The sequence below is a fragment of the Carcharodon carcharias genome, chromosome 33 (assembly GCF_017639515.1).
Source record: "Carcharodon carcharias isolate sCarCar2 chromosome 33, sCarCar2.pri, whole genome shotgun sequence".
Lineage (NCBI taxonomy): Eukaryota > Metazoa > Chordata > Chondrichthyes > Lamniformes > Lamnidae > Carcharodon > Carcharodon carcharias.
In genome coordinates, this window is record NC_054499.1 from 2,186,488 (window position 1) to 2,330,666 (window position 144,179).

Below are 144,179 nucleotides of genomic sequence, written 5' to 3' on the forward strand. Positions count from 1 at the left end.
ATATATTTACTGAGATATTTACTGCCCTGTTAATGAAGGACAGGGAGTGAAATATTTCCTGAGATATTTACTTCCCTGGATGTGAAGGGCATTGACTGATATATTTACTGAGATATTTACTTCCCTGGATGTGAAGGACAGTGACTGAAATATTTCCTGAGATATTTACTTCCCAGGATGTGAAGGACAGTGACTGATATATTTATTGTGATATTTAATGCCCTGGATGTGAATGACAGTGACTGATATATTTACTGAGATATTTACTGCCGTGGATATGAACGACAGTGACTGATATATTTACTGAGATATTTACTGCCCTGGATGTGAAGGACAGTGACTGATTTATTTACTGAGATATATACTGCCCTGGATGTGAAGGACAGTGACTGATATATTTACTGAGCTATATACTGCCCTGGATGTGAAGGACTGTGACTGATATATTTACTGAGATATTTACTGCCCTGGATGTGAAGGACAGTGACTGATATATTTACTGAGATATTTACTGCCCTGGATGTGAAGGACAGTGACTGATATATTTACTGAGATATTTACTGCCCTGGATGTGAAGGACAGTGACTGATATATTTACTGAGATATTTACTGCCCTGGATGTGAAGGACAGTGACTGATATATTTGCTGAGTTATTTACTGCCCTGGATGTGAAGGACCGTGACAGATATATTTACAGAGATATTTACAGCCCTGGATGTGAAGGACAGTGACTGATATATTGACTGAGATATTTACTGCCCTGGATGTGAAGGACAGTGACTGATATATTTACAGAGATATTTACTGCCCTGGATGTGAAGGACAGTGACTGATATATTGACTGAGATATTTACTGCCCTGGATGTGAAGGACAGTGACTGATATATTTGCTGAGATATTTACTGCCCTAGATGTGAAGGACAGTGACTGATATATTTACTGAGATATTTACTGGCCTGGATGTGAAGGACAGTGACTGATATATTTACTGAGATATTTACTGCCCTGGATGTGAAGGACAGTGACTGATATATTTACTGAGATATTTACTGCCCTGGATGTGAAAGACAGTGACTGATATATTTAAGGAGATATTTATTGGCCTGGATGTGAAGGAAAGTGACTGATATATTTACTGAGATATTTACAAACCTGGATGTGAAGGACAGTGACTGATATATTTACTGATTAATTTACTGCCCTGGATGTGAAGGACAGTGACTGATATATTTACTGTGATATTTACTGCCCTGGATGTGAAGGACAGTGACTGATATATTTACTGAGATATTTACTACCCTGGATGTGAAGGACAGTGACTGATATATTTACTGAGATATTTACTGCCCTGTTTATGAAGGACAGGGAGTGAAATATTTCCTGAGATATTTACTTCCCTGGATGTGAAGGGCATTGACTGATATATTTACTGAGATATTTACTGCCCTGGATGTGAAGGACAGTGACTGATATATTTACTGAGATATTTACTGCCCTGGATGTGAAGGACAGTGACTGATATATTTACTGAGATATTTACTGCCCTGGATGTGAAGGACAGTGACTGATATATTTACTGAGATATTTACTGCCCTGGATGTGAAAGACAGTGACTGATATATTTACTGAGATATTTACTGCCCTGGATGTGAAGGACAGTGACTGATATATTTACTGAGATATATACTGCCCTGGATGTGAAGGACAGTGACTGATATATTTACTGAGATATTTACTGCCCTGGATGTGAAGGACAGTGACTGATATATTTACTGAGATATTTACTGCCCTGGATGTGAAGGACAGTGACTGATATATTTACTGAGATATTTACTGCCCTGGATGTGAAGGACAGTGACTGATGTATTTACTGAGATATTTACTGCCCTGGATGTGAAGGACAGTGACTGATATATTTACTGAGATATTTACTGCCCTGGATGTGAAGGACAGTGACTGATATATTTACTGAGATATTTACTGCCCTGGATGTGAAGGACAGTGACTGATATATTTACTGAGATATTTACTGCCCTGGATGTGAAGGACAGTGACTGATATATTTACTGTGATATTTACTGCCCTGGATGTGAAGGACAGTGACTGATATATTTACTGAGATATTTACTCCCCTGGATGTGAAGGACAGTGACTGATATATTTACTGAGATATTTACTGCCCTGGATGTGAAGGACAGTGACTGATATATTTACTGAGATATTTACTGCCCTGGATATGATGAACAGTGACTGATATATTTACTGAGATATTTACTGCCTGGGTGGTGAATGACATTGACTGATGTATTTACTGAGAAATTTACAGCTCCGGATGTGAAGGACAGTGACTGATATATTTACTGAAATATTTACTGCCCTGGATGTGAAGGACAGTGACTGATATATTTACTGAGATATTTACTGCCCTGGATGTGAAGGACAGTGACTGATATATTTACTGAGATATTTACTGCCCTGGATGTGAAGGACAGTGACTGATATATTTACTGAGATATTTACAACCCTGGATGTGAAGGACAGTGACTGATATATTTACTGAGATATTTACTGCCCTGGATGTGAAGGACAGTGACTGATATATTTACTGAGATATTTACTGCCCTGGATGTGAAGGACAGTGACTGATATATTTACTGAGATATTTACTGCCCTGGATGTGAAGGACAGTGACTGATATATTTACTGAGATATTTACTGCCCTGTTTATGAAGGACAGGGACTGAAATATTTACTGCGACATTTACTGCCCTGGATGTGAAGGACAGTGACTGATATATTTACTGAGATATTTACTGCCCTGGATGTGAAGGACAGTGACTGATATATTTACTGAGATATTTACTGCCCTGGATGTGAAGGACAGTGACTGATATATTTACTGAGATATTTACTGCCCTGGATGTGAAGGACAGTGACTGATATATTTACTGAGATATTTACTGCCCTGGATGTGAAGGACAGTGTCTGATATATTTACTGAGATATTTACTGCCCTGGATGTGAAGGACAGTGACTGATATATTTACTGAGATATTTACTGCCCTGGATGTGAAGGACAGTGACTGATATATTTACTGAGATATTTACTGCCCTGGATGTGAAGGACAGTGACTGATATATTTACTGAGATATTTACTGCCCTGGATGTGAAGGACAGTGACTGATATATTTACTGAGATATTTACTGCCCTGGATGTGAAGGACAGTGACTGATATATTTACTGAGATATTTACTGCCCTGGATGTGAAGGACAGTGACTGATATATTTACTGAGATATTTACTGCCCTGGATGTGAAGGACAGTGACTGATATATTTACTGAGATATTTACTGCCCTGGATGTGAAGGACAGTGACTGATATATTTACTGAGATATTTACTGCCCTGGATGTGAAGGACAGTGACTGATATATTTACAGAGATATTTACTGCCCTGGATGTGAAGGACAGTGACTGATATATTTACTGAGATATTTACTGCCCTGGATGTGAAGGACAGTGACTGATATATTTACTGAGATATTTACTGCCCTGGATGTGAAGGACAGTGACTGATATATTTACTGAGATATTTAATGCCCTGGATGTGAAGGACAGTGACTGATATATTTACTGAGATATTTACTGCCCTGGATGTGAAGGACAGTGACTGATATATTTACTGAGATATTTACTGCCCTGGATGTGAAGGACAGTGACTGATATATTTACTGAGATATTTACTGCCCTGGATGTGAAGGACAGTGACTGATATATTTACTGAGATATTTACTGTCCTGGATGTGAAGGACAGTGACTGATATATTTACTGAGATATTTACAGCCCTGGATGTGAAGGACAGTGACTGATATATTTACTGAGATATTTACTGCCCTGGATGTGAAGGACAGTGACTGATATATTTACTGAGATATTTACTGCCCTGGATGTGAAGGACAGTGACTGATATATTTACTGTGATATTTACATCCCTGGATGTGAAGGACAGTGACTGATTTATTTATTGTGATATTTACAACCTTGGATGTGAAGGACAGTGACTGATATATTTACTGAGATATTTACTGCCCTGGATGTGAAGGAGAGTGACTGATGTATTTACTGAGATATTTATTACCCTGGATGTAAAGGACAGTGTCTGATATATTTACTGAGATATTTACTGCCCTGGATGTAAAGGACAGTGACTGATATATTTAGTGAGATATTTACTGCCCTGGATGGGAAGGACAGGGACTGATATATTTACTGAGATATTTACTACCCTGGATGTGAAGGACAGTGACTGATATATTTAGTGAGATATTTACTGCCCTGGATGTGAAGGACAGTGACTGATATATTTCCTGAGATATTTACTGCCCTGGATGTGAAGGACACTGACTGATATATTTACTGAGATATTTACTGCCCTGGATGTGAAGGACAGTGACTGATATATTTACTGAGATATTTACTTCCCTGGATGTGAAGGACAGTGACTGATATATTTACTGAGATATTTACTGCCCTGGATGTGAAGGACAGTGACTGAAATGTTTAATGAGATATTTAATGGCCCGGGTGTGAAGGAAAGTGACAGACATATTTACTGAGATATTTACTGCCCTGGATGTGAAGGACAGTGACTGATATATTTACTGAGATATTTACTGCCCTGGATGTGAAGGACAGTGACTGATATATTTACTGAGATATTTACTGCCCTGGATGTGAAGGACAGTGACTGATATATTTACTGAGATATTTACTGCCCTGGATGTGAAGGACAGTGACTGATATATTTACTGAGATATTTACTGCCCTGGATGTGAAGGACAGTGACTGATATATTTACTGAGATATTTACTGCCCTGGATGTGAAGGACAGTGACTGATATATTTACTGAGATATTTACTGCCCTGGATGTGAAGGACAGTGACTGATATATTTACTGAGATATTTACTGCCCTGGATGTGAAGGACAGTGACTGATATATTTACTGAGATATTTACTGCCCTGGATGTGAAGGACAGTGACTGATATATTTACTGAGATATTTACTCCCTGGATGTGAAGGACAGTGACTGATATATTTACTGAGATATTTACTGCCCTGGATGTGAAGGACAGTGACTGATATATTTACTGAGATATTTACTGCCCTGGATGTGAAGGACAGTGACTGATATATTTACTGAGATATTTACTGCCCTGGATGTGAAGGACAGTGACTGATATATTTACTGAGATATTTACTGCCCTGGATGTGAAGGACAGTGACTGATATATTTACTGAGATATTTACTGCCCTGGATGTGAAGGACAGTGACTGATATATTTACTGAGATATTTACTGCCCTGGATGTGAAGGACAGTGACTGATATATTTACTGAGATATTTACTGCCCTGGATGTGAAGGACAGTGACTGATATATTTACTGAGATATTTACTGCCCTGGATGTGAAGGACAGTGACTGATATATTTACTGAGATATTTACTGCCCTGGATGTGAAGGACAGTGACTGATATATTTACTGAGATATTTACTGCCCTGGATGTGAAGGACAGTGACTGATATATTTACTGAGATATTTACTGCCCTGGATGTGAAGGACAGTGACTGATATATTTACTGAGATACTTACTGCCCTGGATGTGAAGGACAGTGACTGATATATATACTGAGATATTTATTGCCCTGGATGTGAATGACAGGGACTGATATATTTAATGAGATATTTACTTCCCTGGATGTGAAGGACAGTGACTGATATATTTACTGAGATATTTACTCCCCTGGATGTGAAGGAGAGTGACTGATATATTTACTGAGATATTTACTGCCCTGGATGTCAAGGAGAGTGACTGATATATTTACTGAGATATTTACTGCCCTGGATGTGAAGGACAGTGACTGATATATTTACTGAGATATTTACTGCCCTGGATGTGAAGGACAGTGACTGATATATTTACTGAGATATTTACTGCCCTGGATGTGAAGGACAGTGACTGATATATTTACTGAGATATTTACTGCCCTGGATGTGAAGGACAGTGACTGATATATTTACTGAGATATTTACTGCCCTGGATGTGAAGGACAGTGACTGATATATTTACTGAGATATTTACTGCCCTGGATGTGAAGGACAGTGACTGATATATTTACTGAGATATTTACTGCCCTGGATGTGAAGGACAGTGACTGATATATTTACTGAGATATTTACTGCCCTGGATGTGAAGGACAGTGACTGATATATTTACTGAGATATTTACTGCCCTGGATGTGAAGGACAGTGACTGATATATTTACTGAGATATTTACTGCCCTGGATGTGAAGGACAGTGACTGATATATTTACTGAGATATTTACTGCCCTGGATGTGAAGGACAGTGACTGATATATTTACTGAGATATTTACTGCCCTGGATGTGAAGGACAGTGACTGATATATTTACTGAGATATTTACTGCCCTGGATGTGAAGGACAGTGACTGATATATTTACTGAGATATTTACTGCCCTGGATGTGAAGGACAGTGACTGATATATTTACTGAGATATTTACTGCCCTGGATGTGAAGGACAGTGACTGATATATTTACTGAGATATTTACTGCCCTGGATGTGAAGGACAGTGACTGATATATTTACTGAGATATTTACTGCCCTGGATGTGAAGGACAGTGACTGATATATTTACTGAGATATTTACTGCCCTGGATGTGAAGGACAGTGACTGATATATTTACTGAGATATTTACTAACCTGGATGTGAAGGACAGTGACTGATATATTTTCTGAGATATTTACTGCCCTGGATGTGAAGGACAGTGACTGATATATTTACTGAGATATTTACTGGCCTGGATGTGAAGGACAGTGACTGATATATTTACTGAGATATTTACTGCCCTGGATGTGAAGGACAGTGACTGATATATTTACTGAGATATTTACTGCCCTGGATGTGAAGGACAGTGACTGATATATTTACTGAGATATTTACTGCCCTGGATGTGAAGGACAGTGACTGATATATTTACTGAGATATTTACTGCCCTGGATGTGAAGGACAGTGACTGATATATTTACTGAGATATTTACTGCCCTGGATGTGAAAGACAGTGACTGATATATTTACTGAGATATTTACTGCCCTGGATGTGAAGGACAGTGACTGATATATTTACTGAGATATTTACTGTCCTGGATGTGAAGGACAGTGACTGATATATTTAGTGACATATTTACTGCCCTGGATGTGAAGGACATTGAATGATATATTTACTGAGATATTTACTTCCCTGGATGTGAAGGACAGTGACTGATATATTTACTGAGATATTTACTGCCCTGGATGTGAAGGACAGTGACTGATATATTTACTGAGATATTTACTTCCCTGGATGTGAAGGACAGTGACTGATATATTTACTGAGATATTTACTGCCCTGGATGTGAAGGACAGTGACTGATATATTTACTGAGATATTTACTGCCCTGGATGTGAAGGACAGTGACTGATATATTTACTGAGATATTTACTGCCCTGGATGTGAAGGACAGTGACTGATATATTTACTGAGATATTTACTGCCCTGGATGTGAAGGACAGTGACTGATATATTTACTGAGATATTTACTGCCCTGGATGTGAAGGACAGTGACTGATATATTTACTGAGATATTTACTGCCCTGGATGTGAAGGACAGTGACTGATATATTTACTGAGATATTTACTGCCCTGGATGTGAAGGACAGTGACTGATATATTTACTGAGATATTTACTGCCCTGGATGTGAAGGACAGTGACTGATATATTTACTGAGATATTTACTGCCCTGGATGTGAAGGACAGTGACTGATATATTTACTGAGATATTTACTGCCCTGGATGTGAAGGACAGTGACTGATATATTTACTGAGATATTTACTGCCCTGGATGTGAAGGACAGTGACTGATATATTTGCTGCGATATTTAATGCCCTGGATATGAAGGACAGTGACTGGTATATTTACTGAGATATTTACTTAGATATTTACTTCCCTGGATGTGAAGGACAGTGACTGATATATTTAGTGAGATATTTACTGCCCTGGATGTGAAGGACAGTGACTGATATATTTACTGAGATATTTACTGCCCTGGATGTGAAGGACAGTGACTGATATATTTACTGAGATATTTACTGCCCTGGATGTGAAGGACAGTGACTGATATATTTACTGAGATATTTACTGCCCTGGATGTGAAGGACAGTGACTGATATATTTACTGAGATATTTACTGCCCTGGATGTGAAGGACAGTGACTGATATATTTACTGAGATATTTACTGCCCTGGATGTGAAGGACAGTGACTGATATATTTACTGAGATATTTACTGTCCTGGATGTGAAGGACAGTGACTGATATATTTACTGAGATATTTACTACCCTGGATGTGAAGGACAGTGACTGATATATTTACTGAGATATTTATTACCCTGCATGTGAAGGACAGTGACTGATATATTTACTGAGATATTTACTGCCCTGGATGTGAAGGACAGTGACTGATATATTTACTGAGATATTTACTGCCCTGGATGTGAAGGACAGTGACTGATATATTTACTGAGATATTTACTGCCCTGGATGTGAAGGACAGTGACTGATATATTTACTGAGATATTTACTGCCCTGGATGTGAAGGACAGTGACTGATATATTTACTGAGATATTTACTGCCCTGGATGTGAAGGACAGTGACTGATATATTTACTGAGATATTTACTGCCCTGGATGTGAAGGACAGTGACTGATATATTTACTGAGATATTTACTGCCCTGGATGTGAAGGACAGTGACTGATATATTTACTGAGATATTTACTACCCTGGATGTGAAGGACAGTGACTGATATATTTACTGAGATATTTACTGCCCTGGATGTGAAGGACAGTGACTGATATATTTACTGAGATATTTACTGCCCTGGATGTGAAGGACAGTGACTGATATATTTACTGAGATATTTACTGCCCTGGATGTGAAGGACACTGACTGATATATTTACTGAGATATTTTCTTCCCTGGATGTGAAGGACAGTGACTGATATATTTACTGAGATATTTACTGTCCTGGATGTGAAGGACAATTACTGATATATTTCCTGAGATATTTAATACCCTGGATGTGAAGGACAGTGACTGATATATTTACTGAGATATTTACTTTCCTTGATATGAAGGACAGTGACTGATATATTTCCTGAGATATTTACTTCCCTGGATGTGAAGGACAGTGACTGATATATTTACTGAGATATTTACTGCCCTGGATGTGAAGGACAGTGACTGATATATTTACTGAGATATTTACTGCCTTGGATGTGAAGGACAGTGACTGATATATTTACTGAGATATTTACTGCCCTGGATGTGAAGGACAGTGACTGATATATTTACTGAGATATTTACTGCCCTGGATGTGAAGGACAGTGACTGATATATTTACTGAGATATTTACTGCCCTGGATGTGAAGGACAGTGACTGATATATTTACTGAGATATTTACTGCCCTGGATGTGAAGGACAGTGACTGATATATTTACTGAGATATTTACTGCCCTGGATGTGAAGGACAGTGACTGATATATTTACTGAGATATTTACTGCCCTGGATGTGAAGGACAGTGACTGATATATTTACTGAGATATTTACTGCCCTGGATGTGAAGGACAGTGACTGATATATTTACTGAGATATTTACTGCCCTGGATGTGAAGGACAGTGACTGATATATTTACTGAGATATTTACTGCCCTGGATGTGAAGGACAGTGACTGATATATTTACTGAGATATTTACTGCCCTGGATGTGAAGGACAGTGACTGATATATTTACTGAGATATTTACTGCCCTGGATGTGAAGGACAGTGACTGATATATTTACTGAGATATTTACTGCCCTGGATGTGAAGGACAGTGACTGATATATTTACTGAGATATTTACTGCCCTGGATGTGAAGGACAGTGACTGATATATTTACTGAGATATTTACTGCCCTGGATGTGAAGGACAGTGACTGATATATTTACTGAGATATTTACTGCCCTGGATGTGAAGGACAGTGACTGATATATTTACTGAGATATTTACTGCCCTGGATGTGAAGGACAGTGACTGATATATTTACTGAGATATTTACTGCCCTGGATGTGAAGGACAGTGACTGATATATTTACTGAGATATTTACTGCCCTGGATGTGAAGGACAGTGACTGATATATTTACTGAGATATTTACTGCCCTGGATGTGAAGGACAGTGACTGATATATTTACTGAGATATTTACTGCCCTGGATGTGAAGGACAGTGACTGATATATTTACTGAGATATTTACTGCCCTGGATGTGAAGGACAGTGACTGATATATTTACTGAGATATTTACTGCCCTGGATGTGAAGGACAGTGACTGATATATTTACTGAGATATTTACTGCCCTGGATGTGAAGGACAGTGACTGATATATTTACTGAGATATTTACTGCCCTGGATGTGAAGGACAGTGACTGATATATTTACTGAGATATTTACTGCCCTGGATGTGAAGGACAGTGACTGATATATTTACTGAGATATTTACTGCCCTGGATGTGAAGGACAGTGACTGATATATTTACTGAGATATTTACTGCCCTGGATGTGAAGGACAGTGACTGATATATTTACTGAGATATTTACTGCCCTGGATGTGAAGGACAGTGACTGATATATTTACTGAGATATTTACTGCCCTGGATGTGAAGGACAGTGACTGATATATTTACTGAGATATTTACTGCCCTGGATGTGAAGGACAGTGACTGATATATTTACTGAGATATTTACTGCCCTGGATGTGAAGGACAGTGACTGATATATTTACTGAGATATTTACTGCCCTGGATGTGAAGGACAGTGACTGATATATTTACTGAGATATTTACTGCCCTGGATGTGAAGGACAGTGACTGATATATTTACTGAGATATTTACTGCCCTGGATGTGAAGGACAGTGACTGATATATTTACTGAGATATTTACTGCCCTGGATGTGAAGGACAGTGACTGATATATTTACTGAGATATTTACTGCCCTGGATGTGAAGGACAGTGACTGATATATTTACTGAGATATTTACTGCCCTGGATGTGAAGGACAGTGACTGATATATTTACTGAGATATTTACTGCCCTGGATGTGAAGGACAGTGACTGATATATTTACTGAGATATTTACTGCCCTGGATGTGAAGGACAGTGACTGATATATTTACTGAGATATTTACTGCCCTGGATGTGAAGGACAGTGACTGATATATTTACTGAGATATTTACTGCCCTGGATGTGAAGGACAGTGACTGATATATTTACTGAGATATTTACTGCCCTGGATGTGAAGGACAGTGACTGATATATTTACTGAGATATTTACTGCCCTGGATGTGAAGGACAGTGACTGATATATTTACTGAGATATTTACTGCCCTGGATGTGAAGGACAGTGACTGATATATTTACTGAGATATTTACTGCCCTGGATGTGAAGGACAGTGACTGATATATTTACTGAGATATTTACTGCCCTGGATGTGAAGGACAGTGACTGATATATTTACTGAGATATTTACTGCCCTGGATGTGAAGGACAGTGACTGATATATTTACTGAGATATTTACTGCCCTGGATGTGAAGGACAGTGACTGATATATTTACTGAGATATTTACTGCCCTGGATGTGAAGGACAGTGACTGATATATTTACTGAGATATTTACTGCCCTGGATGTGAAGGACAGTGACTGATATATTTACTGAGATATTTACTACCCTGGATGTGAAGGACAGTGACTGATATATTTACTGAGATATTTACTGCCCTGGATGTGAAGGACAGTGACTGATATATTTACTGAGATATTTACTGCCCTGGATGTGAAGGACAGTGACTGATATATTTACTGAGATATTTACTGCCCTGGATGTGAAGGACAGTGACTGATATATTTACTGAGATATTTACTGCCCTGGATGTGAAGGACAGTGACTGATATATTTACTGAGATATTTACTGCCCTGGATGTGAAGGACAGTGACTGATATATTTACTGAGATATTTACTGCCCTGGATGTGAAGGACAGTGACTGATATATTTACTGAGATATTTACTGCCCTGGATGTGAAGGACAGTGACTGATATATTTACTGAGATATTTACTGCCCTGGATGTGAAGGACAGTGACTGATATATTTACTGAGATATTTACTGCCCTGGATGTGAAGGACAGTGACTGATATATTTACTGAGATATTTACTGCCCTGGATGTGAAGGACAGTGACTGATATATTTACTGAGATATTTACTGCCCTGGATGTGAAGGACAGTGACTGATATATTTACTGAGATATTTACTGCCCTGGATGTGAAGGACAGTGACTGATATATTTACTGAGATATTTACTGCCCTGGATGTGAAGGACAGTGACTGATATATTTACTGAGATATTTACTGCCCTGGATGTGAAGGACAGTGACTGATATATTTACTGAGATATTTACTGCCCTGGATGTGAAGGACAGTGACTGATATATTTACTGAGATATTTACTGCCCTGGATGTGAAGGACAGTGACTGATATATTTACTGAGATATTTACTGCCCTGGATGTGAAGGACAGTGACTGATATATTTACTGAGATATTTACTGCCCTGGATGTGAAGGACAGTGACTGATATATTTACTGAGATATTTACTGCCCTGGATGTGAAGGACAGTGACTGATATATTTACTGAGATATTTACTGCCCTGGATGTGAAGGACAGTGACTGATATATTTACTGAGATATTTACTGCCCTGGATGTGAAGGACAGTGACTGATATATTTACTGAGATATTTACTGCCCTGGATGTGAAGGACAGTGACTGATATATTTACTGAGATATTTACTGCCCTGGATGTGAAGGACAGTGACTGATATATTTACTGAGATATTTACTGCCCTGGATGTGAAGGACAGTGACTGATATATTTACTGAGATATTTACTGCCCTGGATGTGAAGGACAGTGACTGATATATTTACTGAGATATTTACTGCCCTGGATGTGAAGGACAGTGACTGATATATTTACTGAGATATTTACTGCCCTGGATGTGAAGGACAGTGACTGATATATTTACTGAGATATTTACTGCCCTGGATGTGAAGGACAGTGACTGATATATTTACTGAGATATTTACTGCCCTGGATGTGAAGGACAGTGACTGATATATTTACTGAGATATTTACTGCCCTGGATGTGAAGGACAGTGACTGATATATTTACTGAGATATTTACTGCCCTGGATGTGAAGGACAGTGACTGATATATTTACTGAGATATTTACTGCCCTGGATGTGAAGGACAGTGACTGATATATTTACTGAGATATTTACTGCCCTGGATGTGAAGGACAGTGACTGATATATTTACTGAGATATTTACTGCCCTGGATGTGAAGGACAGTGACTGATATATTTACTGAGATATTTACTGCCCTGGATGTGAAGGACAGTGACTGATATATTTACTGAGATATTTACTGCCCTGGATGTGAAGGACAGTGACTGATATATTTACTGAGATATTTACTGCCCTGGATGTGAAGGACAGTGACTGATATATTTACTGAGATATTTACTGCCCTGGATGTGAAGGACAGTGACTGATATATTTACTGAGATATTTACTGCCCTGGATGTGAAGGACAGTGACTGATATATTTACTGAGATATTTACTGCCCTGGATGTGAAGGACAGTGACTGATATATTTACTGAGATATTTACTGCCCTGGATGTGAAGGACAGTGACTGATATATTTACTGAGATATTTACTGCCCTGGATGTGAAGGACAGTGACTGATATATTTACTGAGATATTTACTGCCCTGGATGTGAAGGACAGTGACTGATATATTTACTGAGATATTTACTGCCCTGGATGTGAAGGACAGTGACTGATATATTTACTGAGATATTTACTGCCCTGGATGTGAAGGACAGTGACTGATATATTTACTGAGATATTTACTGCCCTGGATGTGAAGGACAGTGACTGATATATTTACTGAGATATTTACTGCCCTGGATGTGAAGGACAGTGACTGATATATTTACTGAGATATTTACTGCCCTGGATGTGAAGGACAGTGACTGATATATTTACTGAGATATTTACTGCCCTGGATGTGAAGGACAGTGACTGATATATTTACTGAGATATTTACTGCCCTGGATGTGAAGGACAGTGACTGATATATTTACTGAGATATTTACTGCCCTGGATGTGAAGGACAGTGACTGATATATTTACTGAGATATTTACTACCCTGGATGTGAAGGACAGTGACTGATATATTTACTGAGATATTTACTGCCCTGGATGTGAAGGACAGTGACTGATATATTTACTGAGATATTTACTGCCCTGGATGTGAAGGACAGTGACTGATATATTTACTGAGATATTTACTGCCCTGGATGTGAAGGACAGTGACTGATATATTTACTGAGATATTTACTGCCCTGGATGTGAAGGACAGTGACTGATATATTTACTGAGATATTTACTACCCTGGATGTGAAGGACAGTGACTGATATATTTACTGAGATATTTACTGCCCTGGATGTGAAGGACAGTGACTGATATATTTACTGAGATATTTACTGCCCTGGATGTGAAGGACAGTGACTGATATATTTACTGAGATATTTACTGCCCTGGATGTGAAGGACAGTGACTGATATATTTACTGAGATATTTACTGCCCTGGATGTGAAGGACAGTGACTGATATATTTACTGAGATATTTACTACCCTGGATGTGAAGGACAGTGACTGATATATTTACTGAGATATTTACTGCCCTGGATGTGAAGGACAGTGACTGATATATTTACTGAGATATTTACTGCCCTGGATGTGAAGGACAGTGACTGATATATTTACTGAGATATTTACTGCCCTGGATGTGAAGGACAGTGACTGATATATTTACTGAGATATTTACTGCCCTGGATGTGAAGGACAGTGACTGATATATTTACTGAGATATTTACTGCCCTGGATGTGAAGGACAGTGACTGATATATTTACTGAGATATTTACTGCCCTGGATGTGAAGGACAGTGACTGATATATTTACTGAGATATTTACTGCCCTGGATGTGAAGGACAGTGACTGATATATTTACTGAGATATTTACTGCCCTGGATGTGAAGGACAGTGACTGATATATTTACTGAGATATTTACTGCCCTGGATGTGAAGGACAGTGACTGATATATTTACTGAGATATTTACTGCCCTGGATGTGAAGGACAGTGACTGATATATTTACTGAGATATTTACTTCCCTGGATGTGAAGGACAGTGACTGAAATATTTCCTGAGATATTTACTTCCCAGGATGTGAAGGACAGTGACTGATATATTTACTGAGATATTTACTGCCCTGGATGTGAACGACAGTGACTGATATATTTACTGAGATATTTACTGCCCTGGATATGAATGACAGTGACTGATATATTTACTGAGATATTTACTGCCCTGGATGTGAAGGACAGTGACTGATATATTTACTGAGATATTTACTGACCTGGATGTGAAGGACAGTGATTGATTTAATTATTGAGATATTTACTGCCCTGGATGTGAAGGACAGTGACTGATATATTTACTGAGATATTTACTGCCCTGGATGTGAAGGACAGTGACTGATATATTTACTGAGATATTTACTGCCCTGGATGTGAAGGACAGTGACTGATATATTTACTGAGATATTTACTGCCCTGGATGTGAAGGACAGTGACTGATATATTTACTGAGATATTTACTGCCCTGGATGTGAAGGACAGTGACTGATATATTTACTGAGATATTTACTGCCCTGGATGTGAAGGACAGTGACTGATATATTTACTGAGATATTTACTGCCCTGGATGTGAAGGACAGTGACTGATATATTTACTGAGATATTTACTGCCCTGGATGTGAAGGACAGTGACTGATATATTTACTGAGATATTTACTGCCCTGGATGTGAAGGACAGTGACTGATATATTTACTGAGATATTTACTGCCCTGGATGTGAAGGACAGTGACTGATATATTTACTGAGATATTTACTGCCCTGGATGTGAAGGACAGTGACTGATATATTTACTGAGATATTTACTGCCCTGGATGTGAAGGACAGTGACTGATATATTTACTGAGATATTTACTGCCCTGGATGTGAAGGACAGTGACTGATATATTTACTGAGATATTTACTGCCCTGGATGTGAAGGACAGTGACTGATATATTTACTGAGATATTTACTGCCCTGGATGTGAAGGACAGTGACTGATATATTTACTGAGATATTTACTGCCCTGGATGTGAAGGACAGTGACTGATATATTTACTGAGATATTTACTGCCCTGGATGTGAAGGACAGTGACTGATATATTTACTGAGATATTTACTGCCCTGGATGTGAAGGACAGTGACTGATATATTTACTGAGATATTTACTGCCCTGGATGTGAAGGACAGTGACTGATATATTTACTGAGATATTTACTGCCCTGGATGTGAAGGACAGTGACTGATATATTTACTGAGATATTTACTGCCCTGGATGTGAAGGACAGTGACTGATATATTTACTGAGATATTTACTGCCCTGGATGTGAAGGACAGTGACTGATATATTTACTGAGATATTTACTGCCCTGGATGTGAAGGACAGTGACTGATATATTTACTGAGATATTTACTGCCCTGGATGTGAAGGACAGTGACTGATATATTTACTGAGATATTTACTGCCCTGGATGTGAAGGACAGTGACTGATATATTTACTGAGATATTTACTGCCCTGGATGTGAAGGACAGTGACTGATATATTTACTGAGATATTTACTGCCCTGGATGTGAAGGACAGTGACTGATATATTTACTGAGATATTTACTGCCCTGGATGTGAAGGACAGTGACTGATATATTTACTGAGATATTTACTGCCCTGGATGTGAAGGACAGTGACTGATATATTTACTGAGATATTTACTGCCCTGGATGTGAAGGACAGTGACTGATATATTTACTGAGATATTTACTGCCCTGGATGTGAAGGACAGTGACTGATATATTTACTGAGATATTTACTGCCCTGGATGTGAAGGACAGTGACTGATATATTTACTGAGATATTTACTTCCCTGGATGTGAAGGACAGTGACTGATATATTTACTGAGATATTTACTGCCCTGGATGTGAAGGACAGTGACTGATATATTTACTGAGATATTTACTGCCCTGGATGTGAAGGACAGTGACTGATATATTTACTGAGATATTTACTGCCCTGGATGTGAAGGACAGTGACTGATATATTTACTGAGATATTTACTGCCCTGGATGTGAAGGACAGTGACTGATATATTTACTGAGATATTTACTGCCCTGGATGTGAAGGACAGTGACTGATATATTTACTGAGATATTTACTGCCCTGGATGTGAAGGACAGTGACTGATATATTTACTGAGATATTTACTGCCCTGGATGTGAAGGACAGTGACTGATATATTTACTGAGATATTTACTTCCCTGGATGTGAAGGACAGTGACTGATATATTTACTGAGATATTTACTGCCCTGGATGTGAAGGACAGTGACTGATATATTTACTGAGATATTTACTGCCCTGGATGTGAAGGACAGTGACTGATATATTTACTGAGATATTTACTGCCCTGGATGTGAAGGACAGTGACTGATATATTTACTGAGATATTTACTGCCCTGGATGTGAAGGACAGTGACTGATATATTTACTGAGATATTTACTGCCCTGGATGTGAAGGACAGTGACTGATATATTTACTGAGATATTTACTGCCCTGGATGTGAAGGACAGTGACTGATATATTTACTGAGATATTTACTGCCCTGGATGTGAAGGACAGTGACTGATATATTTACTGAGATATTTACTGCCCTGGATGTGAAGGACAGTGACTGATATATTTACTGAGATATTTACTGCCCTGGATGTGAAGGACAGTGACTGATATATTTACTGAGATATTTACTGCCCTGGATGTGAAGGACAGTGACTGATATATTTACTGAGATATTTACTGCCCTGGATGTGAAGGACAGTGACTGATATATTTACTGAGATATTTACTGCCCTGGATGTGAAGGACAGTGACTGATATATTTACTGAGATATTTACTGCCCTGGATGTGAAGGACAGTGACTGATATATTTACTGAGATATTTACTGCCCTGGATGTGAAGGACACTGACTGATATATTTACTGAGATATTTACTACCCTGGATGTGAAGGACAGTGACTGATATATTTACTGAGATATTTACAGCCCTGGATGTGAATGACAGTGACTGATATTTTTACTGAGATATTTAGCCGCCTGGATGTGAATGACAGTGACTGATATATTTAATGTGATATTTACTGCCCTGGATGTGAAGAACAGTCACTGATATATTTACTGAGATATTTACTGCCCCGGATGTGAAGGACAGTGACTGATATATTTACTGAGATATTTACTGTCCTGGATGTGAAGGACAGTGACTGATATATTTACTGAGATATTTACTGCCCTGGATGTGAAGGACAGTGACTGATATATTTACTGAGATATTCATTGTCCTGGATGTGAAGGACAGTGACTGATATATTTACTGAGATATTTACTGCCCTCGATATGAAGGACAGTGACTGATATATTCACTGAGATATTTACTGCCCTGAATGTGTTGGACAGTGACTGATATATTTACTGAGATATTTACTGCCCCGATGTGAAGGACAGTGACTGATTCATTTACTGAGATATTTACTGCCCTGGATGTGAAGGACAGTGACTGATATATTTACTGAGATATTTACTGCCCTGGATGTGAAGGACAGTGACTGATATATTTACAGAGATATTTACTGCCCTGGATGTGAAGGACAGTGACTGATACATTTACAGAGATATTTACTGCCCTGGATGTGAAGGACAGTGACTGATATATTTACTGTGATATTTACTGCCCTGGATGTGAAGGACAGTGACTGATATATTTACTGAGATATTTACTGCCCTGGATGTGAAGGACAGTGACTGATATATTTACTGAGATATTTACTGCCCTGGATGTGAAGGACAGTGACTGATATATTTACTGAGATATTTACTGCCCTGGATGTGAAGGACAGTGACTGATATATTTACTGAGATATTTACTGCCCTGGATGTGAAGGACAGTGACTGATATATTTACTGAGATATTTACTGCCCTGGATGTGAAGGACAGTGACTGATATATTTACTGAGATATTTACTGCCCTGGATGTGAAGGACAGTGACTGATATATTTACTGAGATATTTACTGCCCTGGATGTGAAGGACAGTGACTGATATATTTACTGAGATATTTACTGCCCTGGATGTGAAGGACAGTGACTGATATATTTACTGAGATATTTACTTCCCTGGATGTGAAGGACAGTGACTGATATATTTACTGAGATATTTACTGCCCTGGATGTGAAGGACAGTGACTGATATATTTACTGAGATATTTACTGCCCTGGATGTGAAGGACAGTGACTGATATATTTACTGAGATATTTACTGCCCTGGATGTGAAGGACAGTGACTGATATATTTACTGAGATATTTACTGCCCTGGATGTGAAGGACAGTGACTGATATATTTACTGAGATATTTACTGCCCTGGATGTGAAGGACAGTGACTGATATATTTACTGAGATATTTACATCCCTGGATGTGAAGGACAGTGACTGATATATTTACTGAGATATTTACTGCCCTGGATGTGAAGGACAGTGACTGATATATTTACTGAGATATTTACTGCCCTGGATGTGAAGGACAGTGACTGATATATTTACTGAGATATTAACTGCCCTGGATGTGAAGGACAGTGACTGATATATTTACTGAGATATTTACTGCCCTGGATGTGAAGGACAGTGTCTGATATATTTACTGAGATTTTTACTGCCCTGGATGTGAAGGACATTGACTGATATATTTCCTGAGATTTTTCCTAACCTGGTTGTGAAGGACAGTGACTGATATATTTCCTGAGATATTTACTGCCCTGGATGTGAAGGACAGTGACTGATATATTTACTGAGATATTTACTGGTAAGATGTGAAGGACAGTGACTTATATATTTCCTGAGATATTTACTGGCCTGGATGTGAAGGACAGTGACTGATATATTTGCTGAGATATCTACAGCCCTGGATGTGAAGGACATTGACTGATATATTTACTGAGATATTTACTGGTAAGATGTGAAGGACAGTGACAGATATATTTACTGAGATATTTACTAACATGGATGTGAAGGACAGAGACTGATATATTTACTGAGATATTTACAGCCTTGGATGTGAAGAACAGTGACTGATATATTTAATGAGATATTTAATGCCCTGGATGTGAAGGACAGTGACTGATATATTTACTGAGATATTTACTGCCCTGGATGTGAAGGACAGTGACTGATTTATTTACTGAGATATTTAATGCCCTGGATGTGAAGGACAGTCACTGATACATTTACTGAGATATTTACTACCCTGGATGTGAAGGACAGTGACTGATATATTTACTGAGATATTTAATGTCCTGGATGTGAAGGGCAGTGACTGATATATTTACTGAGATATTTACAGCCTTGGATGTGATGAAAAGTGACTGATATATTTATTGCGATATTTACTGCCCTGGATGTGAAGGACAGTGACTGATATATTTCCTGAGATTTTTCCTGTCCTGGATGTGAAGGACAGTGTTTGATATATTTCCTGAGATTCTTTCAAACCTGGATGTGAAGGACAGTGACTGATATATTTACTGAGATATCTACAGCCCTGGATGTGAAGGACAGTGAGCGATATATTTACTGAGATATTTACTGCCCTGGATGTGAAGGACAGTGACTGATATATTTACTGAGATATTTACTGCCCTGGATGTGAAGGACAGTGACAGATATATTTACTGAGATATATACTGCCCTGGATGTGAAGGACAGTGACTGATATACTTACTGACATATTTACTGATCTGGATGTGAAGGACAGTGACAAATATATTTACTGAGATATTTACTTCCCTGGATGTGAAGGATAGTGACTGATCTATTAACTGAGATAATTACTGCCCAGGTTGAGAAGGAAAGTGACTGATATATTTACTGCGATATTTACTACCCTGGATGTGAAGGACAGTGACTGATACATTTCCTGAGATGTTTACTTCCCTGGATGTGATGGACAGTGACTGATATATTTACTGAGATTTTTACTGCCCTGGATGTGAAGGACAGTGACTGATTTGTTTACTGTGATATTTAATGTCCTGGATGTGAAGGAAAGTGACTGATATATTTGCTGAGAAATTTACTGCCCTGCATATGAAGGACTGTGACTGATATATTTGCTGAGATATTTACTGCCCTGGATGTGAAGGACAGTGACTGATATATTTACTGAGATTTTTACTGCCCTGGATGTGAAGGACAGTGACTGATATATTTACTGAGATATTTACTACCCTGGATGTGAAGGACAGTGACTGATATATTTACTGAGATATTTACTGCCCTGGATGTGAAGGACAGTGACTGATATATTTACTGAGATATTTACTGCCCTGGATGTGAAGGACAGTGACTGATATATTTCCTGAGATATTTACTGCCCTGGATGTGAAGGACAGTGACTGATATATTTGCTGAGATATCTACAGCCCTGGATGTGAAGGACAGTGACTGATATATTTACTGAGATATTTACTGCCCTGGATGTGAAGGACAGTGACAGATATATTTACTGAGATATTTACGACCATGGATGTGAAGGACAGTGACTGATATATTTACTGAGATATTTACAGCCCTGGATGTGAAGAACAGTGACTGATATATTTACTGAGATATTTACTGCCCTGGATGTGAAGGACAGTGACTGATATATTTACTGAGATATTTACTGCCCTGGATGTGAAGGACAGTGACTGATTTATTTACTGAGATATTTACTGCCCTGGATGTGAAGGACAGTGACTGATACATTTACTGAGATATTTACTACCCTGGATGTGAAGGACAGTGACTGATATATTTACTGAGATATTTAATGCCCTGGATGTGAAGGACAGTGACTGATATATTTACTGAGATATTTACAGCCTTGGATGTGATGAACAGTGACTGATATATTTATTGTGTTATTTACTGCCCTGGATGTGAAGGACAGTAACTGATTTATTTACTGAGATATTTACTGTCCTGGATGTGAAGGACAGTGAATGAAATGTTTCCTGAGATTTTTACAAACCTGGATGTGAAGGACAGTGACTGATATATTTACTGAGATATTTACTGCCCTGGATGTGAAGGACAGTGAGCGATATATTTACTGAGATATTTACTGCCCTGGATGTGAAGGACAGTGACTGATATATTTACTGAGATATTTACTGCCCTGGATGTGAAGGACAGTGACAGATATATTTACTGAGATATATACTGCCCTGGATGTGAAGGACAGTGACTGATATATTTACTGACATATTTACTGATCTGGATGTGAAGGACAGTGACAAATATATTTACTGAGATATTTACTTCCCTGGATGTGAAGGATAGTGACTGATATATTAACTGAGATAATTACTGCCCAGGTTGAGAAGGAAAGTGACTGATATATTTACTGCGATATTTACTACCCTGGATATGAAGGACAGTGACTGATATATTTCCTGAGATGTTTACTTCCCTGGATGTGAAGGACAGTGACTGATATATTTACTGAGATATTTACTGCCCTGGATGTGAAGGACAGTGACTGATTTGTTTACTGTGATATTTAATGTCCTGGATGTGAAGGAAAGTGACTGATATATTTACTGAGATATTTACTGCCCTGCATATGAAGGACAGTGACTGATATATTTGCTGAGATATTTACTGCCCTGGATGTGAAGGACAGTGACTGATATATTTACTGAGATATTTACTACCCTGGATGTGAAGGACAGTGACTGATATATTTACTGAGATATTTACTGCCCTGGATGTGAAGGACACTGACTGATATATTTACTGAGATATTTACTACCCTGGATGTGAAGGACAGTGACTGATATATTTACTGAGATATCTACAGCCCTGGATGTGAAGGACAGTGACTGATATATTTACTGAGATATTTACTACCCTGGATGTGAAGGACAGTGACTGATATATTTACTGAGATATTTACTACCCTGGATGTGAAGGACAGTGACTGATCTATTTGCTGAGATATTTACTGCCCTGGATGTGAAGGACAGTGACTGATATATTTCCTGAGATATTTACTGCCCTGGATGTGAAGGACAGTGACTGATATATTTACTGAGATATTTACTGCCCTGGATGTGAAGGACAGTGACTGATATATTTACTGAGATATTTACTGCCCTGGATGTGAAGGACAGTGACTGATATATTTACTGAGATATTTACTACCCTGGATGTGAAGGACAGTGACTGATATATTTACTGAGATATTTACTGCCCTGGATGTGAAGGACAGTGACTGATATATTTACTGAGATATTTACTGCCCTGGATGTGAAGGACAGTGACTGATATATTTACTGAGATATTTACTGCCCTGGATGTGAAGGACAGTGACTGATATATTTACTGAGATATTTACTGCCCTGGATGTGAAGGACAGTGACTGATATATTTACTGAGATATTTACTGCCCTGGATGTGAAGGACAGTGACTGATATATTTACTGAGATATTTACTGCCCTGGATGTGAAGGACAGTGACTGATATATTTACTGAGATATTTACTGCCCTGGATGTGAAGGACAGTGACTGATATATTTACTGAGATATTTACTTCCCTGGATGTGAAGGACAGTGACTGATATATTTACTGAGATATTTACTGCCCTGGATGTGAAGGACAGTGACTGATATTTACTGAGATATTTACTGCCCTGGATGTGAAGGACAGTGACTGATATATTTACTGAGATATTTACTGCCCTGGATGTGAAGGACAGTGATTGATATATTTCCTGAGATATTTACAACCCTGGATGTGAAGGACAGTGACTGATATATTTACTGAGATATTTACAGCCCTGGATGTGAAGGACAGTGACTGATATATTTAATGAGATTTTTACTGCCCTGGATGTGAAGGACAGTGACTGATATATTTACTGAGATATTTACTGCCCTGGATGTGAAGGACAGTGACTGATATATTTACTGAGATATTTACTGCCCTGGATGTGAAGGACAGTGACTGATATATTTACTGAGATATTTACAGCCCTGGATGTGAAGGACAGTGACTGATATATTTACTGAGATATTTACTGCCCTGGATGTGAAGGACAGTGACTGATATATTTACTGAGATATTTACTGCCCTGGATGTGAAGGACAGTGACTGATATATTTACTGAGATATTTACTGCCCTGGATGTGAAGGACAGTGACTGATATATTTACTGAGATATTTAATGCCCTGGATGTGAAGGACAGTGACTGATATATTTACTGAGATATTTACTGCCCTGGATGTGAAGGACAGTGACTGATATATTTACTGAGATATTTACTGCCCTGGATGTGAAGGACAGTGACTGATATATTTACTGAGATATTTACTACCCTGGATGTGAAGGACAGTGACTGATATATTTAGTGAGATATTTACTGCCCTGGATGTGAAGGACAGTGACTGATATATTTACTGAGATATTTACAGCCTTGGATGTGAAGGACAGTGACTGATATATTTATTGCGATATTTACTGCCCTGGATGTGAAGGACAGTGACTGATATATTTCCTGAGATTTTTCCTGTCCTGGATGTGAAGGACAGTGTTTTATATATTTCCTGAGATTCTTACAAACCGGGATGTGAAGGACAGTGACTGATATATTTACTGAGATATTTACTGCCCTTGCTGTGAAGGACAGGGACTGAAATATTTCCTGAGATATTTTCTTCCCTGGATGTGAAGGACAGTGACTGATATATTTACTGAGATATTTACTGCCCTAGATGTGAAGGACAGTGACAGATATATTTACTGAGATATATACTGCCCTGGATGTGAAGGACAGTGACTGATATATTTACTGACATATTTACTGATCTGGATGTGAAGGACAGTGACAAATATATTTACTGAGATATTTACTACCCTGGATGTGAAGAATTGTGACTGATATATTAACTGAGATAATTACTGCCCAGGTTGAGAAGGAAAGTGACTGATATATTTACTGCGATATTTACTACCCTGGATGTGAAGGACAGTGACTGATATATTTCCTGAGATATTTACTTCCCTGGATGTGAAGGACAGTGACTGATATATTTACTGAGATATTTACTGCCCTGGATGTGAAGGACAGTGACTGATATATTTACTGTGATATTTACTGTCCTGGATGTGAAGGACAGTGACTGATATATTTGCTGAGATATTTACTGCCCTGGATGTGAAGGACAGTGACTGATATATTTGCTGAGATATTTACTGCCCTGGATGTGAAGGACAGTGACTGATATATTTACTGAGATTTTTACTGCCCTGGATGTGAAGGACAGTGACTGATATATTTACTGAGATATTTACAACCTGGATGTGAAGGACAGTGACTGATATATTTCCTGAGATATTTACTACCCTGAATGTGAGTGACAGTGACTGATATATTTACTGAGATATTTAGTGCCCTGGATGTGAAGGACAGTGACTTATATATTTACTGAGATATTTACTTCCCTGGATGTGAAGGACAGTGACTGATATATTTACTGAGATATTTACTGCCCTGGATGTGAAGGACAGTGACTGATATATTTACTGAGATATTTACTGGTAAGATGTGAAGGACAGTGACAGATATATTTACTGAGATATTTACTACCCTGAATGTGAAGGACAGTGACTGATATATTTACTGAGATATTTACTGCCCTGGATGTGAAGAACAGTGACTGATATATTTACTGAGATATTTACTGCCCTGGATGTGAAGGACAGTGACTGATATATTTACTGAGATATTTACTGCCCTGGATGTGAAGGACAGTGACTGATATATTTACTGAGATATTTAATGCCCTGGATGTGAAGGACAGTGACTGATATATTTACTGAGATATTTACTACCCTGGATGTGAAGGACAGTGACTGATATATTTACTGAGATATTTACTGTCCTGGATGTGAAGGACAGTGACTGATATATTTACTGAGATATTTACAGCCTTGGATGTGAAGAACAGTGACTGATATATTTACGGAGCTATTTACTGCCCTGGACGTGAAGGACAGTGACTGATATATTTCCTGAGATTTTTACTGTCCTGGATGTGAAGGACAGTGTTTGATATATTTCCTGAGATTCTTTCAAACCTGGATGTGAAGGACAGTGACTGATATATTTACTGAGATATCTACAGCCCTGGATGTGAAGGACAGTGAGCGATATATTTACTGAGATATTTACTGCCCTGGATGTGAAGGACAGTGACTGATATATTTACTGAGATATTTACTGCCCTGGATGTGAAGGACAGTGACAGATATATTTACTGAGATATATACTGCCCTGGATGTGAAGGACAGTGACTGATATATTTACTGACATATTTACTGATCTGGATGTGAAGGACAGTGACAAATATATTTACTGAGATATTTACTTCCCTGGATGTGAAGGATAGTGACTGATCTATTAACTGAGATAATTACTGCCCAGGTTGAGAAGGAAAGTGACTGATATATTTACTGCGATATTTACTACCCTGGATATGAAGGACAGTGACTGATACATTTCCTGAGATGTTTACTTCCCTGGATGTGAAGGACAGTGACTGATATATTTACTGAGATTTTTACTGCCCTGGATGTGAAGGACAGTGACTGATTTGTTTACTGTGATATTTAATGTCCTGGATGTGAAGGAAAGTGACTGATATATTTGCTGAGAAATTTACTGCCCTGCATATGAAGGAGTGTGACTGATATATTTGCTGAGATATTTACTGCCCTGGATGTGAAGGACAGTGACTGATATATTTACTGAGATATTTACTACCCTGGATGTGAAGGACAGTGACTGATTTATTTACTGAGATATTTACTGCCCTGGATGTGAAGGACACTGACTGATATATTTACTGAGATATTTACTACCCTGGATGTGAAGAACAGTGACTGATTTATTTACTGAGATATCTACAGCCCTGGATGTGAAGGACAGTGACTGATATATTTACTGAGATATTTACTACCCTGGATGTGAAGGACAGTGACTGATATATTTACTGAGATATTTACTACCCTGGATGTGAAGGACAGTGACTGATCTATTTGCTGAGATATTTACTGCCCTGGATGTGAAGGCCAGTGACTGATATATTTTTTGTGATATGTACTGTCCTAGATGTGAAGGATAGTTAATGACAGATGTAAAGAGATATTTACTGCCCTGGATGTGAAGGACCGTGCCTGATATATTCACTGAGATATTTACTGCCCTGGATGTGAAGGACAGTGACTGATATATTTATTGAGATATTTACTACCCTGGATGTGAAGGACAGTGACTGATATATTAACTGAAATATCTGCTGCCCTTGATGTGAAGGACAGTGACTGATATATTTACTGAGATACTTACTGCCCTGGATGTGAAGGACAGTGAAAGATATATTTACTGAGATATTTACTTCCCTGGATGTGAAGGACAGTGACTGATATATTTACTGAGATATTTACTGCCCTGGATGTGACGGACGGTGACTGATATTTTTACTGAGATATTTACTGCCCTGGATGTGAAGGACAGTGACTGATATATTTAGTGAGATATTTACTGTCCTGGATGTGAAGGACAGTGACTGATATATTTACTGAGATATTTACTGCCCTGGATGTGAAGGACAGTGACTGATATATTGAGTGAGATATTTACTTCCCGGGATGTGAAGGACAGTGACTGATATATTTACTGAGATATTTACTGCCCTGGATGTGAAGGTCAGTGACTGATATATTTACTGAGATATTTACTGCCCTGGATGTGAAGGACAGTGACTGATATATTTATTGTGATATTTACTGCCCTGGATGTGAAGGACAGTGACTGATATATTTACTGAGATATTTACATCCCTGGATGTGAAGGACAGTGACTGATTTACTTACTGTGATATTTACAACCCTGGATGTCAAGGACAGTGACTGATATATTTACTGAGATATTTACTGCCCTGGATGTGAAGGACAGTGACTGATATATTTCCTGAGATTTTTCCTAACCTGGTTGTGAAGGACAGTGACTGATATATTTCCTGAGATATTTACTGCCCTGGATGTGAAGGACAGTGACTGATATATTTACTGAGATATTTACTGGTAAGATGTGAAGGACAGTGACTTATATATTTCCTGAGATATTTACTGGCCTGGATGTGAAGGACAGTGACTGATATATTTGCTGAGATATCTACAGCCCTGGATGTGAAGGACATTGACTGATATATTTACTGAGATATTTACTGGTAAGATGTGAAGGACAGTGACAGATATATTTACTGAGATATTTACTAACATGGATGTGAAGGACAGAGACTGATATATTTACTGAGATATTTACAGCCTTGGATGTGAAGAACAGTGACTGATATATTTAATGAGATATTTAATGCCCTGGATGTGAAGGACAGTGACTGATATATTTACTGAGATATTTACTGCCCTGGATGTGAAGGACAGTGACTGATTTATTTACTGAGATATTTAATGCCCTGGATATGAAGGACAGTCACTGATACATTTACTGAGATATTTACTACCCTGGATGTGAAGGACAGTGACTGATATATTTACTGAGATATTTAATGTCGTGGATGTGAAGGGCAGTGACTGATATATTTACTGAGATATTTACAGCCTTGGATGTGATGAAAAGTGACTGATATATTTATTGCGATATTTACTGCCCTGGATGTGAAGGACAGTGACTGATATATTTCCTGAGATTTTTCCTGTCCTGGATGTGAAGGACAGTGTTTGATATATTTCCTGAGATTCTTTCAAACCTGGATGTGAAGGACAGTGACTGATATATTTACTGAGATATCTACAGCCCTGGATGTGAAGGACAGTGAGCGATATATTTACTGAGATATTTACTGCCCTGGATGTGAAGGACAGTGACTGATATATTTACTGAGATATTTACTGCCCTAGATGTGAAGGACAGTGACAGATATATTTACTGAGATATATACTGCCCTGGATGTGAAGGACAGTGACTGATATACTTACTGACATATTTACTGATCTGGATGTGAAGGACAGTGACAAATATATTTACTGAGATATTTACTTCCCTGGATGTGAAGGATAGTGACTGATCTATTAACTGAGATAATTACTGCCCAGGTTGAGAAGGAAAGTGACTGATATATTTACTGCGATATTTACTACCCTGGATGTGAAGGACAGTGACTGATACATTTCCTGAGATGTTTACTTCCCTGGATGTGATGGACAGTGACTGATATATTTACTGAGATTTTTACTGCCCTGGATGTGAAGGACAGTGACTGATTTGTTTACTGTGATATTTAATGTCCTGGATGTGAAGGAAAGTGACTGATATATTTGCTGAGAAATTTACTGCCCTGCATATGAAGGACTGTGACTGATATATTTGCTGAGATATTTACTGCCCTGGATGTGAAGGACAGTGACTGATATATTTACTGAGATTTTTACTGCCCTGGATGTGAAGGACATTGACTGATATATTTCCTGAGATTTTTCCTAACCTGGTTGTGAAGGACAGTGACTGATATATTTCCTGAGATATTTACTGCCCTGGATGTGAAGGACAGTGACTGATATATTTACTGAGATATTTACTGGTAAGATGTGAAGGACAGTGACTTATATATTTCCTGAGATATTTACTGGCCTGGATGTGAAGGACAGTGACTGATATATTTGCTGAGATATCTACAGCCCTGGATGTGAAGGACATTGACTGATATATTTACTGAGATATTTACTGGTAAGATGTGAAGGACAGTGACAGATATATTTACTGAGATATTTACTAACATGGATGTGAAGGACAGAGACTGATATATTTACTGAGATATTTACAGCCTTGGATGTGAAGAACAGTGACTGATATATTTAATGAGATATTTAATGCCCTGGATGTGAAGGACAGTGACTGATATATTTACTGAGATATTTACTGCCCTGGATGTGAAGGACAGTGACTGATTTATTTACTGAGATATTTAATGCCCTGGATGTGAAGGACAGTCACTGATACATTTACTGAGATATTTACTACCCTGGATGTGAAGGACAGTGACTGATATATTTACTGAGATATTTAATGTCGTGGATGTGAAGGGCAGTGACTGATATATTTACTGAGATATTTACAGCCTTGGATGTGATGAAAAGTGACTGATATATTTATTGCGATATTTACTGCCCTGGATGTGAAGGACAGTGACTGATATATTTCCTGAGATTTTTCCTGTCCTGGATGTGAAGGACAGTGTTTGATATATTTCCTGAGATTCTTTCAAACCTGGATGTGAAGGACAGTGACTGATATATTTACTGAGATATCTACAGCCCTGGATGTGAAGGACAGTGAGCGATATATTTACTGAGATATTTACTGCCCTGGATGTGAAGGACAGTGACTGATATATTTACTGAGATATTTACTGCCCTGGATGTGAAGGACAGTGACAGATATATTTACTGAGATATATACTGCCCTGGATGTGAAGGACAGTGACTGATATACTTACTGACATATTTACTGATCTGGATGTGAAGGACAGTGACAAATATATTTACTGAGATATTTACTTCCCTGGATGTGAAGGATAGTGACTGATCTATTAACTGAGATAATAACTGCCTAGGTTGAGAAGGAAAGTGACTGATATATTTACTGCGATATTTACTACCCTGGATGTGAAGGACAGTGACTGATACATTTCCTGAGATGTTTACTTCCCTGGATGTGATGGACAGTGACTGATATATTTACTGAGATTTTTACTGCCCTGGATGTGAAGGACAGTGACTGATTTGTTTACTGTGATATTTAATGTCCTGGATGTGAAGGAAAGTGACTGATATATTTGCTGAGAAATTTACTGCCCTGCATATGAAGGAGTGTGACTGATATATTTGCTGAGATATTTACTGCCCTGGATGTGAAGGACAGTGACTGATATATTTACTGAGATATTTACTACCCTGGATGTGAAGGACAGTGACTGATTTATTTACTGAGATATTTACTGCCCTGGATGTGAAGGACACTGACTGATATATTTACTGAGATATTTACTACCCTGGATGTGAAGAACAGTGACTGATTTATTTACTGAGATATCTACAGCCCTGGATGTGAAGGACAGTGACTGATATATTTACTGAGATATTTACTACCCTGGATGTGAAGGACAGTGACTGATATATTTACTGAGATATTTACTACCCTGGATGTGAAGGACAGTGACTGATCTATTTGCTGAGATATTTACTGCCCTGGATGTGAAGGCCAGTGACTGATATATTTTTTGTGATATGTACTGTCCTAGATGTGAAGGATAGTTAATGACAGATGTAAAGAGATATTTACTGCCCTGGATGTGAAGGACCGAGCCTGATATATTCACTGAGATATTTACTGCCCTGGATGTGAAGGACAGTGACTGATATATTTATTGAGATATTTACTACCCTGGATGTGAATGATAGTGACTGATATATTTTCTGAGATATTTAGTACCCTGGATGAGAAGGACAGTGATTGATTTATTTACTGAGATATTTACTACCCTGGATGTAAACGACAGTGACTGATATAATTACTGAGATATTTACTGCTCTGGATGTGAAGGACAGTGACTCATTTATTTACTGTGATATTTACTGCCCTGGATGTGACGGACAGTGACTCATTTATTTACTGTGATATTTACTGCTCTGGATGTGAAGGACAGTGGCTCATTTATTTACTGTGATATTTACTGCCCTGGATGTGAAGGACAGTGACTGATATATTTACTGAGATATTTACTGCCCTGGATGTGAAGGACACTGACTGATATATTTACTGAGATATTTACTACCCTGGATGTGAAGGACAGTGACTGATATATTTACTGAGATATTTACTACCCTGGATGTGAAGGACAGTGACTGATATATTTACTGAGGTATTTACTGCCCTGGATGTGAAGGACAGTGACTGATATATTTAATGAGATATTTACTGCCCTGGATGTGAAGGACAGTGACTGATATATTTACTGAGATATTTACTGCCCTGGATGTGAAGGACAGTGACTGATATATTTACTGAGATATTTACTGCCCTGGATGTGAAGGGCAGTGACTGATATATTTAATGAGATATTTACTGTCCTGGATGTGAAGGACAGTGACTGATATATTTACTGAGATATCTACAGCCCTGGATGTGAAGGACAGTGACTGATATATTTACTGAGATATCTAAAGCCCTGGATGTGAAGGAAAGTGACTGAAATATTTACTGAGCGATTTACTGCCCTGGATGTGAAGAACAGTGACTGATATATTTACTGAGATATTTACTGCCCTGGATGTGAAGGACAGTGACTGAAATATTTACTGAGGTATTCACTGTCCTGGATGTGAAGGACAGTGACTGATATATTTACTGAGATATCTACAGCCCTGGATGTGAAGGACAGTGACTGATATATTTACTGAGGTATTTACTGCCCTGGATGTGAAGGACAGTGACTGAAATATTTACTGAGGTATTTACTGCCCTGGATGTGAAGGACAGTGACTGAAATATTTACTGAGATATTTACTACCCTGGATGTGAAGGAAAGTGTCTGATATATTTACTGAGATATTTACTGCCCTGGATGTGAGGAAATTGACTTATATATTTACTGAGATATTTACTGCCCTGCACATGAAGGACAGTGACTGATATATTTGCTGATATATTTACTGCCCTGGATGTGAATTACAGTGATTGATATATTTACTGAGATATTTACTGCCCTGGATGTGAAGGACAGTGACTGATATATTTACTGAGATATTTACTGCCCTGGATGTGAAGGACAGTGACTGATATATTTACTGAGATATTTACTGCCCTGGATGTGAAGGACAGTGACTGATATATTTAATGAGATATTTACTGTCCTGGATGTGAAGGACAGTGACTGATATATTTGCTGAGATATCTACAGCCCTGGATGTGAAGGACATTGACTGATATATTTACTGAGATATTTACTGGTAAGATGTGAAGGACAGTGACAGATATATTTACAGAAATATTTACTACCATGGATGTGAAGGACATTGTCTGATATATTTACTGAGATATTTACAGCCCTGGATGTGAAGAACAGTGACTGATATATTTAATGAGATATTTAATGCCCTGGATGTGAAGGACAGTGACTGATATATTTACTGAGATATTTACTGCCCTGGATGTGAAGGACAGTGACTGATTTATTTACTGAGATATTTAATGCCCTGGATGTGAAGGACAGTCACTGATACATTTACTGAGATATTTACTACCCTGGATGTGAAGGACAGTGACTGATATATTTACTGAGATATTTAATGTCGTGGATGTGAAGGGCAGTGACTGATATATTTACTGAGATATTTACAGCCTTGGATGTGATGAAAAGTGACTGATATATTTATTGCGATATTTACTGCCCTGGATGTGAAGGACAGTGACTGATATATTTCCTGAGATTTTTCCTGTCCTGGATGTGAAGGACAGTGTTTGATATATTTCCTGATATTCTTTCAAACCTGGATGTGAAGGACAGTGACTGATATATTTACTGAGATATCTACAGCCCTGGATGTGAAGGACAGTGAGCGATATATTTACTGAGATATTTACTGCCCTGGATGTGAAGGACAGTGACTGATGTATTTACTGAGATATTTACTGCCCTGGATGTGAAGGACAGTGACAGATATATTTACTGAGATATATACTGCCCTGGATGTGAAGGACAGTGACTGATATACTTACTGACATATTTACTGATCTGGATGTGAAGGACAGTGACAAATATATTTACTGAGATATTTACTTCCCTGGATGTGAAGGATAGTGACTGATCTATTAACTGAGATAATAACTGCCCAGGTTGAGAAGGAAAGTGACTGATATATTTACTGCGATATTTACTACCCTGGATGTGAAGGACAGTGACTGATATATTTCCGAGATGTTTACTTCCCTGGATGTGAAGGACAGTGACTGATATATTTACTGAGATATTTACTGCCCTGGATGTAATGGACAGTGACTGATTTGTTTACTGAGATATTTACTGTCCTGGATGTGAAGGAAATTGACTGATATATTTACTGAGAAATTTACTGCCCTGCATATGAAGGACAGTGACTGATATATTTGCTGAGATATTTACTGCCCTGGATGTGAAGGACAGTGACTGATATATTTACTGAGATATTTACTACCCTGGATGTGAAGGACAGTGACTGATATATTTACTGAGATATTTACTGCCCTGGATGTGAAGGACAGTGACTGATATATTTACTGAGATATTTACTACCCTGGATGTGAAGACAGTGACTGATTTATTTACTGAGATATCTACAGCCCTGGATGTGAAGGACAGTGACTGATATATTTACTGAGATATTTACTACCCTGGATGTGAAGGACAGTGACTGATATATTTACTGAGATATTTACTGCCCTGGATGTGAAGGACAGTGACTGATATATTTACTGAGATATTTACTGCCCTGGATGTGAAGGACAGTGACTGATATATTTACTGAGATATTTACTGCCCTGGATGTGAAGGACAGTGACTGATATATTTACTGAGATATTTACTGCCCTGGATGTGAAGGACAGTGACTGATATATTTACTGAGATATTTACTGCCCTGGATGTGAAGGACAGTGACTGATATATTTACTGAGATATTTACGTCCCTGGATGTGAAGGACAGTGACTGATATATTTACTGAGATATTTACAGCCCTGGATGTGAAGGACAGTGACTGATATATTTACTGAGATATTTACTGCCCTGGATGTGAAGGACAGTGACTGATATATTTACTGAGATATTTACTGCCCTGGATGTGAAGGACAGTGACTGATATATTTACTGAGATATTTACTGCCCTGGATGTGAAGGACAGTGACTGATATATTTACTGAGATATCTACAGCCCTGGATGTGAAGGACAGTGAGCGATATATTTACTGAGATATTTACTGCCCTGGATGTGAAGGACAGTGACTGATATATTTACTGAGATATTTACTGATCTGGATGTGAAGGACAGTGACAGATATATTTACTGAGATATATACTGCCCTGGATGTGAAGGACAGTGACTGATATATTTACTGACATATTCACTGACCTGGAAGCGAAGGACAGTGAAAGATATATTTACTGAGATATTTACTTCCCTGGATGTGAAGGACAGTGACTGATATATTTACTGAGATATTTACTGCCCAGGTTGAGAAGGAAAGTGACTGATATATTTACTGCGATATTTACTACCCTGGATATGAAGGACAGTGACTGATACATTTCCTGAGATGTTTACTTCCCTGGATGTGAAGGACAGTGACTGATATATTTACTGAGATTTTTACTGCCCTGGATGTGAAGGACAGTGACTGATTTGTTTACTGTGATATTTAATGTCCTGGATGTGAAGGAAAGTGACTGATATATTTGCTGAGAAATTTACTGCCCTGCATATGAAGGACTGTGACTGATGTATTTGCTGAGATATTTACTGCCCTGGATGTGAAGGACAGTGACTGATATATTTACTGAGATATTTACTACCCTGGATGTGAAGGACAGTGACTGATTTATTTACTGAGATATTTACTGCCCTGGATGTGAAGGGCACTGACTGATATATTTACTGAGATATTTACTACCCTGGATGTGAAGAACAGTGACTGATATATTTACTGAGATATTTACTGGTAAGATGTGAAGGACAGTGACTTATATATTTCCTGAGATATTTACTGGCCTGGATGTGAAGGACAGTGACTGATATATTTGCTGAGATATCTACAGCCCTGGATGTGAAGGACATTGACTGATATATTTACTGAGATATTTACTGGTAAGATGTGAAGGACAGTGACAGATATATTTACAGAAATATTTACTACCATGGATGTGACGGACATTGTCTGATATATTTACTGAGATATCTACAGCCTTGAATGTGAATGACAGTGACTGAAATATTTAATGAGATATTTACTGGCCCGGATGTGAAGGAAAGTGACAGATATATTTACTGAGATATTTAAATACCCTGGATGTGAAGGACAGTGACTGATATATTTACTGAGATATTTACTGCCCTGGATATGAAGGACAGTCACTGATACATTTACTGAGATATTTACTACCCTGGATGTGAAGGACAGTGACTGATATATTTACTGAGATATTTAATGTCGTGGATGTGAAGGACAGTGACTGATATATTTACTGAGATATTTACAGCCTTGGATGTGATGAACAGTGACTGATATATTTATTGCGATATTTACTGCCCTGGATGTGAAGGACAGTGACTGATATATTTCCTGAGATTTTTCCTGTCCTGGATGTGAAGGACAGTGTTTGATATATTTCCTGAGATTCTTACAAACCTGGATGTGAAGGACAGTGACTGATATATTTACTGAGATATTTACTGCCCTGGATGTGAAGGACAGTGACTGATATATTTACTGAGATATTTACTGCCCTGGATGTGAAGGACAGTGACTGATATATTTACTGAGATATTTACTGCCCTGGATGTGAAGGACAGTGACTGATATATTTACTGAGATATTTACTGACCTGGATGTGAAGGACAGTGACTGATATATTTACTGAGATATTTACTGCCCTGGATGTGAAGGACAGTGACTGATATATTTACTGAGATATTTACTGCCCTGGATGTGAAGGACAGTGACTGATATATTTACTGAGATATTTACTACCCTGGATGTGAAGGACAGTGACTGATATATTTCCTGAGATATTTACTTCCCTGGATGTGAAGGACAGTGACTGATATATTTACTGAGATATTTACTGCCCTGGATGTGAAGGACAGTGACTGATATATTTACTGAGATATTTACTGTCCTGGATGTGAAGGAAAGTGACTGATATATTTACTGAGAAATTTACTGCCCTGCATATGAAGGAGTGTGACTGATATATTTGCTGAGATATTTACTGCCCTGGATGTGAAGGACAGTGACTGATATATTTACTGAGATATTTACTACCCTGGATGTGAAGGACAGTGACTGATTTATTTACTGAGATATTTACTGCCCTGGATGTGAAGGACACTGACTGATATATTTACTGAGATATTTACTACCCTGGATGTGAAGAACAGTGACTGATTTATTTACTGAGATATCTACAGCCCTGGATGTGAAGGACAGTGACTGATATATTTACTGAGATATTTACTGCCCTGGATGTGAAGGACAGTGACTGATATATTTACTGAGATATTTACTACCCTGGATGTGAAGGACAGTGACTGATCTATTTGCTGAGATATTTACTGCCCTGGATGTGAAGGCCAGTGACTGATATATTTTTGTGATATGTACTGCCCTTGATGTGAAGGACAGTGACTGATATATTTACAGAGATATTTACTGCCCTGGATGTGAAGGACAGTGACTGATATATTTACTGAGATATTTACTGCCCTGGATGTGAAGGACAGTGACTGATATATTTACTGAGATGTTTACTACCCTGGATGTGAAGGACAGTGACTGATATATTTACTGAAATATCTGCTGCCCTTGATGTGAAGGACAGTGACTGATATATTTACTGAGATACTTACTGCCCTGGATGTGAAGGACAGTGAAAGATATATTTACTGAGATATTTACTTCCCTGGATGTGAAGGACAGTGACTGATATATTTACTGAGATATTTACTGCCCTGGATGTGAAGGACGGTGACTGATATATTTACTGAGATATTTACTGCCCTGGATGTGAAGGACAGTGACTGATATATTTAGTGAGATATTTACTGTCCTGGATGTGAAGGACAGTGACTGATATATTTACTGAGATATTTACTGCCCTGGATGTGAAGGACAGTGACTGATATATTGAGTGAGATATTTACTTCCCGGGATGTGAAGGACAGTGACTGATATATTTACTGAGATATTTACTGCCCTGGATGTGAAGGTCAGTGACTGATATATTTACTGAGATATTTACTGCCCTGGATGTGAAGGACAGTGACTGATATATTTATTGTGATATTTACTGCCCTGGATGTGAAGGACAGTGACTGATATATTTACTGAGATATTTACATCCCTGGATGTGAAGGACAGTGACTGATTTACTTACTGTGATATTTACAACCCTGGATGTCAAGGACAGTGACTGATATATTTACTGAGATATTTACTGCCCTGGATGTGAAGGACAGTGACTGATATATTTCCTGAGATATTTACTGCCCTGGATGTGAAGGACAGTGACTGATATATTTAGTGAGATATTTACTGTCCTGGATGTGAAGGACAGTGACTGATATATTTACTGAGATATTTACTGCCCTGGATGTGAGGACAGTGACTGATATATTGAGTGAGATATTTACTTCCCTGGATGTGAAGGACAGTGACTGATATATTTACTGAGATATTTACTGCCCTGGATGTGAAGGACAGTGACTGATATATTTACTGAGATATTTACTGCCCTGGATGTGAAGGACAGTGACTGATATATTTACTGTGATATTTACTGCCCTGGATGTGAAGGACAGTGACTGATATATTTACTGAGATATTTACATCCCTGGATGTGAAGGACAGTGACTGATTTACTTACTTAGATATTTACAGCACTAGATGTGAAGGACAGTGACTTATTTATGTACTGAGATATTTACTGCCCTGGATGTGAAGGATGATGACTGATATATTTACTGAGATATTTACTACCCTGGATGTGAAGGACAGTGACTGATATATTTACTGAGATATTCACTGCCTGGATGTGAAGGACAGTGACTGATATATTTACTGAGATATTTACTGCCTTGGATGTGAAGGACAGTGACTGATATATTTACTGAGATATTTACAGCCTTGGATGTGAAGAACAGTGACTGATATATTTATTGTGATATTTAATGCCCTGGATGTGAAGGACAGTGACTGATATATTTACTGAGATATTTACTGCCCTGGATGTGAAGGACAGTGACTGATTTATTTACTGAGATATATACTGCCCTGGATGTGAAGGACAGTCACTGATACATTTACTGAGATATTTACTACCCTGGATGTGAAGGACAGTGACTGATATATTTACTGAGATATTTAATGTCGTGGATGCGAAGGGCAGTGACTGATATATTTACTGAGATATTTACAGCCTTGGATGTGATGAAAAGTGACTGATATATTTATTGCGATATTTACTGCCCTGGATGTGAAGGACAGTGACTGATATATTTCCTGAGATTTTTACTGTCCTGGATGTGAAGGACAGTGTTTGATATATTTCCTGAGATTCTTACAAACCTGGATGTGAAGGACAGTGACTGATATATTTACTGAGATATCTACAGCCCTGGATGTGAAGGACAGTGACTGATATATTTACTGAGATATTTACTGCCCTGGATGTGAAGGACAGTGACTGATATATTTACTGAGATATTTACTGCCCTGGATGTGAAGGACAGTGACTGATATATTTACTGAGATATTTACTGCCCTGGATGTGAAGGACAGTGACTGATATATTTACTGAGATATTTACTGCCCTGGATGTGAAGGACAGTGACTGATATATTTACTGAGATATTTACTTCCCTGGATGTGAAGGACAGTGACTGATATATTTACTGAGATATTTACTGCCCTGGATGTGAAGGACAGTGACTGATATATTTACTGAGATATTTACTGCCCTGGATGTGAAGGACAGTGACTGATATATTTCCTGAGATATTTACTTCCCTGGATGTGAAGGACAGTGACTGATATATTTACTGAGATATTTACTGCCCTGGATGTGAAGGACAGTGACTGATATATTTACTGAGATATTTACTGCCCTGGATGTGAAGGACAGTGACTGATATATTTACTGAGAAATTTACTGCCCTGCATATGAAGGACTGTGACTGATATATTTGCTGAGATATTTACTGCCCTGGATGTGAAGGACAGTGACTGATATATTTACTGTGATTTTACTGTCCTGGATATGAAGGACATTGACTGATATATTTCCTGATATATTTACTACCCTGGATGTGAAGGTCAGTGACCGATATATTTCCTGAGATATTTACTGCCCTGTTTGTGAATGACAGTGACTGATATATTTACTGAGATATCTACTGGTAAGATGTGAAGGACAGTGACCGATATATTTCCTGAGATATTTACTGCCCTGGATGTGAATGACAGTGACTGATATATTTACTGAGATATCTACAGCCCTGGATGTGAAGGACAGTGACTGATATATTTACTGAGATATTTACTGGTAAGATGTGAAGGACAGTGACAGATATATTTACAGAAATATTTACTACCATGGATGTGAAGGACAGTGACTGATATATTTACTGAGATATTTACAGCCTTGGATGTGAAGAACAGTGACTGATATATTTAATGAGATATTTACTGCACTGGATGTGAAGGACAGTGACTGATATATTTACTGAGATATTTACTGCCCTGGATGTGAAGGACAGTGACTGATTTATTTACTGAGATATTTACTGCCCTGGATGAGAAGGACAGTCACTGATACATTTACTGAGATATTTACTATCCTGGATGTGAAGGACAGTGACTGATATATTTACTGAGATATTTAATGTCCTGGATGTGAAGGACAGTGACTGATATATTTACTGAGATATTTACAGCCTTGGATGTGATGAAAAGTGACTGATATATTTATTGCGATATTTACTGCCCTGGATGTGAAGGACAGTGACTGATATATTTCCTGAGATTTTTCCTGTCCTGGATGTGAAGGACAGTGTTTGATATATTTCCTGAGATTCTTACAAACCTGGATGTGAAGGACAGTGACTGATATATTTACTGAGATATCTACTGCCCTGGATGTGAAGGACAGTGACTGATATATTTACTGAGATATTTACTGCCCTGGATGTGAAGGACAGTGACTGATATATTTACTGAGATATTTACTGCCCTGGATGTGAAGGACAGTGACTGATATATTTACTGAGATATTTACTGCCCTGGATGTGAAGGACAGTGACTGATATATTTACTGAGATATTTACTGCCCTGGATGTGAAGGACAGTGACTGATATATTTACTGAGATATTTACTGCCCTGGATGTGAAGGACAGTGACTGATATATTACTGAGATATTTACTGCCCTGGATGTGAAGGACAGTGACTGATATATTTACTGAGATATTTACTACCCTGGATGTGAAGGACAGTGACTGATATATTTCCTGAGATATTTACTTCCCTGGATGTGAAGGACAGTGACTGATATATTTACTGAGATTTTTACTGCCCTGGATGTGAAGGACAGTGACTGATATATTTACTGAGATATTTACTGCCCTGGATGTGAAGGAAAGTGACTGATATATTTATTGTGATATTTACTGGCCTGCATGTGAACGACAGTGACTGATATATTTACTGAGATATTTACTGCCCTGGATGTGAAGGACAGTGACTGATATAGTTACTGAGATATTTACTACCCTGGATGTGAAGGACAGTGACTGATTTATTTACTGTGTAATTTACTGCCCTGGATGTGAAGGACACTGACTGATATATTTACTGAGATATTTACTACCCTGGATGTGAAGAACAGTGACTGATTTATTTACTGAGATATCTACAGCCCTGGATGTGAAGGACAGTGACTGATATATTTACTGAGATATTTACTACCCTGGATGTGAAGGACAGTGACTGATATATTTACTGAGATATTTACTGCCCTGGATGTGAAGGCCAGTGACTGATATATTTTTTGTGATATGTACTGTCCTGGATGTGAAGGATAGTGACTGACAGATGTAAAGAGATATTTACTGCCCTGGATGTGAAGGACCGTGCCCGATATATTTACTGAGATATTTACTGCCCTGGATGTGAAGGACAGTGACTGATATATTTACTGAGATATTTACTGCCCTGGATGTGAAGGACAGTGACTGATATATTTACTGAGATATTTACTACCCTGGATGTGAAGGACAGTGACTGATATATTTACTGAGATATTTACTGCCCTGGATGTGAAGGACAGTGACTGATATAATTACTGAGATATTTACTGCCCTGGATGTGAAGGACAGTGACTGATATATTTACTGAGATATTTACTGCCCTGGATGTGAAGGACAGTGACTGATATATTTACTGAGATATTTACTGCCCTGGATGTGAAGGACAGTGACTGATATATTTACTGAGATATTTACTGCCCTGGATGTGAAGGACAGTGACTGATATATTTACTGAGATATTTACTGCCCTGGATGTGAAGGACAGTGACTGATATATTTACTGAGATATTTACTACCCTGGATGTGAAGGACAGTGACTGATATATTTACTGAGATATTTACTACCCTGGATGTGAAGGACAGTGACTGATATATTTACTGAGATATTTACTGCCCTGGATGTGAAGGACAGTGACTGATATATTTACTGAGATATTTACTGCCCTGGATGTGAAGGACAGTGACTGATATATTTACTGAGATATTTACTGCCCTGGATGTGAAGGACAGTGACTGATATATTTACTGAGATATTTACTGCCCTGGATGTGAAGGACAGTGACTGATATATTTAATGAGATATTTACTGTCCTGGATGTGAAGGACAGTGACTGATATATTTACTGAGATATCTACAGCCCTGGATGTGAAGGACAGTGACTGATATATTTACTGAGATATCTAAAGCCCTGGATGTGAAGGACAGTGACTGAAATATTTACTGAGCGATTTACTGCCCTGGATGTGAAGACATTGACTGATATATTTACAGAGATATTTACTGCCCTGGATGTGAAGGACAGTGACTGAAATATTTACTGAGATATTTACTGTCCTGGATGTGAAGGACAGTGACTGATATATTTACTGAGATATCTACAGCCCTGGATGTGAAGGACAGTGACTGATATATTTACTGAGATATTTACTGCCCTGGATGTGAAGGACAGTGACTGATATATTTACTGAGATATTTACTGCCCTGGATGTGAAGGACAGTGACTGATATATTTACTGAGATATTTACTGCCCTGGATGTGAAGGACAGTGACTGATATATTTACTGAGATATTTACTGCCCTGGATGTGAAGGACAGTGACTGATATATTTACTGAGATATTTACTGCCCTGGATGTGAAGGACAGTGACTGATATATTTACTGAGATATTTACTGCCCTGGATGTGAAGGACAGTGACTGATATATTTACTGAGATATTTACTGCCCTGGATGTGAAGGACAGTGACTGATATATTTACTGAGATATTTACTGCCCTGGATGTGAAGGACAGTGACTGATATATTTACTGAGATATTTACTGCCCTGGATGTGAAGGACAGTGACTGATATATTTACTGAGATATTTACTGTCCTGGATGTGAAGGACAGTGACTGATATATTTACTGAGATATTTAATGTCCTGGATGTGAAGGACAGTGACTGATATATTTACTGAGATATTTACTGCCCTGGATGTGAAGGACAGTGACTGATATATTTACTGAGATATTTACTGCCCTGGATGTGAAGGACAGTGACTGATATATTTCCTGAGATTTTTACTGTCCTGGATGTGAAGGACAGTGACTGATATATTTACTGAGATTCTTACAATCCTTGATGTGAAGGACAGTGACTGATATATTTACTGAGATATTTACTGCCCTGGATGTGAAGGACAGTGAGCTGATATATTTACTGACATATTTACTGCCCTGGATGTGAAGGACAGTGACTGATATATTTACTGACATATTTACTGCCCTGGATGTGAAGGACAGTGACAGATATATTTACTGAGATATTTACTGCCCTGGATGTGAAGGACAGTGACTGATATATTTACTGAGATATTTACTGCCCTGGATGTGAAGGACAGTGACTGATATATTTACTGAGATATTTACTTCCCTGGATGTGAAGGACAGTGACTGATATATTTACTGAGATATTTACTGCCCTGGATGTGAAGGACAGTGACTGATATATTTACTGAGATATTTACTTCCCTGGATGTGAAGGACAGTGACTGATATATTTACTGAGATATTTACTGCCCTGGATGTGAAGGACAGTGACTGATATATTTACTGAGATATTTACTGCCCTGGATGTGAAGGACAGTGACTGATATATTTACTGAGATATTTAATGTCCTGGATGTGAAGGACAGTGACTGATATATTTACTGAGATATTTACTGCCCTGGATGTGAAGGACAGTGACTGATATATTTACTGAGATATTTACTGCCCTGGATGTGAAGGACAGTGACTGATATATTTACTGAGATATTTACTACCCTGGATGTGAAGGACAGTGACTGATATATTTACTGAGATATTTACTGCCCTGGATGTGAAGGACAGTGACTGATATATTTACTGAGATATTTACTACCCTGGATGTGAAGGACAGTGACTGATTTATTTACTGAGATATTACAGCCCTGGATGTGAAGGACAGTGACTGATATATTTACTGAGATATTTACTACCCTGGATGTGAAGGACAGTGACTGATATATTTACTGAGATATATACTGCCCTGGATGTGAAGGACAGTGACTGATCTATTTACTGAGATATTTACTGCCCTGGATGTGAAGGACAGTGACTGATATATTTACTGAGATATTTACTGCCCTGGATGTGAAGGACAGTGACTGATTTATTGACTTAGATATTTACTGCCCTGGATTTGAAGGACAGTGACTGATATATTATTAAGATATTTAGTTCCCTGTATGTGAAGTACAGTAACTGATATATTTACGGAGATATTTACTGCCCTGGATGTGAAGGACAGTGACTGATATATTTACTGAGATATTTACTACCCTGGATGTGAAGGACAGTGACTGATATATTTACTGAGATATTTACTACCCTGGATGTGAAGGACAGTGACTGATATATTTACTGAGATATTTACTGCTCTGGATGTGAAGGACAGTGACTGATATATTTACTGTGATATTTACTGCCCTGGATGTGAAGGACAGTGACTGATATATTTACTGAGATATTTACTGCCCTGGATGTGAAGGACAGTGACTGATATATTTACTGAGATATTTACTGCCCTGGATGTGAAGGACAGTGACTGATATATTTACTGAGATATTTACTGCCCTGGATGTGAAGGACAGTGACTGATATATTTACTGAGATATTTACTGCCCTGGATGTGAGGGAAAGTGACTGATATATTTACTGAGATATTTACTTCCCTGGATGTGAAGGACAGTGACTGATATATTTCTTGTGATTTTTACTAACCTGGATGTGAAGGACAGTGACTGATATATTTACTGAGATATTTACTACCCTGGATGTGAAGGACAGTGACTGATATATTTACTGAGATATTTACTGCCCTGGATGTGAAGGACAGTGACTGATATATTTACTGAGATATTTACTACCCTGGATGTGAAGGACAGTGACTGATATATTTACTGAGATATTTACTACCCTGGATGTGAAGGACAGTGACTGATATATTTACTGAGATATTTACTGCCCTGGATGTGAAGGACAGTGACTGATATATTTACTGAGATATTTACTGCCCTGGATGTGAAGGACAGTGACTGATATATTTACTGAGATATTTACTGCCCTGGATGTGAAGGACAGTGACTGATATATTTACTGAGATATTTACTGCCCTGGATGTGAAGGACAGTGACTGATATATTTAATGAGATATTTACTGTCCTGGATGTGAAGGACAGTGACTGATATATTTACTGAGATATCTACAGCCCTGGATGTGAAGGACAGTGACTGATATATTTACTGAGATATCTAAAGCCCTGGATGTGAAGGAAAGTGACTGAAATATTTACTGAGCGATTTACTTCCCTGGATGTGAAGAACAGTGACTGATATATTTACTGAGATATTTACTGCCCTGGATGTGAAGGACAGTGACTGAAATATTTACTGAGGTATTCACTGTCCTGGATGTGAAGGACAGTGACTGATATATTTACTGAGATATCTACAGCCCTGGATGTGAAGGACAGTGACTGATATATTTACTGAGGTATTTACTGCCCTGGATGTGAAGGACAGTGACTGAAATATTTACTGAGGTATTTACTGCCCTGGATGTGAAGGACAGTGACTGAAATATTTACTGAGGTATTTACTACCCTGGATGTGAAGGAAAGTGTCTGATATATTTACTGAGATATTTACTGCCCTGGATGTGAGGAAATTGACTTATATATTTACTGAGATATTTACTGCCCTGCACATGAAGGACAGTGACTGATATATTTGCTGATATATTTACTGCCCTGGATGTGAAGGACAGTGACTGATATATTTACTGAGATATTTACTGCCCTGGATGTGAAGGACAGTGACTGATATATTTACTGAGATATTTACTGCCCTGGATGTGAAGGACAGTGACTGATATATTTACTGAGATATTTACTGCCCTTGATTTGAAGGACAGTGACTGATATATTTACTGAGATATTTAATGCCCTGGATGTGAAGAACTGTGACTGATATATTTACTGAGATATCTACAGCCCTGGATGTGAAGGACAGTGACTGATATATTTACTGAGATATTTACAGCCCTGGATGTGAAGGACAGTGACTGATATATTTACTGAGATATTTACTGCCCTGGATGTGAAGGACAGTGACTGAAATATTTACTGAGATATTTAATGGCCCGGGTGTGAAGGACAGTGACTGAAATATTTACTGAGATATTTACTACCCTGGATGTGAAGGACAGTGACTGATATATTTACTGATATATTTACTGCCCTGGATGTGAAGGACAGTGACTGGTATATTTACTGAGATATTTACTGCCCTGGATGTGAAGGACAGTGACTGATATATTTACTGAGATATTTACAGCCTTGGATGTGATGAACAGTGACTGATATATTTATTGTGATATTTACTGCCCTGGATGTGAAGGACTGTAACTGATATATTTACTGAGATATTTACTGTCCTGGATGTGAAGGACAGTGACTGATATATTTACTGAGATATTTACTGCCCTGGATGTGAAGGACAGGGACTGATATATTTACTGAGATATTTACTACCCTGGATGTGAAGGACAGTGACTGATATAATTACTGAGATATTTACTGCCCTGGATGTGAAGGACAGTGACTGATATATTTACTGAGATATTTACTGCCCTGGATGTGAAGGACAGTGACTGATATATTTACTGAGATATTTACTGCCCTGGATGTGAAGGACAGTGACTGATATATTTACTGTGATATCTACAGCCCTGGATGTGAAGGACAGTGACTGATATATTTACAGTGATTATTACTGCCCTGGATGTGAAGGACAGTGACTGATATATTTACTGAGATATTTACTGCCCTGGATGTGAAGGACAGTGACTGATATATTTACTGAGATATTTACTGCCCTGGATGTGAAGGACAGTGACTGATATATTTACTGAGATATTTACTGCCCTGGATGTGAAGGACAGTGACTGATATATTTACTGAGATATTTACTGCCCTGGATGTGAAGGACAGTGACTGATATATTTACTGAGATATTTACTGCCCTGGATGTGAAGGACAGTGACTGATATATTTACTGAGATATTTACTGACCCTGGATGTGAAGGACAGTGACTGATATATTTACTGAGATATTTACTGCCCTGGATGTGAAGGACAGTGACTGATATATTTACTGAGATATTTACTGCCCTGGATGTGAAGGACAGTGACTGATATATTTACTGAGATATTACTGCCCTGGATGTGAAGGACAGTGACTGATATATTTACTGAGATATTTACTGCCCTGGATGTGAAGGACAGTGACTGATATATTTACTGAGATATTTACTACCCTGGATGTGAAGGACAGTGACTGATATATTTACTGTGATATTCACTGCCTGGATGTGAAGGACAGTGACTGATATATTTACTGTGATATTCACTGCCTGGATGTGAAGGACAGTGACTGATATATTTACTGAGAAATTTACTGCCCAATGATGTGAAGGACAGTGACTGATATATTTACTGAGATATTTACTGCCCTGGATGTGAAGGACAGTGACTGATATATTTACTGAGATATTTACTGCCCTGGATGTGAAGGACAGTGACTGATATATTTACTGAGATATTTACTGCCCTGGATGTGAAGGACAGTGACTGATATATTTACTGAGATATTTACTGCCCTGGATGTGAAGGACAGTGACTGATATATTTACTGAGATATTTACTGCCCTGGATGTGAAGGACAGTGACTGATATATTTACTGAGATATTTACTGCCCTGGATGTGAAGGACAGTGACTGATATATTTACTGAGATATTTACTGCCCTGGATGTGAAGGACAGTGACTGATATATTTACTGAGATATTTACTGCCCTGGATGTGAAGGACAGTGACTGATATATTTACTGAGATATTTACTGCCCTGGATGTGAAGGACAGTGACTGATATATTTACTGAGATATTTACTGCCCTGGATGTGAAGGACAGTGACTGATATATTTACTGAGATATTTACTGCCCTGGATGTGAAGGACAGTGACTGATATATTTACTGAGATATTTACTGCCCTGGATGTGAAGGACAGTGACTGATATATTTACTGAGATATTTACTGACCTGGATGTGAAGGACAGTGACTGATATATTTACTGAGATATTTACTAGCCTGGATGTGAAGGACAGTGACTGATATATTTACTGAGATATTTACTGCCCTGGATGTGAAGGACAGTGACTGATATATTTACTGAGATATTTATTGTCCTGGATGTGAAGGACAGTGACTGACAGATTTAAAGAAATATTTACTGCCTGGATGTGAAGGACAGTGACTGATATATTTACTGAGATATTTACTGCCCTGGATGTGAAGGACAGTGACTGATATATTTACTGAGATATTTACTGCCCTGGATGTGAAGGACTCTGACTGATATATTTACTGAGATATTTACTGCCCATGATGTGAAGGACAGTCACTGATATATTTATTGAGATATTTACTGTCTTGGATGTGAAGGACAGTGACTGATATATTTACTGAAATATTTACTGCCCTGGATGTGAAGGACCGTGACTGATATATTTACTGAGATATTTACTGCCCTGGATGTGAAGGACCGTGACTGATATATTTACTGTGATCTCTACAGACCTGGATGTGAAGGACAGTGATTGATATATTTACTGTGATATCTACAGCCCTGGATGTGAAGGACAGTGATTGATATATTTCCTGAGATATTTACAACCCTGGATGTGAAGGACAGTCACTGATATATTTCCTGAGATATTTACTTCCCTGGATGTGAAGGACAGTGACTGATATATTTACTGAGATATTTACTACCCTGGATGTGAAGGACAGTGACTGATATATTTACTGAGATATTTACTGCCCTGGATGTGAAGGACAGTGACTGATATATTACTGAGATATTTACTGCCCTGGATGTGAAGGACAGTGACTGATATATTTACTGAGATATTTACTGCCCTGGATGTGAAGGACAGTGACTGATATATTTACTGTGATATTTACTGCCCTGGATGTGAAGGACAGTGACTGATATATTTACTGAGATATTTACTGCCCTGGATGTGAAGGACAGTGACTGATATATTTACTGAGATATTAACTGCCCTGGATGTGAAGGACAGTGACTGATATATTTACTGAGATATTTACAGCCCTGGATGTGAAGGACAGTGACTGATATATTTACTGAGATATTTACAGCCCTGGATGTGAAGGACAGTGACTGATATATTTACTGAGATATTTACTGCCCTGGATGTGAAGGACAGTGACTGAAATATTTACTGAGGTATTTACTGCCCTGGATGTGAAGGAAAGTGACTTATATATTTACTGAGATATTTACTGCCCTGGATGTGAAGGACAGTGACTGATATATTTACTGAGATATTTACTGCCCTGGATGTGAAGGACAGTGACTGAAATATTTACTGAGGTATTCACTGTCCTGGATGTGAAGGACAGTGACTGATATATTTACTGAGATATCTACAGCCCTGGATGTGAAGGACAGTGACTGATATATTTACTGAGATATCTACAGCCCTGGATGTGAAGGACAGTGACTGAAATATTTACTGAGGTATTTACTACCCTGGATGTGAAGGACAGTGTCTGATATATTTACTGAGATATTTACTGCCCTGGATGTGAAGGAAATTGACTTATATATTTACTGAGATATTTACTGCCCTGGATGTGAAGGACAGTGACTGATATATTTACTGAGATATTTACAGCCTTGGATGTGATGAACAGTGACTGATATATTTACTGAGATATTTACTGCCCTGGATGTGAAGGACAGTGACTGATATATTTACTGAGATATTTACTGCCCTGGATGTGAAGGACAGTGACTGATATATTTACTGAGATATTTACAGCCCTGGATGTGAAGGACAGTGACTGATATATTTACTGAGATATTTACTACCCTGGATGTGAAGGACAGTGACTGATATATTTACTGAGATATTTACTGCCCTGGATGTGAAGGACAGTGACTGATATATTTACTGAGATATTTACTGCCCTGGATGTGAAGGACAGTGACTGATATATTTACTGAGATATTTACTGCCCTGGATGTGAAGGACAGTGACTGATATATTTACTGTGATATCTACAGCCCTGGATGTGAAGGACAGTGACTGATATATTTACTGAGATATTTACTGCCCTGGATGTGAAGGACAGTGACTGATATATTTACTGAGATATTTACTGCCCTGGATGTGAAGGACAGTGACTGATATATTTACTGAGATATTTACTGCCCTGGATGTGAAGGACAGTGACTGATATATTTACTGAGATATTTACTGCCCTGGATGTGAAGGACAGTGACTGATATATTTACTGAGATATTTACTGCCCTGGATGTGAAGGACAGTGACTGATATATTTACTGTGATATCTACAGCCCTGGATGTGAAGGACAGTGACTGATATATTTCCTGAGATATTTACAACCCTGGATGTGAAGGACAGTGACTGATATATTTACTGAGATATTTACTGTCCTGGATGTGAAGGACAGTGACTGATATATTTACTGAGATATTTACAGCCCTGGATGTGAAGGACAGTGACTGATATATTTACTGAGATATTTACTGCCCTGGATGTGAAGGACAGTGACTGATATATTTACTGAGATATTTACTGCCCTGGATGTGAAGGACAGTGACTGATATATTTACTGAGATATTTACTGACCTGGATGTGAAGGACAGTGACTGATATATTTACTGAGATATTTACTGCCCTGGATGTGAAGGACAGTGACTGATATATTTACTGAGATATTTACTGCCAGGATGAGAAGGACAGTGACTGATATATTTACTGAGATATTTACTGCCCTGGATGCGAAGGACAGTGACTGATATATTTCCTGAGATATTTACTGCCCTGGATGTGAAGGACAGTGACTGATATATTTACTGAGATATTTACTGCCCTGGATGTGAAGGACAGTGACTGATATATTTACTGAGATATTTACTACCCTGGATGTGAAGGACAGTGACTGATATATTTACTGAGATATTTACTGCCCTGGATGTGAAGGACAGTGACTGATATATTTACTGAGATATTTACTGCCCTGGATGTGAAGGACAGTGACTGATATATTTACTGAGATATTTACTGCCCTGGATGTGAAGGACAGTGACTGATATATTTACTGAGATATTTACTGCCCTGGATGTGAAGGACAGTGACTGATATATTTACTGAGATATTTTGTGTCCTAGATGTGAAGGACAGTGACTGATATATTTACTGAGATATTTACTTCCCAATGAGTTGAAGGACAGTGACTGATATATTAACTGAGATATTTACTGCCCTGTGTGTGAAGGACAGTGACTGATATATTTACTGAGATATTTACTACCCTGGATGTGAAGGACAGTGACTGATATATTTACTGAGATATTTATTGCTCTGGATGTGAAGGACAGTGACTGATATATTTACTGAGATATTTACTGCCCTGGATGTGAAGGACAGTGACTGATATATTTACTGAGATATTTACTGCCCTGGATGTGAAGGACAGTGACTGATATATTTACTGAGATATTTACTGCCCTGGATGTGAAGGACAGTGACTGATATATTTACTGAGATATTTACTGCCCTGGATGTGAAGGACAGTGACTGATATATTTACTGAGATATTTACTGCCCTGGATGTGAAGGACAGTGACTGATATATTTACTGAGATATTTACTGCCTGGATGTGAAGGACAGTGACTGATATATTTACTGAGATATTTACTGCCCTGGATGTGAAGGACAGTGACTGATATATTTACTGAGATATTTACTGCCCTGGATGTGAAGGACAGTGACTGATATATTTACTGAGATATTTACTGCCCTGGATGTGAAGGACAGTGACTGATATATTTACTGAGATATTTACTGCCCTGGATGTGAAGGACAGTGACTGATATATTTACTGAGATATCTACAGCCCTGGATGTGAAGGACAGTGACTGAAAAATTTACTGAGATATCTGCAGCCCTGGATGTGAAGGACAGTGACTGATATATTTCCTGAGATATTTACAGCCCTGGATATGATGGACAGTGACTGATATATTTACTGATATATTTACTGCCCTGGATATGAAGGACAGTGACTGATATATTTACTGAGATATTTACTGCCCTGGATGTGAAGGACAGTGACTGATATATTTACTGAGATATTTACTGCCCTGGATGTGAAGGACAGTGACTGATATATTTACTGTGATATCTACAGCCCTGGATGTGAAGGACAGTGATTGATATATTTCCTGAGATATTTACAACCCTGGATGTGAAGGACAGTGACTGATATATTTACTGAGATATTTACTGCCCTGGATGTGAATGACAGTGACGGATATATTTACTTTGATATCTACAGCCCTGGATGTGAAGGACAGTGACTGATATATTTACTGAGATATTTACAGCCTTGGATGTGATGAACAGTGACTGATATATTTATTGTGACATTTACTGCCCTGGATGTGAAGGACAGACACTGATATATTTACTGAGATAATTACTGTCTTGGATGTGAAGGACAGTGACTGATAGATTTAAAGAGATATTTACAGCCCTGGATGTGAAGGACAGGGACTGATATATTTACTGAGATATTTACTACCCTGGATGTGAAGGACAGTGACTGATATAATAACTGAGATATTTACTGCCCTGGATGTGAAGGACAGTGACTGATATATTTACTGAGATATTTACTGCCCTGGATGTGAAGGACAGTGACTGATATATTTACTGAGATATTTACTGCCCTGGATGTGAAGGACAGTGACTGATATATTTACTGAGATATTTACTGCCCTGGATGTGAAGGACAGTGACTGATATATTTACTGTGATATCTACAGCCCTGGATGTGAAGGACAGTGACTGATATATTTACTGAGATATTTACTGCCCTGGATGTGAAGGACAGTGACTGATATATTTACTGAGATATTTACTGCCCGTGGATGTGAAGGACAGTGACTGATATATTTACTGAGATATTTACTGCCCTGGATGTGAAGGACAGTGACTGATATATTTAGTGAAATATTTACTGCCCTGGATGTGAAGGACAGTGACTGATATATTTACTGAGATATTTAGTACCCTGGATGTGAAGGACAGTGACTGATATATTTACTGAGATATTTACTGCCCTGGATGTGAAGGACAGTGACTGATATATTTACTGAGATATTTACTGCCCAGGATGTGAAGTACAGTGACTGGTATATTTACTGAGATATTTACAGCCCTGGATGTGAAGAACAGTGACTGATATATTTTTCAGATTTTTACTGAATTGGATGTGAAGGACAGTGACTGATATATTTACTGTGATATTTACTGCCCTGGATGTGAAGGACAGTGACTGATATATTACTGAGATATTTACTGCCCTGGATGTGAAGGACAGTGACTGATATATTTACTGAGATATTTACTGCCCTGGATGTGAAGGACAGTGACTGATATATTTCCTGAGATATTTACTGCCCTGGATGTGAAGGACAGTGACTGATATATTTACTGAGATATTTACTGCCCTGGATGTGAAGGACAGTGACTGATATATTTCCTGAGATATTTACTTCCCTGGATGTGAAGGACAGTGACTGATATATTTACTGAGATATTTACTGCCCTGGATGTGAAGGACAGTGACTGATATATTTACTGAGATATTTACTGCCCTGGATGTGAAGGACAGTGTCTGATATATTTACTGAGATATTTACTGCCCTGGATGTGAAGGAAATTGACTTATATATTTACTGAGATATTTACTGCCCTGGATGTGAAGGACAGTGACTGATATATTTACTGAGATATTTACTACCCTGGATGTGAAGGACAGTGACTGATATATTTACTGAGATATCTACAGCCCTGGATGTGAAGGACAGTGAGCGATATATTTACTGAGATATTTACTGCCCTGGATGTGAAGGACAGTGACTGATATATTTACTGAGATATTTACTGCCCTGGATGTGATGGACAGTGACAGATATATTTACTGAGATATATACTGCCCTGGATGTGAAGGACAGTGACTGATATATTTACTGACATATTTACTGATCTGGATGTGAAGGACAGTGACAAATATATTTACTGAGATATTTACTACCCTGGATGTGAAGGATAGTGACTGATATATTAACTGAGATAATTACTGCCCAGGTTGAGAAGGGAAGTGACTGATATATTTACTGAGATATTTACTGCCCTGGATGTGAAGGACAGTGACTGATATATTTACTGAGATATTTACTACCCTGGATGTGAAGGACAGTGACTGATATATTTACTGAGATATTTACTGCCCTGGATGTGAAGGACAGTGACTGATATATTTACTGAGATATTTACTGTCCTGGATGTGAAGGACAGTGACTGATATATTTACTGAGATATTTACTGCCCTGGATGTGAAGGACAGTGACTGATATATTTACTGAGATATTTACTGCCCTGGATGTGAAGGACAGTGACTGATATATTTACTGAGATATTTACTGCCCTGGATGTGAAGGACAGTGACTGATTTATTTACTGAGATATTTACTGCCCTGGATGTGAAGGACAGTGACTGATATATTTACTGAGATATTTACTGCCTGGATGTGAAGGACAGTGACTGATATATTTACTGAGATATTTACTGCCTGGATGTGAAGGACAGTGACTGATATATTTACTGAGATATTTACTGCCCTGGATGTGAAGGACAGTGACTGATATATTTACTGAGATATTTACTGCCCTGGATGTGAAGGACAGTGACTGATATATTTACTGAGATATTAAATGCCCTGGATGTGAAGGACAGTGACTGATATATTTACTGTGATTTTACTGTCCTGGATATGAAGGACAGTGACTGATATATTTCCTGAGATATTTACTGCCCTGGATGTGAAGGTCAGTGACCGATATTTTTCCTGAGATATTTACTGCCCTGGATGTGAAGGACAGTGACTGATATATTTACTGAGATATTTACTACCCTGGATGTGAAGGACAGTGACTGATATATTTACTGAGATATTTACTGCCCTGGATGTGAAGGACAGTGACTGATATATTTACTGAGATATCTACAGCCCTGGATGTGAAGGACAGTGACTGATATATTTACTGAGATATTTACAGCCCTGGATGTGAAGGACAGTGACTGATATATTTACTGAGATATTTACCGGACTAGATGTGAAGGACAGTGACTGATATATTTACTGAGATATCTACAGCCTTGAATGTGAAGGACAGTGACTGATATATTTACTAAGATATTTACTGCCCTGGATGTGAAGGACAGTGACTGATATATTTACTGAGATATTTACTGCCCTGGATGTGAAGGACAGTGACTGATATATTTACTGAGACATTTTGTTTTGGATGTGAAGGACAGTGACTGATATATTAACTGAGATATTTACTGCCCTGGATGTGAAGGACAGTGACTGATATATTTACTGAGATATTTACTACCTGGATGTGAAGGACAGTAACTGATATATTACTGAGATATTTACTGCCCTGGATGTGAAGGACAGTGACTGATATATTTACTGAGATATTTACTGCCCTGGATGTGAAGGACAGTGACTGATATATTTACTGAGATATTTACTGCCCTGGATGTGAAGGACAGTGACTGATATATTTACTGAGATATCTACAGCCCTGAATGTGAAGGACAGTGATTGATATATTTACTGTGATATCTACAGCCCTGGATGTGAAGGACAGTGATTGATATATTTCCTGAGATATTTACAACCCTGGATGTGAAGGCCAGTCACTGATATATTTCCTGAGATATTTACTTCCCTGGATGTGAAGGACAGTGACTGATACATTTACTGACATATTTACTACCCTGGATGTGAAGGACAGTCACTGATATAATTACTGAGATATTTACTGCCCTGGATGTGAAGGACAGTGACTGATATATTTACTGTGATATCTACAGCCCTGGAGGTGAAGGACAGTGATTGATATATTTCCTGAGATATTTACAACCCTGGATGTGAAGGACAGTGACTGATATATTTACTGAGATATTTACTGCCCTGGATGTGAAGGACAGTGATTGATATATTTCCTGAGATATTTACAACCCTGGATGTGAAGGACAGTGACTGATATATTTACTGAGATATTTACTGCCCTGGATGTGAATGACAGTGACGGATATATTTACTTTGATATCTATAGCCGTGGATGTGAAGGACAGTGATTGATATATTCGCTGTGATATTTAATGCCCTGGATGTGAAGGACAGTGACTGGTATATTTACTTAGATATTTACTTCCCTGGATGTGAAGGAAAGTGACTGATATATTTCCTGAGATTTTTACCATCCTGGATGTGAAGGACAGTGACTGATATATTTAATGAGATATTTACTGCACTGTTTATGAAGGACAGGGACTGAAATATTTCCTGAGATATTTATTTCCCTGGATGTGAAGGACAGTGACTGAAATATTTACTGAGGTATTTACTGCCCTGGATGTGAAGGACAGTGACTGAAATATTTACTGTGCTATTTACTACCCTGGATGTGAAGGACAGTGTCTGATATATTTACTGAGATATTTACTGCCCTGGATGTGAAGGAAATTGACTTATATATTTACTGAGATATTTACTGCCCTGGATGTGAAGGACAGTGACTGATATATTTACTGAGATATTTACTTCCCTGGATGTGAAGGACAGTGACTGATATATTTACTGAGATATTTACAGCCCTGGATGTGAAGGACAGTGACTGATATATTTACTGAGATATTTACTGCCCTGGATGTGAAGGACAGTGACTGATATATTTACTGAGATATTTACTGCCCTGGATGTGAAGGACAGTGACTGATATATTTACTGAGATATTTACTGCCCTGGATGTGAAGGACAGTGACTGATATATTTACTGAGATATTTACTGCCCTGGATGTGAAGGACAGTGACTGATATATTTACTGAGATATTTACTGCCCTGGATGTGAAGGACAGTGACTGATATATTTACTGAGATATTACTGCCCTGGATGTGAAGGACAGTGACTGATATATTTACTGAGATATTTACTGCCCTGGATGTGAAGGACAGTGACTGATATATTTACTGAGATATTTACTGCCCTGGATGTGAAGGACAGTCACTGATATATTTATTGAGATATTTACTGTCTTGGATGTGAAGGACAGTGACTGATAGATTTAAAGAAACATTTACAGCCTTGGATGTGAAGGACAGTGACTGATATATTTACTGAGATATTTACTACCCTGGATGTGAAGGACAGTCACTGATATAATTACTGAGATATTTACTGCCCTGGATGTGAAGGACAGTGACTGATATATTTACTGAAATATTTACTGCCCTGGATGTGAAGGACCGTGACTGATATATTTACTGAGATATTTACTGCCCTGGATGTGAAGGACAGTGACTGATATATTTACTGAGATATTTACTGCCCTGGATGTGAAGGACAGTGACTGATATATTTACTGTGATCTCTACAGACCTGGATGTGAAGGACAGTGATTGATATATTTACTGTGATATCTACAGCCCTGGATGTTAAGGACAGTGACTGATATATTTCCTGAGATATTTACAACCCTGGATGTGAAGGACAGTGACTGATATATTTACTGAGATATTTACTGCCCTGGATGTGAAGGACAGTGACTGATATATTTACTGAGATATTTACTACCCTGGATGTGAAGGACAGTGACTGATATATTTACTGAGATATTTACTGCCCTGGATGTGAAGGACAGTGACTGATATATTTACTGAGATATTTACAGCCCTGGATGTGAAGGACAGTGACTGATATATTTACTGAGATATTTACTACCCTGGATGTGAAGGACAGTGACTGATATATTTACTGAGATATTTACTGCCCTGGATGTGAAGGACAGTGACTGATATATTTACTGTGATTTTACTGTCCTGGATAAGAAGGACAGTGACTGATATATTTACTGAGATATTTACTGCCCTGGATGTGAAGGACAGTGACTGATATATTTACTGAGATATTTACTAGACTGGATGTGAAGGACAGTGACTGATATATTTACTGAGATATTTAATGCCCTGGATGTGAAGGACAGTGACTGATAGATTTAAAGAAATATTTACAGCCCTGGATGTGAAGGACAGGGACTGATATATTTACTGAGATATTTACTACCCTGGATGTGAAGGACAGTCACTGATATAATAACTGAGATATTTACTGCCCTGGATGTGAAGGACAGTGACTGATATATTTACTGAAATATTTACTGCCCTGGATGTGAAGGACCGTGACTGATATATTTACTGAGATATTTACTGCCCTGGATGTGAAGGACCATGACTGATATATTTACTGTGATATCTACAGCCCTAAATGTGAAGGACAGTGATTGATATATTTACTGTGATATCTACAGCCCTGGATGTGAAGGACAGTGATTGATATATTTCCTGAGATATTTACAACCCTGGATGTGAAGGCCAGTCACTGATATATTTCCTGAGATATTTACTTCCCTGGTTGTGAAGGACAGTGACTGATACATTTACTGACATATTTACTACCCTGGATGTGAAGGACAGTCACTGATATAATTACTGAGATATTTACTGCCCTGGATGTGAAGGACAGTGACTGATATATTTACTGAGATATTTACAGCCCTGGATGTGAAGGACAGTGACTGATATATTTCCTGAGATATTTACTGCCCTGGATGTGAAGGACAGTGACTGATATATTTACTGAGATATTTACTGCCCTGGATGTGAAGGACAGTGACTGATATATTTACTGAGATATTTACTGCCCTGTATGTGAATGACAGTGACTGATATATTTACTGAGATATCTGCTGCCCTGGATGTGAAGGACAGTGACTGATATATTTACTGAGATATTTACAGCCCTGGATGTGAAGGACAGTGACTGATATTTTTACTGAAATATTTTCTACCCTGGATGTGAATGACAGTGACTGATATAATTACTGAGATATTTACTGCCCTGGATGTGAAGACTGTGACTGATATATTTACTGAGATAATTACATCCCTGGATGTGTAGGACACTGACTGATATATTTACTGAGATATTTAATGCCCTGGATGTGAAGGACAGTGACTGATATATTTACTGAGATATTTACTGCCCTGGATGTGAAGGACAGTGACTGATATATTTACTGAGATATTTACTGCCCTGGATGTGAAGGACAGTGACTGATATATTTACTGAGATATTTACTGCCCTGGATGTGAAGGACAGTGACTGATATATTTACTGAGATATTTACTGCCCTGGATGTGAAGGACAGTGACTGATATATTTACTGAGATATTTACTACCCTGGATGTGAAGGACAGTGACTGATATATTTACTGAGATATTTACTGCCCTGGATGTGAAGGACAGTGACTGATATATTTACTGAGATATTTACTACCCTGGATGTGAAGGACAGTGACTGATATATTTACTGAGATATTTACTGCCCTGGATGTGAAGGACAGTGACTGATATATTTACTGAGATATTTACTGCCCTGGATGTGAAGGACAGTGACTGATATATTTACTGAGATATTTACTGCCCTGGATGTGAAGGACAGTGACTGATATATTTACTGAGATATTTACTGCCCTGGATGTGAAGGACAGTGACTGATATATTTACTGAGATATTTACTGCCCTGGATGTGAAGGACAGTGACTGATTTATTGACTTAGATATTTACTGCCCTGGATTTGAAGGACAGTGACTGATATATTATTAAGATATTTAGTTCCCTGTATGTGAAGTACAGTAACTGATATATTTACGGAGATATTTACTGCCCTGGATGTGAAGGATAGTGACTTATTTATTTACTGAGATATTTACTGCCCTGGATGTGAAGGACAGTGACTGATATATTTACTGAGATATTTACTGCCCTGGATGTGAAGGACAGTGACTGATATATTTACTGAGATATTTACTGCCCTGGATGTGAATGACAGTGACTGATATATTTACTTAGATATCTACAGCCCTGGATGTGAAGGACAGTGACTGATATATTTGCTGTGATATTTAATGCCCTGGATGTGAAGGACAGTGACTGATATATTTACTGCGATATTTACTGCCCTGGATGTGAAGGACAGTGACTGGTATATTTACTGACATATCTACTGATCTGGATGTAAAGGACAGAGACAAATATATTTACCGAGATATTTACTACCCTGGATGTGAAGGATAGTGACTGATATATTAACTGAGATAGTTACTGCCCAGGTTGAGAAGGAAAGTGACTGATATATTTACTGCGATATTTACTACCCTGGATGTGAAGGACAGTGACTGATATATTTCCTGAGATGTTTACTTCCCTGGATGTGAAGGACAGTGACTGATATATTTACTGAGATATTTACTGCCCTGGATGTGAAGGACAGTGATTGATATATTTGCAGTGATATTTACTACCCTGGATGTGAAGGACAGTGACTGATTTATTTACTGAGGTATTTACTGCCCTGGATGTGAAGGAAAGTGACTGATATTCTTACTGAGATATTTACTACCCTGGATGTGAAGAACAGTGTCTGATTTATTTACTGAGATATCTACAGCCCTGGATGTGAAGGACAGTGACTGATATATTTACTGAGATATTTACTGCCCTGGATGTAAAGAACAGTGACTGATATATTAACTGAGATAATTACTGCCCAGGTTGAGAAGGAAAGTGACTGATATGTTTACTGAGATATTTACTGCCCTGGATGTGAAAGACAGTGACTGATATATTTACTGAGATATTTACTACCCTGGATGTGAAGGACAGTGACTGATATATTTACTGAGATATTTACTACCCTGGATGTGAAGGACAGTGACTGATATATTCACTGAGATACTTACTGCCCTGGATGTGAAGGACAGTGACAAATATATTTATTGAGATATTTATTGTCCTGGATGTGAAGGACAGTGACTGACAGATTTAAAGAAATATTTACTGCCTGGATGTGAAGGACTGTGACTGATATATTTACTGAGATATTTCCTGCCCTGGATGTGAAGGACAGTGACTGATATATTTACTGAGATATTTACTGCCCTGGATGTGAAGGACTGTGACTGATATATTTACTGAGATATTTACTGCCCTTGATGTGAAGGTGAGTCACTGATATATTCATTGAGATATTTACTGTCTTGGATGTGAAGGACAGTGACTGATAGATTTAAAGAAACATTTACTGCCCTGGATGTGAAGGACAGTGACTGATATATTTACTGAGATATTTACTACCCTGGATGTGAAGGACAGTCACTGATATAATTACTGAGATATTTACTGCCCCCTGGATGTGAAGGACAGTGACTGATATATTTACTGAGATATTTACTGCCCTGGATGTGAAGGACCGTGACTGATATATTTACTGAGATATTTACTGCCCTGGATGTGAAGGACCGTGACTGATATATTTACTGTGATCTCTACAGACCTGGATGTGAAGGACAGTGACTGATATATTTACTGTGATATTTACTGCCCTGGATGTGAAGGACAGTGACTGATATATTTACTGAGATATTTACTGCCCTGGATGTGAAGGACAGTGACTGATATATTTACTGAGATATTTACTGCCCTGGATGTGAAGGACAGTGACTGATATATTTACTGAGATATTTACTGCCCTGGATGTGAAGGACAGTGACTGATATATTTACTGAGATATTTACTGCCCTGGATGTGAAGGACAGTGACTGATATATTTACTGAGATATTTACTGCCCTGGATGTGAAGGACAGTGACTGATATATTTACTGAGATATTTACTGCCCTGGATGTGAAGGACAGTGACTGATATATTTACTGAGATATTTACTGCCCTGGATGTGAAGGACAGTGACTGATATATTTACTGAGATATTTACTGCCCTGGATGTGAAGGACAGTGACTGATTTATTTACTGAGATATTTACTGCCTGAATGTGAAGGACAGTGACTGATATATTTACTGAGATATTTACTGCCCTGGATGTGAAGGACAGTGACTGATATATTTACTGAGATATTTACTGCCCTGGATGTGAAGGACAGTGACTGATATATTTACTGAGATATTTACTGCCCTGGATGTGAAGGACAGTGACTTATTTATTTACTGAGATATTTACTGCCCTGGATGTGAAGGACAGTGACTGATATATTTACTGAGATTTTCACTGCCCTGGATATGAATGACAGTGTCTGATATATGTCCTGAGATAATTACTGGTCTGGATATGAAGGACAGTGACTGATATATTTACTGAGATATTTACTGCCCTGGATGTGAAGGACAGTGACTGATGTATTTACTGAGATATTTACTGCCTGGATGTGAAGGACAGTGACTGATATATTTACTGAGATATTTACTGCCCTGGATGTGAAGGACAGTGACTGATATATTTACTGAGATATTTACTGCCCTGGATGTGAAGGACAGTGACTGATATATTTACTGAGATATTTACTGCCCTGGATGTGAAGGACAGTGACTGATATATTTACTGAGATATTTACTGCCCTGGATGTGAAGGACAGTGACTGATATATTTACTGAGATATTTACTGCCCTGGATGTGAAGGACAGTGACTGATATATTTACTGAGATATTTACTGCACTGGATATGAAGGACAGTGACTGATTTATTTACTGAGATATTTACTGCCCTGGATGTGAAGGACAGTGACTGATATATTTACTGAGATATTTACTGCCCTGGATGTGAAGGACAGTGACTGATATATTTACTGAGATATTTACTGCCCTGGATGTGAAGGACAGTGACTGATATATTTACTGAGATATTTACTGCCCTGGATGTGAAGGACAGTGACTGATATATTTACTGAGATATTTACTGCCCTGGATGTGAAGGACAGTGACTGATATATTTACTGAGATATTTACTGCCCTGGATGTGAAGGACAGTGACTGATATATTTACTGAGATATTTACTGCCCTGGATGTGAAGGACAGTGACTGATATATTTACTGAGATATTTACTGCCCTGGATGTGAAGGACAGTGACTGATATATTTACTGAGATATTTACTGCCCTGGATGTGAAGGACAGTGACTGATATATTTACTGAGATATTTACTGCCCTGGATGTGAAGGACAGTGACTGATATATTTACTGAGATATTTACTGCCCTGGATGTGAAGGACAGTGACTGATATATTTACTGAGATATTTACTGCCCTGGATGTGAAGGACAGTGACTGATATATTTACTGAGATATTTACTGCCCTGGATGTGAAGGACAGTGACTGATATATTTACTGAGATATTTACTGCCCTGGATGTGAAGGACAGTGACTGATATATTTACTGAGATATTTACTGCCCTGGATGTGAAGGACAGTGACTGATATATTTACTGAGATATTTACTGCCCTGGATGTGAAGGACAGTGACTGATATATTTACTGAGATATTTACTGCCCTGGATGTGAAGGACAGTGACTGATATATTTACTGAGATATTTACTGCCCTGGATGTGAAGGACAGTGACTGATATATTTACTGAGATATTTACTGCCCTGGATGTGAAGGACAGTGACTGATATATTTACTGAGATATTTACTGCCCTGGATGTGAAGGACAGTGACTGATATATTTACTGAGATATTTACTGCCCTGGATGTGAAGGACAGTGACTGATATATTTACTGAGATATTTACTGCCCTGGATGTGAAGGACAGTGACTGATATATTTACTGAGATATTTACTGCCCTGGATGTGAAGGACAGTGACTGATATATTTACTGAGATATTTACTGCCCTGGATGTGAAGGACAGTGACTGATATATTTACTGAGATATTTACTGCCCTGGATGTGAAGGACAGTGACTGATATATTTACTGAGATATTTACTGCCCTGGATGTGAAGGACAGTGACTGATATATTTACTGAGATATTTACTGCCCTGGATGTGAAGGACAGTGACTGATATATTTACTGAGATATTTACTGCCCTGGATGTGAAGGACAGTGACTGATATATTTACTGAGATATTTACTGCCCTGGATGTGAAGGACAGTGACTGATATATTTACTGAGATATTTACTGCCCTGGATGTGAAGGACAGTGACTGATATATTTACTGAGATATTTACTGCCCTGGATGTGAAGGACAGTGACTGATATATTTACTGAGATATTTACTGCCCTGGATGTGAAGGACAGTGACTGATATATTTACTGAGATATTTACTGCCCTGGATGTGAAGGACAGTGACTGATATATTTACTGAGATATTTACTGCCCTGGATGTGAAGGACAGTGACTGATATATTTACTGAGATATTTACTGCCCTGGATGTGAAGGACAGTGACTGATATATTTACTGAGATATTTACTGCCCTGGATGTGAAGGACAGTGACTGATATATTTACTGAGATATTTACTGCCCTGGATGTGAAGGACAGTGACTGATATATTTACTGAGATATTTACTGCCCTGGATGTGAAGGACAGTGACTGATATATTTACTGAGATATTTACTGCCCTGGATGTGAAGGACAGTGACTGATATATTTACTGAGATATTTACTGCCCTGGATGTGAAGGACAGTGACTGATATATTTACTGAGATATTTACTGCCCTGGATGTGAAGGACAGTGACTGATATATTTACTGAGATATTTACTGCCCTGGATGTGAAGGACAGTGACTGATATATTTACTGAGATATTTACTGCCCTGGATGTGAAGGACAGTGACTGATATATTTACTGAGATATTTACTGCCCTGGATGTGAAGGACAGTGACTGATATATTTACTGAGATATTTACTGCCCTGGATGTGAAGGACAGTGACTGATATATTTACTGAGATATTTACTGCCCTGGATGTGAAGGACAGTGACTGATATATTTACTGAGATATTTACTGCCCTGGATGTGAAGGACAGTGACTGATATATTTACTGAGATATTTACTGCCCTGGATGTGAAGGACAGTGACTGATATATTTACTGAGATATTTACTGCCCTGGATGTGAAGGACAGTGACTGATATATTTACTGAGATATTTACTGCCCTGGATGTGAAGGACAGTGACTGATATATTTACTGAGATATTTACTGCCCTGGATGTGAAGGACAGTGACTGATATATTTACTGAGATATTTACTGCCCTGGATGTGAAGGACAGTGACTGATATATTTACTGAGATATTTACTGCCCTGGATGTGAAGGACAGTGACTGATATATTTACTGAGATATTTACTGCCCTGGATGTGAAGGACAGTGACTGATATATTTACTGAGATATTTACTGCCCTGGATGTGAAGGACAGTGACTGATATATTTACTGAGATATTTACTGCCTGGATGTGAAGGACAGTGACTGATATATTTACTGAGATATTTACTGCCCTGGATGTGAAGGACAGTGACTGATATATTTACTGAGATATTTACTGCCCTGGATGTGAAGGACAGTGACTGATATATTTACTGAGATATTTACTGCCCTGGATGTGAAGGACAGTGACTGATATATTTACTGAGATATTTACTGCCCTGGATGTGAAGGACAGTGACTGATATATTTACTGAGATATTTACTGCCCTGGATGTGAAGGACAGTGACTGATATATTTACTGAGATATTTACTGCCCTGGATGTGAAGGACAGTGACTGATATATTTACTGAGATATTTACTGCCCTGGATGTGAAGGACAGTGACTGATATATTTACTGAGATATTTACTGCCCTGGATGTGAAGGACAGTGACTGATATATTTACTGAGATATTTACTGCCCTGGATGTGAAGGACAGTGACTGATATATTTACTGAGATATTTACTGCCCTGGATGTGAAGGACAGTGACTGATATATTTACTGAGATATTTACTGCCCTGGATGTGAAGGACAGTGACTGATATATTTACTGAGATATTTACTGCCCTGGATGTGAAGGACAGTGACTGATATATTTACTGAGATATTTACTGCCCTGGATGTGAAGGACAGTGACTGATATATTTACTGAGATATTTACTGCCCTGGATGTGAAGGACAGTGACTGATATATTTACTGAGATATTTACTGCCCTGGATGTGAAGGACAGTGACTGATATATTTACTGAGATATTTACTGCCCTGGATGTGAAGGACAGTGACTGATATATTTACTGAGATATTTACTGCCCTGGATGTGAAGGACAGTGACTGATATATTTACTGAGATATTTACTGCCCTGGATGTGAAGGACAGTGACTGATATATTTACTGAGATATTTACTGCCTGGATGTGAAGGACAGTGACTGATATATTTACTGAGATATTTACTGCCCTGGATGTGAAGGACAGTGACTGATATATTTACTGAGATATTTACTGCCCTGGATGTGAAGGACAGTGACTGATATATTTACTGAGATATTTACTGCCCTGGATGTGAAGGACAGTGACTGATATATTTACTGAGATATTTACTGCCCTGGATGTGAAGGACAGTGACTGATATATTTACTGAGATATTTACTGCCCTGGATGTGAAGGACAGTGACTGATATATTTACTGAGATATTTACTGCCCTGGATGTGAAGGACAGTGACTGATATATTTACTGAGATATTTACTGCCCTGGATGTGAAGGACAGTGACTGATATATTTACTGAGATATTTACTGCCCTGGATGTGAAGGACAGTGACTGATATATTTACTGAGATATTTACTGCCCTGGATGTGAAGGACAGTGACTGATATATTTACTGAGATATTTACTGCCCTGGATGTGAAGGACAGTGACTGATATATTTACTGAGATATTTACTGCCCTGGATGTGAAGGACAGTGACTGATATATTTACTGAGATATTTACTGCCCTGGATGTGAAGGACAGTGACTGATATATTTACTGAGATATATACTGCCTGGATGTTATGGACAGTGACTGATAAATTTACTGAGATATTTTCTGCCCTGGATGTGAAGGACAGTGACTGATATATATAGTTAGATATTTACTGCCCTGGATGTGAAGGACAGTGACTGATATATTTAGTGAGATATTTACTGCCCTGGATGTGAAGGACAGTGACTGATATATTTACTGAGATATTTACTGCCCTGGATGTGAAGGACAGTGACTGATATATTTACTGAGATATTTACTGCCCTGGATGTGAAGGACAGTGACTGATATATTTACTGAGATATTTACTGCCCTGGATGTGAAGGACAGTGACTGATATATTTACTGAGATATTTACTGCCCTGGATGTGAAGGACAGTGACTGATATATTTACTGAGATATTTACTGCCCTGGATGTGAAGGACAGTGACTGATATATTTACTGAGATATTTACTGCCCTGGATGTGAAGGACAGTGACTGATATATTTACTGAGATATTTACTGCCCTGGATGTGAAGGACAGTGACTGATATATTTACTGAGATATTTACTGCCCTGGATGTGAAGGACAGTGACTGATATATTTACTGAGATATTTACTGCCCTGGATGTGAAGGACAGTGACTGATATATTTACTGAGATATTTACTGCCCTGGATGTGAAGGACAGTGACTGATATATTTACTGAGATATTTACTGCCCTGGATGTGAAGGACAGTGACTGATATATTTACTGAGATATTTACTGCCCTGGATGTGAAGGACAGTGACTGATATATTTACTGAGATATTTACTGCCCTGGATGTGAAGGACAGTGACTGATATATTTACTGAGATATTTACTGCCCTGGATGTGAAGGACAGTGACTGATATATTTACTGAGATATTTACTGCCCTGGATGTGAAGGACAGTGACTGATATATTTACTGAGATATTTACTGCCCTGGATGTGAAGGACAGTGACTGATATATTTACTGAGATATTTACTGCCTGGATGTGAAGGACAGTGACTGATATATTTACTGAGATATTTACTGCCCTGGATGTGAAGGACAGTGACTGATATATTTACTGAGATATTTACTGCCCTGGATGTGAAGGACAGTGACTGATATATTTACTGAGATATTTACTGCCCTGGATGTGAAGGACAGTGACTGATATATTTACTGAGATATTTACTGCCCTGGATGTGAAGGACAGTGACTGATATATTTACTGAGATATTTACTGCCCTGGATGTGAAGGACAGTGACTGATATATTTACTGAGATATTTACTGCCCTGGATGTGAAGGACAGTGACTGATATATTTACTGAGATATTTACTGCCCTGGATGTGAAGGACAGTGACTGATATATTTACTGAGATATTTACTGCCCTGGATGTGAAGGACAGTGACTGATATATTTACTGAGATATTTACTGCCCTGGATGTGAAGGACAGTGACTGATATATTTACTGAGATATTTACTGCCCTGGATGTGAAGGACAGTGACTGATATATTTACTGAGATATTTACTGCCTGGATGTGAAGGACAGTGACTGATATATTTACTGAGATATTTACTGCCCTGGATGTGAAGGACAGTGACTGATATATTTACTGAGATATTTACTGCCCTGGATGTGAAGGACAGTGACTGATATATTTACTGAGATATTTACTGCCCTGGATGTGAAGGACAGTGACTGATATATTTACTGAGATATTTACTGCCCTGGATGTGAAGGACAGTGACTGATATATTTACTGAGATATTTACTGCCCTGGATGTGAAGGACAGTGACTGATATATTTACTGAGATATTTACTGCCCTGGATGTGAAGGACAGTGACTGATATATTTACTGAGATATTTACTGCCCTGGATGTGAAGGACAGTGACTGATATATTTACTGAGATATTTACTGCCCTGGATGTGAAGGACAGTGACTGATATATTTACTGAGATATTTACTGCCCTGGATGTGAAGGACAGTGACTGATATATTTACTGAGATATTTACTGCCCTGGATGTGAAGGACAGTGACTGATATATTTACTGAGATATTTACTGCCCTGGATGTGAAGGACAGTGACTGATATATTTACTGAGATATTTACTGCCCTGGATGTGAAGGACAGTGACTGATATATTTACTGAGATATTTACTGCCCTGGATGTGAAGGACAGTGACTGATATATTTACTGAGATATTTACTGCCCTGGATGTGAAGGACAGTGACTGATATATTTACTGAGATATTTACTGCCCTGGATGTGAAGGACAGTGACTGATATATTTACTGAGATATTTACTGCCCTGGATGTGAAGGACAGTGACTGATATATTTACTGAGATATTTACTGCCCTGGATGTGAAGGACAGTGACTGATATATTTACTGAGATATTTACTGCCCTGGATGTGAAGGACAGTGACTGATATATTTACTGAGATATTTACTGCCCTGGATGTGAAGGACAGTGACTGATATATTTACTGAGATATTTACTGCCCTGGATGTGAAGGACAGTGACTGATATATTTACTGAGATATTTACTGCCCTGGATGTGAAGGACAGTGACTGATATATTTACTGAGATATTTACTGCCCTGGATGTGAAGGACAGTGACTGATATATTTACTGAGATATTTACTGCCCTGGATGTGAAGGACAGTGACTGATATATTTACTGAGATATTTACTGCCCTGGATGTGAAGGACAGTGACTGATATATTTACTGAGATATTTACTGCCCTGGATGTGAAGGACAGTGACTGATATATTTACTGAGATATTTACTGCCCTGGATGTGAAGGACAGTGACTGATATATTTACTGAGATATTTACTGCCCTGGATGTGAAGGACAGTGACTGATATATTTACTGAGATATTTACTGCCCTGGATGTGAAGGACAGTGACTGATATATTTACTGAGATATTTACTGCCCTGGATGTGAAGGACAGTGACTGATATATTTACTGAGATATTTACTGCCCTGGATGTGAAGGACAGTGACTGATATATTTACTGAGATATTTACTGCCCTGGATGTGAAGGACAGTGACTGATATATTTACTGAGATATTTACTGCCCTGGATGTGAAGGACAGTGACTGATATATTTACTGAGATATTTACTGCCCTGGATGTGAAGGACAGTGACTGATATATTTACTGAGATATTTACTGCCCTGGATGTGAAGGACAGTGACTGATATATTTACTGAGATATTTACTGCCCTGGATGTGAAGGACAGTGACTGATATATTTACTGAGATATTTACTGCCCTGGATGTGAAGGACAGTGACTGATATATTTACTGAGATATTTACTGCCCTGGATGTGAAGGACAGTGACTGATATATTTACTGAGATATTTACTGCCCTGGATGTGAAGGACAGTGACTGATATATTTACTGAGATATTTACTGCCCTGGATGTGAAGGACAGTGACTGATATATTTACTGAGATATTTACTGCCCTGGATGTGAAGGACAGTGACTGATATATTTACTGAGATATTTACTGCCCTGGATGTGAAGGACAGTGACTGATATATTTACTGAGATATTTACTGCCCTGGATGTGAAGGACAGTGACTGATATATTTACTGAGATATTTACTGCCCTGGATGTGAAGGACAGTGACTGATATATTTACTGAGATATTTACTGCCCTGGATGTGAAGGACAGTGACTGATATATTTACTGAGATATTTACTGCCCTGGATGTGAAGTACAGTAACTGATATATTTACGGAGATATTTACTGCCCTGGATGTGAAGGATAGTGACTTATTTATTTACTGAGATATTTACTGCCCTGGATGTGAAGTACTGTGACTGATATATTTACTGATATTTTCACTGCACTGGATATGAATGACAGTGTCTGATATATGTCCTGAGATAATTACTGGTCTGGATATGAAGGAGAGTGACTGATATATTTACTGAGATATTTACTGCCCTGGATGTGAAGGACAGTGACTGATATATTTACTGAGATATTTACTGCCCTGGATGTGAAGGACAGTGACTGATATATTTACTGAGATATTTACTGCTTGGATGTGAAGGACTGGGACTGATTTATTTACTGAGATATTTACTGCCCTGGATGTGAAGGACAGTGACTGATATATTTACTGAGATATTTACTGCCCTGGATGTGAAGGACAGTGACTGATATATTTACTGAGATATTTACTGCCCTGGATGTGAAGGACAGTGACTGATATATTTACTGAGATATTTACTGCCCTGGATGTGAAGGACAGTGACTGATATATTTACTGAGATATTTACTGCCCTGGATGTGAAGGACAGTGACTGATATATTTACTGAGATATTTACTGCCCTGGATGTGAAGGACAGTGACTGATTTATATCCTGAGATATTTACTGCCCTGGATGTGAAGGACAGTGACTGATATATTTACTGAGATATTTACTGCCCTGGATGTGAAGGACAGTGACTGATATATTTACTGAGATATTTACTGCCCTGGATGTGAAGGACAGTGACTGATATATTTACTGAGATATTTACTGCCCTGGATGTGAAGGACAGTGACTGATATATTTACTGAGATATTTACTGCCCTGGATGTGAAGGACAGTGACTGATATATTTACTGAGATATTTACTGCCCTGGATGTGAAGGACAGTGACTGATATATTTACTGAGATATTTACTGCCCTGGATGTGAAGGACAGTGACTGATATATTTACTGAGATATTTACTGCCCTGGATGTGAAGGACAGTGACTGATATATTTACTGAGATATTTACTGCCCTGGATGTGAAGGACAGTGACTGATATATTTACTGAGATATTTACTGCCCTGGATGTGAAGGACAGTGACTGATATATTTACTGAGATATTTACTGCCCTGGATGTGAAGGACAGTGACTGATATATTTACTGAGATATTTACTGCCCTGGATGTGAAGGACAGTGACTGATATATTTACTGAGATATTTACTGCCCTGGATGTGAAGGACAGTGACTGATATATTTACTGAGATATTTACTGCCCTGGATGTGAAGGACAGTGACTGATATATTTACTGAGATATTTACTGCCCTGGATGTGAAGGACAGTGACTGATATATTTACTGAGATATTTACTGCCCTGGATGTGAAGGACAGTGACTGATATATTTACTGAGATATTTACTGCCCTGGATGTGAAGGACAGTGACTGATATATTTACTGAGATATTTACTGCCCTGGATGTGAAGGACAGTGACTGATATATTTACTGAGATATTTACTGCCCTGGATGTGAAGGACAGTGACTGATATATTTACTGAGATATTTACTGCCCTGGATGTGAAGGACAGTGACTGATATATTTACTGAGATATTTACTGCCCTGGATGTGAAGGACAGTGACTGATATATTTACTGAGATATTTACTGCCCTGGATGTGAAGGACAGTGACTGATATATTTACTGAGATATTTACTGCCCTGGATGTGAAGGACAGTGACTGATATATTTACTGAGATATTTACTGCCCTGGATGTGAAGGACAGTGACTGATATATTTACTGAGATATTTACTGCCCTGGATGTGAAGGACAGTGACTGATATATTTACTGAGATATTTACTGCCCTGGATGTGAAGGACAGTGACTGATATATTTACTGAGATATTTACTGCCCTGGATGTGAAGGACAGTGACTGATATATTTACTGAGATATTTACTGCCCTGGATGTGAAGGACAGTGACTGATATATTTACTGAGATATTTACTGCCCTGGATGTGAAGGACAGTGACTGATATATTTACTGAGATATTTACTGCCCTGGATGTGAAGGACAGTGACTGATATATTTACTGAGATATTTACTGCCCTGGATGTGAAGGACAGTGACTGATATATTTACTGAGATATTTACTGCCCTGGATGTGAAGGACAGTGACTGATATATTTACTGAGATATTTACTGCCCTGGATGTGAAGGACAGTGACTGATATATTTACTGAGATATTTACTGCCCTGGATGTGAAGGACAGTGACTGATATATTTACTGAGATATTTACTGCCCTGGATGTGAAGGACAGTGACTGATATATTTACTGAGATATTTACTGCCCTGGATGTGAAGGACAGTGACTGATATATTTACTGAGATATTTACTGCCCTGGATGTGAAGGACAGTGACTGATATATTTACTGAGATATTTACTGCCCTGGATGTGAAGGACAGTGACTGATATATTTACTGAGATATTTACTGCCCTGGATGTGAAGGACAGTGACTGATATATTTACTGAGATATTTACTGCCCTGGATGTGAAGGACAGTGACTGATATATTTACTGAGATATTTACTGCCCTGGATGTGAAGGACAGTGACTGATATATTTACTGAGATATTTACTGCCCTGGATGTGAAGGACAGTGACTGATATATTTACTGAGATATTTACTGCCCTGGATGTGAAGGACAGTGACTGATATATTTACTGAGATATTTACTGCCCTGGATGTGAAGGACAGTGACTGATATATTTACTGAGATATTTACTGCCCTGGATGTGAAGGACAGTGACTGATATATTTACTGAGATATTTACTGCCCTGGATGTGAAGGACAGTGACTGATATATTTACTGAGATATTTACTGCCCTGGATGTGAAGGACAGTGACTGATATATTTACTGAGATATTTACTGCCCTGGATGTGAAGGACAGTGACTGATATATTTACTGAGATATTTACTGCCCTGGATGTGAAGGACAGTGACTGATATATTTACTGAGATATTTACTGCCCTGGATGTGAAGGACAGTGACTGATATATTTACTGAGATATTTACTGCCCTGGATGTGAAGGACAGTGACTGATATATTTACTGAGATATTTACTGCCCTGGATGTGAAGGACAGTGACTGATATATTTACTGAGATATTTACTGCCCTGGATGTGAAGGACAGTGACTGATATATTTACTGAGATATTTACTGCCCTGGATGTGAAGGACAGTGACTGATATATTTACTGAGATATTTACTGCCCTGGATGTGAAGGACAGTGACTGATATATTTACTGAGATATTTACTGCCCTGGATGTGAAGGACAGTGACTGATATATTTACTGAGATATTTACTGCCCTGGATGTGAAGGACAGTGACTGATATATTTACTGAGATATTTACTGCCCTGGATGTGAAGGACAGTGACTGATATATTTACTGAGATATTTACTGCCCTGGATGTGAAGGACAGTGACTGATATATTTACTGAGATATTTACTGCCCTGGATGTGAAGGACAGTGACTGATATATTTACTGAGATATTTACTGCCCTGGATGTGAAGGACAGTGACTGATATATTTACTGAGATATTTACTGCCCTGGATGTGAAGGACAGTGACTGATATATTTACTGAGATATTTACTGCCCTGGATGTGAAGGACAGTGACTGATATATTTACTGAGATATTTACTGCCCTGGATGTGAAGGACAGTGACTGATATATTTACTGAGATATTTACTGCCCTGGATGTGAAGGACAGTGACTGATATATTTACTGAGATATTTACTGCCCTGGATGTGAAGGACAGTGACTGATATATTTACTGAGATATTTACTGCCCTGGATGTGAAGGACAGTGACTGATATATTTACTGAGATATTTACTGCCCTGGATGTGAAGGACAGTGACTGATATATTTACTGAGATATTTACTGCCCTGGATGTGAAGGACAGTGACTGATATATTTACTGAGATATTTACTGCCCTGGATGTGAAGGACAGTGACTGATATATTTACTGAGATATTTACTGCCCTGGATGTGAAGGACAGTGACTGATATATTTACTGAGATATTTACTGCCCTGGATGTGAAGGACAGTGACTGATATATTTACTGAGATATTTACTGCCCTGGATGTGAAGGACAGTGACTGATATATTTACTGAGATATTTACTGCCCTGGATGTGAAGGACAGTGACTGATATATTTACTGAGATATTTACTGCCCTGGATGTGAAGGACAGTGACTGATATATTTACTGAGATATTTACTGCCCTGGATGTGAAGGACAGTGACTGATATATTTACTGAGATATTTACTGCCCTGGATGTGAAGGACAGTGACTGATATATTTACTGAGATATTTACTGCCCTGGATGTGAAGGACAGTGACTGATATATTTACTGAGATATTTACTGCCCTGGATGTGAAGGACAGTGACTGATATATTTACTGAGATATTTACTGCCCTGGATGTGAAGGACAGTGACTGATATATTTACTGAGATATTTACTGCCCTGGATGTGAAGGACAGTGACTGATATATTTACTGAGATATTTACTGCCCTGGATGTGAAGGACAGTGACTGATATATTTACTGAGATATTTACTGCCCTGGATGTGAAGGACAGTGACTGATATATTTACTGAGATATTTACTGCCCTGGATGTGAAGGACAGTGACTGATATATTTACTGAGATATTTACTGCCCTGGATGTGAAGGACAGTGACTGATATATTTACTGAGATATTTACTGCCCTGGATGTGAAGGACAGTGACTGATATATTTACTGAGATATTTACTGCCCTGGATGTGAAGGACAGTGACTGATATATTTACTGAGATATTTACTGCCCTGGATGTGAAGGACAGTGACTGATATATTTACTGAGATATTTACTGCCCTGGATGTGAAGGACAGTGACTGATATATTTACTGAGATATTTACTGCCCTGGATGTGAAGGACAGTGACTGATATATTTACTGAGATATTTACTGCCCTGGATGTGAAGGACAGTGACTGATATATTTACTGAGATATTTACTGCCCTGGATGTGAAGGACAGTGACTGATATATTTACTGAGATATTTACTGCCCTGGATGTGAAGGACAGTGACTGATATATTTACTGAGATATTTACTGCCCTGGATGTGAAGGACAGTGACTGATATATTTACTGAGATATTTACTGCCCTGGATGTGAAGGACAGTGACTGATATATTTACTGAGATATTTACTGCCCTGGATGTGAAGGACAGTGACTGATATATTTACTGAGATATTTACTGCCCTGGATGTGAAGGACAGTGACTGATATATTTACTGAGATATTTACTGCCCTGGATGTGAAGGACAGTGACTGATATATTTACTGAGATATTTACTGCCCTGGATGTGAAGGACAGTGACTGATATATTTACTGAGATATTTACTGCCCTGGATGTGAAGGACAGTGACTGATATATTTACTGAGATATTTACTGCCCTGGATGTGAAGGACAGTGACTGATATATTTACTGAGATATTTACTGCCCTGGATGTGAAGGACAGTGACTGATATATTTACTGAGATATTTACTGCCCTGGATGTGAAGGACAGTGACTGATATATTTACTGAGATATTTACTGCCCTGGATGTGAAGGACAGTGACTGATATATTTACTGAGATATTTACTGCCCTGGATGTGAAGGACAGTGACTGATATATTTACTGAGATATTTACTGCCCTGGATGTGAAGGACAGTGACTGATATATTTACTGAGATATTTACTGCCCTGGATGTGAAGGACAGTGACTGATATATTTACTGAGATATTTACTGCCCTGGATGTGAAGGACAGTGACTGATATATTTACTGAGATATTTACTGCCCTGGATGTGAAGGACAGTGACTGATATATTTACTGAGATATTTACTGCCCTGGATGTGAAGGACAGTGACTGATATATTTACTGAGATATTTACTGCCCTGGATGTGAAGGACAGTGACTGATATATTTACTGAGATATTTACTGCCCTGGATGTGAAGGACAGTGACTGATATATTTACTGAGATATTTACTGCCCTGGATGTGAAGGACAGTGACTGATATATTTACTGAGATATTTACTGCCCTGGATGTGAAGGACAGTGACTGATATATTTACTGAGATATTTACTGCCCTGGATGTGAAGGACAGTGACTGATATATTTACTGAGATATTTACTGCCCTGGATGTGAAGGACAGTGACTGATATATTTACTGAGATATTTACTGCCCTGGATGTGAAGGACAGTGACTGATATATTTACTGAGATATTTACTGCCCTGGATGTGAAGGACAGTGACTGATATATTTACTGAGATATTTACTGCCCTGGATGTGAAGGACAGTGACTGATATATTTACTGAGATATTTACTGCCCTGGATGTGAAGGACAGTGACTGATATATTTACTGAGATATTTACTGCCCTGGATGTGAAGGACAGTGACTGATATATTTACTGAGATATTTACTGCCCTGGATGTGAAGGACAGTGACTGATATATTTACTGAGATATTTACTGCCCTGGATGTGAAGGACAGTGACTGATATATTTACTGAGATATTTACTGCCCTGGATGTGAAGGACAGTGACTGATATATTTACTGAGATATTTACTGCCCTGGATGTGAAGGACAGTGACTGATATATTTACTGAGATATTTACTGCCCTGGATGTGAAGGACAGTGACTGATATATTTACTGAGATATTTACTGCCCTGGATGTGAAGGACAGTGACTGATATATTTACTGAGATATTTACTGCCCTGGATGTGAAGGACAGTGACTGATATATTTACTGAGATATTTACTGCCCTGGATGTGAAGGACAGTGACTGATATATTTACTGAGATATTTACTGCCCTGGATGTGAAGGACAGTGACTGATATATTTACTGAGATATTTACTGCCCTGGATGTGAAGGACAGTGACTGATATATTTACTGAGATATTTACTGCCCTGGATGTGAAGGACAGTGACTGATATATTTACTGAGATATTTACTGCCCTGGATGTGAAGGACAGTGACTGATATATTTACTGAGATATTTACTGCCCTGGATGTGAAGGACAGTGACTGATATATTTACTGAGATATTTACTGCCCTGGATGTGAAGGACAGTGACTGATATATTTACTGAGATATTTACTGCCCTGGATGTGAAGGACAGTGACTGATATATTTACTGAGATATTTACTGCCCTGGATGTGAAGGACAGTGACTGATATATTTACTGAGATATTTACTGCCCTGGATGTGAAGGACAGTGACTGATATATTTACTGAGATATTTACTGCCCTGGATGTGAAGGACAGTGACTGATATATTTACTGAGATATTTACTGCCCTGGATGTGAAGGACAGTGACTGATATATTTACTGAGATATTTACTGCCCTGGATGTGAAGGACAGTGACTGATATATTTACTGAGATATTTACTGCCCTGGATGTGAAGGACAGTGACTGATATATTTACTGAGATATTTACTGCCCTGGATGTGAAGGACAGTGACTGATATATTTACTGAGATATTTACTGCCCTGGATGTGAAGGACAGTGACTGATATATTTACTGAGATATTTACTGCCCTGGATGTGAAGGACAGTGACTGATATATTTACTGAGATATTTACTGCCCTGGATGTGAAGGACAGTGACTGATATATTTACTGAGATATTTACTGCCCTGGATGTGAAGGACAGTGACTGATATATTTACTGAGATATTTACTGCCCTGGATGTGAAGGACAGTGACTGATATATTTACTGAGATATTTACTGCCCTGGATGTGAAGGACAGTGACTGATATATTTACTGAGATATTTACTGCCCTGGATGTGAAGGACAGTGACTGATATATTTACTGAGATATTTACTGCCCTGGATGTGAAGGACAGTGACTGATATATTTACTGAGATATTTACTGCCCTGGATGTGAAGGACAGTGACTGATATATTTACTGAGATATTTACTGCCCTGGATGTGAAGGACAGTGACTGATATATTTACTGAGATATTTACTGCCCTGGATGTGAAGGACAGTGACTGATATATTTACTGAGATATTTACTGCCCTGGATGTGAAGGACAGTGACTGATATATTTACTGAGATATTTACTGCCCTGGATGTGAAGGACAGTGACTGATATATTTACTGAGATATTTACTGCCCTGGATGTGAAGGACAGTGACTGATATATTTACTGAGATATTTACTGCCCTGGATGTGAAGGACAGTGACTGATATATTTACTGAGATATTTACTGCCCTGGATGTGAAGGACAGTGACTGATATATTTACTGAGATATTTACTGCCCTGGATGTGAAGGACAGTGACTGATATATTTACTGAGATATTTACTGCCCTGGATGTGAAGGACAGTGACTGATATATTTACTGAGATATTTACTGCCCTGGATGTGAAGGACAGTGACTGATATATTTACTGAGATATTTACTGCCCTGGATGTGAAGGACAGTGACTGATATATTTACTGAGATATTTACTGCCCTGGATGTGAAGGACAGTGACTGATATATTTACTGAGATATTTACTGCCCTGGATGTGAAGGACAGTGACTGATATATTTACTGAGATATTTACTGCCCTGGATGTGAAGGACAGTGACTGATATATTTACTGAGATATTTACTGCCCTGGATGTGAAGGACAGTGACTGATATATTTACTGAGATATTTACTGCCCTGGATGTGAAGGACAGTGACTGATATATTTACTGAGATATTTACTGCCCTGGATGTGAAGGACAGTGACTGATATATTTACTGAGATATTTACTGCCCTGGATGTGAAGGACAGTGACTGATATATTTACTGAGATATTTACTGCCCTGGATGTGAAGGACAGTGACTGATATATTTACTGAGATATTTACTGCCCTGGATGTGAAGGACAGTGACTGATATATTTACTGAGATATTTACTGCCCTGGATGTGAAGGACAGTGACTGATATATTTACTGAGATATTTACTGCCCTGGATGTGAAGGACAGTGACTGATATATTTACTGAGATATTTACTGCCCTGGATGTGAAGGACAGTGACTGATATATTTACTGAGATATTTACTGCCCTGGATGTGAAGGACAGTGACTGATATATTTACTGAGATATTTACTGCCCTGGATGTGAAGGACAGTGACTGATATATTTACTGAGATATTTACTGCCCTGGATGTGAAGGACAGTGACTGATATATTTACTGAGATATTTACTGCCCTGGATGTGAAGGACAGTGACTGATATATTTACTGAGATATTTACTGCCCTGGATGTGAAGGACAGTGACTGATATATTTACTGAGATATTTACTGCCCTGGATGTGAAGGACAGTGACTGATATATTTACTGAGATATTTACTGCCCTGGATGTGAAGGACAGTGACTGATATATTTACTGAGATATTTACTGCCCTGGATGTGAAGGACAGTGACTGATATATTTACTGAGATATTTACTGCCCTGGATGTGAAGGACAGTGACTGATATATTTACTGAGATATTTACTGCCCTGGATGTGAAGGACAGTGACTGATATATTTACTGAGATATTTACTGCCCTGGATGTGAAGGACAGTGACTGATATATTTACTGAGATATTTACTGCCCTGGATGTGAAGGACAGTGACTGATATATTTACTGAGATATTTACTGCCCTGGATGTGAAGGACAGTGACTGATATATTTACTGAGATATTTACTGCCCTGGATGTGAAGGACAGTGACTGATATATTTACTGAGATATTTACTGCCCTGGATGTGAAGGACAGTGACTGATATATTTACTGAGATATTTACTGCCCTGGATGTGAAGGACAGTGACTGATATATTTACTGAGATATTTACTGCCCTGGATGTGAAGGACAGTGACTGATATATTTACTGAGATATTTACTGCCCTGGATGTGAAGGACAGTGACTGATATATTTACTGAGATATTTACTGCCCTGGATGTGAAGGACAGTGACTGATATATTTACTGAGATATTTACTGCCCTGGATGTGAAGGACAGTGACTGATATATTTACTGAGATATTTACTGCCCTGGATGTGAAGGACAGTGACTGATATATTTACTGAGATATTTACTGCCCTGGATGTGAAGGACAGTGACTGATATATTTACTGAGATATTTACTGCCCTGGATGTGAAGGACAGTGACTGATATATTTACTGAGATATTTACTGCCCTGGATGTGAAGGACAGTGACTGATATATTTACTGAGATATTTACTGCCCTGGATGTGAAGGACAGTGACTGATATATTTACTGAGATATTTACTGCCCTGGATGTGAAGGACAGTGACTGATATATTTACTGAGATATTTACTGCCCTGGATGTGAAGGACAGTGACTGATATATTTACTGAGATATTTACTGCCCTGGATGTGAAGGACAGTGACTGATATATTTACTGAGATATTTACTGCCCTGGATGTGAAGGACAGTGACTGATATATTTACTGAGATATTTACTGCCCTGGATGTGAAGGACAGTGACTGATATATTTACTGAGATATTTACTGCCCTGGATGTGAAGGACAGTGACTGATATATTTACTGAGATATTTACTGCCCTGGATGTGAAGGACAGTGACTGATATATTTACTGAGATATTTACTGCCCTGGATGTGAAGGACAGTGACTGATATATTTACTGAGATATTTACTGCCCTGGATGTGAAGGACAGTGACTGATATATTTACTGAGATATTTACTGCCCTGGATGTGAAGGACAGTGACTGATATATTTACTGAGATATTTACTGCCCTGGATGTGAAGGACAGTGACTGATATATTTACTGAGATATTTACTGCCCTGGATGTGAAGGACAGTGACTGATATATTTACTGAGATATTTACTGCCCTGGATGTGAAGGACAGTGACTGATATATTTACTGAGATATTTACTGCCCTGGATGTGAAGGACAGTGACTGATATATTTACTGAGATATTTACTGCCCTGGATGTGAAGGACAGTGACTGATATATTTACTGAGATATTTACTGCCCTGGATGTGAAGGACAGTGACTGATATATTTACTGAGATATTTACTGCCCTGGATGTGAAGGACAGTGACTGATATATTTACTGAGATATTTACTGCCCTGGATGTGAAGGACAGTGACTGATATATTTACTGAGATATTTACTGCCCTGGATGTGAAGGACAGTGACTGATATATTTACTGAGATATTTACTGCCCTGGATGTGAAGGACAGTGACTGATATATTTACTGAGATATTTACTGCCCTGGATGTGAAGGACAGTGACTGATATATTTACTGAGATATTTACTGCCCTGGATGTGAAGGACAGTGACTGATATATTTACTGAGATATTTACTGCCCTGGATGTGAAGGACAGTGACTGATATATTTACTGAGATATTTACTGCCCTGGATGTGAAGGACAGTGACTGATATATTTACTGAGATATTTACTGCCCTGGATGTGAAGGACAGTGACTGATATATTTACTGAGATATTTACTGCCCTGGATGTGAAGGACAGTGACTGATATATTTACTGAGATATTTACTGCCCTGGATGTGAAGGACAGTGACTGATATATTTACTGAGATATTTACTGCCCTGGATGTGAAGGACAGTGACTGATATATTTACTGAGATATTTACTGCCCTGGATGTGAAGGACAGTGACTGATATATTTACTGAGATATTTACTGCCCTGGATGTGAAGGACAGTGACTGATATATTTACTGAGATATTTACTGCCCTGGATGTGAAGGACAGTGACTGATATATTTACTGAGATATTTACTGCCCTGGATGTGAAGGACAGTGACTGATATATTTACTGAGATATTTACTGCCCTGGATGTGAAGGACAGTGACTGATATATTTACTGAGATATTTACTGCCCTGGATGTGAAGGACAGTGACTGATATATTTACTGAGATATTTACTGCCCTGGATGTGAAGGACAGTGACTGATATATTTACTGAGATATTTACTGCCCTGGATGTGAAGGACAGTGACTGATATATTTACTGAGATATTTACTGCCCTGGATGTGAAGGACAGTGACTGATATATTTACTGAGATATTTACTGCCCTGGATGTGAAGGACAGTGACTGATATATTTACTGAGATATTTACTGCCCTGGATGTGAAGGACAGTGACTGATATATTTACTGAGATATTTACTGCCCTGGATGTGAAGGACAGTGACTGATATATTTACTGAGATATTTACTGCCCTGGATGTGAAGGACAGTGACTGATATATTTACTGAGATATTTACTGCCCTGGATGTGAAGGACAGTGACTGATATATTTACTGAGATATTTACTGCCCTGGATGTGAAGGACAGTGACTGATATATTTACTGAGATATTTACTGCCCTGGATGTGAAGGACAGTGACTGATATATTTACTGAGATATTTACTGCCCTGGATGTGAAGGACAGTGACTGATATATTTACTGAGATATTTACTGCCCTGGATGTGAAGGACAGTGACTGATATATTTACTGAGATATTTACTGCCCTGGATGTGAAGGACAGTGACTGATATATTTACTGAGATATTTACTGCCCTGGATGTGAAGGACAGTGACTGATATATTTACTGAGATATTTACTGCCCTGGATGTGAAGGACAGTGACTGATATATTTACTGAGATATTTACTGCCCTGGATGTGAAGGACAGTGACTGATATATTTACTGAGATATTTACTGCCCTGGATGTGAAGGACAGTGACTGATATATTTACTGAGATATTTACTGCCCTGGATGTGAAGGACAGTGACTGATATATTTACTGAGATATTTACTGCCCTGGATGTGAAGGACAGTGACTGATATATTTACTGAGATATTTACTGCCCTGGATGTGAAGGACAGTGACTGATATATTTACTGAGATATTTACTGCCCTGGATGTGAAGGACAGTGACTGATATATTTACTGAGATATTTACTGCCCTGGATGTGAAGGACAGTGACTGATATATTTACTGAGATATTTACTGCCCTGGATGTGAAGGACAGTGACTGATATATTTACTGAGATATTTACTGCCCTGGATGTGAAGGACAGTGACTGATATATTTACTGAGATATTTACTGCCCTGGATGTGAAGGACAGTGACTGATATATTTACTGAGATATTTACTGCCCTGGATGTGAAGGACAGTGACTGATATATTTACTGAGATATTTACTGCCCTGGATGTGAAGGACAGTGACTGATATATTTACTGAGATATTTACTGCCCTGGATGTGAAGGACAGTGACTGATATATTTACTGAGATATTTACTGCCCTGGATGTGAAGGACAGTGACTGATATATTTACTGAGATATTTACTGCCCTGGATGTGAAGGACAGTGACTGATATATTTACTGAGATATTTACTGCCCTGGATGTGAAGGACAGTGACTGATATATTTACTGAGATATTTACTGCCCTGGATGTGAAGGACAGTGACTGATATATTTACTGAGATATTTACTGCCCTGGATGTGAAGGACAGTGACTGATATATTTACTGAGATATTTACTGCCCTGGATGTGAAGGACAGTGACTGATATATTTACTGAGATATTTACTGCCCTGGATGTGAAGGACAGTGACTGATATATTTACTGAGATATTTACTGCCCTGGATGTGAAGGACAGTGACTGATATATTTACTGAGATATTTACTGCCCTGGATGTGAAGGACAGTGACTGATATATTTACTGAGATATTTACTGCCCTGGATGTGAAGGACAGTGACTGATATATTTACTGAGATATTTACTGCCCTGGATGTGAAGGACAGTGACTGATATATTTACTGAGATATTTACTGCCCTGGATGTGAAGGACAGTGACTGATATATTTACTGAGATATTTACTGCCCTGGATGTGAAGGACAGTGACTGATATATTTACTGAGATATTTACTGCCCTGGATGTGAAGGACAGTGACTGATATATTTACTGAGATATTTACTGCCCTGGATGTGAAGGACAGTGACTGATATATTTACTGAGATATTTACTGCCCTGGATGTGAAGGACAGTGACTGATATATTTACTGAGATATTTACTGCCCTGGATGTGAAGGACAGTGACTGATATATTTACTGAGATATTTACTGCCCTGGATGTGAAGGACAGTGACTGATATATTTACTGAGATATTTACTGCCCTGGATGTGAAGGACAGTGACTGATATATTTACTGAGATATTTACTGCCCTGGATGTGAAGGACAGTGACTGATATATTTACTGAGATATTTACTGCCCTGGATGTGAAGGACAGTGACTGATATATTTACTGAGATATTTACTGCCCTGGATGTGAAGGACAGTGACTGATATATTTACTGAGATATTTACTGCCCTGGATGTGAAGGACAGTGACTGATATATTTACTGAGATATTTACTGCCCTGGATGTGAAGGACAGTGACTGATATATTTACTGAGATATTTACTGCCCTGGATGTGAAGGACAGTGACTGATATATTTACTGAGATATTTACTGCCCTGGATGTGAAGGACAGTGACTGATATATTTACTGAGATATTTACTGCCCTGGATGTGAAGGACAGTGACTGATATATTTACTGAGATATTTACTGCCCTGGATGTGAAGGACAGTGACTGATATATTTACTGAGATATTTACTGCCCTGGATGTGAAGGACAGTGACTGATATATTTACTGAGATATTTACTGCCCTGGATGTGAAGGACAGTGACTGATATATTTACTGAGATATTTACTGCCCTGGATGTGAAGGACAGTGACTGATATATTTACTGAGATATTTACTGCCCTGGATGTGAAGGACAGTGACTGATATATTTACTGAGATATTTACTGCCCTGGATGTGAAGGACAGTGACTGATATATTTACTGAGATATTTACTGCCCTGGATGTGAAGGACAGTGACTGATATATTTACTGAGATATTTACTGCCCTGGATGTGAAGGACAGTGACTGATATATTTACTGAGATATTTACTGCCCTGGATGTGAAGGACAGTGACTGATATATTTACTGAGATATTTACTGCCCTGGATGTGAAGGACAGTGACTGATATATTTACTGAGATATTTACTGCCCTGGATGTGAAGGACAGTGACTGATATATTTACTGAGATATTTACTGCCCTGGATGTGAAGGACAGTGACTGATATATTTACTGAGATATTTACTGCCCTGGATGTGAAGGACAGTGACTGATATATTTACTGAGATATTTACTGCCCTGGATGTGAAGGACAGTGACTGATATATTTACTGAGATATTTACTGCCCTGGATGTGAAGGACAGTGACTGATATATTTACTGAGATATTTACTGCCCTGGATGTGAAGGACAGTGACTGATATATTTACTGAGATATTTACTGCCCTGGATGTGAAGGACAGTGACTGATATATTTACTGAGATATTTACTGCCCTGGATGTGAAGGACAGTGACTGATATATTTACTGAGATATTTACTGCCCTGGATGTGAAGGACAGTGACTGATATATTTACTGAGATATTTACTGCCCTGGATGTGAAGGACAGTGACTGATATATTTACTGAGATATTTACTGCCCTGGATGTGAAGGACAGTGACTGATATATTTACTGAGATATTTACTGCCCTGGATGTGAAGGACAGTGACTGATATATTTACTGAGATATTTACTGCCCTGGATGTGAAGGACAGTGACTGATATATTTACTGAGATATTTACTGCCCTGGATGTGAAGGACAGTGACTGATATATTTACTGAGATATTTACTGCCCTGGATGTGAAGGACAGTGACTGATATATTTACTGAGATATTTACTGCCCTGGATGTGAAGGACAGTGACTGATATATTTACTGAGATATTTACTGCCCTGGATGTGAAGGACAGTGACTGATATATTTACTGAGATATTTACTGCCCTGGATGTGAAGGACAGTGACTGATATATTTACTGAGATATTTACTGCCCTGGATGTGAAGGACAGTGACTGATATATTTACTGAGATATTTACTGCCCTGGATGTGAAGGACAGTGACTGATATATTTACTGAGATATTTACTGCCCTGGATGTGAAGGACAGTGACTGATATATTTACTGAGATATTTACTGCCCTGGATGTGAAGGACAGTGACTGATATATTTACTGAGATATTTACTGCCCTGGATGTGAAGGACAGTGACTGATATATTTACTGAGATATTTACTGCCCTGGATGTGAAGGACAGTGACTGATATATTTACTGAGATATTTACTGCCCTGGATGTGAAGGACAGTGACTGATATATTTACTGAGATATTTACTGCCCTGGATGTGAAGGACAGTGACTGATATATTTACTGAGATATTTACTGCCCTGGATGTGAAGGACAGTGACTGATATATTTACTGAGATATTTACTGCCCTGGATGTGAAGGACAGTGACTGATATATTTACTGAGATATTTACTGCCCTGGATGTGAAGGACAGTGACTGATATATTTACTGAGATATTTACTGCCCTGGATGTGAAGGACAGTGACTGATATATTTACTGAGATATTTACTGCCCTGGATGTGAAGGACAGTGACTGATATATTTACTGAGATATTTACTGCCCTGGATGTGAAGGACAGTGACTGATATATTTACTGAGATATTTACTGCCCTGGATGTGAAGGACAGTGACTGATATATTTACTGAGATATTTACTGCCCTGGATGTGAAGGACAGTGACTGATATATTTACTGAGATATTTACTGCCCTGGATGTGAAGGACAGTGACTGATATATTTACTGAGATATTTACTGCCCTGGATGTGAAGGACAGTGACTGATATATTTACTGAGATATTTACTGCCCTGGATGTGAAGGACAGTGACTGATATATTTACTGAGATATTTACTGCCCTGGATGTGAAGGACAGTGACTGATATATTTACTGAGATATTTACTGCCCTGGATGTGAAGGACAGTGACTGATATATTTACTGAGATATTTACTGCCCTGGATGTGAAGGACAGTGACTGATATATTTACTGAGATATTTACTGCCCTGGATGTGAAGGACAGTGACTGATATATTTACTGAGATATTTACTGCCCTGGATGTGAAGGACAGTGACTGATATATTTACTGAGATATTTACTGCCCTGGATGTGAAGGACAGTGACTGATATATTTACTGAGATATTTACTGCCCTGGATGTGAAGGACAGTGACTGATATATTTACTGAGATATTTACTGCCCTGGATGTGAAGGACAGTGACTGATATATTTACTGAGATATTTACTGCCCTGGATGTGAAGGACAGTGACTGATATATTTACTGAGATATTTACTGCCCTGGATGTGAAGGACAGTGACTGATATATTTACTGAGATATTTACTGCCCTGGATGTGAAGGACAGTGACTGATATATTTACTGAGATATTTACTGCCCTGGATGTGAAGGACAGTGACTGATATATTTACTGAGATATTTACTGCCCTGGATGTGAAGGACAGTGACTGATATATTTACTGAGATATTTACTGCCCTGGATGTGAAGGACAGTGACTGATATATTTACTGAGATATTTACTGCCCTGGATGTGAAGGACAGTGACTGATATATTTACTGAGATATTTACTGCCCTGGATGTGAAGGACAGTGACTGATATATTTACTGAGATATTTACTGCCCTGGATGTGAAGGACAGTGACTGATATATTTACTGAGATATTTACTGCCCTGGATGTGAAGGACAGTGACTGATATATTTACTGAGATATTTACTGCCCTGGATGTGAAGGACAGTGACTGATATATTTACTGAGATATTTACTGCCCTGGATGTGAAGGACAGTGACTGATATATTTACTGAGATATTTACTGCCCTGGATGTGAAGGACAGTGACTGATATATTTACTGAGATATTTACTGCCCTGGATGTGAAGGACAGTGACTGATATATTTACTGAGATATTTACTGCCCTGGATGTGAAGGACAGTGACTGATATATTTACTGAGATATTTACTGCCCTGGATGTGAAGGACAGTGACTGATATATTTACTGAGATATTTACTGCCCTGGATGTGAAGGACAGTGACTGATATATTTACTGAGATATTTACTGCCCTGGATGTGAAGGACAGTGACTGATATATTTACTGAGATATTTACTGCCCTGGATGTGAAGGACAGTGACTGATATATTTACTGAGATATTTACTGCCCTGGATGTGAAGGACAGTGACTGATATATTTACTGAGATATTTACTGCCCTGGATGTGAAGGACAGTGACTGATATATTTACTGAGATATTTACTGCCCTGGATGTGAAGGACAGTGACTGATATATTTACTGAGATATTTACTGCCCTGGATGTGAAGGACAGTGACTGATATATTTACTGAGATATTTACTGCCCTGGATGTGAAGGACAGTGACTGATATATTTACTGAGATATTTACTGCCCTGGATGTGAAGGACAGTGACTGATATATTTACTGAGATATTTACTGCCCTGGATGTGAAGGACAGTGACTGATATATTTACTGAGATATTTACTGCCCTGGATGTGAAGGACAGTGACTGATATATTTACTGAGATATTTACTGCCCTGGATGTGAAGGACAGTGACTGATATATTTACTGAGATATTTACTGCCCTGGATGTGAAGGACAGTGACTGATATATTTACTGAGATATTTACTGCCCTGGATGTGAAGGACAGTGACTGATATATTTACTGAGATATTTACTGCCCTGGATGTGAAGGACAGTGACTGATATATTTACTGAGATATTTACTGCCCTGGATGTGAAGGACAGTGACTGATATATTTACTGAGATATTTACTGCCCTGGATGTGAAGGACAGTGACTGATATATTTACTGAGATATTTACTGCCCTGGATGTGAAGGACAGTGACTGATATATTTACTGAGATATTTACTGCCCTGGATGTGAAGGACAGTGACTGATATATTTACTGAGATATTTACTGCCCTGGATGTGAAGGACAGTGACTGATATATTTACTGAGATATTTACTGCCCTGGATGTGAAGGACAGTGACTGATATATTTACTGAGATATTTACTGCCCTGGATGTGAAGGACAGTGACTGATATATTTACTGAGATATTTACTGCCCTGGATGTGAAGGACAGTGACTGATATATTTACTGAGATATTTACTGCCCTGGATGTGAAGGACAGTGACTGATATATTTACTGAGATATTTACTGCCCTGGATGTGAAGGACAGTGACTGATATATTTACTGAGATATTTACTGCCCTGGATGTGAAGGACAGTGACTGATATATTTACTGAGATATTTACTGCCCTGGATGTGAAGGACAGTGACTGATATATTTACTGAGATATTTACTGCCCTGGATGTGAAGGACAGTGACTGATATATTTACTGAGATATTTACTGCCCTGGATGTGAAGGACAGTGACTGATATATTTACTGAGATATTTACTGCCCTGGATGTGAAGGACAGTGACTGATATATTTACTGAGATATTTACTGCCCTGGATGTGAAGGACAGTGACTGATATATTTACTGAGATATTTACTGCCCTGGATGTGAAGGACAGTGACTGATATATTTACTGAGATATTTACTGCCCTGGATGTGAAGGACAGTGACTGATATATTTACTGAGATATTTACTGCCCTGGATGTGAAGGACAGTGACTGATATATTTACTGAGATATTTACTGCCCTGGATGTGAAGGACAGTGACTGATATATTTACTGAGATATTTACTGCCCTGGATGTGAAGGACAGTGACTGATATATTTACTGAGATATTTACTGCCCTGGATGTGAAGGACAGTGACTGATATATTTACTGAGATATTTACTGCCCTGGATGTGAAGGACAGTGACTGATATATTTACTGAGATATTTACTGCCCTGGATGTGAAGGACAGTGACTGATATATTTACTGAGATATTTACTGCCCTGGATGTGAAGGACAGTGACTGATATATTTACTGAGATATTTACTGCCCTGGATGTGAAGGACAGTGACTGATATATTTACTGAGATATTTACTGCCCTGGATGTGAAGGACAGTGACTGATATATTTACTGAGATATTTACTGCCCTGGATGTGAAGGACAGTGACTGATATATTTACTGAGATATTTACTGCCCTGGATGTGAAGGACAGTGACTGATATATTTACTGAGATATTTACTGCCCTGGATGTGAAGGACAGTGACTGATATATTTACTGAGATATTTACTGCCCTGGATGTGAAGGACAGTGACTGATATATTTACTGAGATATTTACTGCCCTGGATGTGAAGGACAGTGACTGATATATTTACTGAGATATTTACTGCCCTGGATGTGAAGGACAGTGACTGATATATTTACTGAGATATTTACTGCCCTGGATGTGAAGGACAGTGACTGATATATTTACTGAGATATTTACTGCCCTGGATGTGAAGGACAGTGACTGATATATTTACTGAGATATTTACTGCCCTGGATGTGAAGGACAGTGACTGATATATTTACTGAGATATTTACTGCCCTGGATGTGAAGGACAGTGACTGATATATTTACTGAGATATTTACTGCCCTGGATGTGAAGGACAGTGACTGATATATTTACTGAGATATTTACTGCCCTGGATGTGAAGGACAGTGACTGATATATTTACTGAGATATTTACTGCCCTGGATGTGAAGGACAGTGACTGATATATTTACTGAGATATTTACTGCCCTGGATGTGAAGGACAGTGACTGATATATTTACTGAGATATTTACTGCCCTGGATGTGAAGGACAGTGACTGATATATTTACTGAGATATTTACTGCCCTGGATGTGAAGGACAGTGACTGATATATTTACTGAGATATTTACTGCCCTGGATGTGAAGGACAGTGACTGATATATTTACTGAGATATTTACTGCCCTGGATGTGAAGGACAGTGACTGATATATTTACTGAGATATTTACTGCCCTGGATGTGAAGGACAGTGACTGATATATTTACTGAGATATTTACTGCCCTGGATGTGAAGGACAGTGACTGATATATTTACTGAGATATTTACTGCCCTGGATGTGAAGGACAGTGACTGATATATTTACTGAGATATTTACTGCCCTGGATGTGAAGGACAGTGACTGATATATTTACTGAGATATTTACTGCCCTGGATGTGAAGGACAGTGACTGATATATTTACTGAGATATTTACTGCCCTGGATGTGAAGGACAGTGACTGATATATTTACTGAGATATTTACTGCCCTGGATGTGAAGGACAGTGACTGATATATTTACTGAGATATTTACTGCCCTGGATGTGAAGGACAGTGACTGATATATTTACTGAGATATTTACTGCCCTGGATGTGAAGGACAGTGACTGATATATTTACTGAGATATTTACTGCCCTGGATGTGAAGGACAGTGACTGATATATTTACTGAGATATTTACTGCCCTGGATGTGAAGGACAGTGACTGATATATTTACTGAGATATTTACTGCCCTGGATGTGAAGGACAGTGACTGATATATTTACTGAGATATTTACTGCCCTGGATGTGAAGGACAGTGACTGATATATTTACTGAGATATTTACTGCCCTGGATGTGAAGGACAGTGACTGATATATTTACTGAGATATTTACTGCCCTGGATGTGAAGGACAGTGACTGATATATTTACTGAGATATTTACTGCCCTGGATGTGAAGGACAGTGACTGATATATTTACTGAGATATTTACTGCCCTGGATGTGAAGGACAGTGACTGATATATTTACTGAGATATTTACTGCCCTGGATGTGAAGGACAGTGACTGATATATTTACTGAGATATTTACTGCCCTGGATGTGAAGGACAGTGACTGATATATTTACTGAGATATTTACTGCCCTGGATGTGAAGGACAGTGACTGATATATTTACTGAGATATTTACTGCCCTGGATGTGAAGGACAGTGACTGATATATTTACTGAGATATTTACTGCCCTGGATGTGAAGGACAGTGACTGATATATTTACTGAGATATTTACTGCCCTGGATGTGAAGGACAGTGACTGATATATTTACTGAGATATTTACTGCCCTGGATGTGAAGGACAGTGACTGATATATTTACTGAGATATTTACTGCCCTGGATGTGAAGGACAGTGACTGATATATTTACTGAGATATTTACTGCCCTGGATGTGAAGGACAGTGACTGATATATTTACTGAGATATTTACTGCCCTGGATGTGAAGGACAGTGACTGATATATTTACTGAGATATTTACTGCCCTGGATGTGAAGGACAGTGACTGATATATTTACTGAGATATTTACTGCCCTGGATGTGAAGGACAGTGACTGATATATTTACTGAGATATTTACTGCCCTGGATGTGAAGGACAGTGACTGATATATTTACTGAGATATTTACTGCCCTGGATGTGAAGGACAGTGACTGATATATTTACTGAGATATTTACTGCCCTGGATGTGAAGGACAGTGACTGATATATTTACTGAGATATTTACTGCCCTGGATGTGAAGGACAGTGACTGATATATTTACTGAGATATTTACTGCCCTGGATGTGAAGGACAGTGACTGATATATTTACTGAGATATTTACTGCCCTGGATGTGAAGGACAGTGACTGATATATTTACTGAGATATTTACTGCCCTGGATGTGAAGGACAGTGACTGATATATTTACTGAGATATTTACTGCCCTGGATGTGAAGGACAGTGACTGATATATTTACTGAGATATTTACTGCCCTGGATGTGAAGGACAGTGACTGATATATTTACTGAGATATTTACTGCCCTGGATGTGAAGGACAGTGACTGATATATTTACTGAGATATTTACTGCCCTGGATGTGAAGGACAGTGACTGATATATTTACTGAGATATTTACTGCCCTGGATGTGAAGGACAGTGACTGATATATTTACTGAGATATTTACTGCCCTGGATGTGAAGGACAGTGACTGATATATTTACTGAGATATTTACTGCCCTGGATGTGAAGGACAGTGACTGATATATTTACTGAGATATTTACTGCCCTGGATGTGAAGGACAGTGACTGATATATTTACTGAGATATTTACTGCCCTGGATGTGAAGGACAGTGACTGATATATTTACTGAGATATTTACTGCCCTGGATGTGAAGGACAGTGACTGATATATTTACTGAGATATTTACTGCCCTGGATGTGAAGGACAGTGACTGATATATTTACTGAGATATTTACTGCCCTGGATGTGAAGGACAGTGACTGATATATTTACTGAGATATTTACTGCCCTGGATGTGAAGGACAGTGACTGATATATTTACTGAGATATTTACTGCCCTGGATGTGAAGGACAGTGACTGATATATTTACTGAGATATTTACTGCCCTGGATGTGAAGGACAGTGACTGATATATTTACTGAGATATTTACTGCCCTGGATGTGAAGGACAGTGACTGATATATTTACTGAGATATTTACTGCCCTGGATGTGAAGGACAGTGACTGATATATTTACTGAGATATTTACTGCCCTGGATGTGAAGGACAGTGACTGATATATTTACTGAGATATTTACTGCCCTGGATGTGAAGGACAGTGACTGATATATTTACTGAGATATTTACTGCCCTGGATGTGAAGGACAGTGACTGATATATTTACTGAGATATTTACTGCCCTGGATGTGAAGGACAGTGACTGATATATTTACTGAGATATTTACTGCCCTGGATGTGAAGGACAGTGACTGATATATTTACTGAGATATTTACTGCCCTGGATGTGAAGGACAGTGACTGATATATTTACTGAGATATTTACTGCCCTGGATGTGAAGGACAGTGACTGATATATTTACTGAGATATTTACTGCCCTGGATGTGAAGGACAGTGACTGATATATTTACTGAGATATTTACTGCCCTGGATGTGAAGGACAGTGACTGATATATTTACTGAGATATTTACTGCCCTGGATGTGAAGGACAGTGACTGATATATTTACTGAGATATTTACTGCCCTGGATGTGAAGGACAGTGACTGATATATTTACTGAGATATTTACTGCCCTGGATGTGAAGGACAGTGACTGATATATTTACTGAGATATTTACTGCCCTGGATGTGAAGGACAGTGACTGATATATTTACTGAGATATTTACTGCCCTGGATGTGAAGGACAGTGACTGATATATTTACTGAGATATTTACTGCCCTGGATGTGAAGGACAGTGACTGATATATTTACTGAGATATTTACTGCCCTGGATGTGAAGGACAGTGACTGATATATTTACTGAGATATTTACTGCCCTGGATGTGAAGGACAGTGACTGATATATTTACTGAGATATTTACTGCCCTGGATGTGAAGGACAGTGACTGATATATTTACTGAGATATTTACTGCCCTGGATGTGAAGGACAGTGACTGATATATTTACTGAGATATTTACTGCCCTGGATGTGAAGGACAGTGACTGATATATTTACTGAGATATTTACTGCCCTGGATGTGAAGGACAGTGACTGATATATTTACTGAGATATTTACTGCCCTGGATGTGAAGGACAGTGACTGATATATTTACTGAGATATTTACTGCCCTGGATGTGAAGGACAGTGACTGATATATTTACTGAGATATTTACTGCCCTGGATGTGAAGGACAGTGACTGATATATTTACTGAGATATTTACTGCCCTGGATGTGAAGGACAGTGACTGATATATTTACTGAGATATTTACTGCCCTGGATGTGAAGGACAGTGACTGATATATTTACTGAGATATTTACTGCCCTGGATGTGAAGGACAGTGACTGATATATTTACTGAGATATTTACTGCCCTGGATGTGAAGGACAGTGACTGATATATTTACTGAGATATTTACTGCCCTGGATGTGAAGGACAGTGACTGATATATTTACTGAGATATTTACTGCCCTGGATGTGAAGGACAGTGACTGATATATTTACTGAGATATTTACTGCCCTGGATGTGAAGGACAGTGACTGATATATTTACTGAGATATTTACTGCCCTGGATGTGAAGGACAGTGACTGATATATTTACTGAGATATTTACTGCCCTGGATGTGAAGGACAGTGACTGATATATTTACTGAGATATTTACTGCCCTGGATGTGAAGGACAGTGACTGATATATTTACTGAGATATTTACTGCCCTGGATGTGAAGGACAGTGACTGATATATTTACTGAGATATTTACTGCCCTGGATGTGAAGGACAGTGACTGATATATTTACTGAGATATTTACTGCCCTGGATGTGAAGGACAGTGACTGATATATTTACTGAGATATTTACTGCCCTGGATGTGAAGGACAGTGACTGATATATTTACTGAGATATTTACTGCCCTGGATGTGAAGGACAGTGACTGATATATTTACTGAGATATTTACTGCCCTGGATGTGAAGGACAGTGACTGATATATTTACTGAGATATTTACTGCCCTGGATGTGAAGGACAGTGACTGATATATTTACTGAGATATTTACTGCCCTGGATGTGAAGGACAGTGACTGATATATTTACTGAGATATTTACTGCCCTGGATGTGAAGGACAGTGACTGATATATTTACTGAGATATTTACTGCCCTGGATGTGAAGGACAGTGACTGATATATTTACTGAGATATTTACTGCCCTGGATGTGAAGGACAGTGACTGATATATTTACTGAGATATTTACTGCCCTGGATGTGAAGGACAGTGACTGATATATTTACTGAGATATTTACTGCCCTGGATGTGAAGGACAGTGACTGATATATTTACTGAGATATTTACTGCCCTGGATGTGAAGGACAGTGACTGATATATTTACTGAGATATTTACTGCCCTGGATGTGAAGGACAGTGACTGATATATTTACTGAGATATTTACTGCCCTGGATGTGAAGGACAGTGACTGATATATTTACTGAGATATTTACTGCCCTGGATGTGAAGGACAGTGACTGATATATTTACTGAGATATTTACTGCCCTGGATGTGAAGGACAGTGACTGATATATTTACTGAGATATTTACTGCCCTGGATGTGAAGGACAGTGACTGATATATTTACTGAGATATTTACTGCCCTGGATGTGAAGGACAGTGACTGATATATTTACTGAGATATTTACTGCCCTGGATGTGAAGGACAGTGACTGATATATTTACTGAGATATTTACTGCCCTGGATGTGAAGGACAGTGACTGATATATTTACTGAGATATTTACTGCCCTGGATGTGAAGGACAGTGACTGATATATTTACTGAGATATTTACTGCCCTGGATGTGAAGGACAGTGACTGATATATTTACTGAGATATTTACTGCCCTGGATGTGAAGGACAGTGACTGATATATTTACTGAGATATTTACTGCCCTGGATGTGAAGGACAGTGACTGATATATTTACTGAGATATTTACTGCCCTGGATGTGAAGGACAGTGACTGATATATTTACTGAGATATTTACTGCCCTGGATGTGAAGGACAGTGACTGATATATTTACTGAGATATTTACTGCCCTGGATGTGAAGGACAGTGACTGATATATTTACTGAGATATTTACTGCCCTGGATGTGAAGGACAGTGACTGATATATTTACTGAGATATTTACTGCCCTGGATGTGAAGGACAGTGACTGATATATTTACTGAGATATTTACTGCCCTGGATGTGAAGGACAGTGACTGATATATTTACTGAGATATTTACTGCCCTGGATGTGAAGGACAGTGACTGATATATTTACTGAGATATTTACTGCCCTGGATGTGAAGGACAGTGACTGATATATTTACTGAGATATTTACTGCCCTGGATGTGAAGGACAGTGACTGATATATTTACTGAGATATTTACTGCCCTGGATGTGAAGGACAGTGACTGATATATTTACTGAGATATTTACTGCCCTGGATGTGAAGGACAGTGACTGATATATTTACTGAGATATTTACTGCCCTGGATGTGAAGGACAGTGACTGATATATTTACTGAGATATTTACTGCCCTGGATGTGAAGGACAGTGACTGATATATTTACTGAGATATTTACTGCCCTGGATGTGAAGGACAGTGACTGATATATTTACTGAGATATTTACTGCCCTGGATGTGAAGGACAGTGACTGATATATTTACTGAGATATTTACTGCCCTGGATGTGAAGGACAGTGACTGATATATTTACTGAGATATTTACTGCCCTGGATGTGAAGGACAGTGACTGATATATTTACTGAGATATTTACTGCCCTGGATGTGAAGGACAGTGACTGATATATTTACTGAGATATTTACTGCCCTGGATGTGAAGGACAGTGACTGATATATTTACTGAGATATTTACTGCCCTGGATGTGAAGGACAGTGACTGATATATTTACTGAGATATTTACTGCCCTGGATGTGAAGGACAGTGACTGATATATTTACTGAGATATTTACTGCCCTGGATGTGAAGGACAGTGACTGATATATTTACTGAGATATTTACTGCCCTGGATGTGAAGGACAGTGACTGATATATTTACTGAGATATTTACTGCCCTGGATGTGAAGGACAGTGACTGATATATTTACTGAGATATTTACTGCCCTGGATGTGAAGGACAGTGACTGATATATTTACTGAGATATTTACTGCCCTGGATGTGAAGGACAGTGACTGATATATTTACTGAGATATTTACTGCCCTGGATGTGAAGGACAGTGACTGATATATTTACTGAGATATTTACTGCCCTGGATGTGAAGGACAGTGACTGATATATTTACTGAGATATTTACTGCCCTGGATGTGAAGGACAGTGACTGATATATTTACTGAGATATTTACTGCCCTGGATGTGAAGGACAGTGACTGATATATTTACTGAGATATTTACTGCCCTGGATGTGAAGGACAGTGACTGATATATTTACTGAGATATTTACTGCCCTGGATGTGAAGGACAGTGACTGATATATTTACTGAGATATTTACTGCCCTGGATGTGAAGGACAGTGACTGATATATTTACTGAGATATTTACTGCCCTGGATGTGAAGGACAGTGACTGATATATTTACTGAGATATTTACTGCCCTGGATGTGAAGGACAGTGACTGATATATTTACTGAGATATTTACTGCCCTGGATGTGAAGGACAGTGACTGATATATTTACTGAGATATTTACTGCCCTGGATGTGAAGGACAGTGACTGATATATTTACTGAGATATTTACTGCCCTGGATGTGAAGGACAGTGACTGATATATTTACTGAGATATTTACTGCCCTGGATGTGAAGGACAGTGACTGATATATTTACTGAGATATTTACTGCCCTGGATGTGAAGGACAGTGACTGATATATTTACTGAGATATTTACTGCCCTGGATGTGAAGGACAGTGACTGATATATTTACTGAGATATTTACTGCCCTGGATGTGAAGGACAGTGACTGATATATTTACTGAGATATTTACTGCCCTGGATGTGAAGGACAGTGACTGATATATTTACTGAGATATTTACTGCCCTGGATGTGAAGGACAGTGACTGATATATTTACTGAGATATTTACTGCCCTGGATGTGAAGGACAGTGACTGATATATTTACTGAGATATTTACTGCCCTGGATGTGAAGGACAGTGACTGATATATTTACTGAGATATTTACTGCCCTGGATGTGAAGGACAGTGACTGATATATTTACTGAGATATTTACTGCCCTGGATGTGAAGGACAGTGACTGATATATTTACTGAGATATTTACTGCCCTGGATGTGAAGGACAGTGACTGATATATTTACTGAGATATTTACTGCCCTGGATGTGAAGGACAGTGACTGATATATTTACTGAGATATTTACTGCCCTGGATGTGAAGGACAGTGACTGATATATTTACTGAGATATTTACTGCCCTGGATGTGAAGGACAGTGACTGATATATTTACTGAGATATTTACTGCCCTGGATGTGAAGGACAGTGACTGATATATTTACTGAGATATTTACTGCCCTGGATGTGAAGGACAGTGACTGATATATTTACTGAGATATTTACTGCCCTGGATGTGAAGGACAGTGACTGATATATTTACTGAGATATTTACTGCCCTGGATGTGAAGGACAGTGACTGATATATTTACTGAGATATTTACTGCCCTGGATGTGAAGGACAGTGACTGATATATTTACTGAGATATTTACTGCCCTGGATGTGAAGGACAGTGACTGATATATTTACTGAGATATTTACTGCCCTGGATGTGAAGGACAGTGACTGATATATTTACTGAGATATTTACTGCCCTGGATGTGAAGGACAGTGACTGATATATTTACTGAGATATTTACTGCCCTGGATGTGAAGGACAGTGACTGATATATTTACTGAGATATTTACTGCCCTGGATGTGAAGGACAGTGACTGATATATTTACTGAGATATTTACTGCCCTGGATGTGAAGGACAGTGACTGATATATTTACTGAGATATTTACTGCCCTGGATGTGAAGGACAGTGACTGATATATTTACTGAGATATTTACTGCCCTGGATGTGAAGGACAGTGACTGATATATTTACTGAGATATTTACTGCCCTGGATGTGAAGGACAGTGACTGATATATTTACTGAGATATTTACTGCCCTGGATGTGAAGGACAGTGACTGATATATTTACTGAGATATTTACTGCCCTGGATGTGAAGGACAGTGACTGATATATTTACTGAGATATTTACTGCCCTGGATGTGAAGGACAGTGACTGATATATTTACTGAGATATTTACTGCCCTGGATGTGAAGGACAGTGACTGATATATTTACTGAGATATTTACTGCCCTGGATGTGAAGGACAGTGACTGATATATTTACTGAGATATTTACTGCCCTGGATGTGAAGGACAGTGACTGATATATTTACTGAGATATTTACTGCCCTGGATGTGAAGGACAGTGACTGATATATTTACTGAGATATTTACTGCCCTGGATGTGAAGGACAGTGACTGATATATTTACTGAGATATTTACTGCCCTGGATGTGAAGGACAGTGACTGATATATTTACTGAGATATTTACTGCCCTGGATGTGAAGGACAGTGACTGATATATTTACTGAGATATTTACTGCCCTGGATGTGAAGGACAGTGACTGATATATTTACTGAGATATTTACTGCCCTGGATGTGAAGGACAGTGACTGATATATTTACTGAGATATTTACTGCCCTGGATGTGAAGGACAGTGACTGATATATTTACTGAGATATTTACTGCCCTGGATGTGAAGGACAGTGACTGATATATTTACTGAGATATTTACTGCCCTGGATGTGAAGGACAGTGACTGATATATTTACTGAGATATTTACTGCCCTGGATGTGAAGGACAGTGACTGATATATTTACTGAGATATTTACTGCCCTGGATGTGAAGGACAGTGACTGATATATTTACTGAGATATTTACTGCCCTGGATGTGAAGGACAGTGACTGATATATTTACTGAGATATTTACTGCCCTGGATGTGAAGGACAGTGACTGATATATTTACTGAGATATTTACTGCCCTGGATGTGAAGGACAGTGACTGATATATTTACTGAGATATTTACTGCCCTGGATGTGAAGGACAGTGACTGATATATTTACTGAGATATTTACTGCCCTGGATGTGAAGGACAGTGACTGATATATTTACTGAGATATTTACTGCCCTGGATGTGAAGGACAGTGACTGATATATTTACTGAGATATTTACTGCCCTGGATGTGAAGGACAGTGACTGATATATTTACTGAGATATTTACTGCCCTGGATGTGAAGGACAGTGACTGATATATTTACTGAGATATTTACTGCCCTGGATGTGAAGGACAGTGACTGATATATTTACTGAGATATTTACTGCCCTGGATGTGAAGGACAGTGACTGATATATTTACTGAGATATTTACTGCCCTGGATGTGAAGGACAGTGACTGATATATTTACTGAGATATTTACTGCCCTGGATGTGAAGGACAGTGACTGATATATTTACTGAGATATTTACTGCCCTGGATGTGAAGGACAGTGACTGATATATTTACTGAGATATTTACTGCCCTGGATGTGAAGGACAGTGACTGATATATTTACTGAGATATTTACTGCCCTGGATGTGAAGGACAGTGACTGATATATTTACTGAGATATTTACTGCCCTGGATGTGAAGGACAGTGACTGATATATTTACTGAGATATTTACTGCCCTGGATGTGAAGGACAGTGACTGATATATTTACTGAGATATTTACTGCCCTGGATGTGAAGGACAGTGACTGATATATTTACTGAGATATTTACTGCCCTGGATGTGAAGGACAGTGACTGATATATTTACTGAGATATTTACTGCCCTGGATGTGAAGGACAGTGACTGATATATTTACTGAGATATTTACTGCCCTGGATGTGAAGGACAGTGACTGATATATTTACTGAGATATTTACTGCCCTGGATGTGAAGGACAGTGACTGATATATTTACTGAGATATTTACTGCCCTGGATGTGAAGGACAGTGACTGATATATTTACTGAGATATTTACTGCCCTGGATGTGAAGGACAGTGACTGATATATTTACTGAGATATTTACTGCCCTGGATGTGAAGGACAGTGACTGATATATTTACTGAGATATTTACTGCCCTGGATGTGAAGGACAGTGACTGATATATTTACTGAGATATTTACTGCCCTGGATGTGAAGGACAGTGACTGATATATTTACTGAGATATTTACTGCCCTGGATGTGAAGGACAGTGACTGATATATTTACTGAGATATTTACTGCCCTGGATGTGAAGGACAGTGACTGATATATTTACTGAGATATTTACTGCCCTGGATGTGAAGGACAGTGACTGATATATTTACTGAGATATTTACTGCCCTGGATGTGAAGGACAGTGACTGATATATTTACTGAGATATTTACTGCCCTGGATGTGAAGGACAGTGACTGATATATTTACTGAGATATTTACTGCCCTGGATGTGAAGGACAGTGACTGATATATTTACTGAGATATTTACTGCCCTGGATGTGAAGGACAGTGACTGATATATTTACTGAGATATTTACTGCCCTGGATGTGAAGGACAGTGACTGATATATTTACTGAGATATTTACTGCCCTGGATGTGAAGGACAGTGACTGATATATTTACTGAGATATTTACTGCCCTGGATGTGAAGGACAGTGACTGATATATTTACTGAGATATTTACTGCCCTGGATGTGAAGGACAGTGACTGATATATTTACTGAGATATTTACTGCCCTGGATGTGAAGGACAGTGACTGATATATTTACTGAGATATTTACTGCCCTGGATGTGAAGGACAGTGACTGATATATTTACTGAGATATTTACTGCCCTGGATGTGAAGGACAGTGACTGATATATTTACTGAGATATTTACTGCCCTGGATGTGAAGGACAGTGACTGATATATTTACTGAGATATTTACTGCCCTGGATGTGAAGGACAGTGACTGATATATTTACTGAGATATTTACTGCCCTGGATGTGAAGGACAGTGACTGATATATTTACTGAGATATTTACTGCCCTGGATGTGAAGGACAGTGACTGATATATTTACTGAGATATTTACTGCCCTGGATGTGAAGGACAGTGACTGATATATTTACTGAGATATTTACTGCCCTGGATGTGAAGGACAGTGACTGATATATTTACTGAGATATTTACTGCCCTGGATGTGAAGGACAGTGACTGATATATTTACTGAGATATTTACTGCCCTGGATGTGAAGGACAGTGACTGATATATTTACTGAGATATTTACTGCCCTGGATGTGAAGGACAGTGACTGATATATTTACTGAGATATTTACTGCCCTGGATGTGAAGGACAGTGACTGATATATTTACTGAGATATTTACTGCCCTGGATGTGAAGGACAGTGACTGATATATTTACTGAGATATTTACTGCCCTGGATGTGAAGGACAGTGACTGATATATTTACTGAGATATTTACTGCCCTGGATGTGAAGGACAGTGACTGATATATTTACTGAGATATTTACTGCCCTGGATGTGAAGGACAGTGACTGATATATTTACTGAGATATTTACTGCCCTGGATGTGAAGGACAGTGACTGATATATTTACTGAGATATTTACTGCCCTGGATGTGAAGGACAGTGACTGATATATTTACTGAGATATTTACTGCCCTGGATGTGAAGGACAGTGACTGATATATTTACTGAGATATTTACTGCCCTGGATGTGAAGGACAGTGACTGATATATTTACTGAGATATTTACTGCCCTGGATGTGAAGGACAGTGACTGATATATTTACTGAGATATTTACTGCCCTGGATGTGAAGGACAGTGACTGATATATTTACTGAGATATTTACTGCCCTGGATGTGAAGGACAGTGACTGATATATTTACTGAGATATTTACTGCCCTGGATGTGAAGGACAGTGACTGATATATTTACTGAGATATTTACTGCCCTGGATGTGAAGGACAGTGACTGATATATTTACTGAGATATTTACTGCCCTGGATGTGAAGGACAGTGACTGATATATTTACTGAGATATTTACTGCCCTGGATGTGAAGGACAGTGACTGATATATTTACTGAGATATTTACTGCCCTGGATGTGAAGGACAGTGACTGATATATTTACTGAGATATTTACTGCCCTGGATGTGAAGGACAGTGACTGATATATTTACTGAGATATTTACTGCCCTGGATGTGAAGGACAGTGACTGATATATTTACTGAGATATTTACTGCCCTGGATGTGAAGGACAGTGACTGATATATTTACTGAGATATTTACTGCCCTGGATGTGAAGGACAGTGACTGATATATTTACTGAGATATTTACTGCCCTGGATGTGAAGGACAGTGACTGATATATTTACTGAGATATTTACTGCCCTGGATGTGAAGGACAGTGACTGATATATTTACTGAGATATTTACTGCCCTGGATGTGAAGGACAGTGACTGATATATTTACTGAGATATTTACTGCCCTGGATGTGAAGGACAGTGACTGATATATTTACTGAGATATTTACTGCCCTGGATGTGAAGGACAGTGACTGATATATTTACTGAGATATTTACTGCCCTGGATGTGAAGGACAGTGACTGATATATTTACTGAGATATTTACTGCCCTGGATGTGAAGGACAGTGACTGATATATTTACTGAGATATTTACTGCCCTGGATGTGAAGGACAGTGACTGATATATTTACTGAGATATTTACTGCCCTGGATGTGAAGGACAGTGACTGATATATTTACTGAGATATTTACTGCCCTGGATGTGAAGGACAGTGACTGATATATTTACTGAGATATTTACTGCCCTGGATGTGAAGGACAGTGACTGATATATTTACTGAGATATTTACTGCCCTGGATGTGAAGGACAGTGACTGATATATTTACTGAGATATTTACTGCCCTGGATGTGAAGGACAGTGACTGATATATTTACTGAGATATTTACTGCCCTGGATGTGAAGGACAGTGACTGATATATTTACTGAGATATTTACTGCCCTGGATGTGAAGGACAGTGACTGATATATTTACTGAGATATTTACTGCCCTGGATGTGAAGGACAGTGACTGATATATTTACTGAGATATTTACTGCCCTGGATGTGAAGGACAGTGACTGATATATTTACTGAGATATTTACTGCCCTGGATGTGAAGGACAGTGACTGATATATTTACTGAGATATTTACTGCCCTGGATGTGAAGGACAGTGACTGATATATTTACTGAGATATTTACTGCCCTGGATGTGAAGGACAGTGACTGATATATTTACTGAGATATTTACTGCCCTGGATGTGAAGGACAGTGACTGATATATTTACTGAGATATTTACTGCCCTGGATGTGAAGGACAGTGACTGATATATTTACTGAGATATTTACTGCCCTGGATGTGAAGGACAGTGACTGATATATTTACTGAGATATTTACTGCCCTGGATGTGAAGGACAGTGACTGATATATTTACTGAGATATTTACTGCCCTGGATGTGAAGGACAGTGACTGATATATTTACTGAGATATTTACTGCCCTGGATGTGAAGGACAGTGACTGATATATTTACTGAGATATTTACTGCCCTGGATGTGAAGGACAGTGACTGATATATTTACTGAGATATTTACTGCCCTGGATGTGAAGGACAGTGACTGATATATTTACTGAGATATTTACTGCCCTGGATGTGAAGGACAGTGACTGATATATTTACTGAGATATTTACTGCCCTGGATGTGAAGGACAGTGACTGATATATTTACTGAGATATTTACTGCCCTGGATGTGAAGGACAGTGACTGATATATTTACTGAGATATTTACTGCCCTGGATGTGAAGGACAGTGACTGATATATTTACTGAGATATTTACTGCCCTGGATGTGAAGGACAGTGACTGATATATTTACTGAGATATTTACTGCCCTGGATGTGAAGGACAGTGACTGATATATTTACTGAGATATTTACTGCCCTGGATGTGAAGGACAGTGACTGATATATTTACTGAGATATTTACTGCCCTGGATGTGAAGGACAGTGACTGATATATTTACTGAGATATTTACTGCCCTGGATGTGAAGGACAGTGACTGATATATTTACTGAGATATTTACTGCCCTGGATGTGAAGGACAGTGACTGATATATTTACTGAGATATTTACTGCCCTGGATGTGAAGGACAGTGACTGATATATTTACTGAGATATTTACTGCCCTGGATGTGAAGGACAGTGACTGATATATTTACTGAGATATTTACTGCCCTGGATGTGAAGGACAGTGACTGATATATTTACTGAGATATTTACTGCCCTGGATGTGAAGGACAGTGACTGATATATTTACTGAGATATTTACTGCCCTGGATGTGAAGGACAGTGACTGATATATTTACTGAGATATTTACTGCCCTGGATGTGAAGGACAGTGACTGATATATTTACTGAGATATTTACTGCCCTGGATGTGAAGGACAGTGACTGATATATTTACTGAGATATTTACTGCCCTGGATGTGAAGGACAGTGACTGATATATTTACTGAGATATTTACTGCCCTGGATGTGAAGGACAGTGACTGATATATTTACTGAGATATTTACTGCCCTGGATGTGAAGGACAGTGACTGATATATTTACTGAGATATTTACTGCCCTGGATGTGAAGGACAGTGACTGATATATTTACTGAGATATTTACTGCCCTGGATGTGAAGGACAGTGACTGATATATTTACTGAGATATTTACTGCCCTGGATGTGAAGGACAGTGACTGATATATTTACTGAGATATTTACTGCCCTGGATGTGAAGGACAGTGACTGATATATTTACTGAGATATTTACTGCCCTGGATGTGAAGGACAGTGACTGATATATTTACTGAGATATTTACTGCCCTGGATGTGAAGGACAGTGACTGATATATTTACTGAGATATTTACTGCCCTGGATGTGAAGGACAGTGACTGATATATTTACTGAGATATTTACTGCCCTGGATGTGAAGGACAGTGACTGATATATTTACTGAGATATTTACTGCCCTGGATGTGAAGGACAGTGACTGATATATTTACTGAGATATTTACTGCCCTGGATGTGAAGGACAGTGACTGATATATTTACTGAGATATTTACTGCCCTGGATGTGAAGGACAGTGACTGATATATTTACTGAGATATTTACTGCCCTGGATGTGAAGGACAGTGACTGATATATTTACTGAGATATTTACTGCCCTGGATGTGAAGGACAGTGACTGATATATTTACTGAGATATTTACTGCCCTGGATGTGAAGGACAGTGACTGATATATTTACTGAGATATTTACTGCCCTGGATGTGAAGGACAGTGACTGATATATTTACTGAGATATTTACTGCCCTGGATGTGAAGGACAGTGACTGATATATTTACTGAGATATTTACTGCCCTGGATGTGAAGGACAGTGACTGATATATTTACTGAGATATTTACTGCCCTGGATGTGAAGGACAGTGACTGATATATTTACTGAGATATTTACTGCCCTGGATGTGAAGGACAGTGACTGATATATTTACTGAGATATTTACTGCCCTGGATGTGAAGGACAGTGACTGATATATTTACTGAGATATTTACTGCCCTGGATGTGAAGGACAGTGACTGATATATTTACTGAGATATTTACTGCCCTGGATGTGAAGGACAGTGACTGATATATTTACTGAGATATTTACTGCCCTGGATGTGAAGGACAGTGACTGATATATTTACTGAGATATTTACTGCCCTGGATGTGAAGGACAGTGACTGATATATTTACTGAGATATTTACTGCCCTGGATGTGAAGGACAGTGACTGATATATTTACTGAGATATTTACTGCCCTGGATGTGAAGGACAGTGACTGATATATTTACTGAGATATTTACTGCCCTGGATGTGAAGGACAGTGACTGATATATTTACTGAGATATTTACTGCCCTGGATGTGAAGGACAGTGACTGATATATTTACTGAGATATTTACTGCCCTGGATGTGAAGGACAGTGACTGATATATTTACTGAGATATTTACTGCCCTGGATGTGAAGGACAGTGACTGATATATTTACTGAGATATTTACTGCCCTGGATGTGAAGGACAGTGACTGATATATTTACTGAGATATTTACTGCCCTGGATGTGAAGGACAGTGACTGATATATTTACTGAGATATTTACTGCCCTGGATGTGAAGGACAGTGACTGATATATTTACTGAGATATTTACTGCCCTGGATGTGAAGGACAGTGACTGATATATTTACTGAGATATTTACTGCCCTGGATGTGAAGGACAGTGACTGATATATTTACTGAGATATTTACTGCCCTGGATGTGAAGGACAGTGACTGATATATTTACTGAGATATTTACTGCCCTGGATGTGAAGGACAGTGACTGATATATTTACTGAGATATTTACTGCCCTGGATGTGAAGGACAGTGACTGATATATTTACTGAGATATTTACTGCCCTGGATGTGAAGGACAGTGACTGATATATTTACTGAGATATTTACTGCCCTGGATGTGAAGGACAGTGACTGATATATTTACTGAGATATTTACTGCCCTGGATGTGAAGGACAGTGACTGATATATTTACTGAGATATTTACTGCCCTGGATGTGAAGGACAGTGACTGATATATTTACTGAGATATTTACTGCCCTGGATGTGAAGGACAGTGACTGATATATTTACTGAGATATTTACTGCCCTGGATGTGAAGGACAGTGACTGATATATTTACTGAGATATTTACTGCCCTGGATGTGAAGGACAGTGACTGATATATTTACTGAGATATTTACTGCCCTGGATGTGAAGGACAGTGACTGATATATTTACTGAGATATTTACTGCCCTGGATGTGAAGGACAGTGACTGATATATTTACTGAGATATTTACTGCCCTGGATGTGAAGGACAGTGACTGATATATTTACTGAGATATTTACTGCCCTGGATGTGAAGGACAGTGACTGATATATTTACTGAGATATTTACTGCCCTGGATGTGAAGGACAGTGACTGATATATTTACTGAGATATTTACTGCCCTGGATGTGAAGGACAGTGACTGATATATTTACTGAGATATTTACTGCCCTGGATGTGAAGGACAGTGACTGATATATTTACTGAGATATTTACTGCCCTGGATGTGAAGGACAGTGACTGATATATTTACTGAGATATTTACTGCCCTGGATGTGAAGGACAGTGACTGATATATTTACTGAGATATTTACTGCCCTGGATGTGAAGGACAGTGACTGATATATTTACTGAGATATTTACTGCCCTGGATGTGAAGGACAGTGACTGATATATTTACTGAGATATTTACTGCCCTGGATGTGAAGGACAGTGACTGATATATTTACTGAGATATTTACTGCCCTGGATGTGAAGGACAGTGACTGATATATTTACTGAGATATTTACTGCCCTGGATGTGAAGGACAGTGACTGATATATTTACTGAGATATTTACTGCCCTGGATGTGAAGGACAGTGACTGATATATTTACTGAGATATTTACTGCCCTGGATGTGAAGGACAGTGACTGATATATTTACTGAGATATTTACTGCCCTGGATGTGAAGGACAGTGACTGATATATTTACTGAGATATTTACTGCCCTGGATGTGAAGGACAGTGACTGATATATTTACTGAGATATTTACTGCCCTGGATGTGAAGGACAGTGACTGATATATTTACTGAGATATTTACTGCCCTGGATGTGAAGGACAGTGACTGATATATTTACTGAGATATTTACTGCCCTGGATGTGAAGGACAGTGACTGATATATTTACTGAGATATTTACTGCCCTGGATGTGAAGGACAGTGACTGATATATTTACTGAGATATTTACTGCCCTGGATGTGAAGGACAGTGACTGATATATTTACTGAGATATTTACTGCCCTGGATGTGAAGGACAGTGACTGATATATTTACTGAGATATTTACTGCCCTGGATGTGAAGGACAGTGACTGATATATTTACTGAGATATTTACTGCCCTGGATGTGAAGGACAGTGACTGATATATTTACTGAGATATTTACTGCCCTGGATGTGAAGGACAGTGACTGATATATTTACTGAGATATTTACTGCCCTGGATGTGAAGGACAGTGACTGATATATTTACTGAGATATTTACTGCCCTGGATGTGAAGGACAGTGACTGATATATTTACTGAGATATTTACTGCCCTGGATGTGAAGGACAGTGACTGATATATTTACTGAGATATTTACTGCCCTGGATGTGAAGGACAGTGACTGATATATTTACTGAGATATTTACTGCCCTGGATGTGAAGGACAGTGACTGATATATTTACTGAGATATTTACTGCCCTGGATGTGAAGGACAGTGACTGATATATTTACTGAGATATTTACTGCCCTGGATGTGAAGGACAGTGACTGATATATTTACTGAGATATTTACTGCCCTGGATGTGAAGGACAGTGACTGATATATTTACTGAGATATTTACTGCCCTGGATGTGAAGGACAGTGACTGATATATTTACTGAGATATTTACTGCCCTGGATGTGAAGGACAGTGACTGATATATTTACTGAGATATTTACTGCCCTGGATGTGAAGGACAGTGACTGATATATTTACTGAGATATTTACTGCCCTGGATGTGAAGGACAGTGACTGATATATTTACTGAGATATTTACTGCCCTGGATGTGAAGGACAGTGACTGATATATTTACTGAGATATTTACTGCCCTGGATGTGAAGGACAGTGACTGATATATTTACTGAGATATTTACTGCCCTGGATGTGAAGGACAGTGACTGATATATTTACTGAGATATTTACTGCCCTGGATGTGAAGGACAGTGACTGATATATTTACTGAGATATTTACTGCCCTGGATGTGAAGGACAGTGACTGATATATTTACTGAGATATTTACTGCCCTGGATGTGAAGGACAGTGACTGATATATTTACTGAGATATTTACTGCCCTGGATGTGAAGGACAGTGACTGATATATTTACTGAGATATTTACTGCCCTGGATGTGAAGGACAGTGACTGATATATTTACTGAGATATTTACTGCCCTGGATGTGAAGGACAGTGACTGATATATTTACTGAGATATTTACTGCCCTGGATGTGAAGGACAGTGACTGATATATTTACTGAGATATTTACTGCCCTGGATGTGAAGGACAGTGACTGATATATTTACTGAGATATTTACTGCCCTGGATGTGAAGGACAGTGACTGATATATTTACTGAGATATTTACTGCCCTGGATGTGAAGGACAGTGACTGATATATTTACTGAGATATTTACTGCCCTGGATGTGAAGGACAGTGACTGATATATTTACTGAGATATTTACTGCCCTGGATGTGAAGGACAGTGACTGATATATTTACTGAGATATTTACTGCCCTGGATGTGAAGGACAGTGACTGATATATTTACTGAGATATTTACTGCCCTGGATGTGAAGGACAGTGACTGATATATTTACTGAGATATTTACTGCCCTGGATGTGAAGGACAGTGACTGATATATTTACTGAGATATTTACTGCCCTGGATGTGAAGGACAGTGACTGATATATTTACTGAGATATTTACTGCCCTGGATGTGAAGGACAGTGACTGATATATTTACTGAGATATTTACTGCCCTGGATGTGAAGGACAGTGACTGATATATTTACTGAGATATTTACTGCCCTGGATGTGAAGGACAGTGACTGATATATTTACTGAGATATTTACTGCCCTGGATGTGAAGGACAGTGACTGATATATTTACTGAGATATTTACTGCCCTGGATGTGAAGGACAGTGACTGATATATTTACTGAGATATTTACTGCCCTGGATGTGAAGGACAGTGACTGATATATTTACTGAGATATTTACTGCCCTGGATGTGAAGGACAGTGACTGATATATTTACTGAGATATTTACTGCCCTGGATGTGAAGGACAGTGACTGATATATTTACTGAGATATTTACTGCCCTGGATGTGAAGGACAGTGACTGATATATTTACTGAGATATTTACTGCCCTGGATGTGAAGGACAGTGACTGATATATTTACTGAGATATTTACTGCCCTGGATGTGAAGGACAGTGACTGATATATTTACTGAGATATTTACTGCCCTGGATGTGAAGGACAGTGACTGATATATTTACTGAGATATTTACTGCCCTGGATGTGAAGGACAGTGACTGATATATTTACTGAGATATTTACTGCCCTGGATGTGAAGGACAGTGACTGATATATTTACTGAGATATTTACTGCCCTGGATGTGAAGGACAGTGACTGATATATTTACTGAGATATTTACTGCCCTGGATGTGAAGGACAGTGACTGATATATTTACTGAGATATTTACTGCCCTGGATGTGAAGGACAGTGACTGATATATTTACTGAGATATTTACTGCCCTGGATGTGAAGGACAGTGACTGATATATTTACTGAGATATTTACTGCCCTGGATGTGAAGGACAGTGACTGATATATTTACTGAGATATTTACTGCCCTGGATGTGAAGGACAGTGACTGATATATTTACTGAGATATTTACTGCCCTGGATGTGAAGGACAGTGACTGATATATTTACTGAGATATTTACTGCCCTGGATGTGAAGGACAGTGACTGATATATTTACTGAGATATTTACTGCCCTGGATGTGAAGGACAGTGACTGATATATTTACTGAGATATTTACTGCCCTGGATGTGAAGGACAGTGACTGATATATTTACTGAGATATTTACTGCCCTGGATGTGAAGGACAGTGACTGATATATTTACTGAGATATTTACTGCCCTGGATGTGAAGGACAGTGACTGATATATTTACTGAGATATTTACTGCCCTGGATGTGAAGGACAGTGACTGATATATTTACTGAGATATTTACTGCCCTGGATGTGAAGGACAGTGACTGATATATTTACTGAGATATTTACTGCCCTGGATGTGAAGGACAGTGACTGATATATTTACTGAGATATTTACTGCCCTGGATGTGAAGGACAGTGACTGATATATTTACTGAGATATTTACTGCCCTGGATGTGAAGGACAGTGACTGATATATTTACTGAGATATTTACTGCCCTGGATGTGAAGGACAGTGACTGATATATTTACTGAGATATTTACTGCCCTGGATGTGAAGGACAGTGACTGATATATTTACTGAGATATTTACTGCCCTGGATGTGAAGGACAGTGACTGATATATTTACTGAGATATTTACTGCCCTGGATGTGAAGGACAGTGACTGATATATTTACTGAGATATTTACTGCCCTGGATGTGAAGGACAGTGACTGATATATTTACTGAGATATTTACTGCCCTGGATGTGAAGGACAGTGACTGATATATTTACTGAGATATTTACTGCCCTGGATGTGAAGGACAGTGACTGATATATTTACTGAGATATTTACTGCCCTGGATGTGAAGGACAGTGACTGATATATTTACTGAGATATTTACTGCCCTGGATGTGAAGGACAGTGACTGATATATTTACTGAGATATTTACTGCCCTGGATGTGAAGGACAGTGACTGATATATTTACTGAGATATTTACTGCCCTGGATGTGAAGGACAGTGACTGATATATTTACTGAGATATTTACTGCCCTGGATGTGAAGGACAGTGACTGATATATTTACTGAGATATTTACTGCCCTGGATGTGAAGGACAGTGACTGATATATTTACTGAGATATTTACTGCCCTGGATGTGAAGGACAGTGACTGATATATTTACTGAGATATTTACTGCCCTGGATGTGAAGGACAGTGACTGATATATTTACTGAGATATTTACTGCCCTGGATGTGAAGGACAGTGACTGATATATTTACTGAGATATTTACTGCCCTGGATGTGAAGGACAGTGACTGATATATTTACTGAGATATTTACTGCCCTGGATGTGAAGGACAGTGACTGATATATTTACTGAGATATTTACTGCCCTGGATGTGAAGGACAGTGACTGATATATTTACTGAGATATTTACTGCCCTGGATGTGAAGGACAGTGACTGATATATTTACTGAGATATTTACTGCCCTGGATGTGAAGGACAGTGACTGATATATTTACTGAGATATTTACTGCCCTGGATGTGAAGGACAGTGACTGATATATTTACTGAGATATTTACTGCCCTGGATGTGAAGGACAGTGACTGATATATTTACTGAGATATTTACTGCCCTGGATGTGAAGGACAGTGACTGATATATTTACTGAGATATTTACTGCCCTGGATGTGAAGGACAGTGACTGATATATTTACTGAGATATTTACTGCCCTGGATGTGAAGGACAGTGACTGATATATTTACTGAGATATTTACTGCCCTGGATGTGAAGGACAGTGACTGATATATTTACTGAGATATTTACTGCCCTGGATGTGAAGGACAGTGACTGATATATTTACTGAGATATTTACTGCCCTGGATGTGAAGGACAGTGACTGATATATTTACTGAGATATTTACTGCCCTGGATGTGAAGGACAGTGACTGATATATTTACTGAGATATTTACTGCCCTGGATGTGAAGGACAGTGACTGATATATTTACTGAGATATTTACTGCCCTGGATGTGAAGGACAGTGACTGATATATTTACTGAGATATTTACTGCCCTGGATGTGAAGGACAGTGACTGATATATTTACTGAGATATTTACTGCCCTGGATGTGAAGGACAGTGACTGATATATTTACTGAGATATTTACTGCCCTGGATGTGAAGGACAGTGACTGATATATTTACTGAGATATTTACTGCCCTGGATGTGAAGGACAGTGACTGATATATTTACTGAGATATTTACTGCCCTGGATGTGAAGGACAGTGACTGATATATTTACTGAGATATTTACTGCCCTGGATGTGAAGGACAGTGACTGATATATTTACTGAGATATTTACTGCCCTGGATGTGAAGGACAGTGACTGATATATTTACTGAGATATTTACTGCCCTGGATGTGAAGGACAGTGACTGATATATTTACTGAGATATTTACTGCCCTGGATGTGAAGGACAGTGACTGATATATTTACTGAGATATTTACTGCCCTGGATGTGAAGGACAGTGACTGATATATTTACTGAGATATTTACTGCCCTGGATGTGAAGGACAGTGACTGATATATTTACTGAGATATTTACTGCCCTGGATGTGAAGGACAGTGACTGATATATTTACTGAGATATTTACTGCCCTGGATGTGAAGGACAGTGACTGATATATTTACTGAGATATTTACTGCCCTGGATGTGAAGGACAGTGACTGATATATTTACTGAGATATTTACTGCCCTGGATGTGAAGGACAGTGACTGATATATTTACTGAGATATTTACTGCCCTGGATGTGAAGGACAGTGACTGATATATTTACTGAGATATTTACTGCCCTGGATGTGAAGGACAGTGACTGATATATTTACTGAGATATTTACTGCCCTGGATGTGAAGGACAGTGACTGATATATTTACTGAGATATTTACTGCCCTGGATGTGAAGGACAGTGACTGATATATTTACTGAGATATTTACTGCCCTGGATGTGAAGGACAGTGACTGATATATTTACTGAGATATTTACTGCCCTGGATGTGAAGGACAGTGACTGATATATTTACTGAGATATTTACTGCCCTGGATGTGAAGGACAGTGACTGATATATTTACTGAGATATTTACTGCCCTGGATGTGAAGGACAGTGACTGATATATTTACTGAGATATTTACTGCCCTGGATGTGAAGGACAGTGACTGATATATTTACTGAGATATTTACTGCCCTGGATGTGAAGGACAGTGACTGATATATTTACTGAGATATTTACTGCCCTGGATGTGAAGGACAGTGACTGATATATTTACTGAGATATTTACTGCCCTGGATGTGAAGGACAGTGACTGATATATTTACTGAGATATTTACTGCCCTGGATGTGAAGGACAGTGACTGATATATTTACTGAGATATTTACTGCCCTGGATGTGAAGGACAGTGACTGATATATTTACTGAGATATTTACTGCCCTGGATGTGAAGGACAGTGACTGATATATTTACTGAGATATTTACTGCCCTGGATGTGAAGGACAGTGACTGATATATTTACTGAGATATTTACTGCCCTGGATGTGAAGGACAGTGACTGATATATTTACTGAGATATTTACTGCCCTGGATGTGAAGGACAGTGACTGATATATTTACTGAGATATTTACTGCCCTGGATGTGAAGGACAGTGACTGATATATTTACTGAGATATTTACTGCCCTGGATGTGAAGGACAGTGACTGATATATTTACTGAGATATTTACTGCCCTGGATGTGAAGGACAGTGACTGATATATTTACTGAGATATTTACTGCCCTGGATGTGAAGGACAGTGACTGATATATTTACTGAGATATTTACTGCCCTGGATGTGAAGGACAGTGACTGATATATTTACTGAGATATTTACTGCCCTGGATGTGAAGGACAGTGACTGATATATTTACTGAGATATTTACTGCCCTGGATGTGAAGGACAGTGACTGATATATTTACTGAGATATTTACTGCCCTGGATGTGAAGGACAGTGACTGATATATTTACTGAGATATTTACTGCCCTGGATGTGAAGGACAGTGACTGATATATTTACTGAGATATTTACTGCCCTGGATGTGAAGGACAGTGACTGATATATTTACTGAGATATTTACTGCCCTGGATGTGAAGGACAGTGACTGATATATTTACTGAGATATTTACTGCCCTGGATGTGAAGGACAGTGACTGATATATTTACTGAGATATTTACTGCCCTGGATGTGAAGGACAGTGACTGATATATTTACTGAGATATTTACTGCCCTGGATGTGAAGGACAGTGACTGATATATTTACTGAGATATTTACTGCCCTGGATGTGAAGGACAGTGACTGATATATTTACTGAGATATTTACTGCCCTGGATGTGAAGGACAGTGACTGATATATTTACTGAGATATTTACTGCCCTGGATGTGAAGGACAGTGACTGATATATTTACTGAGATATTTACTGCCCTGGATGTGAAGGACAGTGACTGATATATTTACTGAGATATTTACTGCCCTGGATGTGAAGGACAGTGACTGATATATTTACTGAGATATTTACTGCCCTGGATGTGAAGGACAGTGACTGATATATTTACTGAGATATTTACTGCCCTGGATGTGAAGGACAGTGACTGATATATTTACTGAGATATTTACTGCCCTGGATGTGAAGGACAGTGACTGATATATTTACTGAGATATTTACTGCCCTGGATGTGAAGGACAGTGACTGATATATTTACTGAGATATTTACTGCCCTGGATGTGAAGGACAGTGACTGATATATTTACTGAGATATTTACTGCCCTGGATGTGAAGGACAGTGACTGATATATTTACTGAGATATTTACTGCCCTGGATGTGAAGGACAGTGACTGATATATTTACTGAGATATTTACTGCCCTGGATGTGAAGGACAGTGACTGATATATTTACTGAGATATTTACTGCCCTGGATGTGAAGGACAGTGACTGATATATTTACTGAGATATTTACTGCCCTGGATGTGAAGGACAGTGACTGATATATTTACTGAGATATTTACTGCCCTGGATGTGAAGGACAGTGACTGATATATTTACTGAGATATTTACTGCCCTGGATGTGAAGGACAGTGACTGATATATTTACTGAGATATTTACTGCCCTGGATGTGAAGGACAGTGACTGATATATTTACTGAGATATTTACTGCCCTGGATGTGAAGGACAGTGACTGATATATTTACTGAGATATTTACTGCCCTGGATGTGAAGGACAGTGACTGATATATTTACTGAGATATTTACTGCCCTGGATGTGAAGGACAGTGACTGATATATTTACTGAGATATTTACTGCCCTGGATGTGAAGGACAGTGACTGATATATTTACTGAGATATTTACTGCCCTGGATGTGAAGGACAGTGACTGATATATTTACTGAGATATTTACTGCCCTGGATGTGAAGGACAGTGACTGATATATTTACTGAGATATTTACTGCCCTGGATGTGAAGGACAGTGACTGATATATTTACTGAGATATTTACTGCCCTGGATGTGAAGGACAGTGACTGATATATTTACTGAGATATTTACTGCCCTGGATGTGAAGGACAGTGACTGATATATTTACTGAGATATTTACTGCCCTGGATGTGAAGGACAGTGACTGATATATTTACTGAGATATTTACTGCCCTGGATGTGAAGGACAGTGACTGATATATTTACTGAGATATTTACTGCCCTGGATGTGAAGGACAGTGACTGATATATTTACTGAGATATTTACTGCCCTGGATGTGAAGGACAGTGACTGATATATTTACTGAGATATTTACTGCCCTGGATGTGAAGGACAGTGACTGATATATTTACTGAGATATTTACTGCCCTGGATGTGAAGGACAGTGACTGATATATTTACTGAGATATTTACTGCCCTGGATGTGAAGGACAGTGACTGATATATTTACTGAGATATTTACTGCCCTGGATGTGAAGGACAGTGACTGATATATTTACTGAGATATTTACTGCCCTGGATGTGAAGGACAGTGACTGATATATTTACTGAGATATTTACTGCCCTGGATGTGAAGGACAGTGACTGATATATTTACTGAGATATTTACTGCCCTGGATGTGAAGGACAGTGACTGATATATTTACTGAGATATTTACTGCCCTGGATGTGAAGGACAGTGACTGATATATTTACTGAGATATTTACTGCCCTGGATGTGAAGGACAGTGACTGATATATTTACTGAGATATTTACTGCCCTGGATGTGAAGGACAGTGACTGATATATTTACTGAGATATTTACTGCCCTGGATGTGAAGGACAGTGACTGATATATTTACTGAGATATTTACTGCCCTGGATGTGAAGGACAGTGACTGATATATTTACTGAGATATTTACTGCCCTGGATGTGAAGGACAGTGACTGATATATTTACTGAGATATTTACTGCCCTGGATGTGAAGGACAGTGACTGATATATTTACTGAGATATTTACTGCCCTGGATGTGAAGGACAGTGACTGATATATTTACTGAGATATTTACTGCCCTGGATGTGAAGGACAGTGACTGATATATTTACTGAGATATTTACTGCCCTGGATGTGAAGGACAGTGACTGATATATTTACTGAGATATTTACTGCCCTGGATGTGAAGGACAGTGACTGATATATTTACTGAGATATTTACTGCCCTGGATGTGAAGGACAGTGACTGATATATTTACTGAGATATTTACTGCCCTGGATGTGAAGGACAGTGACTGATATATTTACTGAGATATTTACTGCCCTGGATGTGAAGGACAGTGACTGATATATTTACTGAGATATTTACTGCCCTGGATGTGAAGGACAGTGACTGATATATTTACTGAGATATTTACTGCCCTGGATGTGAAGGACAGTGACTGATATATTTACTGAGATATTTACTGCCCTGGATGTGAAGGACAGTGACTGATATATTTACTGAGATATTTACTGCCCTGGATGTGAAGGACAGTGACTGATATATTTACTGAGATATTTACTGCCCTGGATGTGAAGGACAGTGACTGATATATTTACTGAGATATTTACTGCCCTGGATGTGAAGGACAGTGACTGATATATTTACTGAGATATTTACTGCCCTGGATGTGAAGGACAGTGACTGATATATTTACTGAGATATTTACTGCCCTGGATGTGAAGGACAGTGACTGATATATTTACTGAGATATTTACTGCCCTGGATGTGAAGGACAGTGACTGATATATTTACTGAGATATTTACTGCCCTGGATGTGAAGGACAGTGACTGATATATTTACTGAGATATTTACTGCCCTGGATGTGAAGGACAGTGACTGATATATTTACTGAGATATTTACTGCCCTGGATGTGAAGGACAGTGACTGATATATTTACTGAGATATTTACTGCCCTGGATGTGAAGGACAGTGACTGATATATTTACTGAGATATTTACTGCCCTGGATGTGAAGGACAGTGACTGATATATTTACTGAGATATTTACTGCCCTGGATGTGAAGGACAGTGACTGATATATTTACTGAGATATTTACTGCCCTGGATGTGAAGGACAGTGACTGATATATTTACTGAGATATTTACTGCCCTGGATGTGAAGGACAGTGACTGATATATTTACTGAGATATTTACTGCCCTGGATGTGAAGGACAGTGACTGATATATTTACTGAGATATTTACTGCCCTGGATGTGAAGGACAGTGACTGATATATTTACTGAGATATTTACTGCCCTGGATGTGAAGGACAGTGACTGATATATTTACTGAGATATTTACTGCCCTGGATGTGAAGGACAGTGACTGATATATTTACTGAGATATTTACTGCCCTGGATGTGAAGGACAGTGACTGATATATTTACTGAGATATTTACTGCCCTGGATGTGAAGGACAGTGACTGATATATTTACTGAGATATTTACTGCCCTGGATGTGAAGGACAGTGACTGATATATTTACTGAGATATTTACTGCCCTGGATGTGAAGGACAGTGACTGATATATTTACTGAGATATTTACTGCCCTGGATGTGAAGGACAGTGACTGATATATTTACTGAGATATTTACTGCCCTGGATGTGAAGGACAGTGACTGATATATTTACTGAGATATTTACTGCCCTGGATGTGAAGGACAGTGACTGATATATTTACTGAGATATTTACTGCCCTGGATGTGAAGGACAGTGACTGATATATTTACTGAGATATTTACTGCCCTGGATGTGAAGGACAGTGACTGATATATTTACTGAGATATTTACTGCCCTGGATGTGAAGGACAGTGACTGATATATTTACTGAGATATTTACTGCCCTGGATGTGAAGGACAGTGACTGATATATTTACTGAGATATTTACTGCCCTGGATGTGAAGGACAGTGACTGATATATTTACTGAGATATTTACTGCCCTGGATGTGAAGGACAGTGACTGATATATTTACTGAGATATTTACTGCCCTGGATGTGAAGGACAGTGACTGATATATTTACTGAGATATTTACTGCCCTGGATGTGAAGGACAGTGACTGATATATTTACTGAGATATTTACTGCCCTGGATGTGAAGGACAGTGACTGATATATTTACTGAGATATTTACTGCCCTGGATGTGAAGGACAGTGACTGATATATTTACTGAGATATTTACTGCCCTGGATGTGAAGGACAGTGACTGATATATTTACTGAGATATTTACTGCCCTGGATGTGAAGGACAGTGACTGATATATTTACTGAGATATTTACTGCCCTGGATGTGAAGGACAGTGACTGATATATTTACTGAGATATTTACTGCCCTGGATGTGAAGGACAGTGACTGATATATTTACTGAGATATTTACTGCCCTGGATGTGAAGGACAGTGACTGATATATTTACTGAGATATTTACTGCCCTGGATGTGAAGGACAGTGACTGATATATTTACTGAGATATTTACTGCCCTGGATGTGAAGGACAGTGACTGATATATTTACTGAGATATTTACTGCCCTGGATGTGAAGGACAGTGACTGATATATTTACTGAGATATTTACTGCCCTGGATGTGAAGGACAGTGACTGATATATTTACTGAGATATTTACTGCCCTGGATGTGAAGGACAGTGACTGATATATTTACTGAGATATTTACTGCCCTGGATGTGAAGGACAGTGACTGATATATTTACTGAGATATTTACTGCCCTGGATGTGAAGGACAGTGACTGATATATTTACTGAGATATTTACTGCCCTGGATGTGAAGGACAGTGACTGATATATTTACTGAGATATTTACTGCCCTGGATGTGAAGGACAGTGACTGATATATTTACTGAGATATTTACTGCCCTGGATGTGAAGGACAGTGACTGATATATTTACTGAGATATTTACTGCCCTGGATGTGAAGGACAGTGACTGATATATTTACTGAGATATTTACTGCCCTGGATGTGAAGGACAGTGACTGATATATTTACTGAGATATTTACTGCCCTGGATGTGAAGGACAGTGACTGATATATTTACTGAGATATTTACTGCCCTGGATGTGAAGGACAGTGACTGATATATTTACTGAGATATTTACTGCCCTGGATGTGAAGGACAGTGACTGATATATTTACTGAGATATTTACTGCCCTGGATGTGAAGGACAGTGACTGATATATTTACTGAGATATTTACTGCCCTGGATGTGAAGGACAGTGACTGATATATTTACTGAGATATTTACTGCCCTGGATGTGAAGGACAGTGACTGATATATTTACTGAGATATTTACTGCCCTGGATGTGAAGGACAGTGACTGATATATTTACTGAGATATTTACTGCCCTGGATGTGAAGGACAGTGACTGATATATTTACTGAGATATTTACTGCCCTGGATGTGAAGGACAGTGACTGATATATTTACTGAGATATTTACTGCCCTGGATGTGAAGGACAGTGACTGATATATTTACTGAGATATTTACTGCCCTGGATGTGAAGGACAGTGACTGATATATTTACTGAGATATTTACTGCCCTGGATGTGAAGGACAGTGACTGATATATTTACTGAGATATTTACTGCCCTGGATGTGAAGGACAGTGACTGATATATTTACTGAGATATTTACTGCCCTGGATGTGAAGGACAGTGACTGATATATTTACTGAGATATTTACTGCCCTGGATGTGAAGGACAGTGACTGATATATTTACTGAGATATTTACTGCCCTGGATGTGAAGGACAGTGACTGATATATTTACTGAGATATTTACTGCCCTGGATGTGAAGGACAGTGACTGATATATTTACTGAGATATTTACTGCCCTGGATGTGAAGGACAGTGACTGATATATTTACTGAGATATTTACTGCCCTGGATGTGAAGGACAGTGACTGATATATTTACTGAGATATTTACTGCCCTGGATGTGAAGGACAGTGACTGATATATTTACTGAGATATTTACTGCCCTGGATGTGAAGGACAGTGACTGATATATTTACTGAGATATTTACTGCCCTGGATGTGAAGGACAGTGACTGATATATTTACTGAGATATTTACTGCCCTGGATGTGAAGGACAGTGACTGATATATTTACTGAGATATTTACTGCCCTGGATGTGAAGGACAGTGACTGATATATTTACTGAGATATTTACTGCCCTGGATGTGAAGGACAGTGACTGATATATTTACTGAGATATTTACTGCCCTGGATGTGAAGGACAGTGACTGATATATTTACTGAGATATTTACTGCCCTGGATGTGAAGGACAGTGACTGATATATTTACTGAGATATTTACTGCCCTGGATGTGAAGGACAGTGACTGATATATTTACTGAGATATTTACTGCCCTGGATGTGAAGGACAGTGACTGATATATTTACTGAGATATTTACTGCCCTGGATGTGAAGGACAGTGACTGATATATTTACTGAGATATTTACTGCCCTGGATGTGAAGGACAGTGACTGATATATTTACTGAGATATTTACTGCCCTGGATGTGAAGGACAGTGACTGATATATTTACTGAGATATTTACTGCCCTGGATGTGAAGGACAGTGACTGATATATTTACTGAGATATTTACTGCCCTGGATGTGAAGGACAGTGACTGATATATTTACTGAGATATTTACTGCCCTGGATGTGAAGGACAGTGACTGATATATTTACTGAGATATTTACTGCCCTGGATGTGAAGGACAGTGACTGATATATTTACTGAGATATTTACTGCCCTGGATGTGAAGGACAGTGACTGATATATTTACTGAGATATTTACTGCCCTGGATGTGAAGGACAGTGACTGATATATTTACTGAGATATTTACTGCCCTGGATGTGAAGGACAGTGACTGATATATTTACTGAGATATTTACTGCCCTGGATGTGAAGGACAGTGACTGATATATTTACTGAGATATTTACTGCCCTGGATGTGAAGGACAGTGACTGATATATTTACTGAGATATTTACTGCCCTGGATGTGAAGGACAGTGACTGATATATTTACTGAGATATTTACTGCCCTGGATGTGAAGGACAGTGACTGATATATTTACTGAGATATTTACTGCCCTGGATGTGAAGGACAGTGACTGATATATTTACTGAGATATTTACTGCCCTGGATGTGAAGGACAGTGACTGATATATTTACTGAGATATTTACTGCCCTGGATGTGAAGGACAGTGACTGATATATTTACTGAGATATTTACTGCCCTGGATGTGAAGGACAGTGACTGATATATTTACTGAGATATTTACTGCCCTGGATGTGAAGGACAGTGACTGATATATTTACTGAGATATTTACTGCCCTGGATGTGAAGGACAGTGACTGATATATTTACTGAGATATTTACTGCCCTGGATGTGAAGGACAGTGACTGATATATTTACTGAGATATTTACTGCCCTGGATGTGAAGGACAGTGACTGATATATTTACTGAGATATTTACTGCCCTGGATGTGAAGGACAGTGACTGATATATTTACTGAGATATTTACTGCCCTGGATGTGAAGGACAGTGACTGATATATTTACTGAGATATTTACTGCCCTGGATGTGAAGGACAGTGACTGATATATTTACTGAGATATTTACTGCCCTGGATGTGAAGGACAGTGACTGATATATTTACTGAGATATTTACTGCCCTGGATGTGAAGGACAGTGACTGATATATTTACTGAGATATTTACTGCCCTGGATGTGAAGGACAGTGACTGATATATTTACTGAGATATTTACTGCCCTGGATGTGAAGGACAGTGACTGATATATTTACTGAGATATTTACTGCCCTGGATGTGAAGGACAGTGACTGATATATTTACTGAGATATTTACTGCCCTGGATGTGAAGGACAGTGACTGATATATTTACTGAGATATTTACTGCCCTGGATGTGAAGGACAGTGACTGATATATTTACTGAGATATTTACTGCCCTGGATGTGAAGGACAGTGACTGATATATTTACTGAGATATTTACTGCCCTGGATGTGAAGGACAGTGACTGATATATTTACTGAGATATTTACTGCCCTGGATGTGAAGGACAGTGACTGATATATTTACTGAGATATTTACTGCCCTGGATGTGAAGGACAGTGACTGATATATTTACTGAGATATTTACTGCCCTGGATGTGAAGGACAGTGACTGATATATTTACTGAGATATTTACTGCCCTGGATGTGAAGGACAGTGACTGATATATTTACTGAGATATTTACTGCCCTGGATGTGAAGGACAGTGACTGATATATTTACTGAGATATTTACTGCCCTGGATGTGAAGGACAGTGACTGATATATTTACTGAGATATTTACTGCCCTGGATGTGAAGGACAGTGACTGATATATTTACTGAGATATTTACTGCCCTGGATGTGAAGGACAGTGACTGATATATTTACTGAGATATTTACTGCCCTGGATGTGAAGGACAGTGACTGATATATTTACTGAGATATTTACTGCCCTGGATGTGAAGGACAGTGACTGATATATTTACTGAGATATTTACTGCCCTGGATGTGAAGGACAGTGACTGATATATTTACTGAGATATTTACTGCCCTGGATGTGAAGGACAGTGACTGATATATTTACTGAGATATTTACTGCCCTGGATGTGAAGGACAGTGACTGATATATTTACTGAGATATTTACTGCCCTGGATGTGAAGGACAGTGACTGATATATTTACTGAGATATTTACTGCCCTGGATGTGAAGGACAGTGACTGATATATTTACTGAGATATTTACTGCCCTGGATGTGAAGGACAGTGACTGATATATTTACTGAGATATTTACTGCCCTGGATGTGAAGGACAGTGACTGATATATTTACTGAGATATTTACTGCCCTGGATGTGAAGGACAGTGACTGATATATTTACTGAGATATTTACTGCCCTGGATGTGAAGGACAGTGACTGATATATTTACTGAGATATTTACTGCCCTGGATGTGAAGGACAGTGACTGATATATTTACTGAGATATTTACTGCCCTGGATGTGAAGGACAGTGACTGATATATTTACTGAGATATTTACTGCCCTGGATGTGAAGGACAGTGACTGATATATTTACTGAGATATTTACTGCCCTGGATGTGAAGGACAGTGACTGATATATTTACTGAGATATTTACTGCCCTGGATGTGAAGGACAGTGACTGATATATTTACTGAGATATTTACTGCCCTGGATGTGAAGGACAGTGACTGATATATTTACTGAGATATTTACTGCCCTGGATGTGAAGGACAGTGACTGATATATTTACTGAGATATTTACTGCCCTGGATGTGAAGGACAGTGACTGATATATTTACTGAGATATTTACTGCCCTGGATGTGAAGGACAGTGACTGATATATTTACTGAGATATTTACTGCCCTGGATGTGAAGGACAGTGACTGATATATTTACTGAGATATTTACTGCCCTGGATGTGAAGGACAGTGACTGATATATTTACTGAGATATTTACTGCCCTGGATGTGAAGGACAGTGACTGATATATTTACTGAGATATTTACTGCCCTGGATGTGAAGGACAGTGACTGATATATTTACTGAGATATTTACTGCCCTGGATGTGAAGGACAGTGACTGATATATTTACTGAGATATTTACTGCCCTGGATGTGAAGGACAGTGACTGATATATTTACTGAGATATTTACTGCCCTGGATGTGAAGGACAGTGACTGATATATTTACTGAGATATTTACTGCCCTGGATGTGAAGGACAGTGACTGATATATTTACTGAGATATTTACTGCCCTGGATGTGAAGGACAGTGACTGATATATTTACTGAGATATTTACTGCCCTGGATGTGAAGGACAGTGACTGATATATTTACTGAGATATTTACTGCCCTGGATGTGAAGGACAGTGACTGATATATTTACTGAGATATTTACTGCCCTGGATGTGAAGGACAGTGACTGATATATTTACTGAGATATTTACTGCCCTGGATGTGAAGGACAGTGACTGATATATTTACTGAGATATTTACTGCCCTGGATGTGAAGGACAGTGACTGATATATTTACTGAGATATTTACTGCCCTGGATGTGAAGGACAGTGACTGATATATTTACTGAGATATTTACTGCCCTGGATGTGAAGGACAGTGACTGATATATTTACTGAGATATTTACTGCCCTGGATGTGAAGGACAGTGACTGATATATTTACTGAGATATTTACTGCCCTGGATGTGAAGGACAGTGACTGATATATTTACTGAGATATTTACTGCCCTGGATGTGAAGGACAGTGACTGATATATTTACTGAGATATTTACTGCCCTGGATGTGAAGGACAGTGACTGATATATTTACTGAGATATTTACTGCCCTGGATGTGAAGGACAGTGACTGATATATTTACTGAGATATTTACTGCCCTGGATGTGAAGGACAGTGACTGATATATTTACTGAGATATTTACTGCCCTGGATGTGAAGGACAGTGACTGATATATTTACTGAGATATTTACTGCCCTGGATGTGAAGGACAGTGACTGATATATTTACTGAGATATTTACTGCCCTGGATGTGAAGGACAGTGACTGATATATTTACTGAGATATTTACTGCCCTGGATGTGAAGGACAGTGACTGATATATTTACTGAGATATTTACTGCCCTGGATGTGAAGGACAGTGACTGATATATTTACTGAGATATTTACTGCCCTGGATGTGAAGGACAGTGACTGATATATTTACTGAGATATTTACTGCCCTGGATGTGAAGGACAGTGACTGATATATTTACTGAGATATTTACTGCCCTGGATGTGAAGGACAGTGACTGATATATTTACTGAGATATTTACTGCCCTGGATGTGAAGGACAGTGACTGATATATTTACTGAGATATTTACTGCCCTGGATGTGAAGGACAGTGACTGATATATTTACTGAGATATTTACTGCCCTGGATGTGAAGGACAGTGACTGATATATTTACTGAGATATTTACTGCCCTGGATGTGAAGGACAGTGACTGATATATTTACTGAGATATTTACTGCCCTGGATGTGAAGGACAGTGACTGATATATTTACTGAGATATTTACTGCCCTGGATGTGAAGGACAGTGACTGATATATTTACTGAGATATTTACTGCCCTGGATGTGAAGGACAGTGACTGATATATTTACTGAGATATTTACTGCCCTGGATGTGAAGGACAGTGACTGATATATTTACTGAGATATTTACTGCCCTGGATGTGAAGGACAGTGACTGATATATTTACTGAGATATTTACTGCCCTGGATGTGAAGGACAGTGACTGATATATTTACTGAGATATTTACTGCCCTGGATGTGAAGGACAGTGACTGATATATTTACTGAGATATTTACTGCCCTGGATGTGAAGGACAGTGACTGATATATTTACTGAGATATTTACTGCCCTGGATGTGAAGGACAGTGACTGATATATTTACTGAGATATTTACTGCCCTGGATGTGAAGGACAGTGACTGATATATTTACTGAGATATTTACTGCCCTGGATGTGAAGGACAGTGACTGATATATTTACTGAGATATTTACTGCCCTGGATGTGAAGGACAGTGACTGATATATTTACTGAGATATTTACTGCCCTGGATGTGAAGGACAGTGACTGATATATTTACTGAGATATTTACTGCCCTGGATGTGAAGGACAGTGACTGATATATTTACTGAGATATTTACTGCCCTGGATGTGAAGGACAGTGACTGATATATTTACTGAGATATTTACTGCCCTGGATGTGAAGGACAGTGACTGATATATTTACTGAGATATTTACTGCCCTGGATGTGAAGGACAGTGACTGATATATTTACTGAGATATTTACTGCCCTGGATGTGAAGGACAGTGACTGATATATTTACTGAGATATTTACTGCCCTGGATGTGAAGGACAGTGACTGATATATTTACTGAGATATTTACTGCCCTGGATGTGAAGGACAGTGACTGATATATTTACTGAGATATTTACTGCCCTGGATGTGAAGGACAGTGACTGATATATTTACTGAGATATTTACTGCCCTGGATGTGAAGGACAGTGACTGATATATTTACTGAGATATTTACTGCCCTGGATGTGAAGGACAGTGACTGATATATTTACTGAGATATTTACTGCCCTGGATGTGAAGGACAGTGACTGATATATTTACTGAGATATTTACTGCCCTGGATGTGAAGGACAGTGACTGATATATTTACTGAGATATTTACTGCCCTGGATGTGAAGGACAGTGACTGATATATTTACTGAGATATTTACTGCCCTGGATGTGAAGGACAGTGACTGATATATTTACTGAGATATTTACTGCCCTGGATGTGAAGGACAGTGACTGATATATTTACTGAGATATTTACTGCCCTGGATGTGAAGGACAGTGACTGATATATTTACTGAGATATTTACTGCCCTGGATGTGAAGGACAGTGACTGATATATTTACTGAGATATTTACTGCCCTGGATGTGAAGGACAGTGACTGATATATTTACTGAGATATTTACTGCCCTGGATGTGAAGGACAGTGACTGATATATTTACTGAGATATTTACTGCCCTGGATGTGAAGGACAGTGACTGATATATTTACTGAGATATTTACTGCCCTGGATGTGAAGGACAGTGACTGATATATTTACTGAGATATTTACTGCCCTGGATGTGAAGGACAGTGACTGATATATTTACTGAGATATTTACTGCCCTGGATGTGAAGGACAGTGACTGATATATTTACTGAGATATTTACTGCCCTGGATGTGAAGGACAGTGACTGATATATTTACTGAGATATTTACTGCCCTGGATGTGAAGGACAGTGACTGATATATTTACTGAGATATTTACTGCCCTGGATGTGAAGGACAGTGACTGATATATTTACTGAGATATTTACTGCCCTGGATGTGAAGGACAGTGACTGATATATTTACTGAGATATTTACTGCCCTGGATGTGAAGGACAGTGACTGATATATTTACTGAGATATTTACTGCCCTGGATGTGAAGGACAGTGACTGATATATTTACTGAGATATTTACTGCCCTGGATGTGAAGGACAGTGACTGATATATTTACTGAGATATTTACTGCCCTGGATGTGAAGGACAGTGACTGATATATTTACTGAGATATTTACTGCCCTGGATGTGAAGGACAGTGACTGATATATTTACTGAGATATTTACTGCCCTGGATGTGAAGGACAGTGACTGATATATTTACTGAGATATTTACTGCCCTGGATGTGAAGGACAGTGACTGATATATTTACTGAGATATTTACTGCCCTGGATGTGAAGGACAGTGACTGATATATTTACTGAGATATTTACTGCCCTGGATGTGAAGGACAGTGACTGATATATTTACTGAGATATTTACTGCCCTGGATGTGAAGGACAGTGACTGATATATTTACTGAGATATTTACTGCCCTGGATGTGAAGGACAGTGACTGATATATTTACTGAGATATTTACTGCCCTGGATGTGAAGGACAGTGACTGATATATTTACTGAGATATTTACTGCCCTGGATGTGAAGGACAGTGACTGATATATTTACTGAGATATTTACTGCCCTGGATGTGAAGGACAGTGACTGATATATTTACTGAGATATTTACTGCCCTGGATGTGAAGGACAGTGACTGATATATTTACTGAGATATTTACTGCCCTGGATGTGAAGGACAGTGACTGATATATTTACTGAGATATTTACTGCCCTGGATGTGAAGGACAGTGACTGATATATTTACTGAGATATTTACTGCCCTGGATGTGAAGGACAGTGACTGATATATTTACTGAGATATTTACTGCCCTGGATGTGAAGGACAGTGACTGATATATTTACTGAGATATTTACTGCCCTGGATGTGAAGGACAGTGACTGATATATTTACTGAGATATTTACTGCCCTGGATGTGAAGGACAGTGACTGATATATTTACTGAGATATTTACTGCCCTGGATGTGAAGGACAGTGACTGATATATTTACTGAGATATTTACTGCCCTGGATGTGAAGGACAGTGACTGATATATTTACTGAGATATTTACTGCCCTGGATGTGAAGGACAGTGACTGATATATTTACTGAGATATTTACTGCCCTGGATGTGAAGGACAGTGACTGATATATTTACTGAGATATTTACTGCCCTGGATGTGAAGGACAGTGACTGATATATTTACTGAGATATTTACTGCCCTGGATGTGAAGGACAGTGACTGATATATTTACTGAGATATTTACTGCCCTGGATGTGAAGGACAGTGACTGATATATTTACTGAGATATTTACTGCCCTGGATGTGAAGGACAGTGACTGATATATTTACTGAGATATTTACTGCCCTGGATGTGAAGGACAGTGACTGATATATTTACTGAGATATTTACTGCCCTGGATGTGAAGGACAGTGACTGATATATTTACTGAGATATTTACTGCCCTGGATGTGAAGGACAGTGACTGATATATTTACTGAGATATTTACTGCCCTGGATGTGAAGGACAGTGACTGATATATTTACTGAGATATTTACTGCCCTGGATGTGAAGGACAGTGACTGATATATTTACTGAGATATTTACTGCCCTGGATGTGAAGGACAGTGACTGATATATTTACTGAGATATTTACTGCCCTGGATGTGAAGGACAGTGACTGATATATTTACTGAGATATTTACTGCCCTGGATGTGAAGGACAGTGACTGATATATTTACTGAGATATTTACTGCCCTGGATGTGAAGGACAGTGACTGATATATTTACTGAGATATTTACTGCCCTGGATGTGAAGGACAGTGACTGATATATTTACTGAGATATTTACTGCCCTGGATGTGAAGGACAGTGACTGATATATTTACTGAGATATTTACTGCCCTGGATGTGAAGGACAGTGACTGATATATTTACTGAGATATTTACTGCCCTGGATGTGAAGGACAGTGACTGATATATTTACTGAGATATTTACTGCCCTGGATGTGAAGGACAGTGACTGATATATTTACTGAGATATTTACTGCCCTGGATGTGAAGGACAGTGACTGATATATTTACTGAGATATTTACTGCCCTGGATGTGAAGGACAGTGACTGATATATTTACTGAGATATTTACTGCCCTGGATGTGAAGGACAGTGACTGATATATTTACTGAGATATTTACTGCCCTGGATGTGAAGGACAGTGACTGATATATTTACTGAGATATTTACTGCCCTGGATGTGAAGGACAGTGACTGATATATTTACTGAGATATTTACTGCCCTGGATGTGAAGGACAGTGACTGATATATTTACTGAGATATTTACTGCCCTGGATGTGAAGGACAGTGACTGATATATTTACTGAGATATTTACTGCCCTGGATGTGAAGGACAGTGACTGATATATTTACTGAGATATTTACTGCCCTGGATGTGAAGGACAGTGACTGATATATTTACTGAGATATTTACTGCCCTGGATGTGAAGGACAGTGACTGATATATTTACTGAGATATTTACTGCCCTGGATGTGAAGGACAGTGACTGATATATTTACTGAGATATTTACTGCCCTGGATGTGAAGGACAGTGACTGATATATTTACTGAGATATTTACTGCCCTGGATGTGAAGGACAGTGACTGATATATTTACTGAGATATTTACTGCCCTGGATGTGAAGGACAGTGACTGATATATTTACTGAGATATTTACTGCCCTGGATGTGAAGGACAGTGACTGATATATTTACTGAGATATTTACTGCCCTGGATGTGAAGGACAGTGACTGATATATTTACTGAGATATTTACTGCCCTGGATGTGAAGGACAGTGACTGATATATTTACTGAGATATTTACTGCCCTGGATGTGAAGGACAGTGACTGATATATTTACTGAGATATTTACTGCCCTGGATGTGAAGGACAGTGACTGATATATTTACTGAGATATTTACTGCCCTGGATGTGAAGGACAGTGACTGATATATTTACTGAGATATTTACTGCCCTGGATGTGAAGGACAGTGACTGATATATTTACTGAGATATTTACTGCCCTGGATGTGAAGGACAGTGACTGATATATTTACTGAGATATTTACTGCCCTGGATGTGAAGGACAGTGACTGATATATTTACTGAGATATTTACTGCCCTGGATGTGAAGGACAGTGACTGATATATTTACTGAGATATTTACTGCCCTGGATGTGAAGGACAGTGACTGATATATTTACTGAGATATTTACTGCCCTGGATGTGAAGGACAGTGACTGATATATTTACTGAGATATTTACTGCCCTGGATGTGAAGGACAGTGACTGATATATTTACTGAGATATTTACTGCCCTGGATGTGAAGGACAGTGACTGATATATTTACTGAGATATTTACTGCCCTGGATGTGAAGGACAGTGACTGATATATTTACTGAGATATTTACTGCCCTGGATGTGAAGGACAGTGACTGATATATTTACTGAGATATTTACTGCCCTGGATGTGAAGGACAGTGACTGATATATTTACTGAGATATTTACTGCCCTGGATGTGAAGGACAGTGACTGATATATTTACTGAGATATTTACTGCCCTGGATGTGAAGGACAGTGACTGATATATTTACTGAGATATTTACTGCCCTGGATGTGAAGGACAGTGACTGATATATTTACTGAGATATTTACTGCCCTGGATGTGAAGGACAGTGACTGATATATTTACTGAGATATTTACTGCCCTGGATGTGAAGGACAGTGACTGATATATTTACTGAGATATTTACTGCCCTGGATGTGAAGGACAGTGACTGATATATTTACTGAGATATTTACTGCCCTGGATGTGAAGGACAGTGACTGATATATTTACTGAGATATTTACTGCCCTGGATGTGAAGGACAGTGACTGATATATTTACTGAGATATTTACTGCCCTGGATGTGAAGGACAGTGACTGATATATTTACTGAGATATTTACTGCCCTGGATGTGAAGGACAGTGACTGATATATTTACTGAGATATTTACTGCCCTGGATGTGAAGGACAGTGACTGATATATTTACTGAGATATTTACTGCCCTGGATGTGAAGGACAGTGACTGATATATTTACTGAGATATTTACTGCCCTGGATGTGAAGGACAGTGACTGATATATTTACTGAGATATTTACTGCCCTGGATGTGAAGGACAGTGACTGATATATTTACTGAGATATTTACTGCCCTGGATGTGAAGGACAGTGACTGATATATTTACTGAGATATTTACTGCCCTGGATGTGAAGGACAGTGACTGATATATTTACTGAGATATTTACTGCCCTGGATGTGAAGGACAGTGACTGATATATTTACTGAGATATTTACTGCCCTGGATGTGAAGGACAGTGACTGATATATTTACTGAGATATTTACTGCCCTGGATGTGAAGGACAGTGACTGATATATTTACTGAGATATTTACTGCCCTGGATGTGAAGGACAGTGACTGATATATTTACTGAGATATTTACTGCCCTGGATGTGAAGGACAGTGACTGATATATTTACTGAGATATTTACTGCCCTGGATGTGAAGGACAGTGACTGATATATTTACTGAGATATTTACTGCCCTGGATGTGAAGGACAGTGACTGATATATTTACTGAGATATTTACTGCCCTGGATGTGAAGGACAGTGACTGATATATTTACTGAGATATTTACTGCCCTGGATGTGAAGGACAGTGACTGATATATTTACTGAGATATTTACTGCCCTGGATGTGAAGGACAGTGACTGATATATTTACTGAGATATTTACTGCCCTGGATGTGAAGGACAGTGACTGATATATTTACTGAGATATTTACTGCCCTGGATGTGAAGGACAGTGACTGATATATTTACTGAGATATTTACTGCCCTGGATGTGAAGGACAGTGACTGATATATTTACTGAGATATTTACTGCCCTGGATGTGAAGGACAGTGACTGATATATTTACTGAGATATTTACTGCCCTGGATGTGAAGGACAGTGACTGATATATTTACTGAGATATTTACTGCCCTGGATGTGAAGGACAGTGACTGATATATTTACTGAGATATTTACTGCCCTGGATGTGAAGGACAGTGACTGATATATTTACTGAGATATTTACTGCCCTGGATGTGAAGGACAGTGACTGATATATTTACTGAGATATTTACTGCCCTGGATGTGAAGGACAGTGACTGATATATTTACTGAGATATTTACTGCCCTGGATGTGAAGGACAGTGACTGATATATTTACTGAGATATTTACTGCCCTGGATGTGAAGGACAGTGACTGATATATTTACTGAGATATTTACTGCCCTGGATGTGAAGGACAGTGACTGATATATTTACTGAGATATTTACTGCCCTGGATGTGAAGGACAGTGACTGATATATTTACTGAGATATTTACTGCCCTGGATGTGAAGGACAGTGACTGATATATTTACTGAGATATTTACTGCCCTGGATGTGAAGGACAGTGACTGATATATTTACTGAGATATTTACTGCCCTGGATGTGAAGGACAGTGACTGATATATTTACTGAGATATTTACTGCCCTGGATGTGAAGGACAGTGACTGATATATTTACTGAGATATTTACTGCCCTGGATGTGAAGGACAGTGACTGATATATTTACTGAGATATTTACTGCCCTGGATGTGAAGGACAGTGACTGATATATTTACTGAGATATTTACTGCCCTGGATGTGAAGGACAGTGACTGATATATTTACTGAGATATTTACTGCCCTGGATGTGAAGGACAGTGACTGATATATTTACTGAGATATTTACTGCCCTGGATGTGAAGGACAGTGACTGATATATTTACTGAGATATTTACTGCCCTGGATGTGAAGGACAGTGACTGATATATTTACTGAGATATTTACTGCCCTGGATGTGAAGGACAGTGACTGATATATTTACTGAGATATTTACTGCCCTGGATGTGAAGGACAGTGACTGATATATTTACTGAGATATTTACTGCCCTGGATGTGAAGGACAGTGACTGATATATTTACTGAGATATTTACTGCCCTGGATGTGAAGGACAGTGACTGATATATTTACTGAGATATTTACTGCCCTGGATGTGAAGGACAGTGACTGATATATTTACTGAGATATTTACTGCCCTGGATGTGAAGGACAGTGACTGATATATTTACTGAGATATTTACTGCCCTGGATGTGAAGGACAGTGACTGATATATTTACTGAGATATTTACTGCCCTGGATGTGAAGGACAGTGACTGATATATTTACTGAGATATTTACTGCCCTGGATGTGAAGGACAGTGACTGATATATTTACTGAGATATTTACTGCCCTGGATGTGAAGGACAGTGACTGATATATTTACTGAGATATTTACTGCCCTGGATGTGAAGGACAGTGACTGATATATTTACTGAGATATTTACTGCCCTGGATGTGAAGGACAGTGACTGATATATTTACTGAGATATTTACTGCCCTGGATGTGAAGGACAGTGACTGATATATTTACTGAGATATTTACTGCCCTGGATGTGAAGGACAGTGACTGATATATTTACTGAGATATTTACTGCCCTGGATGTGAAGGACAGTGACTGATATATTTACTGAGATATTTACTGCCCTGGATGTGAAGGACAGTGACTGATATATTTACTGAGATATTTACTGCCCTGGATGTGAAGGACAGTGACTGATATATTTACTGAGATATTTACTGCCCTGGATGTGAAGGACAGTGACTGATATATTTACTGAGATATTTACTGCCCTGGATGTGAAGGACAGTGACTGATATATTTACTGAGATATTTACTGCCCTGGATGTGAAGGACAGTGACTGATATATTTACTGAGATATTTACTGCCCTGGATGTGAAGGACAGTGACTGATATATTTACTGAGATATTTACTGCCCTGGATGTGAAGGACAGTGACTGATATATTTACTGAGATATTTACTGCCCTGGATGTGAAGGACAGTGACTGATATATTTACTGAGATATTTACTGCCCTGGATGTGAAGGACAGTGACTGATATATTTACTGAGATATTTACTGCCCTGGATGTGAAGGACAGTGACTGATATATTTACTGAGATATTTACTGCCCTGGATGTGAAGGACAGTGACTGATATATTTACTGAGATATTTACTGCCCTGGATGTGAAGGACAGTGACTGATATATTTACTGAGATATTTACTGCCCTGGATGTGAAGGACAGTGACTGATATATTTACTGAGATATTTACTGCCCTGGATGTGAAGGACAGTGACTGATATATTTACTGAGATATTTACTGCCCTGGATGTGAAGGACAGTGACTGATATATTTACTGAGATATTTACTGCCCTGGATGTGAAGGACAGTGACTGATATATTTACTGAGATATTTACTGCCCTGGATGTGAAGGACAGTGACTGATATATTTACTGAGATATTTACTGCCCTGGATGTGAAGGACAGTGACTGATATATTTACTGAGATATTTACTGCCCTGGATGTGAAGGACAGTGACTGATATATTTACTGAGATATTTACTGCCCTGGATGTGAAGGACAGTGACTGATATATTTACTGAGATATTTACTGCCCTGGATGTGAAGGACAGTGACTGATATATTTACTGAGATATTTACTGCCCTGGATGTGAAGGACAGTGACTGATATATTTACTGAGATATTTACTGCCCTGGATGTGAAGGACAGTGACTGATATATTTACTGAGATATTTACTGCCCTGGATGTGAAGGACAGTGACTGATATATTTACTGAGATATTTACTGCCCTGGATGTGAAGGACAGTGACTGATATATTTACTGAGATATTTACTGCCCTGGATGTGAAGGACAGTGACTGATATATTTACTGAGATATTTACTGCCCTGGATGTGAAGGACAGTGACTGATATATTTACTGAGATATTTACTGCCCTGGATGTGAAGGACAGTGACTGATATATTTACTGAGATATTTACTGCCCTGGATGTGAAGGACAGTGACTGATATATTTACTGAGATATTTACTGCCCTGGATGTGAAGGACAGTGACTGATATATTTACTGAGATATTTACTGCCCTGGATGTGAAGGACAGTGACTGATATATTTACTGAGATATTTACTGCCCTGGATGTGAAGGACAGTGACTGATATATTTACTGAGATATTTACTGCCCTGGATGTGAAGGACAGTGACTGATATATTTACTGAGATATTTACTGCCCTGGATGTGAAGGACAGTGACTGATATATTTACTGAGATATTTACTGCCCTGGATGTGAAGGACAGTGACTGATATATTTACTGAGATATTTACTGCCCTGGATGTGAAGGACAGTGACTGATATATTTACTGAGATATTTACTGCCCTGGATGTGAAGGACAGTGACTGATATATTTACTGAGATATTTACTGCCCTGGATGTGAAGGACAGTGACTGATATATTTACTGAGATATTTACTGCCCTGGATGTGAAGGACAGTGACTGATATATTTACTGAGATATTTACTGCCCTGGATGTGAAGGACAGTGACTGATATATTTACTGAGATATTTACTGCCCTGGATGTGAAGGACAGTGACTGATATATTTACTGAGATATTTACTGCCCTGGATGTGAAGGACAGTGACTGATATATTTACTGAGATATTTACTGCCCTGGATGTGAAGGACAGTGACTGATATATTTACTGAGATATTTACTGCCCTGGATGTGAAGGACAGTGACTGATATATTTACTGAGATATTTACTGCCCTGGATGTGAAGGACAGTGACTGATATATTTACTGAGATATTTACTGCCCTGGATGTGAAGGACAGTGACTGATATATTTACTGAGATATTTACTGCCCTGGATGTGAAGGACAGTGACTGATATATTTACTGAGATATTTACTGCCCTGGATGTGAAGGACAGTGACTGATATATTTACTGAGATATTTACTGCCCTGGATGTGAAGGACAGTGACTGATATATTTACTGAGATATTTACTGCCCTGGATGTGAAGGACAGTGACTGATATATTTACTGAGATATTTACTGCCCTGGATGTGAAGGACAGTGACTGATATATTTACTGAGATATTTACTGCCCTGGATGTGAAGGACAGTGACTGATATATTTACTGAGATATTTACTGCCCTGGATGTGAAGGACAGTGACTGATATATTTACTGAGATATTTACTGCCCTGGATGTGAAGGACAGTGACTGATATATTTACTGAGATATTTACTGCCCTGGATGTGAAGGACAGTGACTGATATATTTACTGAGATATTTACTGCCCTGGATGTGAAGGACAGTGACTGATATATTTACTGAGATATTTACTGCCCTGGATGTGAAGGACAGTGACTGATATATTTACTGAGATATTTACTGCCCTGGATGTGAAGGACAGTGACTGATATATTTACTGAGATATTTACTGCCCTGGATGTGAAGGACAGTGACTGATATATTTACTGAGATATTTACTGCCCTGGATGTGAAGGACAGTGACTGATATATTTACTGAGATATTTACTGCCCTGGATGTGAAGGACAGTGACTGATATATTTACTGAGATATTTACTGCCCTGGATGTGAAGGACAGTGACTGATATATTTACTGAGATATTTACTGCCCTGGATGTGAAGGACAGTGACTGATATATTTACTGAGATATTTACTGCCCTGGATGTGAAGGACAGTGACTGATATATTTACTGAGATATTTACTGCCCTGGATGTGAAGGACAGTGACTGATATATTTACTGAGATATTTACTGCCCTGGATGTGAAGGACAGTGACTGATATATTTACTGAGATATTTACTGCCCTGGATGTGAAGGACAGTGACTGATATATTTACTGAGATATTTACTGCCCTGGATGTGAAGGACAGTGACTGATATATTTACTGAGATATTTACTGCCCTGGATGTGAAGGACAGTGACTGATATATTTACTGAGATATTTACTGCCCTGGATGTGAAGGACAGTGACTGATATATTTACTGAGATATTTACTGCCCTGGATGTGAAGGACAGTGACTGATATATTTACTGAGATATTTACTGCCCTGGATGTGAAGGACAGTGACTGATATATTTACTGAGATATTTACTGCCCTGGATGTGAAGGACAGTGACTGATATATTTACTGAGATATTTACTGCCTGGATGTGAAGGACAGTGACTGATATATTTACTGAGATATTTACTGCCCTGGATGTGAAGGACAGTGACTGATATATTTACTGAGATATTTACTGCCCTGGATGTGAAGGACAGTGACTGATATATTTACTGAGATATTTACTGCCCTGGATGTGAAGGACAGTGACTGATATATTTACTGAGATATTTACTGCCCTGGATGTGAAGGACAGTGACTGATATATTTACTGAGATATTTACTGCCCTGGATGTGAAGGACAGTGACTGATATATTTACTGAGATATTTACTGCCCTGGATGTGAAGGACAGTGACTGATATATTTACTGAGATATTTACTGCCCTGGATGTGAAGGACAGTGACTGATATATTTACTGAGATATTTACTGCCCTGGATGTGAAGGACAGTGACTGATATATTTACTGAGATATTTACTGCCCTGGATGTGAAGGACAGTGACTGATATATTTACTGAGATATTTACTGCCCTGGATGTGAAGGACAGTGACTGATATATTTACTGAGATATTTACTGCCCTGGATGTGAAGGACAGTGACTGATATATTTACTGAGATATTTACTGCCCTGGATGTGAAGGACAGTGACTGATATATTTACTGAGATATTTACTGCCCTGGATGTGAAGGACAGTGACTGATATATTTACTGAGATATTTACTGCCCTGGATGTGAAGGACAGTGACTGATATATTTACTGAGATATTTACTGCCCTGGATGTGAAGGACAGTGACTGATATATTTACTGAGATATTTACTGCCCTGGATGTGAAGGACAGTGACTGATATATTTACTGAGATATTTACTGCCCTGGATGTGAAGGACAGTGACTGATATATTTACTGAGATATTTACTGCCCTGGATGTGAAGGACAGTGACTGATATATTTACTGAGATATTTACTGCCCTGGATGTGAAGGACAGTGACTGATATATTTACTGAGATATTTACTGCCCTGGATGTGAAGGACAGTGACTGATATATTTACTGAGATATTTACTGCCCTGGATGTGAAGGACAGTGACTGATATATTTACTGAGATATTTACTGCCCTGGATGTGAAGGACAGTGACTGATATATTTACTGAGATATTTACTGCCCTGGATGTGAAGGACAGTGACTGATATATTTACTGAGATATTTACTGCCTGGATGTGAAGGACAGTGACTGATATATTTACTGAGATATTTACTGCCCTGGATGTGAAGGACAGTGACTGATATATTTACTG